The sequence below is a fragment of the Phyllostomus discolor genome, chromosome 12 (genome assembly GCF_004126475.2).
Source record: "Phyllostomus discolor isolate MPI-MPIP mPhyDis1 chromosome 12, mPhyDis1.pri.v3, whole genome shotgun sequence".
NCBI lineage: Eukaryota > Metazoa > Chordata > Mammalia > Chiroptera > Phyllostomidae > Phyllostomus > Phyllostomus discolor.
In genome coordinates, this window is record NC_040914.2 from 1,130,566 (window position 1) to 1,274,744 (window position 144,179).

The following is a 144,179-nucleotide window of genomic DNA, read 5'->3' on the forward strand; positions in this document are numbered from 1 at the left end:
CACTGGACAGAGTCCTCATCACTAAAATGTAAGTCTGTTTCAGATATTATTTTAAAAATATATTGTATAGTGAGCATTTTTCAGAATCCAGCATATACATATATGTATTGAATTATATTTTACATGAGTACATATTATGTACACATATGTTTAACTAACAACTTTATTTCTTTTTATGGCATTTTATTGTATGAAATATATTTCATAGAAACAATGTGTTATTGTTGAAAATTATCCTTTTTGTTACTATAAATATGTTGTTGGGTTGTATTCCTCTCATGTATTTAGGATAAAGCTTAGAACTTCTAAGAGAGCACGATAAAAGGCTCAAAAAGACACCTCCATCCTGGCTTCATGTACAGCTTCAGGCCAGGCAAAGCCAGGGCAAGGCCTCTAGCTGGATCAGGAACGAGTCCTTGAGCAGCTCCCTCCTGTCGCTGTGCATTGCTCTCAAACTCTGGAGGTGGATCTGGAGGAGAAGGAAAGAAAAAAAAAGCAGATTGACAAGCACATACCTGACTTTTCCTTGCCTTTCCAGAGAGAGGGAAGGTGGCAGTGCCCTTTAGTGAACTCCTGGCCATTCACTTCCCCTGCCAAGATCATCTTACCAACTTCTGTCCTCGCATCTTGCAGGGATGCTGCAGTTGTTTCTAGGTTCTCCAAAAGAAAAATCCAAAGAAGGTGTGCCTGGCACAGACGCTGTTAAGTATGGAATTGACCTGCATCAAAGCCTGCTTCAGATGGAATGAGGGGAAATGTAGGGATTGGCTGGATGCTTGAACCTGGTCTGGCCAGGTCCCCACTGCAGAAGCACAGGCCCTGGGGAGAGGAGTTTGGGCAGCAGAGCCAGAGTCTTGGATTTTATGCCGTCTTCCCAGGACAACATTTTTTGGGACAGGGCCTCTGTGCATGCCCATGCCTAACCAGGGGACAGCCCAGTGCCTACCCTACCCCGTGTGGCTGTCCTGGGTGGAGCAGGGTGGGCAATTCTGCAAGTTTAGCATGAGGACCCTGTGACTTTTCTTTCCAGTGACACTTCTTCTCAAGGCCCTGTACACTGCCCACCCAAACCCTTCATGCACCTGCTCATCTGGATTAAGGTTGGAGGTAGGTTGCCGAGGAGGCTTTCACCACATCTCCTGTTTGGAGCCTGGGGTAGTGTTGAGGTGAGGTGGCTTTGGAGACGGGCAGGTTGAGTAGGAGTGGACTGTGGTGGGTTAGGGATGCTAGGGCAATATGCAGCCCAGCCTCTGTCCAGTTCTGTGAGGACAGGGGCCCTGTCTAGTTATATCTGTTGTCCTCTTGGGTTTGGAGGCACTAGAGCTCAGGCCTCCCTTGGGAATCAGATCTGTAAGATCTCATTGGTGCCAGACCCTCCCTACCACAGCCAGTGTGCTCTCTACACAGGGGTCTTCATTCTGGATCCGAACACCACCCAGCTTTTTATTTGATCCCTTGGTGAATGTCCACTGTCATTACAAGCAGGAAGGCCTTCAGTTCTGGAGAAGACCTTGACTCTACTAGACCTAATGGATAGAGGACAGAACCTGCAAATGGTATCTATTGTGACTGATTTATTGAGTAAAACTGAGGCCCTGGGATTGTGTCTGCTTCATTCACTGAGTTATGCCAAGTGCCTCTAATAGGGCCTACTTGTGGTAGGTGCTTCATACATATTGTCAAATAAATGAAGCCCAATGACAACCATCCCAGAGATCTCAGTGGGCCTGGGGATGCCTCTTATCCCCAGAGATTCTTCATGTGGCAATACTAAATTCAAGAGCAAAGATCAGTGAAGTGCTTTCCCCAACTTCTTGACAGATTGTTTTCCATGCTCAGAAATGCCACAGGCCACAATGGGTGAGTGTAGGAGACCATTCTGTGTGGTTTGGGCCCAGTTCCCAGTGGAAAGCAAGGTCTGATGCACAGGACCCACACCCATGGATAGCTTCTCCCATGGGGAGTCAGGCCTGCAATGTACCTAGGCTGCTTTGAGACTTGCTTTTGCTAAAACTCCCTCACCTTGAATTGAAGCAGCAAACGTTCACTGCATACCTTTAAAGTAACACCCTAAACTCTATGCCAAACCTTCTAAGGACAACCATAGAGACTTGGGTTCATTTCTGGGTTCTCTGTTCTGTTCCATTGGTTCATGTGCCTGTTTTTATGCCAGTACTAGGCTGTTTAGATTACAGTGGACTTGTAGTATAGTTTAGTGTCGGGTATTGTGATGCCTCCTACCTTACTCTTCTTTCTCAAAATTGCAGCAGCTATTCGGGGTCGTTTATAATTCCATATAAATTTTTGAAGTGTTTGTTCTATGTCTGTGAAATATGCCATTGGTACTTTAATACGTGTTGCATTGAATCTGTACATTGCTTTAGTAGTATGGACATTTTGATGATGTTAATTTTTCCGATCCATGAAATCCATATGTTTCCATTTGTTTGTGTCTTCCTTGGTTTCCTTCTTCAGTGTTGTGTAGTTTTCTGCATACTGGTCTTTTACCTCTTTGGTTAGATTTATTCCTAGGTATTTTATTTTTCTTTCTGCTATATCAAATGGGATTTTTTTCTTGATTTCTGCTTCTGCTGTTTCACTGTTGGTGTACAAAAATGCCTTTGACTTCTGCATGTTGACTTTGTATCCCCCTGTTTTGTGAAATTTGTTTATTAGGCCAAGCAGTTCTTGGCAGAGTCTACAGGATTTTCTCTTTACACTATCATATCATCTGCAAACAATGACAGTTTTGTTTCCTCCTTTCTAATTTAGATGCCTTTTATTTCCTTTTCTTGTCTGATCGCTGTGGCTAAAACTTCCAGTACTATATTGAATAGAAGTGGTGAAAGTGGACAACCTTGTCTTATTCCTGATCTTAGTGGAAAAGATTTTATTTTTTGCCCATTGAGTATGATGTTGGCTGTAGGTCTCTCATATATGGCCTTTATTATGTTGAAGAATGCTCCCTCTATTCCCACTTTGCTGAGTGTTTTTATCATAAACGGGTGCTGTACTTTATCAAATGCTTTTCCCACATCTATTGATATGATCATGTGATTTTTATGTTTGTTTTGTTTATGTAATATATTACATTTACTGACTTGTGAATATTGAACCATTCTTGCATCCCTGGGATGAATTCCACTTGGTCATGGTGTATGATCTTCTTAATGTATTGTTGGATGTGGTTTGCCAGTATTTTGTTGAGGATTTTAGTGTCTATGTTCATCAGCGATATTGGCCTGAGGTTTTCTTTCTTTGTTGTGTTTTTATCTGGTTTGGGGATTAGGATAATGCTGGCCTCATAAAAAGAGTTTGGGAGTCTTCCATCATTCTGGTTTTTTTGTTTTGTTTTGTTTTTTTATAATCTGTGAAGGATAGGGGTTAGCTCTTCCTTAAAAGCTTTGTAGAATTCTCCTGTGAAACCATCCAGATGCGGACTTTCGTGTGTTGGGAGTTTTTTTATTACTGTTTCATCAGCTGTTAGTGGTCTATTCAAGCTTTCTGCTTCTTTATTGAGTTTTGGAAGATTATATTTTTCTAGAAATTTGTCCATTTCATCTAGGTTTTCAGATTTCCTGGCATACAGTTCTTCATAGTAATTTCTTACATTCCTTTTTATTTCTGTGGTGTCAGTTGTAACCTCTCCTCTTTCATTTCTGATTATTTGGATCCTCTCTCTTTTTTTCTTGAGGAGCCTGCTTAAAGGCTTGTCGATTTTGTTTATTTTTTCAAAGAACCAGCTCCTGGATTCATTGATCCTTATAATTGTGCTTTTAGCCTCTATCTCATTTAATTCTGCTCTGATCTTGGTTATTTCCTTCCTTTTACTTGCTCTGGGCTGTCTTTCTTGTTGTTCCTCAAGTTCTTTTAGGCATAAAGTTAGGTTGTTTGAAATGTTTCTATCTTTTTCAGGTAGCCCTGTATCACTATGGACTTTCCTCTCAGGACTGCCCTCGCTGTGTCCCATAACTTTTGGGTTATTGTGAGTTCATTTTTGTTTGTTTCCAGAAACTTTTTGATTTTTTCCCTAATTTCATTCTTGACCATTCATTATTTACTAGCATGCTACTTAATCTCCAGGATTTTGAGTGTTTGGGGTTTTTTTCCTTGGGGTTGGTTTCCAGTTTCATTCCTTGCGGTCAGAGAAAATGCTTGATATGATTTCAATTTTCTTGAATTTGTTGAGGCTTGTTTTGTGTCCTATCATGTGGTCTATCTTTGAAAATGTTCCATCTGCATTTGAAAAGAATGTGTATTTAGCTTCTTTGGGATGGAGGGCTCTATGTAAATCAGTTAAGTCCATTTCCTCTAGGGCATAGTTCAATGCCACAATATCCTTGTTGATATTTTGTTCGAAAGATCTGTCCATTTTTGACAGTGGGGTGTTAAAGTCCCCCACTATAATTTTGTTGCTGTCAATATCTTTCTTGAAGTCCTCTTAAGATTTTCTTTATATATTTGGGTGCTCCTGTGTTGGGTGCATATATGTTTACAATGTTTATGTCTTCTTAGTGGATTCTTCCCTTGAGTATTATGAGGTGGCCTTCTGGGTCTCTCTTTATGGCCTTTTTTGGAAGTCTATTTTGACTGATATGAGTATTGCTACACAAGCTTTTTTTTCCTGTCCGTTGGCTTGGAAAATTTGTTTCCAGCCCTTCACTTTCATCCTATGTAGGTCTTTTATCCTGAGGTGGGTCTCTTGTAGGCAGCATATGTGTGGGTCATGTTTTCTTATCCATTCAGCTCTACTATGTCTTTTGATTGGAGCATTTAATCCATTTACATTTAAGGTTATTGTTGATAGGTACTTATTCATTGCCATTTTTTGTACCCGTGTTCCTCTGTCTCTCTCTCTTTTCCTTTCTTTCCTTAAAGCAGTCTCTTTAGCATCTCTTGAAGAGCTGATTTGGTGGAGGTGTATTCTTTTAGACTTCTTTTGTCTGGGAAACTCCTTATTTGGTTTCTGTCTTGATTGAGAGCCTTGCTGTGTAAAGTAGCCTTGGTTTCAGGCCTCTGGTTCTCATTACTTGGAATATTTCTTGCCATTCTCTTCTGGCTTGGAGCGCTTCCATTGAGAAGTCAGCTGTTAGTCTTATTGGGGCTCCCTTGTATGTTACTTCCTATTTCTCCCTTGCTGCCTTTAATGTTCTCTCTTTGTCTTGGTATTTTGCCATTTTAATTATGATGTGTCTTGAGGTGGGCCTCTTTGGGTTTCTCTTGATTGGGACTCTCTGTGTTTCCTGGATTTGTGTGACTTTTTCTCTCATCAAATTAGGGAAATTTTCCATCATTACTATTTTAAATAGGTTTTCGATCCCTTGGTCTTCTTCTTCTCCTTCTGGTATCCCTATTATATGGATATTATTACATTTCATATTGTCTTGCATTTCTCTTAATCCCTCTTCATTCTTTCTCAGCCTCTTTTCCTTTTCTTGCTCTTTCTGGGTGTTTTCTTCTACTTTGTCCTCTAGCTCGCTGATCCGATCTTCTGCTTCATCTAGCCTGCTTTTGATTCCTTCTTCTGTGTTCTTCAGTTCAGAAATTGTATTCTTCATTTCCTCTTGGCCCTTGTTGATAGTTTCTATTTCCTTTTTCATGTTTATATAGTTTGCAGTGAGTTCACTGTAGCTTCCCCATAGTTCCTGGTAGCTCATTGTGAGCTCATTGAGCTTTCTGATGATCATTGCTTTGAACTCAATATCTGATAGTTGAGTTGCCTCTATTTCATTTAGCATTCTTTCTGAGGCTTCCTCCTTTCCTTTCATTTGGGATTTGTTTCTTTGTCTTCCCATTGTTTGTGAGACTCTTCTTGTTATCCTCTGCTTCTTAAATTGATCTGTTCTGGCTCCCTTGGTTTATGGTGTGAACTTCCGTGGTCGAATGCCTGTGAGATTCAGTGATGCAATCTCCTTGATCTCCAGAGCTCACTCGTCTTGGGCTGTAGTTTAAGTTGGTTCTGTGTTTGTCTTTGGTTTTTTATTGTTGTTGGGTCTTTCTTTGGTGTGTCCTTCCCACCAGCTGGTTAAATGAGGGTTACTCTGTCCACCACCTCTTGTATTTTGTTTTGCTGGTGAGGGCAGGTGTGTTGAAGCTGGTTCTTTTGTGTGTACAAGGTTTTGAGGATTCTCCCTGCTCTTGTTCCATTGTTTGTACTCAGTAATGTCTCTACTATTTAGTTGTATTTCCAGATAGGTCCTGGATTGAGGTTTGTGTGGTTTCCACTCCCTTCTTCACCTTCTTTTGTTGTTATCTGTTAATGTTTCCTTTTTTGTTGGTTTTTTATTTCCAGTGGGTATCCTGGTCTTCACCCCTTCCACCTACTCTTTTATATGATCAATTGGAGGGGAAGGCAAAATGGTTTAAGATAGCAAGAGAGTATTCTATGGTATTTACAGTAGCAGCCAGTAGAGAAGAGATAGGAGATCCTTTGATTATGTATAGTGTTAACCATGATCTTCCACCCAGCTAGCTGATTTTTAGAAAGGATGGAAAGAAGATAAGACTCTTGTTGGGGAAGGAAGGATTGTGAGTTGGATCTATAAAGCAGGGAGGTTGTGGGAGGTCAGATTCTGAGGTAAGGTGAGTGTAAAGGAGAGTAAATAGGTGTAGTGTGTGCGAGAACAGAGTTAACCACTACAGTAATAGAGTTCAGGAAACTGTGAAGTGGGCTAAGATCTGGGAGGGGTGTTGTGAAATATTTACAATTGTATGGAACAGCTTTTACTTACAATAATATTAGAGCAAAAATCATATGACAGAAGCTATGTGATCTGGATAACAAGAGTAGGGAGTATAGGACTTTGAGTAATGTACTAATGGGACACAAGTGAAGTGAAGGACAGTAAATTAGCAATACACTATGAAAGAGATATCAGGGGAAACTTGTCAAATGATACAATATAATCAGACAAGCAAAGCAGACTATACAGAAAGAAGAGGAATACAAAAATACTATTAAAATAAAAGATGTAAGAATAATGGAAAAAATAATAATAGAAGTATGCAATAACTTGCAGGTTCTCTGTAATAGCAGAGTGAAATATGTCTCAGTGTCACAGCTGTTGTGATGCCCCTTATTTGGGTCCAACTCTGGTCTTTTCACAGTTCCAGGGGTTTTTTGTTTGTTTCTTTCTTTCTTTTTGGTCTTACTTTGTAGGTATTTTTAAAAAAGGCAGACAAAGGAAAGGAAGAAGAGATAAAATTGGAAAGAAAGGAAGAAGGAATAAAACAAGAAAGAAAGAAAGAGGAAAAAGGAATTGAAAGAGGAAAAAACAATAAAAATTTAAAAAGTAAAAAAAAAATTAAAAATTAAAATAGAATAAAATTTAAAAGCCTCTTGGCTTCAAAGCAGCCATACTGGTTTTCCTGGTCTTGCTGGCTGCAGCAGGCTGAGGGGCGACGGGTATTGGTTTTCTTCCTTCCTGATCTGCACTCAGTCAGCCACGAGCACTCTCTGGAGAGCAACCCTAGCACCTCTCCCCTGTGCCTTGGGTGTGGGATCCAGGCCTTTTCCCGTGGTTACCACTGTGGGCTGGGGTGAGGGCACACATGTGCTTGGCCAGGCTGCCTCACCCTACCCAGTGCTATGAGGGTGTGCAAGGTCTTCCACACAGCCTTCCACACAGCCTTCCACACAGCCTCGGGATTGCTGCCCAGCTCAGTAGCAGGGAGGCCAGAGAGATTGTTGTAGGAGAATTCCCCAAACAGTGTCTGTCTTTTCACTTTTTCTTTTTGAGAAATTCCTCCTTTTCAAGCCTGCTGCTCCATACAGTGGCCTGGCCTCTCCCACAGCCCAATTCTCCAGCCAGACTGGTGACTATGGGGGTCAGGGCCCATCACTGCGTGACTCTCAACTCTGCCAGTGTCCACAGACTCCGGAGTACTCACAACCCCTGTGTGTTTGCTAGGAACGGGTTTCTCCCAATGCTGCCCAGATCTTGTTTGGCTGGGGAGGGAACAGTTGCCCTGGCTGTCTCCCAAGGACTCTGTGGCAAACCCAGCAGTGGGCATCAAGCCTGAGGCTGCAGCCCTTCTGGACTCCGCACTGGTCCCTGGGACCTTATTGTCCTGAAGCACTCTCCTTACCGTCTGGTTTTTCAGTTCTGCTACAGTTTTTGTTCTCTTATTTTCATATATGCTGAGGTACTATTGGTTGTTTTCTCTTTTACTCTGTAGATCAGCTAGGATTTTCTACCGTGTGTAGGAGAAAGTGGAATCTGCTCACTCCTACCCTGACACCATCTTCTTCCTGTCCAAAATTGATGTTTTAGATATGTAGCAAATTAATTGATTGCATTTTAGCTTGATATAATGAATAAAGATGGAAAATGAATATACAGGTGTGTGATACACTAAAGTACTCTAGTAGAGGATGGACACAACTGTGGCATAGTCTTTATCAGTACTTCTGTCTTCAAGAGAATTAAAACAATAATAAAAGTTATTTGGGTGTATTTGGAGGCATATTGGAGATAGATTTTAATTCAAAGCTCCTTGTTTAGTAGCTGAGTACTTGGGACTGTCATCTAATCTTGTAGTCAATTTTCTCATCTAAAATACCTGCTCAACAGGGTTGTTGAGATGCCCTTAGTGTCTGCTGATCCCTCTTCTTTCTTAATCTCATGCTTGAATTTTAAGAGAGTAAATGGGCCTAAACTTACACAGTTATGTTTTTTAAAAAAATTTTACTTGATTTATTGGGATGATATTGGTTAATACAATTATGTAGGTTTCAGGGTACAATTTTGTAATACACCATGTATATTGGAAAAAAGAAAAAAAGCTTCCTGCTGAGTTTAAACTGGCCAAGCAGGTTCTGCTGGTCTTCCTGGATGCTGCAGGCCAAGTAGGGCTGGGCCCCGTTTTTCTTCCTTTCTTGTGGTTCTGTGTTGGAGGCTCCATCTGGACTATAATATTCACAGGTGTCCAGCCTCTAACCCAAGTCCTCAGAGCTCTGTGTGGCCCTCATTGTCATTATGTTCCAGGCCTCTGCCTTTAATCCACTTCATTGTTTCACCTAATTGATTAGTCTGTGAGGTGCACCAAGTGGGAGCAATTCACACCCCTCCACTCTCTTTGCCGGCTTGGGCCCTGCCTGTGCACAAAGTCCCTTCAGGGAAGTTTAGTTCCCCTATTAAATTAAGTATCTCTGGGGACTACTACCCCTCTGAGCTCCCACTGCCCCCCTTCATCAGTCCATGAGGTGCCCTGGTTTGGAGAAAATCCCTTCTGAGCATCCTCCCCTCCCTCTTCACTGGCGGGAGCGGGGAGGAGCAGGGGGTCACAAGGGCAGTCCTTGCACAGCAGCTGAGAGCCATTTTTTACCAAATTTCCCTTGGATGCAATCGGCCCTTCTTAGCAAGCATCCGGCTTTTCACACAGCCCAATTCTGACTGTTCAGAGACTATCTGGGTCATGGTCAGTCATGGCCCAACTCTTCTGCCATCTCCAGGTGTCACCCAGCTCCCCAATTTCTCTGGTACTGTCCCAGCCACTGACCACAGTCCCAGCTGAGAGTACGGCCTCTGTGTGTCTCCCACTGCATCTTTATCTCCACAGTGATTTCAAGCATCCAGTACAGGCATCTCCTAATGCAGGACTGGCCTCCCTGCTTTGAGAGGAGAGGATGCTGTGAAGTTACAATCTCTGACTCAGCTCTCCTCCAAAGCTCCTGCAGGGCAGCCATGGTCCCAGGTGCAGGCCCTGGGGACCTTCCCGTGGGCCTACTCAACCTCCTTATCATCCATTTTTAAATGTCCTCTATAATTTTTGGCTTCCATACTTCATATAAGCTGGGATTCTGTTGGCTGTTCACTCTGTTCTTCAGAAGATCAACTAGGTGTCCCAGTTGGGTGCATGAGCAAGTGGGTTCAGCTCCCACCTACCTCACTGCCATCTTCAAAGTCCTCCATCATCTGTATATTGTATTGTGTGTTCAACACCCAAAGTCAAGTCTCCTTCTGTCACCACTTATCCCCCCTTTACCCTCTTCTACCTCCCCCCACCTCCCTTGCCCTCTGGTAATCATAATACTGTGCTGTGTGTCTATGAAGTTGTTTTTTCTTTGCTTAATTTATTCATTATTTTAACCCAATTCCCTAATGTCTCTCCCCTCTGACAGCTGTCAGTCTGTTCTCTGTATCTATTAACCTGTGTCTATTTTGTTTGTTAGATTCCATGTATAAGTGAAATCATATGCTATTCGCCTTTCTCTGACTAGCATATTTTACTTAGCACAATACTGTCCAGGTCCATCCATACAGTAGCAAAAAGTAAGATTTCCTTTTTTACAACCAAGCAGTATTCCATTGTGTAAATGCACAACACCTTTTTTTTTAGTATTTTATTGTTCTATTACTATTGTCCCAATTTTCCCCCACTGCTCTCCACTGCCCTGCACACCATCTCCTCCCACAGTCAATCCCTACCCTGTTGTCCATATCTATGGGTCATTCACACATGTTTCTTCACTAGTCCCTTTTCTTTCTTTCCACCCTTACCCCCACCCCTGCCCCTCTGGTCACTGTCACTCTGTTCCTTGTTTCCATACCTCTCATTCTATTTTTCTCATTTGTTTGTTTTGTTCATTAGGTTCCTCTTATAGGTAAGAGCACATGGTGTTTATCTTTTGCCTCCTGGCTTATTTCACTTAGCATAATATTCTCCAGTTCCATCCATGCTATTGCAAAGAGTAGGAGCTCCTTCTTTCTTTCTGCTGTGTAGTATCCCATTGTGTAAATATACCACAGTTTTTTGATCTGCTCATTTACAGGTGGGCACTTAAGCTATTTCCAGCACTTGGATATTGTAAATAACACTGCTATGAACATAGGGGTACATAGGTTCTTTTGAATTGGTCTTTCAGGATTCTTAGGGTATAATCCCAGCAGTGGATTATCCACTCATCTATTGATGGGCAGGAGCTTGGGCTGTTTCCAAATCTGAGCTATTGTAAATAACACTGCAATGAATATAGGGGGGCATATATTCTTCCAAATTACTGTTTTGGCTTTCTTCAGATGAATTCCTAGAAATAGAACCACTGGGTGATAATACCATTCCATTTTTAATTTTTTGAGGAAATTCCATACTGTTTTCCACAGTGACTGTACCAATCTGCATTCCCAGCAAGAGTGCACAAGGATTCCCTTTCCTCTACTACCTCATCAACACTTGTTTGTTGATTTATTGATGATAGGCACTCTGAAAGATGTGAAGTGATATTTCTTGGTAGTTTTAATTTGTTTTTCTCTTATGATTAGCAACATTGAGGCAACATTGGCCATATATGTCCTTTTTGGAGAAATGTCTGTTCATATTATTTGCTCATTTTTGAATGGAATGACTTTTTTTCTTTGTAGACTTGTAGAAGTTATTCATAAATTTCCTGTACAAAAACTTTGTAGTTTTATGTAGTCCCATTTGCTTATTTTGTTTTCCTTGCCTGAAGAGATATATCAGAAGTAATATTGTTAAAACAAATGTCACAGAATTTACTGCTTGTATTTCAAGGATTTTTATGGGTTAAGTCTTTAATCTATTTGGAGTTTATTCTTGCATATCATGTACAATGGTGGTCTAGTTTAACCTTTTGCATCTATCTGTCCAAATTTTCCAACACTACTTATTGAATAAACTGTCTTTGACCCATAGTACATATGTTCTTGCCTTCTTTGTCAAATATTAACTGGCCATATACACCTGGGTTTATTTCTGGGGTCTTTATTCTGTTCCATTGATCTATGTATCTGTTTTGATGCCAGTATCATGCTATCTTGATTAATATAGTCTTGTAGTATTGTTTGATATCAGGTAAGGTGATTCCTCCAACATGATTCTTTCTCAGGTATGCTGAGTCTATTCATGGTCTTTTGTAGCTCCATATAAATTTTTGGAATATTGCTTCTATTTCTGGGAAGTATGCCATTGGTATATTGAAAGAAATTACTTTGAATCTATATAATGGCTTGAGTAGTACAGACATTTGTATGATGTTAATTCTTCCAATCCATGAACATGGTATGCCTCCACTTATTTGTATCATCTCCACTTTCTTCCTTCAGTGTCTTATAATTTTTCAAGTACAAGTGTTTTATACCCTTGGTTAAATTTATTCCTAGGAAATTTTTTATGCAATTATAAATGGGGTTGTTTTCTTAGTTTCCCTTTTTGATAGTTAATTATTGATTTATAAAAATGCAACTGATTTGTGAATAGTTATTTTATATGAAGCTCCATTACTACACTTATTTATCAGTTCTAGAAAAAATTTTAGTGGAACCTTTAGGGTTCTCTATATACAGTATCATGTCATCTGCAAACAATGACGGTTTTACTTTCTTTCCAATTGAATGATTTTTATCTTTTATTGTCTGAGGCTATGATCAGGACTTCCAGTACTGTGTTGAATAAGAGTGGTAAATGTAGACACCCCTGCCTTGTTTCTGATCTTAGGGGAAAAAATTTAACTTTTTCCCTCTGAGTATGATATTGGCTGCATATCTGCCATATGTGGCCTTTATTATGTTGAGGTATGTTCCCTCTATTTCACTTTGCTGAGATTTTTTTTATCACAAATGGGTACTGAATTTTATCAAGTGGATTTTTTCTGTGTCTACTGATATAATTGTGTGATTTTTATATTTCATTTTGTTATGTGGTATATCATGGTCATTGATTTGCATACATTGTGCCAACCTTGAAGCCCCAGAATAAATCCCTCCAGTGTAAGATCTTTTTTTATTTTTAGATTATATTTATTAAATCTGAGGACAGTGTAACAAGGAAGGGCTTAGGACACAAGATGCAACAGAAAAGGGACTTAGTGGGTGTACTTTTGTACTCTAGAAATGTTATAGAAAAGAAATGGGCCTAGGCAGGGTTGCTTTGACTCACTGAAAAATCAGAGAAAGGGGGGCCTTGAAGAAGTTCAGAGGGTTAACCTCAGACAAGCTGTCGTGGCCCATTGCTCCTCTGTCTGCAAGTCTCATGGGTTCCCTTAGAGTTCAGGAGATGCATGCCTGAGAGGGGAGAAGATGGGAAAGGGAAAGGTGTGGGTGTGCTCCCAGGAGGAGGAGCATGTGCTAGGTTCTTTGTTTGAGGTTTTCTCAAGGCTAGTAGTTTAGGTGAGGTCTTAGGGGAAGGTTGCAATAGAATATTCATTAGCTGTATAATGCTGTGCCAAAATGAGATTTATTCCCTTAACTTCATCTGTCCTTGGGTATGTTTGGAAAATGGCACTAACTGAATTTCTGCTATCTGTCTCCCTGAGTAGGATGATTTAAGCTATTTACTCTCTGGTTGGTTTGGAGAAGAATAAACCATTTACTTCTAAATGTCCTTGGTTAGGCAATATAGAATATTGTCATTTACTTGATGGCTATGAACTCCTTGGGTGTTTAACTGTCTCAGTTTTAATATTCCACTAGTCCTGGCTTACTAGGCCACCTCATTTCCCCCTCAGAGACTTTTATCCTGAAATCTTTTCAGGGAGATAAGGGAGCACCATCAGTCTTCAGTAATTGCCTTCTGCAGGTGATACAGAGAGATCTGATCAGATCACTTGGGAGTATAGAGGAGTATTAGGAGGGGGTTGCCTGAGGCAAAGGTAAACAGTCTAGGATGTGATTTGCTGAGAAGCTGAACTGCCTCTGGAGTGCATGGAATTATGGGCCAGAGGGTTTAAAATAAAAGGAAGGCAGAGGTTGGCTCTCTGGCTTTCCACCTCCTGTAGGCCTGGATGATTGTGAAGCTCCCTGCACTTCCTAAAGGATAGTATTTTGGATGAGATAAGGAACACTAGGTGCAGCCTAAGATCGGGCTGGCCTGACAGAGGGTGACAGGGTTATACTTAGGGTGTTCTAGAGAGGATGGGCTCTGAGTCAGAAGCCTGCCATCCTTCTAAAATTGTGTAGTTTTTGTAACTTAATGTTGCTTTAGTTTGTAAACTAATCCTATAGAAATAAAGTAATTAAAAACTAACAGAAAAAAGTGGTAGGGGAGCTTAGGAGTTAAAGATTTTAGCCTTAATTGATAAGCTTAAGTGACTAATGCATGTGGAAAGCTGTTATTACAAACTTGTGTAGGTTTTGAATAAGACTCCTTTCCTTTATCACCAAATCTTTGGCTCCAGAATCTTGCCAAGAAGGTGGTAGCAGACAGCAGCACTCTACTTGTTCTGGAACACTTACAAGGACTGTGTTCCCTGCCCATATAGAGTATGGAAGTCTCTCTCTCTCTGCCTAATCTAAGGGAGGCAAGGAAATGGGACCCATGACTGGAACAGAAAGGCTGTTAGCTGATTTTCCCAATGTAGTAATAAGCTGGAATCCACAAAGCATCACCATCTTGATGTACAATTGTATCCAGGAACAAAGTTGGTAGACTGCTACATATTTCATTGACTCAGTTATGTAGTCCTGACAGTAAATCGGTTCAGTTAAATTGTCGAGTGTAGCTGCGTGGAAGACCATGGTTAACACTATACATAGTCAAAGGATCTCATATCTCTTCTCTACTGGCTGCTACTGTAAATACCATAGAATACTCTCTTGCTGTCTTAAACCATTTTGCCTTCCTCCTCCAACTGATGACAAAAAAGAATAGGTGGAGGCGGTGAACACCAGGATACCCACTGGAAGAGGAAACCCAACAACAAAGGAACCACTAACAGATAACAACAGAAGAAGATGGAGGGAGTGGTAACCACACAAACCTCAATCCAGGACCTATCTGGAAATACAACTAAACAGTAGAGACAGTACCCATTACAAACAATGGAACAAGAGCAAAGGAGAATTCTTTAAACCTATACACACGGAAGAGCCAGCTTCAACACAACCTGCCCTCACCAGCAAAACAAATTACAAGAGGTGGTAGACAGAGTGACCCTCATTTAACCAGCTGGTGGGAAGGAACCACCAAAGAAAGACCCAACAAGAACCAAAACCCAAAGGCAAACACAAAGCCAACTTAAATGACAGCCCAAGACCAGTGAGCTTAGGAGATCAAGGAAACTGCACCACTGAAACTCACTGCTATTCTACTAAAGAAGTTCACACCACAAACCCAGGGAACCAGAACAGATCAATTTAAGAAGCAGAGGATAACAAGAAGAGTCTCACAAACAATGGGAAGACAAAGAAACAATTCCCAAATGAAGGAAAGGAGGAAGCCTCAGAAAGAATGCTAAATGAAACAGAGGCAATTCAACTATCAGATATTGAGTTCAAAGCAATGATCATCAGGAAGCTCAATGAGCTCACAATGAGCTACCAGAAACTATGGGGAAGCTACAGTGAACTCACTGCAAACTATATAAACATGAAAAAGAAAATAGAAATTATCAACAAGGGCCAAGAGGAAATGAAGAATACAATTTCTGAACTGAAGAACACAGAAGAAGGAATCAAAAGCAGGCTAGATGAAGCAGAAGATCGGATCAGCAAGCTAGAGGACAAAGTAGAAGAAAACACCCAGAAAGAGCAAGAAAAGGAAAAGAGGCTGAGAAAGAATGAAGAGGGATTAAGAGAAATGCAAGACAATATGAAATGTAATAATATCCATATAATAGGGATACCAGAAGGAGAAGAAGAAGACCAAGGGATCGAAAACCTATTTAAAATAGTAATGATGGAAAATTTCCCTAATTTGATGAGAGAAAAAGTCACACAAATCCAGGAAACACAGAGAGTCCCAATCAAGAGAAACCCAAAGAGGCCCACCTCAAGACACATCATAATTAAAATGGCAAAATACCAAGACAAAGAGAGAACATTAAAGGCAGCAAGGGAGAAATAGGAAGTAACATACAAGGGAGCCCCAATAAGACTAACAGCTGACTTCTCAATGGAAGCGCTCCAAGCCAGAAGAGAATGGCAAGAAATATTCCAAGTAATGAGAACCAGAGGCCTGAAACCAAGGCTACTTTACACAGCAAGGCTCTCAATCAAGATAGTAGGGCAAATAAGAAGCTTCTCAGACAAAAGAAGTCTCAAAGAATACACCTCCACCAAACCAGCTCTTCAAGAGATGCTAAAGGGACTGCTTTAAGGAAAGAAAGGAGAAGAGAGAGAGAGGAACACACGTACATAAAAGACAATGAATAAGTACCTATCAACAATAACCTTAAATGTAAATAGATTAAATGCTCCAATCAAAAAGACATAGAATAGCTGAATGGATAAGAAAGCATGACCCACACATATACTGCCTACAAGAGACCCACCTCAGGATAAAAGACCTACACAGGCTGAAAGTGAAAGGCTGGAAACAAATTTTCCAAGCAAATGGACAGGAAAAAAAAATGGGGTAGCAATACTCATATCTCACAAAATAGACTTCCAAAAAAGGGCCATAAAGAGAGACCCAGTCATTTCATAATACTCAAGGGAAGAATCCATCAAGAAGACATAAATATTGTAACTATATATGCACCCAACATAGGAGCACCCAAATACATAAAGAAAATCTTAGAGGACTTCAAGAAAGATATGGACAGCAACACAAATATTGTGGAGGATTTTAACAGCCCCGTATCAAAAATGGACAGATCTCCCAAACAAAATATCAACAAAGATATTGTAGCATTGAACAATACCCTAGAAGAAATGGGCTTTACTAATATATACAGAGCCCTCCATCCAAAAGAAGCTAAACTTTCTTGTTTACATTCTTTTCAAATGTGTAAATGTTCCATGTACACATTCTTTTCAAATGTACATGGAACATTTTCAAAGATAGACCACATGATAGGACACAAAACAAGCCTCAAGAATTTCAAGAAAATTGAAATCATACCAAGCATTTTCTCAGATCACAAAGGACTGAAGCTATGAACTTCCCTCTCAGGCTTGCCTTTGCTGTGTCTCGTAAGTTTTGGGTTGTTGTGAGTTCGTTTTCATTTGTTTCCAGAAACCAACCCCAAGGAAACAAACCCAAAACACTCAAAATCATGGAGATTAACTAGCATGCTATTAAACAATGAATGAGTCAAGAGTGATATTAGGGAAGAAATCAAAAGGTTTCTGGAAACAAATGAAAATGAACTCACAACAACCCAAAACTTACGAGACACAGCAAAGGCAAGCCTGAGAGGGAAGTTCATAGCAATACAGGCCCACCTAAAAAAGTTAGAAACATTCCAAACAAACAACCTAACACTACGTCTACAAGAACTCAAGGAACAACAACAAAGGCAGCCCAGAGCAAGCAGAAGGAAGGAAATAACCACGATCAGAGCAGAATTAAATGACATAGAGACTAAAAGCACAATTCTAAGGATCAATGAATCCAAGAGCTGGTTCTTTGAAAAGATAAACAAAATCAACAAGCCTTTAAGCAGACTCATCAAGAAAAAAAAGAGAAAACACAAATAAACACAATCAGAAATGAAAGAGGAGAGATTACAACAGATACCACAAAAATACAAAGCATTGTAAGAAATTACTATGAAGAACTATATGCAAAAAATTTGAAAACCTAGGTGAAATGGAGAAATTTCTAGAAAAATATAATCTTCCAGAACTCAATGAAAGAGAAGCAGAAAGCCTGAATAAACCAGTAACAGCAAAAGAAATTGAAGCAGTAATAAAAAAAAACTCCCAACACACAAAAGCCCTGGACCAGATGGTTTCACAGGAGAATTCTACAAAGCATTTAAGGAAGAGCTAATCCCTATCCTTCACAGACTATTCCAAAAAATCCAAAAAGATGGGAGTCTCCCAAACTCTTTTTATGAGGCCAACATCATCCTAATTCCAAAACCAGATAAAGACACAACAAAGAAAGAAAACTTCAGGCCAATATCACTGATGAACATTGACGCTAAAATCCTCAACAAAATACTGGCAAACCGCATCCAACAATACATTAAAAAGATCATACGCCATGACCAAGTGGGATTCATTCCAGGGATGCAAGGATGGTACAATATTCGCAAATCAGTAAATGTAATACATCACATAAACAAAAGAAAGACAAAAACCACATGATCATATCAATAGATGCAGAAAAAGCATTTGATAAGGTACAGCACCCATTTATGACAAAAAAAAAAAAAACCACTCAGCTAAGTGAAATAGAGGGAGCATTCCTCAACATAATGAAGGCCATATATGAGAGACCTGCAGCCAACATCGCACTCAATGGGCAAAAATTAAAATCTTTTCCACTAAGATCAGGAAGAAGACAAGGTTGTCCACTTTCACCACTTCTATTCAATATAGTACTGGAAGTTTTAGCCACAGTGATCAGACAAGAAAAAGAAATAAAAGGCATCCAAATTGGAAAGGGGGAAACAAAACTGTCACTGTTTGCAGATGACATGATAGTGTACATAGTAAATCCTATAGACTCCACCAAAAAACTGCTTGACCTAATAAATGAATTTGGCAAAACAGCAGGATACACAGTCAATACCCAGAAATCAAAAGCATTTCTCTACACCACCAACGAAACAGCAGAAGCAGAAATCAAGAAAAAAATCCCACTGGGGGAGGGTGGTAATGGGAGGGAAGAAGGGAGGGTTAGGTGGGTGGGCTGAATGGGGAGTAAAAGGGAGAAAACTGTACTTGAACAATGATTAAAATTAAATTAAAATTAAAAATTTTAAAAATAAAGAAAGAAACTGAAAAAAAAAAAGAAAAATCCCATTTGGTATAGCAAAAAGAAAAATAAAATACCTACGAATAAACCTAATCAAAGAGGTAAAAGACCTGTATTCAGAAAACTACATAACACTGAGGAAAGAAATCAAGGAAGACACAAACAAATGAAAACATATACCTGTGTTCATGGGTTGGAAGAATTAATATCATCAAAAATGTGCATACTACCCAAAGCAATTTACACATTCAATGCAATTCCTGTTAAAGTACCAATGGCATATTTCACAGACATAGAACAAACACTTCAAAAATTTATATGGAAACATAAATGACCCCAAATAGCTGCTGCAATTTTGAGAAAGAAGAGTAAGGTAGGAGGGATCACAATACCTGACACTAAACTATACTACAAGGGCACTGTAATCAAAACAGCCTGGTACTGGCATAAAAACAGACACATGGACCAATGGAACAGAACAGAGAGCCCAGAAATAAACCCAAGTCTCTACAGTCAATTAATATTTGACAAAGGGAGCAGCAACATAAAATGGAATAAAAATAGCCTCTTCAACAAGTGGTGTTGGGAGAACTGGACAGCTACATGCAAAAAAAAAAAAAAATGAAACTTGAGCACCAACTTACACCATACACAAAAATAAATTCAAGGTGGATAAAAGACTTCAATATAAACCATGACACCATTAAAGTCCTAGAGGAGAACGTAGGTAGGAAAATATCAGATATTGCACGCAGAAACTTTTTTACTGACATGTCTCCTAGAGTAAGGGACATAAAGGAAAGAATAAACAAATGGGACCTCATCAAAATAAAAAGCCTTTGCACAGCTAAAGAAAACAGTATCAAAATAAAAAGAGAACCAACTGTATGGGAAAACATATTTGCCAATGATACCTCAGACAAGAGTTTAATTTCCAAAATATATAAAGAACTTACATGACTCCACTCTAAGAAGACAAGCAACCCAACTAAAAAATGGGCAAAGGACTTGAACAGACACTGTCCAAGGAGGACATAGAGAAGATCCAAAGACACATGAAACAATGTTCAATATCGCTAGCTATCAGAGAGATGCAAATTAAAACCACAATGAAATACCACTTCACACCAGTCAGAATGGCCATCATAAACAAAGCAACAAACAACAAGTTTTGAAGAGGTTGTAGAGAAAAGGGGTCCCTAGTGCACTGTTGGTGGGACTGCAGACTGGTACAAACACTATGGAAAGTAGTATGGAACTTCCTCAGAAAACTAAAAATGGATCTGCCTTCTGACCCTGCAATTCCACTGCTGGGAGTATATCCTAAGGACACTAAAACACCAATCCAAAAGAACCTTTGCACCCCAATGTTCATGGCAGCACAATTTACAATAGCCAAGTGCTGGAAGCAACCTAGATGCCTATTAGTAAATGAATGGATCAAAAAACTATGGCACATTTACACAATGGAATTCTATGCAGCAGAAAGAAAGAAGGAGCTCCTACCCTTGGCAACAGCTTGAATGGAGCTGGAAAGCATTATATTAAGCAAATAAGCCAGGCAGTGAAAGACAAATACCACATGATCTCAACTTTAACAGGAACCTAAACAACAAAACAAAGAAACAAGCAAAACATAATCAAAGACACTGAAATAGAGGACAGACTGACAGTGACCAGAGGGGAGAGGAGGGAATTTCAGGGGAGAATGGGTAGGGTTTACAGGAACAAATTTAAAGGACACATGGACAAAAACTAGGGGGAGGGTGGTAATGGGAGGGAAGTGGGGAGGGTTGGGTGGGTGGGCTTGAATGGGAGTAAAAGGGAGAAAACTGTACTTGAACAAAGATTAAAATAAAAGAAATAGAAAAAAAGAAACACATTTTTTTTCTCTAAAATCAACCTCATTTTTATGAAAAAGCCAAATTAAGACCAATTTATTTGCTACTTTAAATCCAGCTTCAATATGGCATGATTATTTGCATAAACAAGATTAGTAATTGATTATATAGATTCTCTTAAATATTTTTTGCTGGAATCTCATGAGGAATCTCCAGATTGAACTTTAGCCACTCAGGGCAAAGAAGCCAAAACATATAGTTGCCATCAGACCTTACTTTCAATACCTATGGTTTTGGGTGAATTCCTCAAGTTCTTGAGGTCCTCAAAAATGTCTTTGAGGTTCTTTCTTTGCCATCTCCAAGGAAAACAATTTTCATTCCTTATCTGAAGATACAGGCAAGAACCATGCCAATAAGCAAGGTACCAGGACATTTTTCCAAGGGGTTTTTATCTGCTTCCAAAGTGATTTTTAATTCCTTAAAGCTTTCTGGTGATATGCAGAGTTTAGACATGTCTGTCTCCAAATTACTTCACACGGAGTTTGTTCATCAAAACACAATTGGTAACTGGCTTTATGCATCCTATTATAAAAAGAAAACATTCTGATTGGATTCATGTAAACAAATTATTGCTATAAAAATAATAATACTCATTCTCTAAGAGTTACCAAACTCTGGAGGCATTAGGTAGGGAGAAAAATATAATGCTTGAATATTGCTTATGAGGATATAACTTACTAAATTGCTCTGGAAAAAAAAACTAGTTTTCTTATATTTGGAAAACAAAAAGATTTAAAAGTCAGCAATATTTTTAAAAATTTCATAAGAATAATAGTTATTCTTTATTCATTTCAATATAATTGATTTTTATTTATTCTCATTAGCCAATATTTCCATGGATCCAGTTATCCCTTAAGAGTTCTATAAATCTTCATCTCATTCAAAGATACAACCTGCCTAGAGATCTTTATTGTAAAGTCAGAGTCCTTTTTATGGATCTTTTTAAAGATGTAACATATTTTCAAATACATGAGAGTAAAACAATGTCTGCCTATAAATGACAAAACTTAAAATGACATTTGGTTATAGACTGAATTATAATGTAATTGGGAAAGACTGTTTTTGTGTAAGATATGATGTTCTAAGATTAGAGTTAGAATTATAAAAATATACCAGAACTTTGTAAACTCTTGGTGATTTTTATATAATCTCTAGAACATCCGCTTCAAAAAACATATATGTATACAAATAAAACAGTTATTTATTGTTTATATATTTATTTTTTATTTTTAAACATACTTTATTGATTACACTATTACAAGTGTCCTATTACCCCCCCATCTTCTCCACCCTGCACACCCTCTCCCACCCAATTTCCTTCCCTTTAGTTCATGTTCATGGGTAATAAGTTCTTTAGCTTCTACATTCCCCATATTATTCTTGCCCTCCCCCTATTCTCTACCTACGATCTATGCCACTTATTCTCTGTAGCTTTTCCCCCTCTCTCCTCCTCCCACTCCCCTGTTGCTAACCCTCCATGTGATTTCCATTTCTGTGGTTCTTTTCCTGTTCTACTTGTTTGCTTAGTTTGTTTTTGTTTTAGGTGTGATTGTTGATAATTGTGACTTTGCTGTCATTTTACTATACATATTTTTTATCTTCTTTTTCTTAGATAAGTCCCTTTAACATTTCATATAATAAGGGCTTGGTGATGATGAACTCCTTGAACTTGACCTTATCTGAGATGCACTTTATCTGCCCTTCCATTCTAAATAAAAGCTTTGCTGGATACAGCAATCTTGGATATAGGTCCTTGCCTTTCATGACTTGGAATACTTCTTGCCAGCCCCTTCTTGCCTTTAAGGTCTCTTTTGAGGAATCAGCTGACAGTCTCATGGGAACTCCTTTGTAGGTTACTGTCTTCTTCTCTCTTGCTGATTCTAAGATTCTCTCCTTCATTTTTACCTTGGCTAATGTAATTATGATGTGTCTTGGTGTGTTCCTCCTTGGGTCCAACTTCTTTGGGACTCTCTAAGTTTCCTGGACTTCCTGGAAATCTATTTCCTTTGCCAGATTGGGGAAGTTCTCCTTTATTATTTCTTCAAATAACTTTTCCACTTGTTGCTCTTCCTCTTTCCCTTCTGATACCCCTATAATTCGGATGTTGGAAAATTTAAAGATGTCCTGGGGGTTCCTAAACCCCTCCTTATTGTTTTGAATTCTTATTTCTTCATTTTTTTCTGTTTGGTGGTTTCTTTCTTCCTCCTGGACCACTTCATTGATTTGAGTCCCAGTTTTCTTCCCATTACTATTGGTTCCCTGTGCATTTTCCTTCATTTCACTTACCATATCCTTCATTTTTTCATCTAATTTGCAACCAAATTCAACCAATTCTGTGAGCCCCCTGATCACCAGTGCTTTGAACTGTGCATCTGATAGGTTGGCTATCTCTTCATTGCTTAGTTGTATTTGCTGTGGAGCTTTAATCTGTTCTTCTGTTTGGGCCTTTTTTTTTTTTTTTTTTTTTTTTTGTCTTGTTGTGCCTGTCACATATGAAGGGCAGAGTCTTAGGTGTTCACCAGGGCAGAGCAACCCAGTAGCTGGATTGTGACACAGTATGTGGGGGCAGTGTCTGAGAGGGAACAATGGCACTTGCTCCGCTCTGTGTTAGATCCCAGTCCCCTACACCTCCCTACCTCCACAAGCAAACTGGGCCCATCTGGCACTGGTTCCTGTGCAGGTGGTCCTGTGTACATTCCAGGACCCTATGGGTCTCTCCAACGAACTCTAAGTGAACCCTGGGAGTCTCTCCCTGTGACTCAACCCCCACAGGTGTTTTCAATCAGTGCCCCGAGGCTCTATTTCCTGGTGCTGTGACCCTGGGCTGCACAGTCTGTCTCACTCCCCAGTATCACTTGGTTTATCTGCGCATGAATGTGGGACCACCCGGTCAGCCAGCCACCTGGTGTGCAGTGCCTCACTTCACAATTGCTGCCTCCCTTGGTCTGCCCTTTGCCACCCCGAGCCCAGGGTCTGCCCGCTGCCACCTTGCGTGCCCGGGGTGGCTTGCACGCCCAGTGCCACTGCTTTTTGTGCTGCGACCCCTGCCCACCTGGCCAGCTGGCCAGCTGACTCCCCCCTGCCTACCAGTCTGGATGAATGTGTCTATTTTAACTCCTTCATTGTTGGACTTCCATACAGTTCAATTTTCTGTCAGTTCTGGTTGTTACTTTGTTTCTAAATTGTTGTTGTCCTTATCTTGGTTGTGTAAGGAGGCACAACATGTCTACCTACACCTCCATCTTGTACGGAAGTATTATTTTTTATTTGACAAAGCTTCCCATTTACTTCAATATATCAAATTGACCTTATTAGTTTAAATTTCTATTTAGTAAGGAGAAAGAACAAATCCTTGAGTTATTCCAGGGGCTCATTAGAATAACTTAAAGCCATTTCTGGCCTTTTTAAAACATCTCTTAAATTTTAAACTTTGGAAAGGTTGTCAAACATACTTTACCAAAAGATCATGACATAAACATTTTATTTACTGGGGTAAAACAAGCACATTATATGGTAGTAACTCTAACAGACATCAATAAAGCTTAAACCAATTTGAACATCAAATATTTTGTACAAACCACAGGATCCTGCTTTATCTATATAAGTATTTAATCCCTTTAGGCCAGTAAAATATTATACCCTAGTATACGATCCAGAGGCAGAGAACACAGTACATGACACACAAACACATATCACATAAAGACCACACACACAATTGGAATTACTAAATTTTCTAAAGAAGGCACAAGGCTTTTTTAATTTGCTCTTAACAACTTTTTAAAAACATTTTATCTATTTAGCCCTGGCTGGTATGACTCAGTGGATTGAGCACTGGCCTGTGAACCAAAGGGCCACAGGTTCAATTCCCATCAGGGTGTATGCCTGGGTTTCAGGTCAGGGCCCTGGTTGGGGGCACATGGAAGGCAACCGCATGTTAATGTCTTTCTCCCTCTCCCTCCCTTCCCCTGTCTCTACAATTAAAATCTTTTTTAAAAGATTTTATTTATTTAGTTTGAGAAACATTTTTTAGAAAGATTTTATTTTTAGAGGACTCTTAAAGAAAAGATTTTATTTATTTATTTTTAGAGAAAGGGAAAGAAAGGGAAAGAGACATCAATGTGTGGTTGCCTCCTACACACCCCCAACCAGAGACCTGGCCCACACTAGCACCCTGACTGGGAATCAAACCTGTGACCCTTTGGTTTGCAGGCCCACACTCAATTCACTGAGCCACACCAGCCAGGGCTCCTCTTAACAACTTTTTAAGGAGACTAGAAAAGGGAAGATATGTTGAGACTCTCAATAAAAGCTATAAGGGCTATAAATAAGTGGATAAAACAGAATCTCAACTCTAATCTAAGAAGTTAAGCAACAGAAGAGAGTCTGGGCAGGGCTGTTTTGGCTCTCTGGAAATATTGTAGGAAATAAATGATCCTTGGCCAGGCTTCCTTGGCTCACTGAGAAAAGACACAGTGACAGAAGTACAAAGAAATACAGAGAAAGTGCATTTGTCCTGTGGACATGTTGACACTGTGTCCTGATGTTGACCTTAAGTCAGCTTCAACAAGATTTTAAAAATCTAGAATTTTAGCATAATACACAAAATGTCCACATTTCAATCACACATCCATCAACAGTGAATGAGTTCAGTGCATGCATCAGCAAGTGAATGAAAGAAGAGCATGGGGCAAACCCACCCAAGATGCAAGGCAGCACCAGGAAACAGGGTCCAGAAGTTTAGTTACAAATCTGAATCTGCTGTAGTACTGTCTCTAACCTCATTTCCAAGATTTTTATATAAAAGGTGGATCAAATGGACTGTTCTTTTGGGTTTTGAAAGAATACCTCAAGTTGGAATGAAAAGCAAGGGATACTACTCACTTTGGAGAGGAAAAGGGTTATACATTATTACTGTGGGTGCTGTCAAATTTCTGTAGCCATGACATAAGACTCTAAGAGGAAATTCAAGATGGTGGCAAAGTAGGTGGAAAGTACACTCACCACATCCCAGAACCAAAGTGGAATTACAACTAAATTATAGAACAATTAACCTTAATGGCCAACTGAAGACTAGCTGAACAGAAGTCTTATAACCAAGGATTTACAGAGGAAGCTGTATCAGGACTGGTAGTGTCACCGAATGAAGATCTGGCTGCCTGCTACAATGAAAGCCAGACATGTGAGACAAGTCCCAAAGCACATTTTACCATCTTGGGTCAATTTGGGAGGTGGAAACTACCCAAGGGGAATATGGACACTCAGGTACTGGTGAGAGAGAAAAGCATGAGAAAGGGGGGAGGCTATGGACATGCAGTGTCCTTGCTTGTCCACATATGGATTTTCATAGTCAGTGTTCTTGAGCTGGCCATCTGCTTTTTTTTGTCAGTTGAATTTCTGAGCTGGGACCTTAAAATCAGGCTGCTCCTTAGGTTCACACGGGAACTATAACTGCTGAAGTATAAAGTATGGTTAGGAAAGAAACTTTTAACATGCAACCTCTGGTTTTGAGAGAAAAATCAGGTTAGAGTAACAAATAGGGTTTAATATTTACTAAGATTGACCCAGCAATTCCATTGCTGGGACTATATCCTAAGAACACTAAAACACCAATCCAAAAGAACCTTTGCACCCCGATGTTCATAGCAGCACAATTTACAATAGCTAGGTGCTGGAAGCAACCAAGATGCCCATCAGTAAATGAATGGATCAAAAAACTATGGTACATTTACACAATGGAATTCTATGCAGCAGAAAGAAAGAAGGAGTTCCTGCCCTTGGCAACAGCTAGGATACTAAGCGAAATAAGCCAGGCAGTGAAAGACAAATACCATATAATCTTACCTTTAACAGGAACCTAAACAACAAAACAAAGAAACAAGCAAAATATAACCAAAATCACTGAAATAGAGGACAGGCTGATAGTGACCAGAGGGGAGAGAAGAGGGAATTTCAGGGGAGAATGGGTAGGGTTTACAGGAACAAATTTAAAGGACACATGGACAAAAACTAGGGGGAGGGTGGTAATGGGAGGGAAGTGGGGAGAGTTGGGTGGGTGGGCTGGAATGGGAGTAAAAGGGAGAAAACTGTACTTGAACAAAGATTAAAATTAAAAAAAGAAAAAAATATTAAGATTAATATGGGTAGCTTTATATAAGTATAGTATATTCATTCCTACTTATAGTAGAAAGGGTGGAAATGAGAAAAAAAGCTGTCTCCACTCCCACAGGTGATAGTTGAGATTCCAGAGGTATACTAAGCTATAAATTTTCCCCATAAGAAGTATGGTGTCTCATACACCTACTTGGCTCCAAAGCCCAGAGCACAAGAGCTGGGAAAAGGCATCCATGTTACATCTAGCTGTGAAAAGCAACAGGTATTTTGTTTGCCAGGGAGAGACAGGGTCCCACTAGAGACAAAGGAGCCCTCTTAAAGGACTAGTGCAAAAATCTTGTTTGGTGCTACTCACTCTGGGTTCTGGCAGAGGGAGGTCAGAATGGACTAGAGTTGTGTGAGGAAAGACTGGGGTTTGTAGCTCTGGGGTAAGAGCTAAAGGGATACCACCAGAAACTTTGTGATGGGGCCTTCTCCCACACTGCAGACACCATCTTTCTTGGCTGGAGCGCTCTCTTCCTTATGGTATCAGCCTGGGGGAATGCAATAGCCCCACCTCTGGACTCCCTATTGCTTCACCCTTCTAAGCTCAAGCCCTGCTGAGGATTCAGCTGCCCAGGCTGGAGTGTAGAGGTGTGGCTTTGGAGTGGGGGCCATTCCTACCACTTTACCATTACCTGCACCTACCCCTCATTGGAGACCGGCTAGCCCCACCCTCTGGACTGCTAGCAACCCCACCATCCTGAATCCTGGTAGCTGACATTGAAATGCACCAGAGTTCCTCCAAAGAGGCCCCAGAACACATACCCAGTGGCCATCTTCACACAACATCAGCGTAGGATCCAATTAGCCTCACAAGTGGCATATCCAAAAACAGATCTCAATATGCACCAGATCCTTCTAGGGCAAAAATCTGCTTCATGTTTTCAGCAGCTGCACAACAGCTCATTCACTCTGGTCAAAGTCAATCTATACAGTCAGCCAGCCCAAAATTTGACCCCACCAACAATTGACCCAATAGCAGTCAAGACAATTACAACAGGAAGACTCACATAACCCACAAAATAGGTATCCCTCAAGTACCCTGCTCAAGTGACCAAGGAAACATGCCATTGGGTCCCACAGGACACCTACTACTTATGGCTGTCCTACCAAGACTAGAAGATAAAGCTGGTCTACCTAATAATACATAGATACAAACACAAAGGGACAGCCAAAATGGGGAGACAAAGAAACATGCCCCAAATAAAAGAACATGAGAAATCTCCAGGAAAAAAAAAAAAGCTAAATGAAATGGAGGCAAGTATATTAGCAGATATAGAGTTCAAAAAATGGTTATAAAGATAATCAAGGAAATTAGTGAAAACTTCAGGAACTTAGTGAGAACTTCAGCAGCATAAAAAAGAACATAGAAACTATGAAAAACCAGAGATGAAGAGTACAATATCTGAAATGAAGAATAGTCTAAAAAAAAATAAACAGTAGGTTAGAGGAAGCAGAGAACTGAATCAACAATTTGAAAGACAAGGTGTCAAAAAACTCTCACTCAAAACAGCAAAAAAGAAAAATTAACTTTAAAAATGAGGATAGTTTAAGGAATATTTGAGACAACATGAAGTGCAACAACATTTGCATTTTCCAGATATCAGAAGGAGAAGAGAGAAGGCAAGGTATTGAGAACCTATTTGAAGAAATAATGGCTGAAAACTTTTCTAACCTGGTGAAGAAAAAAGATACAAAAGTCCAGAAAACACAGAGTCCCAAACAAGAACTCAAAGAAGTCCACGTGAAAACACATTATAATTAAAGGAGCAAAGGTTAAAGACAAAGAGAGAATCTTAAAAACAGTAAGAGAAATACAGTTAGTTACATACAAAGGGAGCTCCCATAGGACTGTCAGCTGACTTTTTAACAGAAATATTTCAGGCCAGAGGTATTAGCATGAAATATTCAAAGTGATAAAAGGCAAGGACCTCCAACCAAGTCTATTTTGCCCAGCAAGGCTATCATTTAAAATGGAAAAAGAAATGAGGAGCTTCCCAGACAAACCTAAAGGAGCTCATTATTTCCAAATCAGTATTGCAAGTAAAGGTTTAAAAAGGCTTCTTTAAAAGGAAGAGAAGAAAAAACAGAGAAAATGGTTATAAAAATTAAAATGGCAAAATAAAATTTAAAGTATTGACATTTATGTCACTTTAATGTAAATGGCTTCAATGTTTTCATCAAAAAAACATAGGGAAGCTGAGTGGATAAAAAAGAAGACCTATATAGAGGGAAGGGAAAATGTAGGTTTACAGTGTGAGTTAACAAAACAGATTAATTATTGTATTATTTTCCATACCCGAAACTGTAAACCTACTTTTTCCCATCCCTGTATATGCTGCCTATAATAGACCCATCTCAGAAAAAATACAAACACTTTAAGAATAAAGTTATGAAAAAGATATTTTATGCAAGTGAAATTTTTAAAAAGCTGGGGTAGCAATACATATGTCAGACAAAATAAACTTTAAAACAAAGGCTTTCATAAGAGGCAAAGAAGGATACTACATAATGACAAAGGGAGCAATCCAACAAGAGGATATAACTCTTGGAAACATATTCACGCATCAAACATAATAGGCCCACCTAAATATATAAAGCAAATTTTAATGAGCATAAAGGGAGCATAAAGGGACTGTGTTACTGTATCTACAGCAACACAGTCATTGTCAGAGATTTAACATCCCATAACATAAATGCATAAATCTTCCAGAGGAAAAAAAGAAAAAAGAAACAAGCAGGCTTAAATTTCACAATAGACAAGATTTAACTGATATATTCAGAGCACTTCACCCCAAAGCAGCAGAATATACATTCTTTTCAAGGACACAGGAAACATTTTCTAGGATAAACTACAGGTTAGGACACAAAACAAATCCTAACAAATCTTAAAAAACTGAAATCATATTAAGCATCTTATCTCATCATAATGGAATAGAAAGCAGTCCCAAGAAAAAAACTGAAAATCACACAAAGACATGGAAGCTAAATAACATGGGTTTAAAAGGAGATCAGGGAAGAAATTAAAAGGTACTTTGAAATGAATGAAAAGGAGAACAAAACAACCCAAAAATCTATACAACACAGAGAAAGGAGTCCTAAGAGGGAAATTCATAACATTACTTCAAGAAGAAAGAGAAAGTCTCAAAAAAAAATCTAACTTTACAGTTAAAGATACCACAAAGAGAACAAACAAAACCCCAAATGAGTAGAAAAAAAGGAAATGATACTTATAAAAAAAAAGAGATGAAATAAAGTCTAAAAACTCAAAAATCAATGAAACCAAGAGCTGGTTCTTTGAAAAGATAAACAAGATATGGAAACCTTTAACAGACTCTCCAAGAAAAAAATAGAGAAGATCCAAATAAATAAAATCAGAAATAAAAAAGAAGTAACAACTAACACTATAGTAATACAAAAGATTGTAAGAAAATATTATGAATGAATACATGCTAACAAATTGGACAGATTAGACAAAATGGGTAAATTTCTACAAATGTACAATCTTCCAAAACTGAATCAGGAAGAATCATAACACCTGAATAGACCAATTACAACTAATGAAATTGAAGCAGTAATTTAAAAACTTTCAGCAAACAAAAGTCTTAGACCAGATGGCTTCACAGTTTAATGTTACCAAACATTCAAAAAAGACCTAACACCCATCTGTCTCAAACTATTCAAAAAAATTCAAGAGAAGGGAGGAATCCCAGGCTCATTTGATGAGGCCAGCATTATCCTAATTTCAAAACCAGATAAACGCACTACCAAGAAAGAAAATTATAGGCCAATATCCCTGATAAATATAGATGCTAAAATCCTCAATAAAAGATTAGCAAACTGTACCCAGCAATACATTTCAAAGATCAGGCACACCCCCCCTCCTGGGAACATACCTGACACGTGCACCAGCCCGCAGTGTCCGTGGCATTATGGATGAGATACGAGATAAATTCGCATGGACTGCTGAGTTCTGTGGAGGAAAAGGGACATGTTTCTCAAGGGGCCGGTGCCTCAGAGTGGCCTGGCAACTCTTTCAAGAGGAGAGCGCCTCGATCCTTCCCTTCACAGGTTTTTATTGGCTTTTAAATTGCACAGGAATACAGGTAAAGTTAATTAATTATTGTCAGGCAGTAAGGATCAAACAATAGATAGCATACAAAGAACTGCAAGGGCTTATTCTGAGTCAGGGTCTGTTAGCTAAAGGGCTACAAAACTTTGGGAAACAAACTCATTCCTGCTCGGACTTTCATCATTTAATTGAGAGTATTCTTAGCAAAGCAGGTATCACAGGAGTTTATGTATTCTTTCTCAGGCCTGATTACTTGGGGAACCCACCCTTTCTAGCACAGGACTGCTGTAAATTGTTTCAGGCTTCAGTCAGTCACAGAAGGCAAGATAACCAAGAAATTAGGAGACTTCTCGCAGGCAGAATGAGGACTCAGGCTTTGTCAAAGCCAAGGGGCAAGGGTCCATCACCCCCTTTCTCTATAGCCCCCCAAGTCCTTCCCTGGGGCCTCCACATGATCATGCCTGTCTTCGATCATTCCCCACTTGGGGAATCTTACCCGTCATTGGCTAACTGATCAAGCATTGGGGGCCAGTTATGAAAAAAGGAGCAGAAGTGGTGCTCCTGCCAGGGAGATAAGGTTTGTCTCCTTAGTGGCTTATGGTCCAAAGGTCACTCACTCAGCCTTAACCATGGAGGGTTACAGCTCCTGAAACCAGGCGGGGCAGCTCCCAACACATACCCATGCCTTTTTCTTCCCCTTCTTTTCTCTCAGGGGTGCATCTCCTAAACTCTGAAGGACCTCATAAGACTTGCAACCATGGGAGCAAAGGGCAGTGGCAGCTTGTCTTGGGCTAAACCCCTGAACCAGTCTCCAAGGCCCTCTTTTCTCTGACCTCTGGGTGAGCCAAATCAGCACTGCCTAGACTCTCTTTTGTTGCCTTTTCAGTCCTAAGCCCTCCTATGTTTCACTGTCCCAAGCTTTAGTAAACCTACTCTTAAAATCAACTAAACTCCTGTTGTAAAAGCTTTCCTGCATGAAGTCAAAAACCCAAACACTACAAACTGACCTAAGTCAGGCCTGCCCCAGGCCTGGTTCCATTTTGGTTACATTCTCTAGATATTTAGATGGGACCTTGTTTCTTGATGCAAACACCGCCAGTAATACACAGTGCTGTGACTCAGATCACGTTATCATCCTTCTTAGTAAGTCACCTTTACTTCTTTTGGCTAAAGGTTTCTCCTTACACTTTCACCACCTCTTTATTATCATTCTTCTTCACATGTCTTGAACTATCATCCTTAGGGCTAAGGCTCTTTAAGCCCTTGCCCTAAAAGTTTCCTATGGACCTGCTGTCAGTTGTTTCACCCATCTCCTGTGGGTTTTCTCCCTTGAATTATTTAATAGTATTGTAGTTCAGCAGGATTCAAAGGAGACTTACCCAGAACTTCTTTGCAGCACTGGACCTGTGCTTGGTACTGGCAGGGGCCCACAGCACCCCACTGGCTCCTCACTTTGCATCAAGTGAGCTTAGGTGAGTTGTTGTTTTTTGGAATTCCACCTCTTTGTTTCAAGGGAAGAGGCCAGCTTTCATCGTTTTGTTGTTGTTGTTGTTGTTGTTGTTGTTTATTTGTTAATCCTCTAGCTGGAGCTAAATGTTAAGTGTTGAGAGAACCTAGAGTAAAGATAATAGGATTGAGATAACTAAGGACAAAAAAATGGGTGTTATTTTTTTTAAACTTTGACTTCTCAATGAAAACTGCTCTCTAAGGGTCTAAACAAAACCTTTTGCTGGATAAATGAGTGCTTGATTTCATTTGGCTCCAAAGATAAGGAGGACTGCCTCCTTCCAGCTCAAATCATGGGTATTCTTGTAAGAGTGGTTAGGCCAAATCTCTGGAGAAGGAAGTGGGCAGGGAGAAAACACCCAAAGTAGAATTGAAGATTAAAAGTCACTCACTGTCCCTGTGAAGGGAGGGGCCACTGGAGCAGGAATACTGCCCAAGGGAATCCCGGACAGCTCAAGACTTGGCAGAAGGGAGCTTATACAGAGCATGTGAGACAGGAGACTATGGTCCTTTACGGAACACAGTAGCCATGGCTGACACTGGCCCTCATTGGGTGGAAAGCTGAACACTCCCATGGGCTTCCAGTGTGTGTGGGATTCTGGGAGAGGACATTTAAATGGAGCACGGCAGGAAGCCCAAGGTCAGTCAGTTCTTTCCCCTCCCGTGGCTAGCCTGGTTGGCTGCAGGGAGCCTGAGTTCCTGAGACTGGCATGTTCCCCAGGGACTATGTGGATGGGCTCCAAGCCACTGCACCCCTCCCACACAGAAAGCAGCAGTGCTAGCTGAACTACAGCCAGGAACCTACCAAGCCACCTGGATAACACTACTGCAGTTATCTGCATTTCATAAAGGATGGCATTTTTAGGAGTGGGAAAGGGGACTCCTTGGCACATTCTTGAACTGGCAGAGGGTGGCAGGGCTGTTTGTCTTTTGGTATTTTAAGGGGAGCAGGGCCCTGAGGCAGAAACCTACCACCATTCCAAAACTATATAACCTTTAAATAAACAACCCCTTTCCTTTTCACCCAACTCCTGTCTTTAGAGTTGTGTCTCCAGGTGGTAAGCAATAAAACCTCACTGACTGTTCTGGAACAGCACAAGCCTGTCTGGTAACATTCTTAGGTGTATCTGTGGAAGTGTCAGACTGTGCCTCACAATGTACAGCAACCTCATAGGGAACTTCAACTCAACTGTAATTAATTGACCCATCTGGGGACACACACATAAGGTAAATTACCTAGCACTCTGAGTCCTCATGGTTGTATCAGACAGCCAGTGGGAGAAACTGAGGTATATAAAATGGTTCAAGATGACTTGGGAGGTGAAAGCCCCTTGGAGCTAAACCCGTAAGCACCTCACTTCAACCCACTACACAATATCCCTAAAAATTTGTTCAGACTCTGCAGATCTCAAAATAAAACTAAAATCAACATGGGAAATTGTGCTTACAAGGTTGGAACTCCCATCCCCTGCAGATATTAATACTCCTGCAGATATACAATTAATAGGAAGACTTTACTTACAAGTACTTACAGAAATAAAAAGATTTCATTAGGGGTGATATCAATTAAAAATGGCCAAAATGTAGCTCTTTTGATTCCTAAGTCAACTTTTTCATGCATAATTTAAAAAGCCAACTCTAAAAGGAAACTAAATGAATGGGAATCTTATCTTTGGAAATTAGAGGCTCTAGAAGGAGCACAGTTAAAATACACTCAGAATAAAAAATTAGAAAAACCAGTCTCGGGCAGAGGTGAACCAGCAATTATATACATTTCTTGGACTAGAATAGAATTAAGGAATCTACCTAAAGATTTCCCTGACGTTCTCCAGGACCGTGAAGGGTTTGCAAAGGAATTTAATTTAATTGTTAATTTAAATATTGTCCTGGCTATATTGACATGATTTCTGGGAGCAAAATAACAGAATTACTAAATGAAGTCTGCTGGAAAACTTTTGTAAAAGAATCTATCTTTATTGTAGAAAGCCAAGTCACCATAAGTAGAGTGATAGAAAACTGAAATGGAACTTAGAGAAAAGAAACAGATGAAAGCATAGGGTTGCTTTGAGGGCATTTCCCCTTCTCTTCACTAATAATTTGGGATTATTATAAAAGAGAAAGCCATTAAGGCCCCTGTAGATACTGAGGCTACTTTATCTGTTCTTAACCACATTCAACTGAGTTGTCTCCACTCTTGGAGTAAAGCTTCTGCACAAATGGCAGGGATATCTAATAAATATCTCTTTTAATATTAGAACCTATTCCCTTTCAACTACGGAATTTTATGGAACAATATGTATTTTTGCAAATCAGTTAGGTCCCAATTCACCTGATAGGGTAAGATTTTCTTTAAATCACTGATGCCACATAGCCTTTTTCCAGAAAGATGAAATGTACTTACAACTAAATAAACCAGATACTGAATCAAATGGCAAAATAATTATGTTAAAGGACCTCCTAAGAGAAAACTTAGTTTGAGACTGACTGAATGTGGGTTAACCATCTTTTCTTCATTGTTAACTCCCATAAGAGCCTCAGGGATGGCTTAGCAGGGTATCAGCCCTACTCAGAACTGTCTAAAAGCCCAGAGACTTGCAGGGATGTCTCTAACTCTTGACTTGTTATATACCTGTGTCTCCATAGGCAAGGAGCCAATCCAAAGTGCCTCTAGCAACCCATTTTGGGGCACACACAGACTGGGAGAAATTTGATCCTGAGCCCTCTACGAAAAAGGCTAATCGTTTTTTGTAACATAGCCTAGCCCCAAAGTAAAGTGGGCAATGGAGAAGTTTGGCCAGTCAATGGAACCACTAATTTTAATACTACCTGGCAGCTGGACCTGCTTTGCCATTCCCAAGGGAATGGAACAGGGATTCCATATATCCAAGATTTCATGGCTCTCAGAGATGACCTTAACTATGAGCTGCCTGTAAACTACAAAAATGTACCAAGAAAGAAAAATAATTTCACCCTGGCTGGTGTAGCTCAGTATAAGCCTGCAAACTGAAAGGTCACTGGTTTGACTCCCAGTCAGGGCACATTCCTGGGTTGCAGGCCAGGTCCCCAGCTGGGGGCATGCAAGAGACAACCAGTTGATGATTCTCTCACACATCAATGTTTCTCTCCCTCTCTTTCACCCTTCCTCCTCTTCTTCTACAAATGAATAAATAAAATCTTTAAAAACTAATTTCAAAATTGGGTGAATGGATTTGTCAATTCTTTCTCAACAAAGAGGTGCCAATCCAACTGCTGAGATACTAAAAATGACTGTCTTTGTTTTACAAATGAAAATTTTTTTCTCTTTTGTTGTATGTTTTCATCAACATTTATCCCTTCTATACCCTTATCCACCACCACCCATTGCCTTTACCCACAATCACCACATTGCTGTCCTTGTCCGTAAGTTGATTCTTTTTATCTTTTGTGCTTGATACCTCCACCACCCCAGCCCTCCCAGAGCTGTCATCCTTCATGCTATCTGTAAGGCGCTCTCTATTTTGCTTGTTAGTTTAGTTTGTTTAATAGATTCCACATATGAGTGAAATCATATGGTAATTCTCTATCTCTGACTACCTTATTTGTCTTAGTATAATGTTATCCAGGTCCATTTATGCTGTTGCACAGGGTAAAATTATCTTCCCTTTTTATGGCAGAGTAGTATGCCATTGTGTAAATGCACCACAGCTATTTTTTCCACTCATCGACTGATAAACACTTGGGCTGTTTCCAAATCTTGGCTATTATAAATAATGCTGCAATGAACATAGGGGTGCATATATTCTTTCAAATAAGTGTTTTTGGGCTTCATTGGATAAATTCCCAGAATTGGGATTGCTGGGTCATAAAGAAGTTTCATTTTTAATTTTTTGAGGTGACTTCATACTGCTTTTCATGGTGGCTGAACCAGTTTGCCACATTCCCACCAACAGTGTACTAGGGTTCCCCTTTCTCCACATCCTTGACAACACTTATTTGTTGATTTATTTATGATAGCCATTCTGACTGGTGTGAGGTGATATCTTATTGTGGTTTTAATTTGCATTTCTCTGATGATTAATGATGTTGAGCAGCCTTTCAATATGTCTTTTGGATATCTGTTTGTCCTCTTTGGAGAAGTGTCTATTCAGGTAGTTGGCACATTTTTAACTGAATTGAGTTGTGGGGGGTGTCGAGTTTTATAAGTTCTTTATAAATTTTGGATATTAACTCCTTATCAGATGTACTGGCAAATATGTTCTCCAATTCAGTGGGTTGTCTTTTCATTTTGTTGATGGTTTCCTTTGCTGTACAAACTTTTTAATTTTATGTAATTTCATTTCTTTCACTTTTTGTTGCCCTTTCCTGAAAAGATATATCATTTAAAAATGTTGCTACAAGAAATGTCTGAGATTTACTCAGACATTCCATGCAGCAACATCTTCACAGATATGGCCCCTAAAGCAAGGAACATAAAGGAAAGAATAAACAAATGGGGCCTCATCAAATTAAAATGCTTCTGTATGGTTAAAGAAAACAGCATTAAAATGAAAAGAGAGCCAGCCATATGGGAAAACATATTTGTCAATGACACCTCAGACAAGGGCTTGATCTCCAAAATGTATAAAGAACTCACACGGCTCCACTCCAGGAAGACAAAAAAACCCAATTAGAAAATGGGCAAAAGACTTGAACAGACACTTCTCCAAGGAGGACATACAGAGGGCCTAGAGACATATGAAAAGATGCTCAGCAGCACTAGCCATCAGAGAGATGCAAATTAAAACCACAATGAGATACCACCTCACACAAGTCAGAATAGCCAACATAAACAAATCAACAAACAAGTGTTGGAGAGGATGTGGAGAAAAGGGAACCCTAGTGCACTGTTGGTGGGAATGCAGACTGATGCGGCCACTGTGCAAAACAGTATGGCATTTCCTCAGAAAACTGAAAATGGAACTGCCTTTTGACTGGAATGGAACTGCAATTCAACTGCTGGAATTATACCCTAAGAGCCCTGAAACACCAGTCCAAAAGAACCTATGCACCCCAATGTTCATAGCAGCACAATTTACAGTAGCCAAGTGCTAGAAGCAACCTAAGTGCCCATCAGCAAATGAGTGGATCAAACAATTATGGTACATTTACACAGTGGAATTCTATGCAGCAGAGGGAAAGAAGGAGCTTACACCCTTTGCAACAGCATGGATGGAACTGAAGAGCATTAGGCTAAGTGAAATAAGCCAGGCGGTGAGGGACAAATACCATATGATCTCACCTTTAACTGGAACATTATCAACAAAAGAAAAAAGCAAACAAAATATAACCAGAGTCATTGAAATTAAAAACAATCTAATAAGAGCCAGAGGGGAGGGGGGAGGGGTCAGTGAGAACAAGGGTTTTCAGGAACTACTATAAAGGACACATGGACAAAACCAAGGGGGAGGGTGGAAGCAAGGGAGGGAGGTGGGTTTGGAGGGAGTTGGGGGAGGGCTAGGGAGAAAATATGGACAACTATAATTGAACAACAATAAAATAATTTAAATGAAATAATTTAAAAGAGAAATGTCTGCAATTTTGCTGCCTATGCTTCTAGGATTTTTATGGTTTCCAGTTTAACATTTAAGCCTTCATTGCATTTTGAATTTATTCTTGTGTGTGGATTAAGAACATGCTCTAGTTTAATTTTTTTGCATCTATCTATCCACTTTTCTCACCATCTATTGAATAATCTTTATCCCATTGTATATCTTTGCCTCCTTTGTCAAATGTTAACTATAAAAGTGTGGGTTTATTTCTAGTATATCTATTTTGTTCCATTGATCTATATGTCTATTTTTATGCCATAACCATGCTGTTTTGATTGCTATGGTCTTATAGTATAGTTTGATATTAGTTAATGGGATTCCTTTAAGTTTGTGTTTCTTTTTCAAGATTGCTGCTGACATTCGTGGCTTTTGTTGTTCAATATAAATTTTTGAAATATTTGTTTTAGTACTGTGAAATACACCATTGGTCTCCTGATAGTAATTGCATTGATTTGGGAGGGGTATTATGGACATTTTAATATTAACTCTTTCTTGATGTGTCTTGAACATGGTATATGCTCCCACTTATTTATGTCTTTTTCAATCTCTTTTTTTCAGTGTCTTATAATTTTATGAGTTAAACTCTTTTACATTCTTGGTTTGATTTATTCCTAGGTTTGTTTGGTTTTTAAGCAATTGGGAATGGGATTGTTTTCTTAATTTCTCTGATAGTTGTTTCTGTCATAAAAATGCAGCTGATTTCCAAATATTAATTTTGTATCCTACTTTACTGAATTCATTTATCAGTTCTAATAGTTTCTTGGTAGAATCTTTAGGGTTCTCTATGTACAGTATCATGCCATCTGCAAATAAAGACAGCTTTACTTGTTCCTTTCCAATTTGGATGCCTTTTTTCTTTTTGTCTGATTGCTATGGCTATGACTTCCCATACTATGTTGGGTAAGAGGTGAAAGCAGACAACCCTGTCTTATTCCTGATCTTCCAGGGAATTCTTGTAGCTTTTTCCCATTGAATATAATGGTGGTTGTGGGTTTGTCACATATGGCCTTTATTACGTCATATATGTTCCTTCTATTCCCACTTTGCTGAGAATTTTTATCATCAATGATAGATTTTATCAAATGCTTTTTTCCCATGTGTTGGTGAGAACATGTGTTTTTTATCCTTCATTTTGTTTGTGGTGAATCACATTTGTTGATTTGCAAATGTTGTACAAACCTTCTATTCCCAGAACAAATTCCACTTGTTTATGGTATATGATTGGGGACAAAGCCACTATTTTTTTTTCCTTAACTTTTAAAGGTGCCAAAGCACAGGTTTTTCTGTTCCTAACCATTTACCTTGTCGCCAGCAAATGGAAAGTGGTGTGACTGCAGTGACATGAGAAGAGTCTAGAGTGGGAGACACTCTAGAGAGATGTGGGGGAGCAGCTCTGGAGCTTTCTGTGCTGGAATATGCCTGGATTATACAGCAGCTATCTTTCTTGAGAAGTGCAAGCCCCTCCCAGGGTAAAAGCAATTACCTTACCCTGCGGGATATCACTCACCCTACTCTCCCTCAAGAATCCTGCTTGCTCTGCCCTGTAACTTTTTTTCCCTTTTATTTGTTTTGCTCAGTTTTTTGTTTTGTTTTGTTTTGTTTTGTATAGGTTTTTCTTTTGTTATTCTTTCTTTTCTCCCACCCTGCTGAGGAGACAGCAACACATGCAAACTCAGGTGGTGTAAGACTCTGACTGTGGATACAGCCATATAACACACTCTCCTGGGAAACAGGCTGGTGCTTTCTCCACACGGGACAACCAGGGAAATACCCTTCTGGTTTGCAGCAGACACAAAACCTGGACTCCGAGGCACCAACCCATTAGCCTACTATGGGCCACACCCTGCTGAGTACAGGGAAATACTTCCAAACATACTGACTGGTAGTGCAAAGCGGGGCGGGGGGGGGGGGGGGGGCAGGAACACACCCACCATCTTCCCTAAAGTCTGAAAGGTATCTGCCATGGTAGATCCAGGAGTCCTATTCCTATGATGCCACCAGAAGCCATCTCAGGAAGAGTCTACAACTTGTCTAAGGCTGATAGCAGACTGGCAGGCAGAGAGAGAGACAGATCCAATGGTGACTTAGGTTCTTTGCTGACACAACCCTGGAACTAGTGCTGAAAAAATTCAGGTTTTTGGGTTTTTTTAAGATTTTATTTATTTATTTTTAGAGAGGGAAGGGGGAGAGAGAGAGAGAGAGAAAGAGAGAGAGAGGGAAATGTGTGGCTGCTATGGGCCATGGCCTGCAACCCAGGCATGTGCCCTGACTGGGAATCGAACCTGCAATGCCTGGTTCGCAGCCCGCACTCAATCCACTGAGCTACTCCAGCCAGGGCAAAATTCAGGTTTACTAAGCAGCTTGGCCCATCCTAGGTGCAGCCAATCTCAAAGACATCATCCACAAACTGTGGATTGCTTGTCACTTTGAATAGGCTGCTCAGAACAGAGATGGACAGGACCTGTCACTGCCTTACACCAGCTTCAGACACATCAGAGCTATATCTAAAAGAACCCCAGCAGGCAAACACGAAACTGCTGAGAGGAATGTCACTTTGTTCTTATAATTATTTTCCTTAGTTATTCTTTTTCATAACCTTATTACTATTTATTTCTTTATTCTTCTATTTTAGGTGTTCCATGTTTTATTTTCATATCTTTATTTTACTCTTATGTTTTATTACCCTACTGTTCACTTCTACATTCCTTTTATTTTTGTTATTCTTTCTCTTTCTTCATCCCTTTTTTCCATTTTACTCTTTCAATTTATTATTCATATTAGCTCTCTTCCATTTTCTCCTCTCATAATCACTTTTCTTTCCTTTGGTCTTCTCTTATTCATTTTTTTCTCCCCTTTCTCTACTATTCCATTTCTCTTCACACTTTTATTGTTCTTTGTTCTTTTGTCATTGATAGCACTGTCATAGTTGTGGGTGTTTTGTTTGTTTGGAATTTGTTTTTTGTGCTGTTTTGCTTTGTTCTATTAGCACCTGCACAACAGTGTACAAAACATGGTAGGGGTAGTACCTCACAGACAGACGGCCAAAGATACAACCAATGAACAAGCCAACAACAATAAGGGCCCAAATATAAGAGAGTCCACATAACCCACACAAAGAGCATTCCTAAAGAATCCAGATGAGGAGACCAAGACGACTGCTCCACTAGGTACCACAGGGCTTCTACCACATAAGCACACCCTACAAGACAGAAAGTCAAACCTGATCTATCTAGCACATAGAAACAACCAAAAGAGAAACACTTAAAATATGGAGACAAAGAAATACCTAAAGAACATAGAAAATTTTCAGATAAACAACCTAACCCCACACCTAAAAGAACTAGAAAAACAACAACAAACAAAGCCAGGAGCAAATAGAAGGAAAGAATTAATCAAAATCAGAGCAGAAATTAATGACATAGAGACTACAAGAACAACCCAAAGGATCATAAATCCAGGAGCTGGTTCTTTGAAAAGATAAACAAAATTGACAAACCTTAAACCAGACTCATCAAGTTAAAAAAAAATAAGAGAACCAAAATGAATAAAATCATAAATGACAGGGGAGAAGTAACAATTGAAATAAAATGAAATTAAAAGATTGTAAGAAATTACTATGAACAACTATATGCCAAGAAACTGGATAACCTGAGTGAAATGGATAAATTACTAGAAACATATAATCTTCCAAAACTGAATCAGGAAGAAGCAGAAAACTTGAATAGACCAGTAACAACTAGTGATATTGAAGCAGCTATCAACAAACTCCCAGCACACAAAAGCCCTGGACCAGAAAGTTTCACAGGTGAATTTTACCAATAATTCAAAGAAGAACTAACACCTATCATTCTCAAACTATTCCAAAAAATTTTAAGGAAAGACTCCAAACTTTTTTCATGAAACTAGTGTGTCCTAATTACAAAACCAGACAAAGATACAACAAAGAAAGAAAATGACAAGCCAATATCTCTGAAGAACATAGAAGCTAAAATACTCAACAAAATATTAGGAAACCAAATCCAGCAACATATCAAAAAGATCATACACCTAGATCAAGTGGAATTTATTTCACAGTTGCAAGGATGGTACAACATCCACAAATCAATAAAAGTGGTACATCACATAAACAAAGTGAAATACAAAAATAATATGATCCTATCAATAGATGCAGGAAAGTCATTGATAAAATCCAAACCCATTTATGATTAAAAAAAAACATGCAGCAAAATGGTAAAAGAGGAGTGATACCTGAACATAATAAAGATGATACATTAAAAACTTACTGCCAACATCATACTCAATGGTCCAAAAAGACAAACTAAGAAAATAATCCCATTTACTAGTGTAACAAAGAGAATAAAGTACCTAGGGATAAATTTAACCAAGGAGGTAAAATACCTGTATTTGGAAAACTTTAGGACATTGAAAAAAGAAATTGAAAAGATACAAATAAGGAAACAGATACCATGTTCATGGAACGGAAGAATCAACATCATTAAAATGTCCATACTACCCAAAGTAATCTACAGATTCAACTCCATATCTATCAACATACCAATGGCATATTTCAAAGAACTAGAACAAATATTCCAAAAAATTAAATGGAACCAAAAAAGACCCTGAATAGCCTCAGAAATCCTCAGAGAGAAGAACAAAGTAGGAGGAATCACAATACCTGACATAAAACTATATTACAAGACCACTGTAATCAAAATAGTCTGGTACTGGCATAGGAACAGACATATAGATCAATAGAACAGAATAGAGACCACAGAAATAAACCCATGTCTCTATGGTCAATTAATATTTGACAAAGGGGGCAGAAGCATACAATGCAAAAAAGACAGTGTCTTTACTAAATGGTGTTGGGAATACTGGACTGGTACATGAAAAAAAAAAAAAAAAAAAAGAAAGAAAGAAAGAAAGAAAGAAAGAAACTAGACCACCGTCTTACACCATTCTCCAAAATGAACTCAAAATGGATAAGAGACTTAAATATAAGTCTTGGTACCATAAAAATATTAGAGGAAAAAAAGGCACTAAAATTTCACATATCTTGTACAGCAATATTTTTGCCAATATATCCTCAAGGGCAAGCAAAATAAAGGAAAATAAATGAATAGGACTACATCAAATCTAAAAGCTTCTGCACAGCTAAAGAAACCATCATCAAAGTGAAAAGGGAACAAACCACATGGGAAAATATATTTCCAATGATACATTCGATAAGGGATTAATCTCCAAAATATATAAAGGTTTTAGAGGGGGCTTCTGGCCAAGATGGTGGTATAGGCAGATACACTTTCCCTCCTTCCTCGCACAACCAGAGGAAGGACAATAAATTTAAAAACAAAAAAATAACCAGAACTGCCAGAAAATTGAACTATATGGAGTCCAACAACCAAGGAGTTAAAGAAGAAACGTTCATCCTGACCAGTAGGAGGGGCAGAGATGGGCAGCTGGGGTGGAGAGGACTCACAGCAAGGTGGCAGCTGGAGGACTGGGGTGGTCGAGGCAGCGGCTGGCAGAGTGAGCATTCCCACATTTGCATGCTGATAAACCAGGAAGAACAACTGGGGAGTGAGACAGACCGTGTAACCCAAGGTTCCAGTGTGAGGAAATAAAGCCTCAAAACCTCTGACTAAAAAAACCTGTGGGGTTGAGGCAGCCAGAGAAACTCCCAGCCTCACAGGAGAGTTCATGGGAAGACCCACAGGGTCCTAGAACATACACAAAACCACAACCAAGGAATCAGCACCAGGAGGGCCCAATTTACTTGTGGGTGGTGGAGGAAGTGACTGAAAGCTGGCAGAGCTGAAGGAGTGGCATTGTTCCCTCTCAGACCCCTCCCTCACAAATAGCACCACAATGCAGCGACATGGGTTGGCCTGTTCTGGTGAATACCTAAGGCTCTGCCCCTTACTAAGTAACAGGCACACTGAAACACAGAAATATGGCCCAAATGAAAGAACAGATCAAAGCTCCAGAAAAAATACAACTGAGTGATGAAGAGGTAGCCAGCCTATCAGATGCACAGTTCCAAACACTGGTAATCAGGATGCTCACAGAAATGGTGGAGTATGGTCACACAATAGAGGAAAAAGTGAAGACTATAATAAGTGAAATAAAGGAAAATGCAAAGGGAACCAACTGTGCAATCAACGGATTGGAGCAGAAGGAAGAAATAAACATTTGACTAGAACAGAATGAAGAAACAAGAATTCAAAACAATGATGAGGCTTAGGAACCTCCAGGACAACTTTAAACATTCCAATGTCCAAATCATAAGGGTGCCAGAAGGAGAAGAGGAAGAGCAAGAAATTGAAAACTTATTTGAAAACATAATGAAGGAGAACTTCCCTAATCTGGCAAAAAGAAATAAGACTTCCAGGAAGTCCAGGAAGCTGAGAGAGTCCCAAAGAAGTTGGACCCAAGAAAGCACACACCAAGGCATATCATAATTATGTTACCCAAGACTAAAAATAAGGAGAGAATCTTAAGAGAAAAGGAGACAGTTACCTACAAAAGAGTTCTCATCAGACTATCAGCTGATTTCCCAAAAGAAACCTTGCAAGCAAGAAGGGGCTGGCAAGAAGTGTTAGAAGTCATGAAAGGCAAGGACCTACATCCAAGACTGTTCCTATCCAGTAAAGCTAACATTTAAAATGGAAGGGAAGATAAAGTGCTTCCCAGATAAGGTCAAGTTAAATGATTTCATCATCACTGAGCCCTTATTATATGAAATGTTAAAGGGACTTATCTAAGAAAAAGATGAGCAAAAATATGAACAGTAAAATGACAACAAACTCACAACTGAAACTAAAAACAAAACAAAACAAAAACAAACTCAGGAAACAGCTAGAACAGGAACAGAATCACAGAAAGGGAGATCATATGGAGGGTTATCAGTGGGGAGGGACTAGGAGGGAATTGGGGAAAAGGTACAGGGAATAAGAAGCATAAATTGTAGGTTCAAAATAGACAGGGGAAGGCTAAGACTAGTATGGGAAATGGAGAAGCCAAAGAACGTATATGTATGACCAGAACTGAGGGGTGGGGCGTACATAGCAGAGGGGAATAATGGGGAGAGCAAAATGGGACAACTACAATAGCATAATCAATACAATATACTAAAAAATATAGGTGAAAGCATAAATAAGTTTTAGTAATATTTGTAAACAGGAATACGATGTTGCCCACAGAAGCCAAAGAAACCGAATGGGTGCTGGGTTTGCTCAAGAGTAGTTGAGCTTGAAAAACTAGAAGTTGCCTTTTAACTACATTAGGAATGGAGCTGTCTTCAGCAGAGCACGAGGCCTAAGAATTCAAGTGAGGTAACAGGCCCCTGAAACTCATGTGGGGCAATTACCAATTCCCTCTCAGTAAAAACATTCATAAATGTTTGTATACCCTGTGTCAGTATGTCTAGAAAATATCTTAATCTGAGAATGTCACCAATATAGTACCATACCCTGGGAACATAGAGACAACTGGATCCAACCAAGATCTTGTCAGAAGCTGTGTGTTACAGCCAGGCTACTTAGGTACCCTATGGGCAACCAAGTTAAAATGTATTGCATCCCTTCAAAGCTAAGTGCAAACTGAGAGGTTGTTGAAATATGTACTGAATAGAACATAGTAGCCAAATCAATAATAGCAAAGTATTTGGCAGTGGCAGGTGGAATGGTGTTGGTTATTTCCCTCCCCTACTCCAACTTCATTAAGGCATAATTGACAAATAAAATTGTATATATTTATACAATGTGGTCCTGACTGGTGTGGCTGTTGGTTGGGCATCATCCCACAGAGAAAAAGGTTACCAGTTCTATTCCCAGTCAGGGCACATACTATGAAATGATTCTCATGCTCACTTAATACATCCATAACCTCACGATTACCTTTTTCTGTGTATGTGTGATGAGAACACTTAACATTTACTCTCTTAGCAAATTTCAAGTGTACGATACACTAGTATTAACTATAGTCACTATGCTATACATTAGATCCTATGTATTTACTCATTTGACAACTGAAAGCTTATACACTTTTGGTCACTCCAGTTATGCTGGGTCTTATTTTAATGGGTGGGGCCATAGCACTAGGTTGTAATAACCTGCCCTAAGGTACCACTCATTCTTTCTAGGTTTAAGACAGGCCAAATGGGCTGTAAAATGAAGAATGAGAATAATGACTTCTTCTCTTTGTATTGCTCTTGTATACTAGATCTGAATTAGTAAAGGTCTTTTTTCAATTTATTTAGGGCCATATCAACAATTCTAATGGGCTGGAGCAGATCTTCAAGGCCCCATTTGATAAAACCAAAGCTTTAATTTTATTCTAATGGGCCACACAACCAGTTAGAGCATCTATCCCAATAATGGAAAATCCAAATGGGGGTCTGAAATATGATCACTGAAAAATTAGGTATAAAGTTATTGTGCCAATGGCCTAAGTAAGATGGACTTGTTTGCCTTTAATCTTAGGTCCAGTGGTGCCCAAAAGAACATAGTGAGTTCCTCCTTTAAACTTAGTGGGTTTTCTGGGAATTACCATAATTTGGAAACTGGTATCAATTAAAGCCATAAAAGGTTACACATTGTGTGGTGACCAATGGACCACCATGGCTGTATAGGGTCAGTTGTCTGTGGGTGGCGTTTGGAGTCCCAAGGGCATGCTATATCACTATAAAGCTAGGGAGGTTGCCACTGTTTCAGGTTAGGAAATGGGGCAATGGGTCCTACATCTTAGGGATCTGGGTGGACAAGGAAGAGACTGGATGCTCTGTAAAGTTTGTCATAGAAGAACTTGGAGCTCCTTGGAGTGTTATTGAGCTGAGATAACTGGAGAAGCCCAGATGGCAGTGTTACCAACACCAGGTCTTCTGGTGAGGGCTCTATAGTGGTAGAGGGCAGCCTGGAAACTGAAAAGGGTACTTCCTTCAGTAACAGAATGTTAATTAGTGTCTGTGCCACAGGACAACATAGGTGTTTTTTCAAACAATCCTGAGGATCAGAATCTTTGTTGGGGTACCAACAGAAGAAATATTTAAAGGTCTCTTCAATCAGACATCTGAAGAGCACAGAGCTCAGCAAACCTCACAACTGTTTTTTCACTCTCTAATGACTCCTCTTCCCCAAGCAACCAACTGATAGGTGCATATACTGTATAGGATATCAGTCTTTCCCGACCATTTCTGTAGAACAGGGGCCAATGCCTAGTGAGAGACACAACCAGCAGTCACAGTGTAAGAGGCATTCCCCTGAGCCTTAGCATCAGTCACAGCTTATTATGTTGGAACTAAGAGACACAATTCTAAGACACATATGGATGTATCCAGGCCAGGACACACAACCCAGGACCACTTTAATGAGGGCCTCAATCCCACAAGTAATAGGACAAAAGCCACTTTCTCAGGCCCTCTTTCCCAGAGTTAGCTGGACCCCAGAAAGCATGACTGACCCTAATTGTTTTATGAGCCTTTATCCTCAGAACTAGAAAATTACTGGAAGCACCCTGAAGGTACAGAGGTTCCAGGAACTTGCAAAACAGGACATATCAGACTACAACCACAGGACCCTACACCTGAAGATAACATCGAAACAAGTTGCAACCTAACTGAAACATCCTCCTCTACAATGGCCCCATTACCCAATAAAAACTCAAAGCCCTAACCCCTCAGTTCTGGTGCTGGTGCATATCCCCATTCCTAGCCCTTTCTCTCCCTTGGGAAAGTAAAATAAAACCTTTACTCTCTGCACTTTCTTCTCTTTGTGAATTCTTTCACAGCCTGCGTCACCATCCCAAACAACAAGCCCATCCCTAAACATCAATTATCAAACAATCTGACTTCGGTTGATTATACTTATAAGGGAGGTTCTATAAAATTCAGCAAATGAAGCACACAGAGCAGTACAATTCAAAGTGCAACTTTACCTGCAAGCAGCATAGCCATTTCCCCAACTATTTAAAGTGTTCTATACCCAGTTAGTGAGCTATGAGCAAAAAAAGACCTTAAAGTAGTGGTGGTCACCAACAGTGTTAATGTAAGTCTAGTGCTGACATGGTGGTGAAGAAAAATGTGGGACTGTGTCTACAGTGGTCATGGGCTGGATGTGTAAATGCACGCAGAGGCAGCATCCCTGCCAAAATGGGTGGGTGTGGCACTGAAACTATGAAGGGAAAATCTGGCCCTAGACCTGCCCAGTGTTAACCACTAGAAAAATTTTCATTTTATATCCTTTTGTAAAGCCTGTGAATTTCAAGGGACTAAAGCCTTAGACCAAAATACTCAAGGGATTTTTTAAAATATCCCTCAGAATTTTGGTTATATCAGTAGATATGGAAAGCTATCATTTTTGTCTGAAAACTAAACATGGCCATCTTGTAAACTATTTGTTACCAAAGTCTTCCCCTTTAATTAATTGCACGTGCATCTTGAATTTCAGAAAACATTAATTCACAACAAGGAGGAAGAGAATGTGTTCTGTTGTTGAAACAATTATTGTACCATTTTGTCATGTTTGTATTCGATTTAAAAGACTTGAAAAGTCAAAGTGTCTGAATAGCTTAACTAAAGTATAACTGAAATATTCATAATGCTCTACACACACTGTGGCATACAATATAAAAGTTGTAATGTTTGTGATTCCTGTGCATTTTATTATTTTTATAATTATGAACATTTTGATAGTCATTTTAAAACAAACCAAAAAGTGGTAGTGGCAGTCATAGCCTAGAGATTGCCCTGCCAACTACACAAATTAATTTATGGTCACTCCACAAAGCAGGGATTGCTCTCCCTCCCAATTTTATATTGATTGTTGAGGCTGATGACACTCTACACATCAAGAGATTTTGAAAGTTTCTTACACACAAATGGGACACCTGGGCAGAGCAGGGCCTGCACAAACATATCTGGGGTAGCTTGTGCGGGTGGAGGGAAAAGGTCAGCTTTCATAGTAGACAGGAGGTAGAACTGGATATGGACTGAAATTTGCAAAATTTAAATTTCCCACTGGCTCTAAAGGAAGAGGGGCCTGTCCAGTTGTGGGGCCAAAGTGGAGAGAAAGGTAAAGCTTAAAAAGTCAGTGGTCAAACATCAAAACTGGAGTCAGACTCTTTATTACAAATAGGTACCATCAACAGTTTAACAATTAGTAAATTTAAGCACACAGAAGTTAAATTGCCTAATGGCACATAATAGTAAATAGTAGCCTTTTCTTATTCACCACATTTTCTAGTCTGAATTTGTAAAATTCAACAAGGTTTGAGTTATAATAGAAAGTCTTCAACATTCATTACCCATTTTTTCAGTATTAAATGTCTGATTCTGAATAAACTGAATATCAAGTCAAAGGAACTGCCACATCAACTGTATTTTACTCTAGCATGAAATCTGATGAGCTACAACAAATGAAAAGCAAGTAAAGTGTTTCCTACATTAATTATATTAGGTTATGAATTCCAAGATGTTGATTAAGGTGTGAACACTGTCTAAAGACCTTTCCACATTCCTTACATTCATGGGGTTTATCACCAGTATGAATGCTATGATGTCGGGTAAGTTCTGAGACACAAGTAAAGGCCTTTCCACATTCCTTGCATTTATAGGGTTTCTTGGCAGTATGAATTTGCTGATGTTGAGTAAGTTATGAGGCACAAATAAAGGCCCTCCCACATTATGCACATTCATAGGACTTTTCACCAGTATGAATTTGGTAATGTTGAAAAAGCTGGGAACCACAAATAAAGGTCTTCCCACATTCTCTACATTCATAATGTTTCATACCAGGATGAATTCTCTGGTGTTCAGTAAGTTGTGAACTACGAATAAAGGCCATTCCACATTCCCTACATTGATAACATTCCTCACTAGTATGAATGCTATGATGTCGGGTAAGTTCTGAGACACGAGTAAAAGCCTTTCCACATTCCCTACATTGATAACATTTCTCACCATAATGAATGCTATAATGTCGGGTAAGTTCTGAGACACAGGTAAAGGCCTTTCCACATTCCCTACATTGATAACATTTCTCACCATGATGAATGCTATAATGTCGGGTAAGTTCTGAGACACAAGTAAAGGCCTTTCCACATTCCTTGCATTTATAGGGTTTCTTGGCAGTATGAATTTGCTGATGTTGAGTAAGTTGTGAGGCACAAATAAAGGTCCTCCCACACTGTGCACATTCATAGGACTTTTCACCAGTATGAATTTGGTAATGTTGAAAAAGCTGGGAACCACAAATAAAGGTCTTCCCACATTCTCTACATTCATAATGTTTCATACCAGGATGAATTCTCTGGTGTTCAGTAAGTTGTGAACTACGAATAAAGGCCATTCCACATTCCCTACATTGATAACATTTCTCACCAGTATGAAGACGCTGATGTTGAACAAGTTGTGAACGCAGTCTAAATGCCTCACCACATTCCTTACAACCATAGGGTTTCTCACCAGTGTGAATTCTCTGATGTTGAGTGAGTTCTGAGCCACAAATAAAAGACTTCCCACATTCCTTACATTTATAAGGTTTATCACCAGTATGAATTCTTTGATGTCGGGTAAGGGTTGCAGATTGTCTAAAGGCCCTCCCACAGTCCTGACATTCATAGGGTTTCTCATCTGTATGAATTCTCTGATGTCGAATAAGATGTGAGCCACGAATAAAAGCTTTTCCACATTCCTTACATTCATAATGCTTCTCACTAGTATGAATTCTCTGATGTTCAGTAAGATAAGAAAAATGACTAAAGACCTTCCCACATTCCTTACATTTATAGGGTTTCTCACGAACATGAATTCCTTGCTGTCGTATACGTCCTGAGCCATAAATGAAGGGTTTTCCACATTCTTTCAATTTACAGAGTTTCTCTCCAGAAAAAATTTGCTGATGCAGAACAAGAGATGTCTTCAGGCTGCAAGTTGGCATTTTTTCGTAAGTCATTAGTGCTTCCCCCAGATATCCACCCTGCTTTATCTTTTGCTTCTCAAACTGGCCTTTGCATACCCAGTCATCTCTGACACTGGAGCCTACAAGGCTATAACTTTTTTCCATTACCATCCACTGGGCTGATGTTACTTCACAGATTTCTTTTTGAAGACAGGATTCCTTGGTCTTACATCCTAATTCCAAGCCTGAAAGATAACCAGAAAGTAAACACATGGTGCTTCCTCTTTGGAAAGAAATAAAACTTCTATGGTAGAAATAATAATAATGTCCCTAATAAGTGAAGATGGTATACATAGACTTCAATTTGAAAAAGAGATCAAGAGCATAAACAGTAAGAACTATGAAGAGAGTTCTTAGAAAAGTAAGTACAGTCAGTAGTTTTTAAATTTTGGTGTAGATCAGAGTCATCTAATAGTCTATTTTAAAAATTGAATGTCAGCGTACTCACATCAAGTAAATAAGAATTTAGAGCATAGGTCTTAGGTTTCCTATTTTTAACACACTCGACTAGCTAATTCCAATGTTGTACAAAATTTAAGAATCCCACTTAGAATTTTTCAGTGGTTTCCAACTATACTTAGAATAACATCCAAACACCTTACCAGAGTTTATGAGATCCTCCATATCTTTTCTTGGACATATCTCAATCAAAATTCTATCCAACATCTCAACCCATTCTCACAGTTCATTATGTACGAAATATTCATCACCTGCGAGCATTTGATATAAACCAACTCTTTACCATTTCAAATGTTTTTATAAACTGTTCAGCTTGTTAGAAATTCTTTACACTTGATACTTTGCATGGCTGCCCTCATATTATACTATAAGTCTCAGGTAAAAAGTTACCTCCTTAGAAAGTTTGAGCTAGATAATCCTACTTAAATTCACTTCATTCTCTCTCATTGCAGTTTTCTGGATTTTAGAATTATACAATCATTTATTTACTCATATGTAATCTTTTATCTTACTGTTAAAACTCTTAAGGGGCAGGAAGGAACAATGACATATCTCTCAACACAGAATAACCAACATCTTACTCATAATAGGTTTCCATAAATTGTTTTTTTTTATCTTTTGAATTTCTTTTTTTTAATATATTTTATTGATTATGCTATTACAGTTGTCCCATTTCCCCCTTCACTCCCCTCCACCCTGTACCCCCTCTCCCACCCACGTTCTCCCCCTTTAGTTTATGTCCATGTGTCATACTTATGAGTTCTTTAGCTTCTACATTTCCCGTACTATTCTTGCCCTCCCCCTATCTATTTTCAACCTACATTCTATGCTACTTATTCTCTATACCTTTTCCCCCTCTCTCCTCCTCCCACCCCCCTGCTGCTAGCCCTCCATGTGCCCTCCATTTCTGTGGTTCTGTTCCTATTCTAGTTGTTTACTTAGTTTCTTTTGGTTTTGCTTTAGGTGTGGTTGTTAATAATTGTGAGTTTGCTGTCCTTTTACTATACATGTCTTTTCTTTATCTTCTTTTCTTAGATAAGTCCCTTTAGCATTTCATAAAGTAAGGGCTTGGTGATGATGAACTCCTTTAATTTGACCTTATCTGAAAAGCACTTTATCTTCTCTTCCATTCTAAATGAGAGCTTTGCTGGATAGAGCAATCTGGGATGTAGGTCCTTGTCTTTCATGACTTGGAATTTTTCTTTCCAGCCCCTTCTTGAGTGTAAGGTCTCTTTTGAGAAATCAGCTGACAGCCTGATGGGAACTCCTTTGTAGGTTACAGTCCCCTTATCTCTTGCTGCTTCTAGGATTCTCTCCTTCGATTTTACCTTGGCTAATGTAATTATGATGTGCCTTGGTGTGTTTCTTCTTGGGTCCAACTTCTTTGGGGCTCTCTGCGCTCCTTGGATTTCTTGGAAGACTGTTCCCTTTGCCAGTTTGGGGAAGTTCTCCTTTATTATTTGTTCAAATAACTTTTCCACTTGCTGGTCCTCCCCTTCTGGTACCCCTATAATTCGGATGTTGGAACGTTTGAAGGTGTCCTCGATGGTCTTAAGCTTTTCTTCAATTTTTTGAATTCTTATTTCATCATGCTTTCCTGCTTGGTTGATTCTATCTTCCTTCTGGTCCACTGTATTGTTTTGAGACTCAGATTCCTTCCTTTCACTATTGGCTCTCCTCCGTGTATCTTCCTGCATCTCTTTTATGGTAATCTGCATTTTTTCATGTAATTTGCATCCAAAATCAACCAGTTCCGTGAGCTTCCTGATCACCAGTGTTTTGAACTGTGCATCTGATAGATTGGCTATTTCTTGGTCACTCAAAAGGATGAGTCCTAGGGGACTGATCTGTTCTGCTGGAAACATGTCTTATGTCTTTCCCTATCTCTCCTATTACTTTATTTATTTATTTATTTTTTCTCCGGTCTGGTCGCTCTTGTTACGGTGGGGGGTGGAGCCTTAGGTGTTCACCAGGGCTGGGCGCCCCAGTCGCTAGATTGTGACGTTATATGTGGGGGCAGGGGCGGGAGCGGGGACAGGAGGGATCAATGGCAACCCTTCCGTTCTCCTGGAGTCAGACACTTCCCTGGGCTTCTGGGCCGTGAGCTCTGCCCTGGTCCACAATCGCTGCCCCACTGATTCCCCCAGCCACTGTTTGCGTACTCCGGGATCACCGCTGCACCACTGCGCTCTTGCGCCCCGGATTGCTGTCGCGCCAATTTTGCGCCAAATTTCCCCTGACCTACGCTCGCCGGCGACCCGCACCAGCCCTGCGCCCGCTCAGCTCGTCGTCCCCTACCAGTCTGGATGTACGGGTCTACTTCAACTTCTTGGCTGTCCAACTTCCATTTAGATAAATCCTCTGACAGTTCTGATATTATGACTGCAAATCATTGTTGTAAATTATTGTTGTTCTGTTCTTGGTTGTGCGAGGAGGTACGGTGCATCCACCTATTCCTCCATTTTCCATAAATTGTTAAATGAATGAATTGTTGAATTAATTCATTCAACTGCTTATTGAATGAATTAATCCATTCAATTAATCGATTAATAAAAGGGGATTATTATAGGGATAAAGAGAAATACAGATATATGCATGTATCTGTCCAGTTTGTGTTTATAATTATAGAATAGTTCTAAGCACTTGTCCCTGATTTTAATCTCTTCCCCATCACTGAAAATACAGGGTCTGGCAGAAGTAAGGCCTGCTTGAGTGTGGTTGGTAGGGTAATAATATGGGTGTAATACTATATAGTTTTAATTTGAACATTTCACCTAAAATGTTATGTGGTATGCTCAAGTGTGATATTGCTATGTTACAGAATTACATGCCTATGATTTTGTAATAAATGATTTTGAAATAAAAAGGAATGTTATTTGTGCCAGACCCTGTATATGCTTTTTACTTCATCACTTCCCTCAGAGGCTAAAACAAAATTACAACCAAAGCTTGATGATTAAATGATGCAAATAGAAAAATAATACATATACCTAACCACCCATCTATCCAACCATGTCTCTATTTATACATATACCTGTACTAATGCACCCTGCATAGTCATGTCTATCCTTTCTGTCTCCTTATTTCAACTACTGAACTGAGGTGCATTTTCTTTTAATCTTCACTTAAACTTGTGGTATTACTTACCCTTTCTTCCAAAACACACTCTATTTTGTTCCTCCAGGTCCTTTCTCAGGGTCTCCCTTCTACTCCTGTCTGTCTAAGACCACTATATTTGTACTTCCCAGAAAACTGTATTCCCCCCCAGGCATCCTAACATGTTTAAAGCATAATAAAAGACCTATGTAATGTTAATTAAGCAAAGGGAACTGAGAATGTTGGGAGATGAGGATCACCAACTGTTTGGTAGAATGAGTGGGTAAAGTAGAACACTAGGAACTCTATTAACAAAGGGTATACTGGATGTAAGATGAAGGAAATAATGGAGAATGGCAATCTAGATAATGGAACACACTGAGAATATTCTAAAATGTTGAGTGAGTATAGAATGATTACAATACAAATATCGCTATGACTACAGTATGATAGGTTTTGTGGATACACTGAAACTATCATTTGGTGCAGGTGCTATAAAGATTGTCCTTGAAATAATACAGAAAGGAACTCAGGCAAAGTCTATAATAATGAATGATTTGACAGTAAAGGCTGAGAAATGGTTCAGAATAAAAGAAAAAGTAGTAATGAGATTCAGTGAGAACAGGATTCAGAGGGATTAGCATTTCATACCACACTCTGTTGATGATGACCTGTTACAAACAAATTACTTTTACCTACTTCAATCACAATTTCATCATATAGTAATAAATATAGAAATACTTGTTCCATAAGCTTATGAAGATTACAAATAATATATACAAAATAGCTGGCATAAAGAGTCAAGAAGTGGTTGTTACTATCATTCTTATTACTACTACAAAAGAAGGTTCAGGGGAAAAGGGTGAAGGAGGACTAAGCAAGGAAAATGATATTAAGTTGTTCCACACCTGCACTGCTTTTCATAAAAGTCTATCATAAAGAAGACAAATGTGAAAGGAATGAAGCATGAAAAAAAATCAGAAACCAAAGATCTCCAAAACTCAAGCAGAAAGGTAAATATTACTCTATCATCATCCTCTCGTTCATGCCCTAATTATCTGCAATGTTAATTTTACTGTCAATTATATTCCCAATGGCCTAATCTAGCTTAAATTCCACAGTCCATCATTATAACTTAACTTGCATTCATCTTCCTAACCCTGAGTAAATCCAACCCCACCCATTGTTCTTCTCCACCTGAGTAGTTAAACATGCCTGGTAAAAAACACACCATCTTGACTATAACCACACGACTCAAATACACCCTCAGTATTTCCCCTCATCCCTACTACATTTCTTATTCTTTCACTCTGGGAAAAATATTCCCCACCTTTTCTCTCTCCTAAAACCTGAAAACTATCTCATGACTGATGTCCATACTGATTATTTCACTGAGAGAAAAAGAAAAGTAAGAATGAGAACATTTTCCTATATGTAAGCAAATCAACCAACTTGTACATAAATTCCAATAGTCTGTTATCTCTGCTGATAAAGTGCTCTTGCCAAGGCCAATACCACTATTGGGCACTAAAGAACATCATCTCTGATATAACCTCTTCTCTTATATGCTTCTGCAGTTCACACCCCCTTCTCCTTCAAAAAGGATTTTTCCTGATCTCCTGTTTTGGTCCCATCAGCATACAAAGACACTCCCATATATTCTCTTGTAAAGTGCACACACACACAACTTCCTTGATCTTGATCAGAGGACCTGCCCATGCAGCTAAATCACTTCTTTGTCCCTAGCTTTACAAAATTTCATACTACAATAAATCCTCACTTAACGTCACAGATAGATTCTATGACTTTAAGCAAACCAACCTATAATGAAACCAATTTTACCACAGGCTTATTTAATATAAATGAGAGTTAAGTTCCTACAAAGAGAAAACAAAATGACATTATTTGAGGACCTGCTATAGTTAGTTCCCACTTCACCATCCTCCTATTGTCTCACTCTCTATTTTTTATTTTTGCATTAAAATTGCCTGCCACACAAAAAAAGCAAACTTATTTAAGTGGAAAAAACCAATGTAACAATTACTCAGCTTTAACAACTGCCGACTTATAATTTTCTTTATTCATTTACTTCTCACAGCAAATTCCACAGATTTTTAAAAAGATTTTATTTACTTATTTTTATAGAAAGGGGAAAGGAAGGAGAGAGGGAGACATGTGTGGCCTCTCGTATGCCCTCTACTGGGGACCTGGCCCACAACCCAGGCATGTGCCCTGACTGGACATAGGACCAGTGACCCTTTGGTTCATAGGCCTAAACTCAATCCAAAGCTACACTAACCAGAGCTCCAGATTATTTTGAAGCAAATTCCAGGCATCATGTTATTTCATCTTGAAATACTTCAGCATGAATCCCTAAGACAAGGCATTTTGGCAAAAGTGTAATAATATACTAATCATACTGAAAATTTAACAGCAATTCTTTAAGACCAAGTATCTGCTCTGGCAGGTGTAGCTCAGTGGATTGAGCACCACCAGCCTGCCAAACAAAGGGTCACAGGTTTGATTCCCAGTCAGGGCACATGCCTGGGTTACAGGACAGGTCTGTCCCCAGTGGGGGGCCTGTAACAGGCAACCACACATTGATCACATTGATGTTTCTCTCCCTTTCTTTCTCCCTCCCTTCCCCTTTATTTATTTCTAAAACTAAATAAATACAATCTTTTAAAAAAAACTATAAGATCAAATATCCATTTAGTCTATTTAATTACTTAATTATAAATGAGTAATTTTCCATTTGTGTGAACCAGGATGGATATGAAATCTATATATAAAACTGATTGATATCTTTAAGTCTCTTTTACTCTATAAGATATATAATTAAAGATAAAATACAGGTTTAGTTCAAAATAATCCCTCTAATTCATATTCAGGGCTACATGGTTTTTACTTAATGTTATCAATCATACATCTGTGTTTCCTTTATTTCATACTGAAAATCTCAGTTTTCAAAGACTCCACCTAAATTGCTCATTTATTTTATTCCTCACTACATACACAATATTCTCAGAATAACAATATCAATACTTCTACCACTAATATTATTACTAAAAATGATGTAAGGTGAAGAGGGGTTTTTTTGGCAGGGGGGACATTAGTTTCTTTTGTCTTTGCACTGGATACATATTAATATTGAATTACTTCACTTCTCTTTTGATCTCAGAAATTTTTCTAAATTTAATTATTTTAAAATTGTATAGGAAATTTATATAGTTCACAACTCAAATCTACAAAGCAAAGTATAGTCAAAGAAATCTTCATCCTACTTCTTTCCCTCCCCTTGTAGGTAACAACTTAAGAAAACTTCTAAAAAAAAATTATAATATCCTCCCTGTTTTAAATAGTAGCATACTTTAGTATAATCAGTGTTTGGCCTTGTGCTATCATTTTGATTTATGATACATAAACACTCGAACATGCACACATCCTTATCTTTTATATACAGTATTTCAATTTGTAGACTTTTTTACTTATAATGTACTGAGGTACATCTTTTCATATTTAGTAAAGTTTAGGTTTTGATCCAATGGTTATGTAATAAATTTATATAATTATTGTTCTCTCTCTTTTTTGCTATTACTTTACAGACTTACTATTATGAGAAATACTGAAAGTAATTATCAACCTCTTTTCTCTCTCCCCAGCCTCTGATTCAAAGTAACTACTTCCTGTTAATACCTATAAGATAATTTGCAAGCTTATTATACTTTTTCATATATTCTCCACATTCTCACACTACATTTTGGAGAATTATACTGTATCTACTATACCTAAACAATAAAACTATACTCTCTCCCTTAATAATACCACTGGATATTAAATATACAGATTATTGCATATTTAATGCTCACCACCAGTCCTTAAGTTGATATGTCTCTATTTCGTCTTTCCGCAGCTCATTTCCCAGTGGATTCATCAGGAAGAAGTTACAGACATAATATACTCTGCTACTGCATGTACTTAACAATTTGGCTACATGTAAAATTCTTAGCTCAAAAATTAATAGAAAAATATAAATTGTTTTCTTTAATGAAGCTTTGCTATAGAAAGACCAAACAGCAATCTAATTTTTTACTTTTAAGTAATTTATGCCTGGATGCCAAAGATATAATTTTTCCTGGACACATGGTGAACTATTATAAAACATAATTGCAATCCTTTTGTTCATAATTATAATAAAATCACCTTGAATCATTTTTATTGATTATTGTTCATTGCACTTTTATTGGAACTCATTATGAAGATGTTAGATCTTCGTTGCCTATCTTCCATATTTTAAAGATATAATTAAAGTACATATAAAGTAAATATAAAACTCAATGCCAATAATATTGAAACTTTATATGAAAACTTACTCATGATCAAATAGAAAACTAGAATTATACCATAGCCACTAAAGTAAACAAGTCAATCGGTAAAAACTTTCCTCTAGGCTTCTAAATAAAAATAATAAGGACTTCTGGCCAAGACAGAGGCGTAGGTAGATACACTGTGCCTCCTCATACAACCAAGATAGGGACAACAACAATTTAGAAAGAAAAAAACAACCAGAACTGACAGAAAATTGAACTGTATGGACGTCCAACAACCAAAGAGTTAAAATAGACACATTCATCCAGACCAGTAGGTGGGACAGAGTCAGACAGCCGGGTGGAGAGGGGTCGAGGCACAAAAAGCAGTGGCATTGGGTGCGCAAGGCACCCCAGGTGCACAAGATGGCAGTGGGAAGGCCCTAGGTGTGCAGGCAGCAGCAGGCAGACCCAGGCACAGGATGGTGATTGTGAAGTGAAGCACTGCACACCAGGCAGCTGGCTGACCTGGCAGTCCCACATTCCAGCACAGATAAACCAGGTAAAACTGGGAAGAGAGACAGACTGTGCAGCCCAGGGTCCCAGCGCCAGGAAATAAGACCTCAAAACACCAATTGAAAACACCTGTAGGGGTTGAGGCACAGGGAGATACTCCTAGCCTCACGGGAGACTACGTTGGAGAGACCCATAGGGTCCTAGAATGTACACAGGCCCACCCACATGGAAATCAGCACCAGAAGAGCCCAGTTTGTTTGGAGGAAGCAGCAGAGGGGACTGGGATCCAACAGAGAGCAGAACAAGCATCCTTGTTCCCTCTCGGACCCCACTCCCACATACTGTGTGACAACCCAGCAAAGTGGGTTGCCCTACCCTGATGAACACCTAAGGCTCCGCCCCTCACTATATAACAGGTGCCATAAGAAAAAAACATTGCCCAAATGAAAGAACAGATCAAAGCTCCAGAACAAAATACAATTAAGCAACGAAGAGATAGACAATCTATCAGATGCACAGTTCAAAGCACTGGTGATCAAGAGGCTCACAGAATTGGTTGAATTTGGTCGCAAATTAAATGAAAAAATGAAGACTACAGTAAATGAAATAAAGGAAATTATACAGGGAACCAATAGTGATGGGAAGGAAACTGGGACTCTAATCAATAGAGTGGACCAGAAGGAAGAAAGAAACAACCAAACAGGAAAGAATGGAGAAACAAGAATTCAAAAAATGAGGAGAGGCCTAGGAATCTCCAAGACACCTTTAAACGTTCCAACATCCGAATTATAGGGGTACCAGAAGGGGAAGAGGAAGAGCAACAAGTAGAAAAGTTATTTGAAGAAATAATCAAGGAGAACTTCCCTAATCTGGCAAAGGAAATAGACTTCCAGGAAGCTCAGAGAGCGCCAAAGAAGTTGGACTCTAGGAGGAACATACCAACACACATCATAATTACATTAGCCAAGGTAAAAATGAAGGAGAGAATCCTAGAAGCAGCAAGAGAGGAGACAGTAACCTACAAAGGAGTTCCCACCAGTGTCAGCTGATTTCTCAAAAGAGACCTTGCAGGTAAGAAGGGGCTGCAAAGAACTATTCCAAGTCATGAAAGGGAAGGACCTACATCCAAGATTGTTCTATCCAGCAAAGCTTTCATTTAGAATAGAAGGGCAGATAAAGTGCTTCTCAGATAAGGACAAGTTCAAGGAGTTCATCATCACCAAGCCCTTATTTTATGAAATGTTAAAGGGACTTATCTAAGAAAAAGAAGATAAAAAACATGTACAGTAAAATGGCAGCAAAGTCACAATTATCAATAACCACACCTAAAACAAAAACAAACTAAGCAATCAACTAGAACAGGAACAGAACCACAGAAATGGGGATCACATGTAGGGTTAGCAATAGGGGAGTGGGAGGAGGAGAAAGGGGAAAACGGTACAGAGAATAAGTAGCATACATGGTAAGTAGAAAATAGACAAGGGTGGTGGTTAAGAATAGTATAGGAAATGTAGAAGCCAAAGAACTTACATGTACGACCCATAGACACGAACTAAAGGGGGAGAATGTGAGTCGGAAAGGGTATGCAGGGTGGAGGGGAGTGAAGGGGGGGAAATGGGACAACTGTAATAGCATAATCAATAAAATATATTTTTAAAAAATGAATTAAAAAAACTGCCCTGGCTGGCATAGCTCAGTGGATTGAGTGTGGGCTGCGACCCAGGCATCGCAGGTTCGATTCCCAGTCAGGGCACATGCCTAGTTTGCAGGCCATGGCCCCCAGCAACCACACATTGATATCTGTCTCTCTCTCTCTCTTTCTCTGTCCCTCCTTCCCTTCCCTCTCTAAAAATAACTAAATAATAAATAAATAAATAAATACCACAAAAAAAAACTAAGCAGAGACATCAATGGCCACACACTGTAGGAAAACAGACTATAAAATTAGTCCAGACAAGTCACTAAACAAATAAATTTTAAAGAAAAAAAATAAAAACAGCATTAACAATTCCTGGAAGGACTGGAGTTTCTATATTATATTATTTAAAATGTCATATTTTCAACAAAACACTCAAAGAAACCATAAGTGTGTGTGTGTGTGTGTGTGTGTGTGTGTGTATTGGGGCAAGGGACATGGAGGGAAAATAGTCAATAAAAACTGTCTCCCAGGAAGCCCAGAAAAACACTTCAAAGCCACAAAACAAGTCTTAATAAATTTGAAGATACTGAAATTATATTAAGTATCTTTTCTAATCACAATGAAATAAAACTAGAAATCAACAGATCAAGAAATCAAGAGCTAAAACTACAAAACTCTTAGAAGAAAACAAAGAGGAAAAGCTTTATGAGATTGGATATGGCAGTGATTTCCTAGACATGACACCAAAAGTCATATAAAAAAAGAAAAAATAATTTTAGATTTTGAGCATCAAAGAACACCATGCTGTGATCTGAATGTTTATGTTTCCCCCCACCTCTGGAGGGTGCTGAGGTTGTGCAGTAGAGCCCTCAAAAATGAGATTACTGCCTTATAAAAGAGTCTCCACAGAAATCACTAGCCCTTTCACAACATGAGGACACAGTGAGAAGGCAACAGTTATAAAACAGAAAGAGAGGGCATGCTGGTACCATGATCTTGAACTTCTAGCCTCCTGAACACTAAGAAATAAATGTTATTGTTTACGAGCTACTCAGTCTATGGCACTTTGTTATAATAGCTCAAATGGACTAAGACACACCATCAACAGAATGAAAGGCTACCCACAAAATAAAAGAAAATACTTGCAAATTACATATCCAATAAGGGATTATATACCCAGAATATACAAAGAATTTCTACAAGTAAACAACAGAAAAACAAACAATCAAATATTAAAATTGGCAAAGGACTTGAACAGCTATTTCTCCAAAGATACACAAATAGATAATAAGCACATGAAAAAATGCTCAACATCATTAATCATTAGGGAAACAATGAGATATCACCTCATGCCCATTAGAATGGCTATTATTTAAAAAAAATAAATATTAGTGGGAATGCAGAGAAATCAAAACCTTTGTGCATTGCTGATGAGAATATAAAATGGTACGTTCAATGTGAAAGTGGCAGACCTACGTAGGCCTAGGAGGAATGGAAATCACCGGGCAGGAAAACTGTATTGTGGGAAACTAGCCTGGGAAAATGCCTGCCTGGGAAACTGCCTGCCAACCCTACCCAGGACAAACAGATACCTGGCTAAGATTAGGGTCTGGGGTTGGCCTAACCTGCATAACAGGATGCAGCTTTAACATGAGGCTGACAAGATGTATTAAGAACAATGATCAGCAGAAATGGCACCCAGCAACCAGCTCTAGCCAATCATACTCTGACACCCCAACCAGTTACCCTTCTCGGGTTTTTGCACTTAAAAACCCTGCCCTAAGAACAACCAAGCGAATCTTAACCTCCCTTGGTTGGCTCCCCAACCTCTCTAGGTTGGCCCCACTTTCCCCCACGAGTCCCAGCCTCCCTTGGTTGGCTCCACTTTTCCCTCTTATGCTCCACTAATGAACCCTGCTCCTTAGCTTGCTGCATCTGTCTGGTTTCTGGAGCAATTCTGATCTAACAGACAGTATAGCAGTTCCTCAAAAAATTAAACATACAATTACCATATGACCCAACAATTCTACTTCTGGGTATCTGCCCAAAATCTTAAAAGCAGAGACTTAAAGAGATATTTGTACACCATGTTCCTAGCAGCATTATTTGCAATAGCCAAAAGATAGAAGCAACTCAAATATCCATCAATGAATATATGGATAGATAAAATACAGTAAATGTATACAACAGAATATTATTCAGCCTTAAAAAGAAACTTCTGACACATGCTACAGCATAGATGAACCTTGAGAACACTTTACTTTACTTGAGGTAAGTAAAGTAAAATAAGTCATACATGAAAGGACAAACATTGTATGATTCAACTCACATGAGTTCCCTAGAGTACTGAAATTCACAGATACAGGGGAGAAAGGAATTGGGAGTTATTATTTAATGAGGGCATAGTTTCATTTTGAGAGATGAAAAAATTCTGCAGTTGAATGCAGTGATGATTGTACAACAATGTGAATGAACTTAATGCCAATGAATTTATACTCAAAGAAGTTAAGATGGCAATAAATTTGATTATTCATATTTTACAATTGTAAGTAAATAAATGACTCCTATCAAAATAATTAAGTATTAAGAAAATAACTTAAACAGCCTAGTGACAAAGATGGCAAAATTTCATATAAAGAGTAAGTATAAAGCCCTGGCTGGCGTAGCTCAGTAGATTGAGCGCGGGCTGCAAACCAAAGTGTCGCAAGTTCGATTCCCAGTCAAGGTACATGCCTAGGTTGCAGGCCATGACCCCCAGCAACTGCACATTGGTGTTTCTCTCTCTTTCTCCCTCCCTTCCCTCTCTAAAAATAAATAAATAAAATCTTAAAAATATAGTCAATGTAACATTAAAAAAAGAGTAAGTATAAATAGCAAATATACTTAAAAAATGTTAAGCCTAATTAATAAGAACTAAAAATATAGTACAATTTTACATTCACTATTATGTAGTAAAAATAATTAACTTTCCCTAAAAGAGGTCAGGCATTTCTCCTAGATCCTGGAATTTCCCAAGTGATAGGAGTATCTTTGTTTTCAGAGTGAGGCCCTTGGACCACACTTGACAATTTATGTTTATTCAGTGATTCCTGGTGGGGGTTGCCCATGCCAGAAAGATGAATTATATGATTAAAGGGTTGGGTGTGTGGGTCAGATGAAATCAGCTTCCACAGAAAGGAAGAAAGTTGGACATTAAGTTCAACCATATGTGCAATAACTTAATCAATCATGCCTATGTAATTAAGCTTCAATCTAAAACTTTGGACACTCAAGTTCAGGAGAACATCCTGGACTGGCAATATCCCATGCATCCAGGGTAAGGCAGAAGTAGGTTTATCATTGTTCACGTAGAAAATAATGCTGTAAGAATAAACTCTGTGTTTTGCAAACTCTCAGGTGTAAACCTACTTTTGCTACACTCTGTATTGTCATGCATGAATGACAGGAAAATGCACCCCTGAGGACATGGAAACTTCACCTGTGGAACCCTCCCAGATTCTGCTGTGTCTCTTCCTTTGGCTGGTTCTAATCCTTTTGCTGGTATTCTTATGCTATAATAAAACTAATCATAGATATAATATTAGGTTCCAGAGTTGTGTGAGTTAGTCTAGTCAATTACAAAATTTGAGGGAGTCCATGAAGATCCTCAAATTTGTAACTAGCTGATCTGAAATGAGGATGACTCTTGGACCCCTTGAATTTTCAGCAGGTGTCAGAAGTCTCGGGTATATTCTGCAGTCTGGAGGACTGTGCACTTAACAAAGATGAATCCTATAAATATCATATTAAGTGAAAAAAATCAGGGACTATCCCATATAGTATGAACCAATTTTTATAATATTCAATAGCAAAAAAACTAAATACATTGCTTAGGGATACAAACATACAGGACAAAACTATTATAGTAGCCTTACAGTTTGATATCAGGAGTTGTGACACCTCCAGCTTTGTTCTTCTTTTGTAGAACTGCTGAGGCTATATGGGGTCTTTAGCGGTTCCCTATAAATTTCTGGAAATTTTATTCTAGTTCAATCAAATATGACATTGGTATTTTAATAGGAATTGTGTTGAATGTATTGATTGCTTTGAGTAGAAAAGACATTTTAGTGATGTCAATTTTTCCATTCCATGAACTCAGCATATGCTTCCACTTATTTGTATACTATAAGGTCACTGTAATAAAAACTGCCTGGTACCAGCATAAGAACAGACACATAGGCCAATGGAACAGGAAGAGAGCCTAGGAATAAACCTACAGGGAACCGATCTGCCTGGCAATGACAATTGTAGCTCAGCCCTATTGAAAAGCCCAATAGGTGTGCTGTGGCACACAGGAGCCAAACCCACAGATTGGTTCTCCCATGGGAAATCAGGCCTGCAGTATACCTAGGCTGCTTTGAGACTTGCTCTTGCTAAAACTCCTTCACCCTGAGTTCAGGCAGCAAATGCTTACTGCATATCTTTAAAGTAACTCCCTGAAGTCTGTGCTAATTCTCCAAGGACTGAAGTGTAACCAGACCAATTACTCTTATTGTTCCCTTCCATTTGCAACATTTTTTCCTTGTTAATCTGTAAGAAGTAATCAGTAACTTCCTTTCCATTGCTATCTGTAAAAAGTAATTACCTAAAGCAAACCTAAGCATAATGAATGAAAACCTTCTTTGATGTATGCTATTAGAAAGCTGATAAAAGCCTGTCAAGGCAAAGGTCAGGGCGCTTTCCCCTTGAGAGAGTGGCTGTGCCATCCCTTTTCCTTCACAGGACTCAGTAGTCCATCTCGTCTCATCCATAACGCTGCGGATATTGCTGGCCAGTGACCATGTCATAAACCCATGCCTTTATAATCAATAGTTAATTGACAAAGGTGAATAAAACATACAATGGAGCAAAGACAACCTCTTCAATAAATGATGTTGGGAAAAGTGCACCAGTACATGCAAAAAAAAAAGAAAAAAGAAACTAGACCACCAACTTATACCATACACAAGAATAAACTCAAAATTGACAAAATCCATAAATGTAAGTCATGAAACCATAAAAATCCTAGAAAAAAAACAAAGGCAGTAAAATCTCAGATATCTCACGTAGCAATATTTTTGCTGATATATCTCTTAGGGCATTGGAAACAAATAAGAAAATAAACAAATGGGACTACATCAAATTAAAAAGCTGCTGCATAACTAAAGAAACCATGAGCAAGACAAACAGGGAACCCATTGTATTAGAGAACATTTTTGCCAATGATACATCTGATAAGGGTTTATTCTCCAAAATTTATAAGGAACTAATAAAACTCAACACCAGGAAGACAAAAAATTCAATTAAGTGGGAAAGGACCTGATAGATATTTCTCCAAACTTCTTTGGAGAAGAAGTACATACAGATGGCCCAGACATATGAAAAAATGCTCAACATCACTAATCATCAGAAAGATGAAAATTAAAACCACAACAAGATATCACCTCTTAACTGTCAAAATGGCTACCATCAATAAATCATTAAACAACAAGTTCTGGAGAGGATGTAGAGAAAAGGGAACCCTAGTGCACTGTTGGTGGGAATGCAGGCTGGTACAGCCACTGTGGAAAACAGTATGGAGTGTCCTCAAAAAAATGAACATAGAACTCCCTTTTGACCCAGTGATTCCACTTCTGAGATACATCCTGAATATCCTAAAACATCAATACAAAAAAATATGTGCAGCCTTATGTTCATAGCAGTGCTATTTACAATAGCCACAATCCAGAAACAGCCTAAGTGCCCATCAGTAGATAAGTGGATAAAAAAAGCTGCGGTACATTTACACAATAGAATACTATGCAGCAGTAAAAAGGAAGAAAATTCTAGATTTTGCAACAACATGGATGGACCCAGAGAATATTATGCTAAGTGAAATATGCCAGTCAGTGAAATCTAATGAATAAAATAAACTAATGAACAAAATAGAAACAGAAACACAGATACATGGAACAGGCTGACAGCTGCTAGAGGGGAGCAGAGGGTAGTGGATGAAAGATGGTAAAGGGATTAACCAAAGAACATTCATGCACAACACATGGACGTGGACGATATGGGGAATGACATAGGGAGGGGAGAGTGTGTGGCTGGGAAAGGGAGAAAATGCAAAAACAAAAGTAATAGCATAAACAAAAAAAAATTCATTTATTTAAATATAAATCAAAAGTATTATATCATATAAAAAGATCAAAGGAAGAATAAACACAAAATCAGGTTAGGTGCTATGGGGACATTAGGGAAGTAGTAAAAGAGAATTAAAAATAAGCACAAGTTAGGTGTAATGGCACTGTAAATTATTCTAGCTCCTGAATAGTGTGGCAGAGTCACAGGTTTTTGTTGTTATACTTTAAAATTTATATATATTCTTTTTAAATATATCATAACAAATAATAAAAAGAGTTTTTCAAACACAAAAAATTAAGCGGAATGTTCTGGGAAATTCCATAAAGCCAATCACACACACACACACACAAAAAACACTCTTGAATTATATGGAGATAAATCACCAGTGAAAACCTTGTGCACAGAAGAGGAACGCTCTACAATGAGAGAAATGCAAAAGAATTTTTTGAAATAATGAAAATGTTCTGAATCTGAGTTGTCCAATGTAGTACCCCAGAGTCAAATGTAATAACTAAGCATATAAAATAGGGTTAGGCAGCTGAAAAATTGAATTTTTTATTTTATTCAATTTAAATTACTTTAAAGTTAAATTTAAATAGGCACATGTAGCTAGTGGCTACCATATAGGACAGCACAGTTCTTGAGCATTCTCTATTCTACATTGGATTGCAAGAATCTTTATGTTGTCCCTTCAGGGTAAAAAAAAAAAAGCCACAAAAAACAACAACAAAAAACACCTGAAAGCTTAAATTATAATTATCACATTATGACTTTAGTATGCATGAAAAGTAAGGCAGAACTCCAAATCAGGAACGCATTTTCAAACAAAATGCCTACCCTGACATAAAAAAATGAATAAAAGACCTATAACTAAATGTTTTCAGTTAAAATAAAATGGTTTTGGCACATCATACTTTTTCACTTTAACATTTTCAATAAACTAGCTGACTATTAATACTTGTCTGCATTGAGTTGGATAAGTCAGCTTCATTAGATCATGTATATCTGCGCTAGAATATCAGGAGCTTTAAAAGGTTTAAACTTTTTGGCCCAGGAATCTCACATCTGAGAATCTAACATGAAAACACCCATCTAAATCAAGTTGCATAAGACTAATAATTTTAAACAGCAGAAACAGAAAAGCGACCTAATGTTTGATATCTTGGACTTGCTTTAAAATACATCAGGGTTGAGGAGTACATAGGTCAATGGGGATAGATCAAATAAGATTGGAAACTGTGATAATTGCTGGAGCTGAAAAATGGATTCATGAGATGTTCAATTTACCATTCTTGTATATATTTAAAACTCTCTGCATTAAAGTAATAAAATTTAAAATACATTTGTAATGCCCTGTAAAAAAACTAAAAAGCATTGATACCCTACAACTAGAACACTTTAAAAATGGACAGTGTTCCCATTACTTAAAAGTATATTTTTAAGAAATTAAAAGCCTTATCTTTTCTCAAATTAAAAAAAAATCCCTCAGTCTATGCTACTTAAAACCCAATTTTTGCCCACATTAAGAATGTCATCAATAACTTCAGCTTCCAGCCATGATGGAGGCATATGTAGATAAGCTTTGCTTCCTCACAGAACCAAAAGAAGGATAATAACCAATTTAAAAACAAAAAACAACCAGAACTGCCAGAAAATCGAACTGTATGGAAGTCTGACAACCAAGGAGTTAAAGAAGAAACATTCAAGCCCTGGCTGGCGTAGCTCAGTGGATTGAGCGCGGGCTGGGAACCAAGGTGTCCCAGGTTCGATTCCCAGCCAGGGTATATTCCTGGGTTGCAGGCCATAACCCCCAGCAACCGCACATTGATGTCTCTCTCCCTCTCTCTCCCCCTCCCTGCCTCCCTTCCCTCCCTAAAAAAAAATAAATAAAATCTTTTTAAAAAAAAAAAAGAAGAAACATTCATCCAAATGGTAAGAGGGGCAGAGACGGGAAGCCAGGCTGGCCAGGACTCACAACAAGGCAGGGCTGGCAGACTGGCTGATGCCACATTTGCCTGCAGATAAGCCAGGAGGAACAACTGATGAGCAAGACAGACCACGCAATCCAGGATTTCTGCACAAGAAACTAAAGACTTAAAACCCCTGTGTAAAAAACTGTGGGGGTTGCAGTGTTGGAAGAAATTCCCAGTCTCATAGAAGAGTCTGTTGGAGTGGCCCATAGGATCCTAGAATGTACACAAGTGCACCCACCCAGGAATCAGCACTAGGGCAGCACCTGAAATGTCACATCCACTTGTGGAAAGTACAAAAGACACTGAAAGCAGGGCGAGAGCCAAGTAAGTGGCATCATCCCATTTACTCCTCGCCACATACAGCACCACACACAGCAAAGTGGGTTCCCCTGCCCTGGAAAATCCTTAAGGCCCCACCCCTTACAATGTAACAACTACATGGAGACAAAGAAATATGGCCCAAATGAAAGAACAGATCAAAACTTCAGAAAAAGAACTAAGTGACAAGGAGATAGCCAACCTATCAGATGTGGAGTTCAAAACACTGGTAATCAGGATCCTAGCACAAATTATTGAATACAACTGCAAAATAAAGGAAGAAAATGACAGCTATAGAAAGTGAGATAAAAGAAATATATAGGTAGCCAACAGTGAAGGGAAGGAACCGGGACTCAATTCAATGGTTTGGAACTGTAGGAAAAAAATAAACATTCATTTATCCACCTTGAATTTATTTTTGTGAATGGTGTAAGTTGGTGATCAAGTTTCATTTTTTTGCATGTAGCTGTCCAGACCTCCCAACACCATTTATTGAAGAGGCTATAATTGTAACACCATAAAAGTCCTAGAGAAAAACATTGGCAAGAAAATCTCAGACATTCCACGCAGCAACATCTTCACAGATATAGCCCCTAAAACAAGAAACATAAAGGAAAGAATAAACAAATGGGACCTCCTCAAATTAAAAAGCTTCTGCATGACTAAAGGAAACAGCATTAAAATGAAAAGAGAGCCAACTGTATGGGAAAACATGTTTGTCAATGACAACTTGGACAAGGGCTTGATCTCCAGAATATATAAAGAACTCATATGACTCCACTCCACAAAGAAAAAAAAAACAATTGGAAAATAGGCAAAAGACTTGAAGAGACACTTCTCTAAGGAGGACATACACAGGGCCCAGAGACATATGAAAAGATGCTCAGCATCACTAGCCATCAGAGATGCAAATTAAAACCACAATGAGATACCACCTCACACAAGTCAGAATAGCCAACATAAACAAATCAACAAACAAGTGTTGGAGAGGATGTGGAGAAAAGGGAACCCTAGTGCACTGTTGGTGGGAATGCAGACTGGTGCAGCCACTGTGCAAAACAGTATGGAATTTCCTCAGAAAACTAAAAATGGATCTGCCTTTTGACCCTGCAATTCCACTGCTGGAATTATACCCTAAGAGCCCTGAAACACCAGTCCAAAAGAACCTATGCACCCCAATTTACAGCAGCACAATTTACAGCAGCCAAGTACTGAAAGCAACCTAAGTGCCCATCAGCAAATGAGTGGATCAAAAAACTATGGTACATTTACACAATGGAATTCTATGTAGCAGAGAGAAAGAAGGAGCTTACACCCTTTGCAACAGCATGGATGGAACTGGAGAGCATTAGGCTTAGTGAAATAAGCCAGGCAGCGAGGGACAAATATATGATCTCACCTTTAACTGAAACATTATCAACAAAAGAAAAAAGCAAACAAAATATAACCAGAGTCATTGAAATTAAGAACAATCTAACAATAGCCAGAGGGGAGGTGGAGGGAACAGTGGGAACAAGGGTTTTCAGGAACTACTATAAAGGACACATGGACAAAACCAAGGGAAGAAGGTGGGTTTGGAGGGGGTGAGGGGGAAGGGTGGGGAGAAAATACAGACAACTGTAATTGAACAATAAAATAATTTAAATTAAAAAAAGTTATTTCATATTCTCAAAAAAAAAATTCAACCAGAACTGAATGAAGAAACAAGAATTCAAAATAAAAAAATGAGGAGAGGTTTAGGAACCTCCAGGACATCTTTAAACATTCCAACATCCGAATCATAGGGGCGCCAGAAGGAGAAGAGGAAGAGCAAGAAATCGAGATTTCTCAAAAGAGACCTTGCAGGCAGGGGGCTGGAAAAAGTATTCCAAGTCATGAAAGGCAAGGGCAGATGAGTGCTTCCCAGATAAGGTCAACTTAAAGCAGTTCATCATCATCAAGCCCTTATTATATGTAATGTTAAAGGGACTTATCTAAGAAAAAGAAGATGAAAACAATGAACAGTAAAATGACAACAAACTCAAAACTATTGACAACTGAATCTAAAGAAACAGAAACAAAAACAAACTAAACCAACAACTAGAACAGGAACAGAATCGCAGATTCACAGAAAAGAAGATCACACGGAGGGTTATTAGTGGAGAAGGGGCAGGGGAGAAGGGGGAAAAGATACAGGGAATAAGAGGCATAATTGGTGGGTACAAAATAGGCAGGGGAATGTTAAGAATAATATAGGAAATGGAGAAGTCAAAGAATTTATATGTACAACCATGGACATGAACTCAGGTGAGGATTACTGAAGGAGGGTGGGTGCAGAGAGGATGGGGAATAAAAGGGAGAAAAAATGTGACAAGTATAATAGCATAATCAACAAAATATACTTTAAAAAAAAGCAGGTCATCAACTAGGGAGTATGAGGGACTTGGGGCAGTGTGGGTAGCTGCAGTGGTGCTTTCCTGCCGGACTCTGGTGGCCTTCACTGTCAACCAATAGTGGAAGTGCACAAGGCTGTCAAGCTGTACTTTTGCCAAGGAGCTCTTCCCAAGTAAAATCAATAAGAAAGAAGTTTTCACATTTCTGGAAGTTAGCCAAGATGAACTTCATGAAATCAGTTTGTGGAGCCCATAGAAAAATTTTTCACTGAGGGTAAAAAATCTCAAAGGAAACTTTAGAGAAACAGAACAGCCTAGGGCTTTGGGGAATGGAAGTCCCAAAAGAATATGGGGATCATTTTAGTTGGCAGTGAGGAGCTAAAGGCCAAATACCTGCCCAAACGGGCACCTGGAGAACACATTGTCACCTTAGGCCTGACAGAGCCAGCCAGTGGGTGTGATGCTGCCTCTATGCAGACCAGGGTGACCTTAAGTGAAGATAAGAAGCACTACATCCTCAGTGGCGCCAAGGTCTGGATCATCAATGGAGGACTAGGCAATATTCTTATCTTGTTTTCTAAGACCAAGGTTGTTGATTCTGACAGCTCTAGTAAGACAAAGTCACATCATTCATAATAAAGAGAGACTTTGTTGGAGTCACTAACAGGAAGCCTAAAGGTAAGTTAGACATCCCAGGTTCCAGCAGTCAGCTCTGTGTGTGTGTGTGTGTGTGTGTGTGTGTGTGTAAGAGAGACCCTTTAGCCCTATCCAAATGTCAAGATAAAATGAGATGTACATACTTTTAATTGCACTAAAACATTTTAGCAAAATCAAATTAAGACTGCCACAGTGGCTATTATAAATAATGCTGCAATGAACATAGGAGTGCATATATCTGTTTGAATTAGTGTTCTCATTTTTGTGGATAAAAATACCCAGAAGTATAGCTGAAGGGTCATATATCTATTTTTAGTTTTTTTGAGGAATCACCATTCTATATTTATTCCCTAGGGGATGCAGCTCACTGAGAGTGTACCAGGGTTCCCTATTCTCCACATTTTCACCAACACATGTTATTTGTTAGCTTTTTAACAATAGCTCTTCTGACTGGTATGAGGTAGTATCTCTTTGTGGTTTTGAATTGCAGTTCCCTGATGACTAATGATATTGACTGTCTTTTCATATTTCTAATGTCCATCTGTATGCCCTCATTGGAAAAGTATCTTTTCATGTCCTTTGCCCATTTTTGAATTGGATTATTTATTATTGGTTATTGAGTTTTATATTTTGGATATCAGCCACTTATCAGATATATCATTTGTGAATATATTCCCCCATTGCAGTAGGTTGTCTTTTTGTTTTGTTGGTATTTTCCTTCACTGTACATAAGCTCTCGTGGGACACAGTCCCATTTGTTTATTTTTGCTTTTGTTTCCCTTGCTCAAGAGTATAGGGAACCGGTCAGCATGGCAGTGGCGAATGTAACTCAGCCACGATTTGGAAAACCGGCAGGCACGAGGCAGCACACAGGACCCAGGCATGCAGACCAGCTTTCATGGGCAACCAGGCCGGCACTGTACCTAGGCTGCTTTAAGGCTTGCTTTTGCTAAAACTCCCTCACCCTGAGTTAAGACTGCAGATGTTTATTTAATGTATATCTCTGAAGCAACTCCCTCAAGTCTGTGCTAAGTCGTCCCAAGGACAGAATGTAATCAGATCAATCACTTTTATCATTCCCTGCATTTGCAACATTTTTTCCCGTTGTTATCTATAAGAAGTAATCACTTAAAGTAAGCCTACATATAATGAATGGGAACCTTCTTTGATGTAATACAACTAGAAAGCAATAAAAGCCTATCCAGGCAAGGGTCGAGGCACTCTCTCACTCAGAGAATGGCCATGCCATCACTTTTTCTCCACAGGACTTCTGCAGTCCATGTGAATTTGTTTGTTGCATCCACAACACCACAGACACTGCTGGCCAGAGTCTGCATCACAAGGGGATGTATCATAAAAGATATTATTTAAACTGCTGTCAACTAGTGTACTTCATGTTTTCTTCTAGGAGTTTTATGGTTCCAGGCCTTATATTTAAGTTTTTTTACCCATTTTGAGTTTATTTTTGTATATGGCATGAGAAAGTTTCAGCTTTTTTGCAGGTATCTGTTCAGTTCTCCTAACACCACTTGTTAAAAAAACTGTCGTGACTCCATTGTGTATTTTTACCTTCTGTGTCACTGATTAGTTGACCGTTTAAGTGTTTATCTGTGGGCTCTATATTCTGTTCCACTGACCAATTTGTCTGTTTTTGTGTCAGTACTATATTGTCTTGATTATTGTGGCACTGCAGTATAGTTTGAGACCAGAAAACATGATATCGCCAACTTTGTTGTTCTTTCTCAGGATTACTTTGGCTATTTGGTGTCTTTTGTTGTTTCATATAAAGTTTAGGATTATTTGCTCTAGTTCTGAGAAGACTATGTATGCACCACTATGTTCACTGCAGCATTATTTACAATACCCAAGATGTGGAAGCAACATAAGTGTCCATCAATGGATGAAGGGGTAAAGATGTGATATATATGTGATAGAATATTACACAGCAATAAATAAATGAAATCCTGCCATTTCTAACAACATGGATGGATCTAGAGGATATTATACTCAGTAAAATAAGTCAGGCAGAGAAAGACAAATACTTTATGCTTTCACTTAATATGTGGAATCTAAAAAACAAAATAAATAAACAAACAAAGCAAAACAAAAACACTCTCATAGAAATAGAGACCAAAGGGCACTACCAGAAGGGACAGGGTGTGGAATGGGTGAAAAGGGGAAGAATAATGTAGTCAATAATATTGTGGTAAGTTTATGCAAATGATTACTATTATTAGTGTGATAATTACATGGTAAGATGTAAAAATGTCAAATCACTCTACTGTACACCTGAAACTAATATAACCAATATAATATTGTATACCAACTATACTTACATAAAACTTTTTACAAAATGAATGTCATCAACTTATTTGAAAATGAATCTCTCACTTTTCCTTGAAAGCTAAATTTTCTATAATTTACTTATTATCCTCTTTTATCCACAACCATTTCTGTGTAATTTTTCTCCTAAAATGAGCATATCATTTTCTCCTAGGACTCTCCCACATTAATATCTTTAGCTCTTTCTTCTAAGCACAATATTAGAAGTCTTATGGTTAATTCTGTTCTCATTTATCAACATGTTCTAGACCCTTTATTAGATTGTATCTTAATAGCTTATATACTTATTTAACTCCCAGCCACCAAGAAAAGGCTGCATTAATTTTTAAGTCAAAAATGCTGATTTCAAGCCCTGGCTGGCATAGCTCAGTGGACTGAGCTATGGGCTGCGAACCAAAGTGTCGCAGGTTTGATTCCCAGCCAGGGTACATGCCTGGGTTGCAGGCCATTACCCCCAGCAACCCCACATTGATGTTTCTCTCTCTATCTCCCTCCCTTCCCTCTCTAAGAAAAAATAAATAAGATCTTTAAAAAAATGCTGATTTCAAATGAATGAATACCCATTCGCACACAGAAATGCTGCATCAAAGCAAAAGGAGTCAGAAAAAAAAGAGTCGAAGATCAGTAGGAAATATGTACAGTAGAGCTTAATAATATATTTCATGAGATTTAAAACATACACACGCAAATTTGAAAGGGAAAGAAGGGACCCTGACTTGTGTGGCTCAGTGTGTTGGGCATTGTCCCACAAACTGATAGATCATCAGCTCAATTCCCAGTCAGGGCAATTCCTGGGTTGTGAGCCACGCCACCAGTTGGGTGCGTGTGAGAGGCAATGGATAGATGTTTCTCTTGCACATCAGTGTTTCTCTCCCTTTCTCTGTACCTTCCCTCTCTCTAAAAATAAATAAAATCTTTAAAAATAAATAAAAGGGAGGAGACTTCCAGTCAAGATGGCAGACTAGGTAAATGCTGTGTTATCCCCCTCCCACAAACACAGCAGAATTCCAACTAAATACAGAACAGCCACCCTTGGGAACTGCCAGAAGTCAAGCTGAACAAAAGTCCTATAAAGAAGAAGCTATGTGGAGACTGGTAGGGGTGGTAAAGATGCCAAACTGGCTGATTCCAAACCCACCTGTGGCAGTTAATAATAAGTGCAATATCTCAGCTATGGAGGTCCACCCCAGAGGAACAAAGGTCCCAGCTCCACACCAACCTCCCCAGCCCAGGTTTCCAGTGCCAGGAAGAAAAGTCCGCATACCATCTGTCTGTGAAATTCAGAGGAGATTACAGCTGATTGAGAAGGAGGACTTCTGGAGACCTAGGCATTCTTCTAAAGGGCCCATGTAAAACCTACTCAGACTCACTCATTCTGAGCTCCAGCACAGGGGCAGGAGGTCACAAAGTGCCGAGGACATAGTGGAGGAACTAAATTGTCTGGCTTCAGGGCAAGGGCTGGAGGGCAGCTTTCTCTGAGACATAGTGCTAGCAGAAGCCATTGTTCCTTTATTGACCCCTCCCCCACCCAGGCTGCAGGCTCAGGGGGTGTCATGTCTCCGTCGACCTACTAATACCACTCACCCAATCCTGGTGATTCCCTGAGACCCCATCCCACACAACTTGTAAACCCATTCAAGACACATACAATGGCTTTTCCATACCAATGGGCTGTCTTACCTCACACTATGGACTTTCCTAAAATCTCTCATATCTTCACAAACCCCAAACAAGCAGCATCTGGCCAGGACATACCCTGTACCTCTTGCTAAATGGCTCCAAGCCCAACACTAATGGCAGCCAGCCTTACTTCACAGCTTAGCTTCTCCCAGGCACCTCCAAACCCAGCACAAGCAGAAACAATCTGCATATCACTTAGTACCAGATAGCCCCAGGGAAAGCACAGGCAGTGGCTGACCTTGGGCTGCACCAGAAACCCTCTCAAGAAGCCCCCAAATCAATACACCTGATGGCCAGCTTCAGACCACACCAGAGCAGACCAGCAACCTCCACAAACAACATACCCAAAGTGCAGACTCAAAAGGCGCCAAAGCCCCACTAATGCAAAACCTGCTTCATGGTTTCAGCCCTTGCACAGAAGAAGCTCCTCTGCTGCCTCAAACCAATCAGCCTGAAGGCCGATTCCTCCCAATGACATGCCAATAGCAATCAAAGCTCAACTACAAGAGGACACACATACGACTCACAATAGGAACACACCTAAAGCACCTGGCTGAGGTGGCCAAGGAGAGTGTGCCACTGGACGCCACAGGACACCTACTACATAAATGCACTCTACTAAAACTGGGAGTGGTAGCAGTTCCACCTGATACTTAGAAACAAACACAGGGAGGCAACACAAATGAGGACAGAAAAAAACATGTCCCAAATGAAAGAAGTCCCAAAACTACAGAAAAAGAACTAAGCAAAATGGAGACAGGCAATCTACCAGATGCAGAGTTAAAAGGATGCTCAGTGAATAACAGTGAGAACTTCAATAAAAAGATATGAAACATAAAAATGGAAATAGAAAGCATAAAAAATAACCAGTCAGAAATGAAGAATAACTGAAATGAAAAATATATTAGAGTAAATCAACACTAGATTAGATAAAGCAGAGGTTCAAATCAGAGATTTTTAAACATAACAGATAATACCAATTCCGGCCAAGATGGAGGCATAGGTAGACACACTGTGCCTCCTCACACAACCAAAATAAGGTCAGCAACAATTTAGAAACAAGATAACAACCAGACCTGACAGAAAATTGAATTGTATGGAAGTTGGACAACCAAGGAGTTAAAATATACACATTCATCCAGAACAGTAGAAGGGGCAGAGTCAGGCAGCTGGGTGGAGAGGGGTCAAGGCACCAAAAACGGTGGTACCGGACACGTAACACATCCTGGACCCGTAAGGCATCCTGAATGCAAGACCATGGCTTGCAGACCCAGTGAGGCGGCGACTGTGAATCGAAGCACTACGCACAAGGTGCCTGGCTGTCTGGGCCACTTTCGCGCACAGATAAACCAGGCAAAATTGGGCAGAGAAACAGACCTCGCAACCCAGGGTCCCAGTGCCGGAAAATAGACCCAAAGGACACTGATTGAACACACCTGTGGGGGTTGAGGCACAGGGAGAGACACCCAGCCTCACAGGAGAGTGCATTGGAGAGACCCACAGTGTCCTAGAATGAACACAAGCCCACCCACACGGGAATTAACACCAGAAACGCCCAGTATGCTTGGGGGAAGTGGCGGAAGTGACTGAAATCCAACGGAGAGAGGAGCAAGCCCCATTGTTTCCTCTCAGACCCCACCCCCACATACAACATCACAACCCAGCAACTGGGTTGCCCCACCCTGGAGAACACTTAAGGCTCCACCCATCACTATGTAACAGTTACGACCAGACCCCCCACACACACAAAAGAAATGGCTCAAATCAAAGCCTCAGAGCCAATACTTTTAAGCAACCAAGAGATAGCCAACCTATCAGATGCACAGTTCAAAGCACTGGGGATCAGGATGCTCACAGAATTGGCTGAATGTGATTGCAAATTAGATGAAAAAATGAAGGCTATGGTAAGTGAAATGAAGGAAAGTGCACAGGGAACCAATAGTGATGGGAAGGAAACTGGGATTCAAAATAATAGAGTGGACCAGGAAAAAGAAAGAAACAACTAAACAGAAAAGAAAGGAGAAATAAGAATTCAAAAAATTGAGGAGAAGCTTAGGAACCTCCAGGGCATCTTTAAACGTTCCAACATCCAAATTGTAGGAGTACCAGAAGCGGAAGAGAAAGGGCAACAAGTGGAAAAGTTATTTGAAGAAATAATAAAGGAGAACTTCCCCAGTCTGGCAAAGGAAATCGGCTTCCAAGAAGTCCAAGAAGCTCAGAGAGTCCCAAAGAATTTGGACCCAAGAAGGAACACACCAAGGCACATGATAATTATATTACCCAAGATTAAAATGAAGGAGAGAATCCTAGAAGCAGCAGAAGAGAAGGAGACAGTTACCTACAAAGGAGTTCCCATCAGACTATCAGCTGATCTCTCAAAAGAGACCTTGCAGGCAAGAAGGGGCTGGAAAGAAATATTCCAAGTCATGAAAGGCAAGGGCCTACATCCCAGATTGCTCTATCCAGCAAAGCTTTCATTTAGAATGGAAGGGCAGATAAAGTGCTTCTCAGATAAGGTCAAGTTCAAAGAGTTCATCATCACCAAGCCCTTATTTTATGAAATGTTAAAGGGACTTACCTAAGAAAAAGAAGATGAAAAACATGTATAGTAAAATGATAGCAAACTCACAACTATTAACAACCACAACTAAAACAAAAAACAAACTAAGCAATCAACTAAAACAGGAACAGAACCACAGAAATGGAGATCACATGGAGGGTTGGCAACTAGGGAGTGGGAGGAGGAGAAAGGGGAAAACGGTACAGAGAATAAGTAGCATAGATGGTAGGTAGAAAATAGGGGGCGGGGGGGCAAGAATAGTATTGTGGCAGGAAAAGAAAAACTCCAAAAGTTCCTCTGTAACTGTAACACTTGCAAAATTTCACACAAGACTGTAGAAGCTGACCAGTCGTAACCAAGGCAATGGCTGGTTATCTCAAGGCCACTGACTTTGCTCCTGTTTCTGAATGCTTGCTTTCAGCAGCTGGTTCCCCCCTCCCTTTCTGCTTGTGTAACTGGTATATAAAAAGGACCCCTAACCCAGCCTTTTTCGGCTCAGAATTTGGAATTCCCCTCTGAGCCCTCCTGGGTAATAAAGTTTGTGCTTCGTTATCTCCCTGAGTGTGGGTGGATTTTCCACAACATTTTGGTGCATTGGCCAGGAAATCCCGCAGGCAAGCAGGTATTTTGCCTCCAGTGAAGGTGACCGGGGGAGTCGGCAGGAAAGCCCTGCCGCAGGGGAGGAGCACGTGCCCTGGTGATTCCCGGTTTCCCGGGGCAGAGACTCCCGTGCCGCGTCCCCAACGGCTCTAACACCCAGGGGGAGGAGAGAGACGAACCACGAACTGTCGGAGGCACCAATCAGGAATCGGTGAGCCCCGGGGACCAGACCCGAGGACCGGGGGGGGGGGGGGGGGGGGGGGCGCTGATCACCCCCCAGCTGGAAAATTCAGGAGTCTGGGCCAAGACCCAGACCATCGGACTCCTTCTCAGGGGAGAACTGTGTGACTGAATGTGTGTGAATGTATCCATAACTCCACAGGTCAGCCAGGCTTATGGAGTCTGATTGGGCCCTCACCTGCAGCGGGCGTGTGAAAGATCCCCTTTTCCCTTTGTTTGTCTGCGTCAGTTGGGAGAATTCATCATGGGTTGGGGGGGTGGGTTCTGCCACAGTACTATATTGCATGTATGTGGTTGCGCCACCATTTTGGATAAAATGGAGGACGAGCCATGTGAGTGCCCCCGCCCAGGGTGGAGGTGCATGGTTGTCATCTTGGATGATGGGTCACGTGAGAGCCCCTCCATCTTGGAACTGAGCAAGGTGCCAGGCTAAGGGCTCTCTTTCCAGACTGCATCTGTCTGGTTCTTGGTGTAACTGGTTCTGATAAGGATGGCTCTGAAGGACATGTACTGAGGTTTAAGGGAAAACATCTGGCCTGTAGGGTATTTGCAGGGTCTGAGCTTCAGAAAACTGCAGAATGTCCCTGCAAATCTAGGGAATTTTAGTAGAAGGTACCTGCAGTGCCAGGGACTTTCGGCTGTCCTTCCCAAAGTGGGAAAGGAACCAGGATTAAAAGAATAATGGTTAAATCTGAATAAGTAAAATTATGTATAAAGAATATAAAGTTTTAAACCTGGAGTAAAGGAAACCTAAACTATTTGTTTTCTGGTTTTGTGGGAAAAGAGCAGTGTTCTTTCTGATCAAAACCCTCTGTACTTAAAATCTGTTTAAGGTTGTCTGTAACCAGTTGGGGAGGATGCCTTTGCCACTCGGGACCCAGGAAGAGTCATTTGGGGCTGATAAGTGCTTCAGTCAGAGGCAAAGCAGCATGTCTCTGCCAAAAGACTGGGCCTGAAGGAGCATGTCTCTGTGCAAGAGAATGCCCCTACCTGTGTACTGTTCTGAAAACTCTTGTGTTTTGGATTTTTCCCTGTATCTGCTCTGAAAAGGAAATTAAGGATTCCTGGGAAGGTTAAAACTTCACGTTCTGTAGAAAAGTAAACTATATATATATAAATGAAGAAGGTCTGTGGAAAACTGTAAAGATAAATGGAAAAATGAAAGTTTTAGAAAGGAATTATGTGGTGTTAGTTAATAATAAAAGGTGTAAGGCATGGAAATACATTCTTGGTGGATATCAGAAAAGGTATGAAAAAATAAAAGGGTTGTAAATGTTGCAAAAGTCTGTGAGAGTAAAGGTTTCAAAAAGCCTGGTAGATATCAGAAGGGAAAAAATTTTCCTTTAGGCTTTGTATTTTTCTCCCTACCTGATCCCTCCAGAATTTGGCATTCTGAAGGAGTAAGTGAAAACATAAGGTTTCTTTGCATAAGACCAATAAGACCAGTAGTTAACAGTGGTTTTGTTAACCAAGACTTTGCCTGGAATGTCACGCCTGAAGGAAGCATGTATGGGTTCTGGTCGTCACCAGAAAGCCCTGAGGAACTGGGATTGGCTTGTGAAGCTAGCGTAAGCCCATAAAAAGCCTGGTACTTTGGTTGGTTATGCAGTTCATGGCAGTCTTTCCAGGGAAGGAACGAAGGTTGCTTTCATGAAAGATGGCCAAAAAGGAACCTGTAGGCACAATGAAAGCCTCAAGGATTTGAGTGAAATAACCAGTACAGGTGAAGCCAGATGGCAGATGTGTGGCTCTGCTTCTGTGCCCTGAGGGGCGGACTGAGAAGTCAATCTGACGGTTCCCTGTGTGAGTTCCAGCAAAGCAGAATTAAAGATCATAAGTAATCCAGGCTGCTCTTGGTGTGTTTATGTAAGCAAACAGTCAAAATAAAAAACAGAACTCAAAAGTAGTCCCTTTAATAACAGTGAGGGTGATCTTAAGGAGAAAAATTATGGTTCAAGAAAAATCACTGCTCAGTATTAAATATCAGAATAATGCAGCTAACTGTCTTAAAAGTTTGTTTTCATTTGAAGGTTAAAACTGGTTTTGTAATATCATCAAAAATGTACAATTTACAGGTATGAAGGACCTGTCAAATTACCATTGCTGAATGTCATTGCAGGAAAGACCTCGAAACTGAATGCCTTCCCAAAAGAGTCTCACGGGCACAGAGACTGGTTTGGGAACTATTGTATAAATTAACCTGTGTGTCCTTCTGTTTTCATAGGACGTATGCCTATGACTTCATTACCTGAGTGATTGGTTGCAATATAGGCCTCACTTAAGGAGCCCATTTTTCATCATTGCCCCTGGAGCTCAATGGTTTGGCTAAACTAAGTGGTTGGGTTAGTAAGCAATTTGGGCGATCTGTGGGCTTCACTTTAAAACTGATTTTCCCTTTTCTGTCTTAGTGGCTTGAACAGGAAAGGTTTAACTATCTGAAAGGAGGGAAATCATAATATGTTCCCTTCAGCCTGAGTAAAGTATAATGGACTACAAGAGCTTTGGATAGGTGTAGCATGCCTTGTACACCTTCCTCCAGATAAGCCATACCTAAGCCCCTGCCTTTGTCATTTAATGGTTATGATTTAATTGTGCCTTCCAACTCTTTCCAAATCTGTCACCTCCAGAATATAACCAGGATGCCAACGGTCCAGTAATGGCAGCCTTTGAACACCGAGCCTGCGACTTCCTGGTAACAGCCAACTGACCGGGATTCTGTAAGGTCCTTCCCCTTATAGGAAGGACTCCCTCCATGCTGCACCCCTTTTCAGGGCACCCCAGACCCACGGGTAGGTAAAACAACGTCCATTTCCAGCCAGAAGCAGTTACAAGAAGATGAGACCTTCGTTCATTGTCCTTCAAAAGAATTTAAAGTGGGTATATATCTAAAATGAAAAATCGTTACAAGTTGCAGCCAAGGGGGGGGACCCCAAATGGGCATTTGGGACAGGGTCCATAACTCAAGGTATCCAGGACATTTTAAGATGTCTTCACCCCTTCCCCACAGGTGCAAGTCGGGGAGGGACACACAGAGCAAAATATGTGGGGCTGTTTTGCACAGCAACAGCTTTACAGCTAACCCATGGTGTAGTCATTTAACATGCCTATAGCCTTCGGCTGGTCACTGGGATATGCTAAATGGCTGTGGCCATGCTCTGGGCCAGGGAGATAAAGAAAGACTCCCCTGCCCAGGATGTGACTGGGAGGCAGGTCCCCTGAGTGGGAGCTTGAAGAAGATTGACTCCATAACATGGGGCCACACCTGCCCAGACCCATCATAGCAGCCACATGGGAGCAGGTACCGGCCTGTCCAGGATCTGTGGGCTGTCTACAAAGCTGCCAACAGCTGCCACCCGGTGGTCCCAAACCCATACACCCTCCTAAGCCAGCTTCCCCCAACAGCAACGTGGTTTACCTGCCTTGATCTGAAGGATGCCTTCTCCTGCATTCCTGTGGCACCTTCCAGCCAACCCATTTTTGCCTTTGAATGAAAAATCCGCACACAGCGATCACGACTCAGTTGACCTGGACTAAACTGCCCCAGGGTTGAAGAATTCCCCAACCCTATTTGGGGAAGCCCTAGCAGGAGACCCCTCACTAAGGGGGGGATGGACCTGACGATTCTGCAGTACATTGACGACCTCCTCCTGGTGGCCCCATCCCAGGAACGGTGCCGGGAGGGAACGCACACGCTGCTGAAGTGCCCCCCTACAGCCATCTGCGCAGTCCTCTGTCATGGCCCTTCATGGTGCTCTATCAGGTTCGTCTGCTCCAGTAGCCTGCAAGCTCCCTTAGGGCTCCGGCAATGTCACCAGGTGCAGAGCTCAGCAACCAGGCTTGCTGGAAGTACTCACAGTGTGATCAGGGGCGAGGACAGAAAATGGCAGAGTTGCCAATGCCCTCCAGAACCTTGTCTGATTTCTGAGAAAAATGCTCGTTCTCCTGAGGAAAAGCCAGCCTGCACCTTGCAGTTGTGGAACTCGGCCCTACTACCAGGCTTTGAAGGGTCCAGACATTAAGAGAAAGCCTTCCAAAATATTAAGGGGTGCCTCAGTAATGTTCCTGCCCTTGGACTGTCAAAGCCGAGGCAGCCTTTTAATCTGTATACCCACAAGAGAGACAAGGTAGCCCTTGGGTCCTGACCCAGCCTGTCAGACCGTGGCAACACCCGGTGGCTCACCTGTCTAAGCAGTTGAACCATGATGCCACCAGCTGGCCACCTCGTCTGAGGGCAGTCACTGCTGCCATAACCCTCTTGCAAGGGGCATAAGTGGCTGTCGAACCCCAGACTGACTCAATACCAGGGCATCCTCCAAGGAAACCCGAGGGTGCCTGTTAAGACCATGAAACAAGTCAATCCAGCCACCTACTTACCAGCAGAACTTAGAGAGCTGGACCATGACTGTCTTAGAAGTAACTGAAGAGGTCCACGCCAACTGACCAGACCTCCAGGACCAGCCCCTGGCCCAACCTGATGTTGATGTCACCCACTACATGGATGGAAGCAGCTATATTGTTACAGGATGCAGCCAAGAGGGGGGACCCCAAATGGGCATTTGAAATGGGGTCCAGAACTCAAGGTGTCTAGGAGATTTTAGGATGTCTTCACCCCACCCCCAGGGTATGGGTTGGGGGAAGGGACTAATGGAGCAGGGCCATTGAGAGTTGTTTTGCATAGCAACAGCCTTGCAGCTAAGCTCTGGTGTGGTCATTTAACATATCTATAGCCTTTGGCTGATCACTTAGGTATGTTAAATAGCTGTGGCCATGCTCTGAGCCAGGAGAATGGAAGTAAATTCCCCACCAAGAGGCAACTGGGGGGCAGATCTCCCAAGTTACAGCGCCTGTGTGGGAGCTTGGAGATGATTGACTCCAGGACATGGGGCCACGCCTGCCCAGACTCACGATGGCAGCCCAGTAAAGCTGGAAGGATACAAGCTCTGGCATGTGAAGCCGAGTGTGGGAGGAGTCGGAAATGAGGCTGCAGAGGAAGATTGGCCGCAGGGATTTAAAACCCAGACTTGGCGGCCATTGAGAGGAGAGAACCATGTGGCTGTGGAGGTGCAGGGAGGATCACAGCCATTGGAGAGAGAGCCACACAGCTTTAGCAGAGTGAAGACTCCCACATCCCTGAGAGGGAGAACCACACGGCCTGGACAGAGTGGGGACTCTCCCTTCCCGCAGCCCTGAGAGAGGGAGAACCACGCGGCCTGGACAGAGTGGGAACCCCCACAGCTTTAGAAGGGGAACCACCACCTGGTTTTAGCAGAGATCCCGGCGACTCAGCTGAGGGTGCCAGGAACCCAGGGAGGTCTCCCAGTCGAGATGGAGGACTAACTGGGAAGAACCAGAGGACTGCCTGAGCCATGGACTTCTATTTCCTTTCCTGAGATATGGTACTCTGGACTGGGCAAAGGGGGAAGGAAGGAAGGACTGTGTCTGTTTGTGGGTGTTTTTAGGGACTTTAGGATTTTTGATAAAGACATTAGGTCACTACTTGAAGTTTGTATACCATTAAATAAACATTTCCTTTCCTTTTCACAAATCTCTGGCATTGAGAGACGTCTTTCCTAGGGCGGCGGACATAACGGACCCGAGGGCTTCTTTCAATAATAGTATATCGTCCTAGGCCCCCCCTTGTTTTGTTCTGTAACAATATGGTTGAGGGCAGGAAAGTCGCCAAGTATGCAGACCAGAAAACTGGACTGCCCTGGACAAACTTACTGCTGCAGGAGTCACCCCTTGGATCTACTACAGCCGGGCCAAGACAGCAGCAGATTCCGAAAACCCGAGAACTAGGCCTGTGCCAAAAAACCCACGCTAAGACACTGGAGGACGCCAACCAGTAAAAAAAGACACCAAGGAATAGACCGTTGTTCTGCAGGGTACCTGACTTTAATTGGCACCTTCGCAAGAGCATTAACAATTGGACTAGTGACTGTGGCCCCTGAGGAATGGAATCCCTGCAAAGCGGGTCACCCTAGAAATAGTTTGTCTCTGTTTGATCTCTGTATTTGGATTTGTTGTTTGCTTTGCTTAACAAATGTGGCCCCTATCTCAGCCCCAGCCTGCAAATGTAATACCCCCGGGCATAGAGTTGTGCTCAGCGGTAAAGTGGTCTCTTACTATCTCCCAGGGTCAGCTTTCAGCTCCTCCACTGACATGCCTTCAGGTTGCGTTCAGTCACAGCAATCCCTCTGCACTTGGGGAGGGAAGGTATACCGGACTGGAGTAACATCCAGGACCATGAAGTACCAGACCCGGAGATGTCAGACATATAGGACCCTGCATCCTCCGGCCCTTGGTCCAACACCTAGGGCTACAGTGACTCGTAGAGCAGCCGCCACAGTGCTAGCCCTCCAGTGGTACCAACACCAGTATCAGCAGTTGTAACCCTCCCAAGGACCTCAGCCTTATAGCCAGGTATTAGTGATGCGAAAAGGGATAAAACACCTTACAGCATCAAAGGGGGGAAATGTGGCAGGAAAAGAAAACTCCAAAAGTTCCTTATGCTCTGTAACTGTAACACTTGCAAAATTTCACACAGGACTGTAGAAGCTGACCAGTCGTAACCAAGGCAATGGCTGGTTATCTCAAGGCCACTGACCTTGCTCCTGCTTCTGAATGCTTGCTTTCAGCAGCTGGTTCCCCCCTCCCTTTCTGCCTGTGTAACTAGTATATAAAAAGGACCCCTAACCCAGCCTTTTTCAGCTCAGAATTTGGAGTTCCCCTCTGAGCCCCCCCTGGGTAATAAAGTTTGTGCTTCATTATCTCCCCAAGTGTGGGTGGATTTTCCACAACAGTATGGGACGTGTAGAAGCTAAAGAACTTATGACACATGGACATGAACTAAATGGGGGGAATGTGGGTGGGAGAGTGTGTGCAGGGTGGAGGGAAATGAAGGGGGGAAATGGGACTACTGTAATAGCATAATCAATAATATATTTAAAAAATAAAATAAAGATAACAGATAATACCAAATCAGAAAGCAAAACAATAAATAAACAAAATGAGTAAAGTTTAAAAGGCTTCTGGGACATCAAGTATGCAAACATTCACACCATAGGGGTACCAGAGGAAAAAAGAAAGAGCAAGGAATGGAAAACATATTTGAAGAAATAATTACAGTAAACTTCCATAACATGGAGAAGGAAATAGATATACAAGCCCAGGAAGGGCAGAGTCTCAAACAAGATGAACCCAAAGAAGCTCACACCAAGACACATCATAATTAAAATGACAAAAGTAAAAGATAGAGAATCTTTTTGTGTGTGTGTGTGTTCAATTATTTTTTATTGTTGTGAGTTCTGTCAATATGAAAGAAGGGGATTGATCTTACAATGTTTTTCTTCTTTTAACATGAATTAAAAATAGAAACAAAATAGAATATTTAGCTGTGGGCCAACATGTATTGTTCAACCTATCATAGTCACTATACATAGCTTTTTAAAGTTAAGCTATAATGTTCAGAGCTTTTAGAATCAGATTGCTATTGCTTTTGATTTCAGCATAGTTTATATTTTATTTTATATATTTATTTAAGCCACAGTCCAGAGAGAGGATGTACTTGAACATCAAAATTAGTTCACACATATTCATGTACATGTGTGTTTAAAAGTCTCAAAAATAATACTTTTCCTACCTGTGATGCCTTGGGCTATTTTCTATACTATTTTATTCTGTTCTGTTCTATTTTATTTTATTCTGTTTAATTATTTTTGGTTTCTTTCTTTTGTATTTATTTATTTATTTTTATTTTAATCATTGTTCAAGTAAAGATAGAGAATCTTAAAAGCTGCAAGAGAAAAGCCGTTATCTACTCCGGAGATAACGGAGCTGCCATAAGACTGCTAGTTGATTTTTCTACATAAATTTTGCAAGTTAGAAGGAATTGGCATAAAATATTCAAAGTAATGAAATCAGGGATCTGCAACCAAGATTACTCTAATCCTGATGGCTATAATTTAGAATCAAAGGACAGATAAAGAGCTTCCCAGACAAGAAAAAGCTAAAAAAAAAATTCATCCCCACAAAACCAGTATTATAAGAAATGTTAAAGGGACTTGTTTTAAAAGGAGAAAAAATTTAAAAGATGAATAATAAAATGGCAATAACTACATACCTATCAATAATTACTTTAAATGTAAATGGATTAAATGTTTCAGTCAAAATACAGAGAGTGGCTGAATGGTTAAGAAAATAAGATACACATATACGAGTATGCTGCCAACAAAAGACCTACTTCAGACCAAGACACACAAAAACTGCAACTAAAGAGATGAAAAAATATTTCATAAAAATAGGAATAAAAAAAGCTGAGTAGCGATACTTTTATCAGACAAAAATAGGCTTTAAAACAAAGACTATAATAAGAGGCAAATAAGAGCCCAGCAATTTAACTTCTGGATATTTATCGGAAGAAACCCAAACACTAATTTGAAAAGACATTTGAACCATATGCTCACTACAGTAGTATTTACAATATCCAAGCGTCCATCGATAGACAAATGGATTAAGAGGAGGTGGTACACATATACAATATTACTAACCCCCAAAAAGAATGAAATCTTGCCATCTGCAACAGCATGGATGGACCTAGAAGGTATTATACTAAGTAAAATAAATCTGATAAAGACAAAAACCATATGATTTCATTTCTGGGTGGAATCTAAACACAAAATAAGCAAACAAGACAGAAACAAACTCATAGATAAAGAGAATATTTTGATGAATGCCAAATAGAGGGGGATTATGAGAGTGAGTAAAAAGGTGGAAGAAATTATGATATTCAAATTGCCAGTTATAAAAACACTCACAGGGACTTCCAGTCAAGATGGAGGCATAGGTAGACACACTGTACCTCCTTGCACAACCAAAAGAAGAACAACAAATTTGAAAACAAAAAACATGGGGGGCACTGAGGGGAGTGGGTTGGGATGGGAATAAAAAATAGAAAACTGTACTTGAACAACAAGTAAAATTTAAAAAAAAAAAGAATTTGAAGAACAAAAAAAAACCAAAACATCCCTGGCTGGTGTAGCTCAGTGGACTGAGCACAGGCTTGCCAACCAAAGGGTCGCTGGTTTGATTCCCAGTCAGGGCACATGCCTGGGTTGCGGGCCAGGTGCCCAATGGGGGATGTGCAGAAGGCAGCCACACATTGATGTTTCTCTCCCTCTACTTCTCCCTCCCTTTCCCTCTCTCTAAAAATAAATAAATCTTTAAAAAACAAACAACCAGAACTGACAGAAAATCGAACCATATGGAAGTCCAATAACCAAGGAGTTAAAGAAGAAACAATCGTCCAGACCGGTAGGAGGGGCAGAGATGGGCAGCCGGGCAGAGAGGACTCATGGCAAGGCAGCAGCTGGTGGACCAGGACAAGGCTGAGGCTGGCAGACGTGGTGGTCCCACATTTGCGTGCAGATAAACCAGGAGGAACAACTGGGACTGAGAGCGAGACAGATGGCACAACCCAGGGTTCCAGCACAGGGAAATAAAATCTCAAAGCCTCTGACTGAAAACACCTGTGGGGGTTGAAGTGGCAGTGGGAGAAACTCACAGCCTAGTGAGAGTTCACTGGATAAACAAACCCACAGCCTAGTGAGAGTTCACTGGATAAACAAACCCACAGAGTCCTAGAACATACACAAACTCACCTACCCAGGAATCAGCACCAGAAGAACCCAATTTAATTGTGGGAGCAAGGGAAGTGACTAAAAACCACCACAGAACAGAGCAAGTAGCATTATTCCCTCTCAGACCCCTCCCCCACATACAGCATCACAATGCAGCAAGGTGGGTTGCCAAACCCTGGTAAAAACCCAAGGCTCCACTCCTTACTACATAACAGGTGAACCAAGACAAAAAAAAACAGCCCAAATGAAAGAACAGATCAAAGCTCCAAAAAAAGCACCACCAGTGACAAAGAGATAGCTAAGCTATGAAATGCACAGTTCAAAACACTGGTAATCAGGATGCTCACAGAACTGATTGAGTATGGTTGCAAAATAGAGGAAAAAATGAAGACTATGCAAAATGAAATAAAGGAAAATGTACAGGGAACCAACAGTGAAGGGAAGGAAACCAAGACTAAAATCAATGGTGTGGACCAGCAGGAAAAAGAAACATTCAACCAGAACAGAATGAAGAAACAAGAATTCAAAAAAGTAACAAGAGGCTTAGGAACCTCCAGGACATCCTTAAACATTCCAACATCTGAATCACAGAGGTGCCAGAAAGAGAAGAACAAGAGCAAGAAATTGAAAGCTTATTTGAACAAATAACAAATAAGAACTTCTCCAATCTGGCTTAGGAAATAGACTTCCAGGAAGTCCAGGAAGCTCAGAAAGTCCCAAAGAAGTTGGACCCAAGAAGGAACACACCAAGGCACATCATAATTACCCAAGACTAAAGATAAGGAGAGAATCTTAAAAGCAGCAAGAGAAAAGGAGACACTTACCTACAAAGGAGTTCCCATAAGACTATCAGCTGATTTCTAAAAAGAAACCTTGTAGGCAAGAAGGGGCTGGAAAGAAGTATTCCAAGTCATGAAAGGCAAGATCCTACACCCAAGATTACTGTATCCAGCAAACCTATCATTTAGAATGGAAGGGCAGATAAAGTGCTTCTCAGATAAGGTCAAGTTAAAGGAGTTCATCATCACCAGGGCCTTATATATGAAATGTTAAAGGAACTCATCTAAGAAAAAGATCAAATATATGAACAGTAAAATGACAACAAACTCACACTTATTAACAACCAAACCTAAAACAAAAACAAAATCAAAAGCACTAAGCAAACAACTAGAACAGGAACAGGATCACAGAAATGGAGATCACATAGAGGGTTATCAGCAGGGGAGTGGGAGGAGGAGAGATGGGGAAAAGGTACAGAGAATAAGTACCATAGGTGGTAGGTAAAAAATAGACAGGGGGAGGTTAACAATAGTATAGGACATGTAGAAGCCAAAAAACATATGTATGACCCATGGACACGAACTAAAGGTGGGGAATGTAGGTGGGACGGAGTGTGCAGGGCGGAGGGGAATAAAGCAGGGAAAATGGGACAACTATAATAGCATAATCAATAAAATATATTTTAAAAACACACTCACTGGGGTGTGAAGGACATTACAGGGATATAGCCAATAGTATTATAATAACTATGGACTTCCGGCCAAGATGGAGACATAGGTAGACACATTGTGCCTCCTCACACAACCAAAATAAGGACAACAAAAATTTAGAAACAAAAAAACAACCACTGCTGACAGAAAACTGAATTGTATGGAAGTCCAACAACCAAGGAGTTAAAATAGACACATTCATCCAGACTGGTAAGAGGCGCAGAATCGGGCAGCTGGGTGGAGAGAGGTTGCAGCCCCCCCCAAAAAAAAACCAGTGGCTGGCGGACCTCAGTCACACAGGGAGCGGCTGGCAGACCCCGGGCACACAAGATGGCAGCAGGCAGATCCCGGGCACGGGGTGGCAAAGAGCAGACCCAGTGAGGCAGTGGATTGTGGACACATATCTCACACAAGGTAGCTGGCGGACCAGGCTGTCCTACATTTGCGCACAGTTAAATCAGGTAGAACTGGAGAGAGAGACAGACTGTGCAACCCAGGACTCCAACACAGGGAAATAAAGCCAAAATACCGATTGAAAACACCTGTGGGGTCTCCTAGAGCAAGGGACATAAAGGAAAGAATAAACAAATGGGACCTCATCAAAATTAAAAGCTTTTGCACAGCTAAGGAAAACAGTATCAAAATAAAAAGAGAACCAACTGTATGGGAAAACATATTTGCTAATGATACCTCAGACAAGGGTTTAATCTCCAAAATATATAAAGAACTTACACGACTCCACTCTAAGAAGACAAGTAACCCAATTAAAAAATGGGCAAAGGACTTGAACAGACACTTCTCCAAGGAGGACATACAGAAAATCCAAAGACACATGAAGCGATGCTCAATATCGCTAGCCATCAGAGAGATGCAGATTAAAACCACAATGAGATACCACTTCACACCAGTCAGAATGGCCATCATAAACAAAGCAACAAACAATGAGTGTTGGAGAGGATGTGGAGAAAGGGGGTCCCTAGTGCACTGTTGGTGGGACTGCAGACTGGTACAACCATTATGGAAAGCAGTTTGGAACTTCCTCAGAAAACTAAAACTGGATCTGCCTTTTGACCCAGCAATTCCATTGCTGGGACTCTATCCTAAGAACACTAAAACACCAATACAAAAGAACCTTTGCACCCCGATGTTCATAGCAGCACAATTTACAATAGCTAGGTGCTGGAAGCAACCTAGATGCCCATCAGTAAATGAATGGATCAAAAAACTATGGTACATTTACACAATGGAATTCTATGCAGCAGAAAGAAAGAAGGAGCTCCTACCCTTTGCAACAGCATGGATGGAGCTGGAAAGCATTATGCTAAGTGAAACAAGCCAGGCAGTGAAAGACAAATACCACATGATATCACCTTTAACAGGAATCTAAACAACAAAACAAAACAAAACAAAAAACTAGCAAAATATAACCAAAGACACTGAAATAGGGGATAGTCTGACAGTGGCCAGAGGGGAGAGAAGAGGGAATTTCAGGGGGGAATGGGTAGGGATTACAGGAACAAATTTGGAGGACACATGGACAAAAACTAGGGGTGGGGGGTAATGGGGGGAAGGGGGGAGGGTTGGGTGGATGGGCTGGAACGGGAGTAGGGGGGAGAAAACTGTACTTGAACAATGATTGAAATAAAAAAAAAAAAAGAGATTAGGAGACAGTAACCTACAAAGGAGTTCCCATCAGACTGTCAGCTGATTTCTCAAAAGAAACCTTGCAGGCAAGAAGGGGCTGGGAAGAAGTGCTCCAAGTCATGAAAGACAAGGACCTACATCCAAGATTGCTCTATCCAGCAAAGCTTTCATTTAGAATGGAAGGGCACATAAAGTGCTTTGCAGATAAGTCAAGTTAAAGGAGTTCATCATCACCAAGCCCTTATTTTATGAAATGTTAAAGGGACTTATCTAAGAAAAAGAAGATTAAAAATATGTATAGTAAAATGGCAGCAAAGTCACAATAATTAACAACCACACCTAAAACAAAAAGCAAAAGAAACTAAGCAAACAACTAGAACAGGAACAGAACCACAGCAATGGAGATCACATGGAGGGTTAGCAACAGGGGAATGGGAGGAGGAGAAAGGGGGAAAAGGTACGGAGAATGAGTAGCATAGATGGTAGGTAGAAAATAGGGGGAGGGTAAGAGTAGTATGGGAAATGTAGAAGCTAAAGAACTTACGACACATGGACATGAACTAAAGGGGGGGAATGTGGGTGGGAGAGTGTGTGCAGGGTGGAGGGGAGTGAAGTGGGGGAATAGGACAACAGTAATAGCATAATCAATAAAATATATTAAAAAAAGAATAAACAAGAAGAAAAATGAATAAAAAAATTAGGATAATATAACCAGCTCCTGCAACAACATCAAGAAGTCCAACATTCACATCATAGGGGTGTCACAAGGAGAAGAGAAAAAGCAAAATACTGGAAATCTATTTGAAAAAATAATGAAAGAAACTTTCCCAAATTTGGTGAAGGAAATAGACATGCAAGTCCAGGAAGCAGAGAGAGTCCCAAGCAAGATGAATGCAAAGAAGCCCATTCTAAGACATATCATAATTAAAATGCCAAAGTTAAAGAGGGAGTATTTTTTAATTTAATTTTTTTGGAGAGGGTAAGGAAGAGAGAAAGAGAGGGACTGAAATATCAATATGTGGTTTCCTCTCATGTGCTCACCTACTGGGGACCTGGCCTACAACCCAGGCATGTGTCTTGACTGGGAATAGAAGTGGTGACCCTTTGGTTTGCAGGCAGGTGCTCAATCCACTGAGCCACACCAGCCAGGGATAAAGAGGGAATCTTAAAAACAACAAAAGAAGTTAGTTACTTTCAGGGGAGTTCCCATAAGATTGTCAGCTGATTACCCACAAGAAACTGTACTGGCTAGAAGGCATTGGCAAGAAATATTCAACGTCATGAAAAGCAGAGATCTACAGCCAAGATTGCTCCACCCAGCAAAGCCATCATTTATAAACAGAGGGCAGGGAAAGAGCTTTTCAGACAAGAGAAAAATTAAAGGAGTTCATTACCACCAAACCATTATCATATGAAATACTAAAGGTACTTATTTAAGAAAAAGAAGATCAAAACTATTAACAATAAAATGGCAATAAATACATATCTATTGACAATTGCATCTAAAAAATAAACTATGCAAACAAGAAGAACAGAGACAGAATCATGGTTATGGAGAGCCTTTTGATGGTTGCCAGATGGGAGGAGAGTGTGGGGGAATGAGTGAAGGGGTGAGGGTATTAAGAAGTACAAATAGGGGGTTACAGAATATCCATTGGGATGTAAAGTACAGTATAGGAAATGGAGAAGCCAAAGAACTTATTATGAAGGACCTGTGGACATGAACAATGTCAGGGGCATTGTCTGAGGGAATGGGGGTTGCTCAGTGGAGCAGGACAAAGGGGGAAAAATGAGGACAACTGTAATAGCATAATCAATAAAATATAATTAAAAAAAAAAAAAAGAAAACACTGGTGGGGGTTGAGGTGCCGGGAGAGACTCCCAGCCTCACAAGAGAGTGAACTAGAGAGACCCACAAGGTCCTAGAATGTACACAGGCCCACCCACATGGAAATCAGTACCAGAAGGGCCCAGTTTGCTTGGGGGAAGCAGCAGAAGGGACTGAAATCTGAGAGCAGAGCAAGCATCATTGTTCCCTCTCGGACCCCACCCCCACAAACAGCATCACAACCCATTACGTGGGTTGCCCGGCCCTGGTGAACACCTAAGGCTCCGCCCCTCACTATGTAACAGGTGCCACAAGAAAAAAAAATTGCCCAAATGAAAGAACAGATCAAAGCTTCAGAACAAATACAATTAAGCAACGAAAAGATAGACAACCTATCACATGCACAGTGCAAAGCACTGGTGATCAAGATGCTCACAGAATTGGTTGAATGTGATTGCAAATTAGATGAAAAAATGAAGGCTACAGTAAGTGAAATAAAGAAAAATGTACAAGGAACCAATAGTGATGGGAAGGAAACTGGGAATCAAATCAATGGAGTGGACCAGAAGGAAGAAAGAAACAACCAAACAGAAAAGGAAGAAACAAGAATTCAAAAAAATGAGGACAGGCCTAGGAATCTCCAGGACACCTTTAAACAATCCAATATCTGAATTATAGGGGTACCAGAAGGGGAAGAAGAAGAACAACAAGTGGAAAAGATATTTGAAGAAATAATAAAGTAGAACTTCCCTAAGCTGGAAAAGGAAACAGACTTCCAGGAAGCTCAAAGAGTCCCAAAGAAGTTGGACCCAAGAAGGAACACACCAAGGCACATCATAATTATATTACCCAAGATTAAAATGAAGGAGAGAATCCTAGAAGCAGCAAAAGATAAGGAGACAGTTACCTACAAAGGAGTTCCCATCAGACTGTCAGCTGATTCCTTAAAAGAGACCTTGCAGGGAAGAAGGGGCTGGTAAGAAGTATTTGAAGTCATGAAAGGCAAGGACCTACAATCCAAGATGGCTTTATCCAGCAAAGCTCTCATTTATAATGGAAGGGCAGATAAAGTGCTTCCCAGATAAGGTCAAGTTAAAGGAGTTCATCATCACCAAGCCCTTACTATATGAAATGTTAAAGGGACTTACCTAAGAAAAATAAGATAAAAAAAACATGCACAGTAAAATGACAGCAAAGTCACAATTATCAATAACCACACCTAAAACAAAAACAAACTAAGCAATCAACTAGAACAGGAACAGAACCACAGAAATGGGGATCACATGGAGGGTTAGCAATAGGGGAGTGGGAGGAAAGGGGGAAAAGGTACAGAGAATAAGTAACACAGATGGTAGGTAGAAAACAGACAGGGGGGTGGTTAAGAATAGTATAGGAAATGTATAAGTCAAAGAACTTATATGTACCACCCATAGACACGAACTAAAGGGGGAAAATGTGAGTCGGAAAGGGTATGCAGGAACCCAAAGACACGAACTAAAGGGAGTGGAGGGGAGTGAAGGGGGGGAAATGGGACTACTGTAATAGCATAATCAATAAAATATATTGAAAAATATTATAATAACTATGTAAGATGTCAGATGAGTACTAGACTTACCACTTCAAAAGTTATAGAAATGTCTAACTACTATCTTTTACACCTGAAATATAATATTGTACATCAACTGTGATTGAAAAATAATTTTTAAAAAATACATAATAAAATAAAAGGGAAAGAAGTAGATCCAACTTATAGCAAATAGGATATCTCCTCAAGACCAAAAAAGGGCTTTAATATTCAGAGAATGAAGGTAGATGAGGAGCACAGAGAACACAGAGAGTACTCTTCTCCATATATCTTAGACCTTTTCTTCACAACTCTTGGATGGGCCTATGAGGGATAGATTGTTCAATCGTTACCTTTAAGATTCTGCTTCCCACCAGTTGGGTTGGGTCTTTTTTTAATTATTTATTTTTTAGAGGGAATGTAAGGGACAGAGAAAGAAGGGAAGAGAAACCTCAATGTGCAAGAGATACATCAACTCATTGCCTCTCGCATGCCCCCAGCTGGGGACCTGGCCCACAATGTGCCCTGACTGGGAATTGAACCAGCAATCTTTCAGTTCACAGGCTGGCACTCAATCCACTGAGCCACACCAGCCAGGGCGGTGGGTTCTTAACTGCAGTGCCTTTCCCCAGTTAAATCCTTACTCACCTGGGCACCATCCTCCCGCCATGTTCCTTTGCATCCAGGGCTCTTTCCCTTGCTCCAATAAGGAAATCACATCAGGCTTAGAAATAGAGAGTCCTGTTTACAAGAAAAGATAATAAGACATAACCATGCTGTTGCTGAATTCAAACCTAGTTCTCAAGAAGATAGGCAACTACATGAAAAGAAAGTTATAAAGTTCTAAAGAATGGAGAAGATAAAGGGATTACAAAGAGCTACCTATATCCTAAACTGCAAGGCACAAAATACACCCAAAATTCACAAGATGTTTGGGGATAAATAACCTTACCTAGTAAGACCAGGTTGCTGTAGTTCTCCATCATCACCTCTCTGTACAAGTCTCTCTGAGCAGGGTCCAGATAGTTCCACTCCTCCTGTGAGAAGTCTATAGCCACATCCCTGAAAGTCACCAACCACTGAAATGATAAAACTATATTGTACTGTTGAAGTTAAAGGAGGCCTTCCCCAAATGAGAATACAAGAAGTCGGCAGTCTGTAATCAGAAGAGAGACTTCACCAACAATACTGGTACCACTTTAATCATAAAGACAGAAAAAGAAATCATTGGAGACAATCCAGCAGAAATTCATGAGTATTTATCAGCATTTGAGAATTCCACTGGTGCTGTAGATGACATGCTGAAGATCAAGATGTCTGTTTTTTAGAAATGAGTTGTTGCAGAAGTTGGGCCCACTTGAACATGTAATAGTGGATGTAGTTTCTGCTTACACAACAAATTCGATGTTTTGGGTTTATTTGGCAACTCAGGGAGTTAATCCTAAGGAACATCCAGTAAAGCAGGAATCGGAAAGAATCAGTGTATACATGAAGGGAGGCAAGAATATAAAGGCAAGAAAAAGGCTGCACCTCTCACAAGGTGGGTCAGTTGGTTGGAGCATCATCCCATACAACAAGTTTGTGGGTTTGATCCTTGGTCAGAGTGCAAAAGGGAGGCAACCAATTGATGTTTCTCTCTCACATCGATGTATCTCTCTCTCCCTCCCGCCCTTCCTCTCTCTCTAAAAATCAATAAAAATATCCTTGGGTGAAGATTTTAAAAAGTACTATATTACATATATGAAAGTTGCTAAGAGTATAAGTAGATCCTAAAAGTTTTCATCACAAGAAAAAAACTTGTATCTATGTATGGTGACAGATATTAACTAGTTATTGTGGTGATCATCATATATCAAAATAGCTAATCATTATGTTAAACACCTGAAACTACATGTCAATTATACCTCAATAAAAATTAGTTTTTAAAAAAGACATTATATTTCAGGAGAGAAGAAATAACTCACTTAGAGTATGCCTTTTAAAATATTTATGCTGAGTTGTACATTCCTAAATTCCTCTTTTGGAAAAGTACAACATCCCAAGAAAGCAGCTGGAGTAAGAAAAAAATAACTCCCAGATATGCCCAAAATAACTCCTCTTTCAATTTACTTACTGTGCTGCCTACCCCTACTCCTCCCAGGCACATACATACACTCTCTCTGATGGAAACTAAAAGGGATGTATACAAATCCCAGCACTTCCCTAAGCTTGTGAAACCCAAGAACATCAGGATAGATTCAGGGCAGATATGCTCCAGTACTAGAGGGGCCCAGGTACCTCTGCAGGACGGATTCAGGCAGACCATTACACAAATCTGAAGATATTGGCCTCAACCTCAGGTGGGTATAATAACATGGCTCCATAGTTCCCCCTTTGTAGGTATGGCCAGTTTTCCTCAAGCCAGGTAACCCAAGTCACAGCTTAAGTCAAAGATGGAGTCCTCAAGCTGGAAACCCAATATACTTGCACATGTTCCATACTTAGACAAAGACCTTCAGAGGCTTCCAGTATACACCAGGCTCCAGATGTAAAAATCTCTTGACTTCTGACTGCATTATGGACCACCAAATCTAAGACAGGCATGCCAGAGACCAGAAGGCCTTGATACCCGCCCCCACAAACTATTGGGTTAGCTGAGAAGTCTGTTTGTTTTTTTCTGTAAGATGGCTCTACTAGCACTTCATTGTCTTTTACTTTATTCAAAACAATTTTGTTAGATTGTATTGTGACAGCTGTCATATTAGCATGCATTCTTAAAAAATATCAAAATTGGTGAATTTTTTATGTAGCCATTTAAATGTTGAAGATGGAAGAAAATGCACATTTTCACTATATTATGCTTTATTATTTCAAGAAAGGTGAAATGCAACTGAAACACAAAAAAAAGATTTGTGCAGTGTATGGAGAAGGTGGTGTAACTGATTGAACATGTCAAAAGTGGTTTGCAAAGTTTCATGCTGGTGATTTCTCACTGGACAATATTCCATGGCCAGGTAGACCAGTTGAAGTTGATATCAATCCAATCAAGACATTAATTGAGAACAATCAATATCACACCACACGGGAGATAGCCAACATACTCAAAATATCCAAATCAGTAACATTATTGATGAAAGTGAAAAATGTGTCTTTAAAATTTTATGGAAAAAAACTAAACAGACTTTTTAGCCAACCCAATGGATAGGAAACCAGACAAGAATTTAGCTACACTCTTGTATAAAGCCCATGATGGGTAGGTAGTATGAATGAGAAATAAACTTTGCATGTTAAGATACTGACATTTAAATTAAAATAGCATGGCTTAGTCTAGTCTGCTACAGCTACAGTAATAATACTAAATTCCTTGTCAACTCCCTCACCAGAGATATACTTAAGACTTAGTTGTAGATGGTGGATACAAATATATATGGTATGCAAATCAAAACCAAAATGAGATATCACCTCATATATTAGAATGGCTATTATCAAAAATAACGAGTGTTGCCCTGGCTGGTGTGGCTCAGTGGACTGAGTGCCAGCCTGCGATCCAAAGGGTAGCCAATTTGATTCCCCAGTCAGGGCACATGCCTGGGTTACGGGCAAGGTCCCTGGTGTGGGGTGTGCGAGAGGCCACCGATCAAGTATCTCTCGCACATTGATGTTTCTCGCCCTCTCTTTCTCCCTCCCTTCCCCCTCTCTAAAAGTAAATAAATAAAATATTTTTTAAAAAAATGAGTGTTGGCAATGATGTGGAAAATGGGAACACTTGTGCACTATTGATGAGAATGTAAATTGGTACAGCCACAATGGAAAACAATACAAAGTTTCTCAAAAAATTCAAAATAGAACTACCATATGATCTAGAAATTCCACCTCTGCGTATTTGAAAAAATCAAAAACACTAACTTGAAAAGATATCTGCATCCCATGTTCACTGCTGCATTATTTCCGATAGCCAAGACATGGAAACAACTTAAGTGTCCATCAGTGAATGAATACGTATAAAAGAAGGAAATCCTGACATTTGCAAGAACATGGATGGAACTTGAACACATTATGCTAAGTGAAATAAGTCAGACAAAGAAAAACAAACACCATACAATCTCACTTACATGTGGAATTTAAAGAAACAAAACAAAAAAATGCATAAATACAGAGAACAGATTGGTGACTGCCAAAGGTTAAGAGGGTGGAAAGTGGACAAAATGAGTGAAGGTGGTCAAAAAGTACAAACTTCTGTTATAAAATAAATAAGTCCTAGGGATGTAATATAAAGCACAGTGACTTAGTTAATAATACTGTATATTTGAAAGTTGCCAAGAGATCTTAAAAGTTCTTATCACATGAAAAAAATCGAAGCTATCTGTAGTGATAGATAGTAACTAGATTCATTGAGGTGACCATTTCACAATATATACAAATGTTGAAACTAATGTTATATGTTAATTATATGTCCATAGTAATAATAATAATAATAATAGCTATGGACAAAAGTAAAATAGAACAGGGAAAATAGAAAGTGTGTTGGTTGAGATGCTATTCTATGTAGGGTAGTCAAGGAATGTTTTTCCAATTTGGAGACAGATGAGGGAAGTCTTGAAGAAGTTAAAGAGTAAATGATGCAGGTATCAGGAATAAGAAAATTCCTAGCAGGGCAATCAGCAAGCTCAAATGCACAGGGGACAGAACTGAATGTCAAAAATATTATAGAAGATAAGTCAGGGAGGTAACAGAGACAGATTACATATGGGTATGTTAAACCACTATAGAAACTTTGCTCTTTATTCTGAGTAAGATGGAAAGACACAGAAAGTTTTAAGTCAAGACATAACATAATCTACTTCCAGCCAAGATGGAGGCATAGGTGGATGCACCGTACCTCCACGCACAATTAAGATTGGAACAACAACAACAATTTAGAGGCAGAATAACACCCAGAACTGACAGAAAACCAGACAGCCAAAAAGTTGAAATAGACCCATTCATCCAGACAGGTAGGAGGGGCAGAGGTGAGCAGCCGGGCATGGGGCGCGGCATGGAGAACTGGGAGAATTGGGCGCATGAGGCATCTGGGGCACACAAGATCGCAGCGGGTGGACCCTGAGTATGCAAGCGGCAGCTGGCAGACCCAGTGAAGCGGCAATTGTGGAGCAGGGCAGAGCGCGCAACCCAGGATCCCAGGGAAGGGACTGAGGTCCCACGGAGAACAGAGCTACCACCATTGTTCCCTCTCCACCCTGCCCTCACATACAACGTCACAATCTAGCGACTAGGGTGCCCAGCCCTGGTGAACACCTAAGGCTCTGCCCCTCACCATAACAGGAGCGACCAGACCAAAAAAGAGAGAGAGAGAGAGAGATGGCTCAAACAGAAGAACAAATCACTGCCCCAGAACTCATCCTTTTGAGCGACTAAGAGATAGCCAGCCTATCAGATACACAGTTCAAAACACTGGTGATCAGGAAGCTCACAGAACTGATTGATTTTGGGCACAAATTAGATGAACAAATGCAGGTTACCATAAAAGAAATGAAGGAAAATGCACAAGGAAACAATAGTGATGGGAAGGAAACTGGGACTCAAAACAATAGAGTGGACCAGAAGGAAGAAAGAAACAACCAAACAGGAAAGAATGGAGAAATAAGAATTCAAAAAAACGAGGAGAAGCTTAGGAACCTCCAGGACATCTTTAAACGTTCCAACATCCAAATTATAGGGGTACCAGAAGGGGAAGAGGTAGAGCAACAGATTGAAAACGTATTTGAACAAATAATAAAGGAGAACTTCCCTATTCTGGCAAAGGAAACAGACTTCCAGGAAGCTCAGAGAGTCCCAAAGAAGTTGGACCCAAGAAGACACACACCAAGACACATCATAATTACATTACCCAAGATTAAAATGAAGGAGAGAATCCTAGAAGCAGCAAAAGATAAGGGGACAGTTACCTACGAAGGAGTTCCCATCAGACTGTCAGCTGATTTCTCAAAAGAAACCTTACAGGCAAGAAGGGCTGGAAAGAAGTATTCCAAGTCATGAAAGACAAGGACCTATATCCCAGATTACTCTATCCAGCAAAGCTTTCATTTAGAATGGAAGGGCAGATAAAGTGCTTCTCAGATAAGGTCAAGTTAAAGGAGTTCATCATCGCCAAGCCCTTATTTTATGAAATATTAAAGGGACTTATCTAAGAAAAAGAAGATAAAAAAATGTATAGTAAAATGATAGCAAACTCACAACTATTAACAACCACACCTAAAGCAAAACCAAAAGAAACTAAGCAAACAACTAGAACAGGAACAGAACCACAGAAATGGAAATCACATGTTGGGTTAGCAACTGGGGAGTGAAAGGAGGGGAGAGGGGGAAAAGGTACAGAGAATAAGTGGCATAGATTGTAGGTAGAAAATAGACAGGGGGAGGGTAAGAATAGTATGAGAAATGTAGAAGCTAAAAAACTTCTAAGTATGACACATGGACATGAACTAAGCGGGGGAAGTGGGTGGGAGAGGGAGTACAGGGTGGAGGGGAGTGAAGGGGGGAAATGGGACAACTGTAATAGCATAATCAATAAAATATATTTTAAAAAAGCAAAAAAAAAAAGAAATAACATAATCTAACTTACATTTTGGAAAAATCACCCTGGCTGCTCTGTTAAAAAAGAAGGCAGGCCATGAAGGAAGTAGGGAAATCAGTTAATAGTCTACTGCAACAGATCAAATGAAAGAAGACTGTGGCATAGACATAAACTAGATGAACTTTCACATGCAAGGCTTCCAAATTCTGAGTTCCCCTCACTCACCTGGGCATAGGCTTATCACCTTTCTCTCTACTATCTGGAACTACCCTTGTTTCCAATAATAATATAAGCCTAGCTACAACTCAAACTATAGATTTTTATAACCTAATTGATTACTGTGTGAAGTTTAGAATGTCAAATATTGCCTGTGTACATGCTGTCTACTTACAACATTTTGATTACCTTATCTTCCCTCTCATTGCTCCTTCCCTATTTCCACCCGCACCAGGGCAACATGGAAGCACAGGCCCCTGGAGAAGAAAATTTTTGCCATCTCAGAGGAGGGAACTATTCATGGATGTAGTCATCATCTGCTAGGCGGAGGACAAAAGACTAAATTCTGTTCAGAGGGATTTTTTCAAGGATGTGATACAAGAGAAGGAAAGAAGCCTAGTGTTGCTCATTGAGTGTTCATAATCTGCCTTTTATGACATCTTTTTGTCATGTGAATCCCAAAGGAGTGCCTGAAGAGCTTAACTCTATGTAAGAATTGCTTTGCAATTTACTGAGCTGCAAATTGTGCTCCAAAGCTATGTCATTCTGAAGACCTCAAATCCCCTTGGCCCTTTTACAAATACTTCTCTTCCTAAAAAAAAATAAGGAAGGTAAATTTAAATAACAATTCCTTGACTATTTCTATTTATTTTACTGTTGCTTAATGTTAGTCATAATAAAAATGCATACGCTATATCTCAAACATAGTTTTAATTAGCTGTATAAAATGCCATCTTATAGTGGGGTTTACTTAAAACTTTCCTACTTATGAAAACTAATTTTAGATACTATTATCTAAGTCTGTCCCAACATGTTATAGTCTCTATCCATGGTTCTACCTTTTTTATAACCCTTAATGAATATCATTACAATCTTCCTTCCCTTTAGAAATCCAATGATGGAGTCCAAGAATTCCAGGCTGAGAACCCCAAGAGGACCATTTGAGTATTTAATCCCAAATAGACCTGAAAATTGATTCAGGGCTAACTCACAGATTACCTGGCAAATCCTTGGTGCTATTGGTAAAGAACTCTTTGATCAAGCCCCTAATCTCACTCATACTGCAAAAATAATGGCAAAGTGAAAGATCCTGTCACCTACTTGAACTGAGACTAACCAACACCATCTTATAAGTTCCATGGCTTTCAATAACAGGACTGTGATGTGTGATGTTACATATGCACTAATCTTATTTTCAACAATTCAGTTATTATGATAAGGCTTTTATATTTGCCTCTTAGAGATATGGCACACAAAAGAAACTGTCACAATAAAACTAAGATGAAAGGGATAGATAGGAAACTGGGCTTTGGTTCTAATCCCAAAAACCCCCATTATGTATTGAAATGGGAAGTAGTATGGACAAGGTCTACTAATTGGTCTTTGATTACTGGGAATTGCCAGAAGAGAAAAAAAATTACCCCCTGAAAAGCAAGAAAGATCTCAGGGAAGAAAGAAAAACCCCAAAGCACCTTGATCTTGGTCTTTGAATGTTGAATAACCATTCTGTCTTCTTCCTCTTAGTGACAGAACTGTGGAAAGAAAAAATTGATGAGACACTTGGCTTTTCAATCCACACTTCCTCTAGCCCCTCTTCTACCCACACATACATACAGAGGAAGATCAGGGAACACTGAAGAGTACAACCCAATATACATACAGGATGAGGCAGTCTCCTAGGTAAAGAAAGTGGTGAAGTCACTCTCACACGGTCCCAACCCTTCATCTCCCATGTGTGTACCATATGTGTACCATAGGTTCATAGTGTTGTACCTAGTTTCCTGGTTACTTAGAATCCCATATGAGCACGTAGGGGACTCACAAAATCCCAATCCCACTACCAAAGGCTTCCCCACATCCACCTACCCATTGCCCCACTGCCAATCACAATCTCACACAAATATACACACAAGGGGTCACACTATTTGCACCTGCATAGTTACAGGCGCCTAATACCACACAGTCACAGACTTCCGACTCCCACACACACGGTGCGCTGCACAATCACACACCCAACACAGGGATACACAGTCCCAACAGCACGATCACCGTCCCTCTACATCCCCGTGCACAATGGCGCAGTCATGCAGCCACTATCACATTCCCAATGTGGGAATACACAGCCACGAGCACTCCATTCCATCACCCAGAGACTGTATGTTTTCACCACATACAGTCACAATCACATACCACGAGGACAGTAACAATCTCAATCTCTCACACACAAACGATCTCCTCTCGTCAGCTCCCTTCGGGCACGAAAGAACCGGCCCATCAGCCAGCTCCAGACCCTAAAGGCTGGGTCCCCGACTCCTCACCCTAGTCCTCCCCTAGTTCCGGTCTAGTGCAAACTGGCCAAGTTGCACCGGGATCCAAAGTCTCCGGAGGAGGTTAGACCTCGGAACCAACCAGCACGCCACTCTGTAGAGAGGCTGTTGAAAGCCCGCCGAAGTAGTGCCTGCCTGCGGAGTCCTCTGGGAAATGTAGTCCAGAGGCGGACCACAGCACCGCCCCCCTCCCTAATCCCGCCCCGCCATTCCTCTCAGAGCGGAAACTGTGTTTGAGCTGTCTACCCCTCCTCCACACCAAATCCGACAGCAAGGACCCCTACAGAGATGGAGCGGGTGTGCCGAGGGAGTTGCCTGTCTTACTTGTCCCTAGCAGCAGCCTGGTTATCGCTGGTATGGAAAGGACAGGCGCCCAGTTCACGGCAGAAGTACCTTCGAGCCGCAGATCCTATGGGAAATGTAGTCCGAGCACACAAAAGAGCAGCCGCCAGAACACAAGCTGATTCCCGTCAGTCAGCCCTAAGCCCTTTTTGCGGAGTACCAGTTCCAACCTTAGAAAGAAGCATGTAGGAGGTTCACTATGGGATTGAAAGACAAGAAGTAAACAGGCAGCCCATGATCATCTTAGGAGTTTCCTTCACCTCTTATGATCAGTCTCTGGTTTCCTAGAGCTTATGACTTATTTTTTGTTCTCAGTTTAGTTGCTTATTTTTGTAAATAAATAAATTCCTCCATTAGCACCTTTAGAAAGCTCAATTTGGAGTAAAATTTAGGGACCCTTACACCTCTAAAAATGCCTTTATTCTACCCTTTTTGGGATGGTAGCTTAAATAGGTTTGGAATTTTTGGTTCGACAGGGTTTTCCCTTAGAATTTCAAGAGAATTATATCTTATTGTCTAGTCTTTTTCTTTAAAAAAGACTAGAAAAAATCGTTTTTTTTCTTAAAAAACAGTGGCTGTATTTTTATTAATGTAAAAAAGGAAAACTGAAGATAAACAGATGTTGAAAACATAAAGAAAATCAAGGGATTGATTACCACAGTACATGGAAGTGATTATCCTTGATAAAGGAGAAGACACAGCTATAGATAAGTGTAGGGGTAATATCTAAGGTAGTGATTCTCAAACTTTAGGAACATCAGAATCACCTAGAGAGCTTCTTAATAACAGATATACTAGGCCTGACTGATGTGACTCAGTTGGTTGAAGGCTGCCCTGTGGTTCCATTCCTGGTCAGGACATGTGCCTGGGTTAAGGGCCTGGTCCCCTGAAAGTAACCAGTCAATGTTTCTCTCCCTCTTTCTCCCTCCCTTCCCCTCTCTCTTAAAATAAATAAAATCTTTTTTTAAGAAAAAGACAGATTACTGGGTCCCACAACCATCTAATCTTATTCATTATGTCTGTGGTGGGGCCTGAGTATTTCTTTTTTTTTTTTTAATTGAAAACTTCTTGGCACCATGGCAGTGTAGGTAAATGTACTCGCCTCCTCCCACAAGCATATCACAATTACAACTAAACTATAGAATAATCATTATTTAGAATTGCCTGAAATAGGGCTGAACAGAAGTCCTACTATTGTGGAAAATCCACCCACACTCGGGGAGATAACGAACCACAAACTTTATTACCTGGGGGGTGTAGCATCCAGCACATGCGAGAACCAATATTGGAGACTTTCAGGGTATCAAAGATGTTACTTTATCGGCCAAGTTTAACCTGCGCAGGGGCAAACTCTCAAAGGGTCTAGCGACACAGTGCCCACAAGAAGCTGCAAGCGAGAGACGCGCCAAGCGCTTACAACTACGTTCTTATATAGGGGCGGGCAAGCAAGCGTTATACAGAAGCAGAGGTGGCACTTAGCAATTCACTTACAAAGACCTCGCACAGGAATTTCAAACCAAGCATTCTTGCATAAGGCAGGAAGGCAGGCTGTTTGTTCATTAACCTAGTAATCTCCTGGCTCTAGCTAGCTAGGTTTCTATTTTCTCATTAAAAACTACAAAGCGCCCTGGCTGGCATAGCTCAGTGGATTGAGTGCGGGCTGGCAACCAAAGTGTCCCAGGTTCGATTCCCAGCCAGGGTACATTCCTGGGTTGCAGGCCAGAACTGCCAGCAACCGCACATTGATGTCTCTCTCTCTCTCCCTCTCTCTCTCTCTCTCTCTCCCTCCCTCCCTTCCCTCTCTAAAAATAAATAAATAAAATCTTTAAAAAAAAAAGGTTCATTTAAGAAAAAAGTATTTAAAAAAAACTACAAAGCATTGCTTATCTAGCCTACCTAGGGGAGAGCGTCTGCTAGACACAGGATGTTTGCTTAACTGCCCTGTGTCTCCCTTATCATTTCCTTTTAGCTACAATGTGGTTCTTGTCTATTAGAGGAAATTTAGTTCTTAATTTCCTTATTCCCAACAGGGGGCCCAGAGGGGGTGGTTAACATCCAAATCCTCTGAGCCCCCAATCCTCGCTCTCCCGGGGTTTAAATAGTCCCGGGCTTTCTACCTACTTGGCGAAGCAAGGTTACGGAAGCTGAATGCGGAAGTTACGTCTAGCTACCTTATATGGGAGACAAAGAGAAAACGCAGGAGAAATTTGCAGAAGCTACAGAGCACAGGAGCTTATCATGGGAGTCTGTGTGTGGCAGGAAAAGAAAACTCCAAAAGTTTCTTATGCTCTGTAACTGTAACACTTGCAAAATTTCACACAGGACTGTAGAAGCTGACAAGTCGTAACCAAAGCAACAGCCAGTTACTCAAGGTCATACACAGACTCCCATGATAAGCTCTGTGCTCTGTAGCTTCTGTACATTCCTCCTGCATTTTCTCTTTGTCTCCCATATAAGGTAGCTGGACCTAACTTCCACATTCAGCTTCTGTAACCTTGCTTCGCCACGTAGGTAGGAAGCCCGGGACTATTTAAACCCCGGGAGAGTGAGGATCGGTGCTCAGAGGATTTGGATGTTAACCACCCCCTCTGGGCCCCCGGGTAATAAAGTTTGTGCTTCGTTATCTCCCTGCGTGTGGGTGGATTTTCCACAACATGTGTATGACCTTGAGTAACTGGCCATTGCTTTGGTTACGACTTGTCAGCTTCTACAGTCCTGTGTGAAATTTTGCAAGTGTTACTGTTACAGAGCATGAGAAACTTTGGAGTTTCTCTTTTCCTGCTACACTACCACTAGGGATTTAAAGAAGCCACGTAACGACTGAGACTGATGCAAGGGGTAGAGCTGTGGAATGGGTTGATCCCACTCTCACAGGCAACAGATAAAAATCTGAAGGGAAATCTCATCTGGCTTAGTTTTTGTTTTTTAGGTTCAGTTGTTGATATTTATGAGTTTGTTGTCATTTTACTGTTCATATTTTTTAATCTTCTTCTATTTCTTAGACAAGTCCCTTTAACATTTCATCCAATAAAAGCTTGGTAACAATACACTCCTTTAACTTGACCTTATATAGGAAGCACTTTATCTGCCCTTCCATTCTAAATGATAGCTTTGCTGGATAGAGTAATCTGGGAGGTAGGTCCTTGCCTCTCATGACTTCAAATACATCTTTCTAGCCCCTTCTTGCCTATAAGGTTCTTCTGAGAAATCAGCTGATAGTCTAATGGGCACTCCCTTGTAGGTAATTGTCTCCTTTCCTCTTGCTGCATTTAAGAGTCTCTCCTTATATTTAATTTTGGGTAATGCAATTATGATGTGCCTTGGTGTGCTCCTCCTTGGGTCCAATATCTTTGGGACCCTCCGGACTTCCTGGACCTCCTGGAAGTCTATTTCCTTTGCCAGATTGGGGAAGTTTTCCTTCATTATTTGTTCAAATATGTTTGCAATTTCTTGCTCTTCCTCTTCTCCTTCTGGCACCCCTATGATTCTGATGTTGGAACACTTAAAGTTGTCCCAGAGTTTTCTAAGCCTCTCCTCATTTTTTTGAATTCCTGATTCTTTATTCTGTTCTAGTTGAATGTTTATTTCTTCCTGTGGTTCTAAATTGTTGATTTGAGTTCTGGTATTTTTCCCTTCACTTTTGGTTCCCTAAATGTTTCCCTTTATTTCACTTTGCATAGCCTTCATTTCTAACTTCATTTTGCAACCGAGCTCAATCATTTCTGTGAGCGTCCTGATTACCAGTGTTTTCAACTTTGCATCAGATAGGTTGTCTGTGTCCTCATCACTTAGCTCTTTTTCTGGAGTTTTGATCTGATCTTTCATTTGGGCATATTTCTTTGTCTTGGTGAACCTGTTATGCTGTAAGGTGGCAGAGCCTTAGGTATTCACCAGGGTGGGGCAACCCACTTTGCTCTGTGGCTCTGTCTGTGGGGAAGGGGTCAGAGAGAGCACAATAACCATCTCTCATTCTGCTCCAGCCCCACTTTCCAATGAACTCTCCTGTTAGACTGGGAGTTTCTCCCACTTTCACCATTCCCACAATATTTTATAGCTAGAGGTTTTGAGTCTTTAGTTTCCTGGTCAGCCAGCCCTGCTTCACCTGCATGGTTCCGCCACCTAGCTGTGAGTCCTCTATCCTCACCTGCTTGTCTCTGCTCCTCCTACCAGTCTGGATGAATGTTTCTTTAACTATTGGTTGTCAGAGTTCCATGCAGTTTGATTTTCTAGAAGTTCTGGTTGTTTGTTGTTTTTAAATTGGTTATTATCCTCCTTTTGGTTGTTCAAGGAAGTGAAGCATTTCTACCTATGCCTCTATCTTGGCCAGAACCTGTATCTTCCCAGTGGCTTTTCCTTACAATTGGTTTGTCTTGGCTCATGCACCAGATTTCCCTAAAATCTCTCAAACAAGCAGCATCAGGCTTCACCACGCCCCGTACCTCTCACTAAATGGTGCCAGGCCCAGCACTAGTGACAATCAGTCTGGTTAGCAGCTTGCCTTTGCCTGAGCAACTCCAAGCCCAGCAAAAATAGCAGCCATCTGCTGATTACATTTTAACTCATGCCAGGTGGCCCCACACAGGACACAGGTGGCAACTGCTCTTGGCCTGCACCTTCTGGGAGGCCTCAGAGCCAGTGCACCTAGTGGACAGCTTCAGACAACACTGAAGCATCACTACCGAATCACCTCCATAAGAAATACACTCAAGGGGCAGAGTCGGCAGGCACCGGGTCCTCACAAAAGTAACTACTGTTCTGTGGAGTGGGCCCCTACACAGATGATCCTCAACCATGGTCAGAGATCAGTGGTCAGAGGTCACAGCCAGTCTTTGCAACTGATTGCCCTTAGAGTATATTTTTCCCATTGACATGCCAACAGCAATCAAAGCTCAACTGCAAGAAGAGGGTGTAGTCAGCTCACATGGAACATGTACCTTGAGTGTCCAACTTGGGTGATCAGGAAGATTATGCCTCTGGGCCCTACAGAACAACTGCTACATTAAGCCACTCCACCAAACCTGGGAATAATAGCAGCTGTACCTAATACATAGAAACAGACACAGGGAGGCAGAGCAAATGAGACTAAAATAATGTTTCAAATGAAATATCACCAAACCTTTGGGGGAAACAAAAATAAAGACAAGCAATCTACTAGATTTAGAGTTCCAAACACTGGTTATAAGGATCCTCAATGAACTCAGTGACAACCTTGACAGCATAAAAAAAGGACATACTAATTGAAATGAAAAACTAATTTACAGAGAATCAACAGAAGAGTAGATGAAGCCAAGAATCAAATCAGTGATTTGCAATTTAAAGATACAAAAAATACCCAATCAGAACAACAAAAACTAAAAAGAAAAGAATTTTTTTAAAAATGAGAAGGGTTTAGACTTCCGGCAAGATGGAGGAATAGGTGGACCCACCGTATCTCCACGCACAACCAAGATTAGAACAACAACAATTTAGAGCCAGAATAACACCTAGAACTGACAGAGGATTTTTCTGAATGGAAGTCAGACAGCCAAGAAGTTGAAGTAGACCCGTACATCCAGACTGGTAGGAGGGGCTGAGAGGACGAGCCGGGTGGGCGCAGGTCGGCGGCGCGCGGAGGTCAGGGAAAACTTGGCGCGAACTCGGCACGTAAGCCATCCGGGGCACGCAAGAATGCAGCAGTGGACCTTGAGTACACAAGCTGCAGCTGGCGGACCCAGCGAGGTGGCGATTGTGGACCAGGGCAGAGCTCGCAGCCCAAGATCACAGAGAAGGGACTGAGATCCCAGGAGAACGGAACTACCGCCATTGTTCCCTCCCATCCCCACTCCCGCCCCCACCCCCACTTATAACATCACAATCTAGCGACGGGAGTGGCCAGCCCCAGTGAACACCTAAGGCTCCACCCCCCACCGTAACAAGAGCGACCAGACTGGAAAAAAAAGAAAAAAAAAGGAGAGACAGGGAGAGATATGTTTCAAACAGAAGAACAGATCAGTCCCCCAGGACTCATCCTTTTGAGCAACCAAGAAATAGCCAATCTATCAGATGCACAGTTCAAAACACTGGTGATCAGAAAGCTCATGGAATTGATTGATTTTGGGCGCAAATTAGAGGAAAAGATGCAGGTTACCATAAAAGAGATGCAGGAAAATACACGGAGGAGGGCCAATAATGAAGGGAAGGAAACTGGATCTCAAAACAATACAGTGGACCAGAAGGAAGATAGAATCAGCCAAGCAGGAAAGGATGAAGAAATAAGAATTCAAAAAAATGAGAAGCTTAAGAGCATCCAGGACATCTTTAAACGTTCCAACATCTGAATTATAGGGGTACCAGTAGGGGAAGAGGAAAAGCAACAGGTTGAGCACGTATTTGAACAAATAATAAAGGAGAACTTCCCCAATCTGGCAAAGGAAATAGTCTTCCAAGAAATCCAGGAAGCTCAGAGAGCCCCAAAGAAGTTGGACCCAAGAAGAAACACACCAAGGCACGTCATAATTACATTAGCCAAGGTAAAAACGAAGGAGAGAATCCTAGAAGCAGCAAGAGATAAGGGGACAGTCACCTACAAAGGAGTTCCCATCAGACTGTCAGCTGATTTCTCAAAAGGGACCTTACAGGCAAGAAGGGGCTGGAAAGAAATATTCCAAGTCATGAAAGACAAGGACCTACATCCCAGATTGCTCTATCCAGCAAAGCTCTCATTTAGAATGGAAGGGCAGATAAAGTGCTTCTCAGATAAGGTCAAGTTAAAGGAGTTCATCATCACCAAGCCCTTATTTTATGAAATGCTAAAGGGACTTATCTAAGAAAAAAAGATAAAGAAAAAACATGTATAGTAAAAGGACAACAAACTCACAACTATTAACAACCACACCTAAAGCAAAACCAAAAGAAACTAAGCAGTCAACTAGAACAGGAACAGAACCACAGAAATGGAGGTCACATGGAGGGTTAGCAACAGGGGGTGGGAGGAAGAGAGAGGGGGAAAAGGTACAGAGAATAAGTAGCATAGAATGTAGGTTGAAAATAGATAGGGGGAGGGCAAGAATAGTACGGGAAATGTAGAAGCTAAAGAACTCATAAGTATGACACATGGACATAAACTAAAGGGGGGAATGTGGATGGGTGAGGGTGTACAGGGTGGAGGGGAGTGAAGGGGGGAAATGGGACAACTGTAATAGCATAATCAATAAAATATATTTTAAAAAATGAGAAGGGTTTAAAGAGCCTATGAGACAGCCTTAATAGTACCAACATTCACATCATAAAAGTGCCAGAAGAAGAGAGGCCCACACCATGACTCAACATAATTAAAATGCAAAAAGTCAAAGACAAAAAGAGAATGTTAAAAGCAGGAGGATAAAAGCAGTTACTTGCTAGAAAGCTACCATAAGACTGTCAGCTGATTTTTCAGAACCTTTGCAGGCCAGAAGGGATTGGCAAGAAATACTCAAAGCAATGAAAAGCAAGGACCTACAACTAAGATTACTCTACCCAGGGGGGTTATCATTTAGAATGAAAGGGCAGATAAAGAGCTTCCCAAACAAGGAAAAGCTAAAGGAGTTCATCACCACCAAATCAGTATTATATGAAATGTTAAAGAGTCTTCCTCAAGAAAAAAAGATTAAAAATATGAACAATTAAATGGCAATAAATACATACCTATCAAGAATTTAACCTAAAAAAAACTACATAAACAGAACATAAAGAAACTTATAGATACAGAGAATATTTTGATGGTTACCAAATGAGAAAGTTGTTGGGGGGGATGGGTGAATCTGATGAAAAGATTAAGAAGTACCAATTGGTTGTTACAGAATAGTCATGGGGAGGTAAAGTACAACACAGAGAATATAGTCAATAATATCCTAATAACTATGTATCATTCCAGATGGGTGCAAGATTTATCTGGATGATAACATAGTAATTATGTAATGTCTAATCACTGGGTGTACACCACAAACTAATGTAATAATGTATGTCAACTGTAATCAAAAATAAAAATGATTTAACCGTGGCTGGTGTGGCTCAGTAGATTGAGTGCTGGCCTACAAACTGAAGGGTTCCTGGTTTGGTTCCCAGTTGGGGCACATGCCTAGGTTGAGGGCTGGGTTCCCAGTTGGGGGTGCATGAGAGGCAACAGATCAATGTATCTCTCACACATCACATCGACGTTTCTCTCCCTCTCATTCTCCTTCCTTTCCCCTCTCTCTAAAAAGAAATAAAATCTTTTTGGAAATGATTTAAAAATAAAAACCAAATAAATAAAATATTTTGAATTGAGATACAATTTACTATAACATCACATTAGTTTTACATGTACTACTAATGATTTGATGTATGTATATGTTGCAAATAATCACTATAAGTTTAGTTAACATCCATCATTACACATTGTTATAATTTGTTCCATTATGATAAGAACTTTTAAGATCTATTCTTTTAGCATCATTCAAATTCAATCCAGTATTGTTAACTAGAGTCATCACGGGGTAAATTACATCCCCAGGACTTACATATCTTAAACCAGAAGTTTGTACTTTTACAATTTTTGTCAGAAAGTATAATGAAAGTTTTGAATTATGTTTTGTTGTTTTTTGGAACAATTTGCTATCTGACCTTCATATCAGTTTTCTGAAAATTCACAAATTTCAGTGCTTTCGTAGGGAACTTATTTGTTCATTGTATAGGATGCTCTTTATTTTTTAAGAAATATGACCTGTTTTTTCTAGAAAACTATATATGTTCTCTGAAAAACTTCTCCATTCATTTCTCTTCTCTCTCTCTGAAATTCTTTTTTTTTAAGATTTTATTTATTTATTTTTAGAGAGGGAAGGGAGAGAGAAAGAGAGAGAAACATCAATGTGCGGTTGCTGGGAGTCATGGCCTGCAACCCAGGCATGTACCCTGACTGGGAATCGAACCTGTGACACTTTGGTTCGCAGCCCGAGCTCAATCCACTGAGCTACACCAGCCAGGGCTGAAATTCTTTTTAGATGAATGTTGAAATTCCTGATTTTATCTGTTTTCTTTCTTGTCTTAAAAATAATTGAGGACCCCACATTTGTGTGCAGATTAACCAGGAGGAACAACTGGAGAGCAAGATACACCACACAACACAGGGTTCCAGCATGGGGAAATAAAGCCTCAGAACTGTTGACTGAAAAAACCTGTGGGAGTTGAGGTATTGAGAAAAAACTCTGTGGGGTCAGAGGGGGAACAATGAAGTTTGCTTGGGTCTTGCCCCACTTTCTGTCACTTCTCTCACTCCCCACAAGTGGATTGTGCCCTTTCAGGTGCTGATTCCTGGGTGGGTGGGCTTGAGTATGTTCTAGAATCATGTGGGCCCCTCCAAGGACTCTTCTGGAAGACTGGGAGTTTCTCCTGCTGCCACAACAACACAAGTTTTTACAGCCAGGGGTTTTGAGGCTTCATTTCCCATGCTGGAACACTGGATCGCACAACTTGTCTTGCTCTCCAGTTGTTCCTCCCAGTTTAGCTGCATGCAAGTGTAAGATAACCCAGTCCATCAGCCGCCACCTTGTGGCACATCCTTGCCCTCCCCCCCACCCTGCCCCACCTGCTGCTTTTCTGTCTCCACTCCTCCTACCAAGCTGGAAGGATGTTTCTTTAACTCCTTGGCTGGCAGACTTCCATACAGTTCAATTTTCTGGCTGTTCTGATGATTTTTTTGTTTTTCAATTGGTTGTTATCCTTCTCTTGGTTGTGCAAGAAAACACAGCATATCTACTTATGCCTCTGTCTTGGCCAGCCAAAACTTAAAGATCCACATTATAATTAAAATGGAAAGGGTAAAGACAAAAAGAAAATCTTAAAGGCAGAAAGAGAAAGACAGTTCGTTACCTACAAGGGATTTCCCATGACAATGTCAGCTGATTTCTCAGCAGAAACACTACAGAACAGACAGGATTGGCATGAAATATTCAAAGTGATGAAAAATAAGGACATGCAACCAAGAATTCTCTACCCAGAAAGTCCATCATTTATAATTGAAGGCAAAACAAAGAGCTTCCCAGAAACAAAAAGTCTAAAGAAGTTCATTACCACCCAACTAGCATTAGAAGAAATGTTAAAAAGAACTGCTTTAAGAAAAGAAGAAATAGCCCTGGCTGGTGTAGCTCAGTGGATTGAGTGTGGGGTGCGAACCAGGCATCGCAGGTTTGATTCCCAGTCAGGGCACATGCTTGGGTTGCAGGCCACGGCCCCCAGCAACTGCACATTGATGTCTCTCTCTCTCTCTCTCCCTCTCTCTCTCTCTCTCTCTCTCTCTCTCCCCCCTTCCCTCTCTAAAAAAAAAAAATAAAGAAAATCTTTTTAAAAAACTTTAAAAAAAAGATGACCTAAGTGAGAAAAAAAAAGAAGAAAAGAAATAGTGAAAGAGAGAAGCATAGGTACAATTTAAAATGGCAATAAGCATGCATCTATCTTTAATAACATTAAATGTGAATGAACTAAATGCTCCAATCAAAAGACAGAGAGTAGCTGAGTGGATAAGAAAACATGACCCTGATATGTGCTGTCTACAAGAGACTCACCTCAGATCAAAAAATGTACATGAGCTGAAAATGAAGGATAATATTCCATACAAATGGAAACAAAAAAAAGCTGGGGTAGCAATATTTACATATGACAAAATAGACTTCAAAACAAAAGCCATAATAAAAGACAAAGAAGGACAGTAAAAAAAAAAAAAACTCTAAAGGGATCAATACAACAAGAGGATATAACCCTTGAAAACATATGCCCCAAACACATGAGCACCTAAATGTATAAAGAAAATCTTGATGGACTTTAAGGAAGAGATTGACAGTGATACACTTATAGTAGGGTATTTTAACACCCCACTGTCATCAATGGGTTGATATTCCAGGCAAAAAAAAATCAACAAGGAAACAGTGACCTTAAATGACACACTACATCATATGGATGTGATAGCAACACAACATTTCATCCAAAGCAGCAGAATATACATTCTTCTCAAGTGCACATGGGTAATTCCCACAGACAAACAACATGTTAGAACATAGTCTGTCTTAACAAATTCAAGAAGATTGAAATTATATGAAGCATTTTTCAGATCCCAATGGCATAAAAGCAGAAATCAACCTCAATAAAAAGACTCAAAGCCATTCAGATATGTGAAGGCTAAACATCATGTTACTAAATAATGAATGGGTTATCAATGTTATCAAGGAACAAATCAAAACTTACCTGGGAATAAATGAAAATGAAGACACAACACAAAATATCTGGGCCACAGCAAAAGCAATTCTGAGAGGGAAACTCATAGTAGTACAAGCCTACTTCAAGGAGGGAAATAGTCTCAAATAATCTATCTAACCCTACACCTAAATAACTAGAAAACAACAACAAACATAGCCCAGAGTGAATAGAAGGAAATAATCAATATCAGAGCAGAAATAAATGACATAAAGACCAAAAACCAATTCAAAAGATCAATAAAACCAGGAGCTGTTTCTTTGAAATGATAAACAAGATAATGAACTTTTAACCAGAATCATCAAGAGAAAAAAAGGGATGATCCAAATCAACAAAATCAGAATTGAAATGGGAGAAGTAACAACTGATACCACAGAGATACAAGGGATTGTAAGAAAATACTATGACAAGTATATGCCAAGAAAATGGACAACCACGATGAAATGGAGAAATGTTGAAAACATACAATCTTCCAAAACAGTATTAGGAAGAATCAGAAAACCTGAATAGACCGATGACAAATGATTAAATTGAAGTAGTAATCAAAAACACTCCCAGCAAACAAAAGTCCTAGACCAGAAGGTGTCACAGGCTAATTTTACCAATCATTCAAAGAAGAACTAACACCTATGCTGGTCAAACTATTGCAAAAAATTCCAGAGAAGGGAAGTTTTCCAAACTCTCTTTATGGGGCCAACATTATCCTTATTCCAAAACCAGATAAAGACACAACAAAGAAATAAAATATAGGCCAATGTCCCTGATGAACATAGATGCTGAAACCCTCACCAAAATATTAGCAAACCAAATACGGCAATATGTTAAAAAGACCATACACCATGATCAAGTGGAATTTATCCCAGGTATGCAAGGTTGGTTCAATATTCACAAATCAATAAATGTGATACATCACATAAACAAAATGAAAGACAAAAATCACATGAGGAATAAGCATTTGGTAAATTTCAGCACCATTTAAAATAAAAACTTTTAGCAAAGTGGGAATAGAGGGGTTTTATCTCAACATAATAAAGACCATAGATGTACATCATACTTATACTCAATGGACAAAAACTAAAAACATTTCCCTTAAAACAGAGGTAAGACAGGGATGTCTGCTTTCACCATTCTTATTCTACCTAGTACTGGAAGTCCTAGTCACAGTGATCAGACAAGAAGAAGAAAATAAAAGGCATCCAAATTGGAAAGGAGTAAGAAAAACTCATTATTTGCAGACAACATGATGTTGTACATAGAAAACCCTAAAGACGTCATAAAAAAACTACTAGACCTAATGAATGAATTAAGCAAAATAGCAAGATACAAAATCAAAAGTCAGAAATCAATGGCATTTTTATACACCAATAATGAACTACCAGAAAGAGAAACTAATAAAACAACCCTATTTTCTACTTCAACAAAAGTAAATATGGTACCTAGGAATAAGTTTAACCAAGAACATAAAAGACCTGTACTCAGAACACTATAGGACACTGAAGAAAGAAACAGAAAAATACAAATAAATGAAAGTATGGGGGGATGGGGAACGTGCATCTTATAGTCCAAAAAATATGGTATATGCCCTGTTTATAGATTAGAAGAACTAACATTATCAAAATGTCTATACTACCCAAAGCAAGCTATATATTTAACATAATTTCTACTAAAATACCAATAGAACACTTCACAAATCTAGAATAAATAGTACAAAAATTTATATGGAACCAAAAATAGTCAGGTATCCTCAGCAATCTTGAGAAAAGAATAGCAATGTTAGAGGTATCACAATATCTGGTATGAAACTATGCTATAAAACCACTGTAATCAAAACACCTGGTACTAGCATAAGAATAGACATATAGATCAATGGAACAGAACAGAGCTCATAATCAACCCATAGCTCTATGGTCAATTAATATTTAACAAAGAAAGAAATAGCATACAATTGAGCAAAAAACAGTCTCTCTGATAAATGGTTTTTGGAAAACTGGACTGGTACATGCAAAAAATATGAAACTAGACCACCAACTTACATCATACACAAGAATAAGCTAAAAATGGATAAAAGACTTACATTAAGTCATGAAAACATAAAAATCCTAGAAGAAAACATAAGCAGTAAAATGTCAGATCTCAATAATCAATGTTTTTGCTGATATATCTCCTAGAACAGGGAAAACAAAGAAAAATAAATAAACAAATGGGACTACATAAAATTAAAAGCTTCTCCACAGCTATAGAGACCATCATCAAATGAAAAGGAACCCACTGTGTGGAAAAATGTACTTGCCAATGATACATCTGAGAAGGGGTTAATTTCTGAAATTTATAAAGCATACAACTCAATACCAGGAAGATAAACAATACAATTAAAAATTGGCAAAGGACCTGAATAAACACTTCTTCAAAGATGACATACAGATGGACAATAGACATGAAAAAATGCTCAATGTCACTAATCATCAAATAGTTGCAAATTAAAGCCACAATGAGATATCACCTCACACTATTCAGAATGGCTGTCATCAATAAATCAACAAGTGCTGTCAAGGATATGGAGAAAAGGGAGCCTTAGTGTACTTTTGGTAAAAATGAAGACCACTATGAAAAAAAAAGGATGGAGATTCCTCAAAAAGTTAAACATGGAACTCCCTTTTGACTAAGCTATTCTACTTCTAAGAATATATCCTAAGAATCCTGAAACACTGATCCAGAAGAATATATGCACCCCTATGTTCATAGCAGCATTATTTACAATAGCCAACATCTGGAAACAGCCTAAAACATGGTGTGGTACATTTACACAATACAGGAATATTATACAGCAAAAAAAAAAAGGAGGACCTCTTACCCTTTGCAAAGCATGGATGGACCTGAAGACTATTACACTAAGTGAAATAAGCTAGTCAAGAAAGACAAATACCATATGACCTCACTTATATGTTGAATCTAATGAACAAAGTAAACTAAGACACAAAATAGGAATAGAGGCATAGATACATGGAACAGACCAATAGCTATCAGAGGGGAGGGAGAAGTGGACACTGGATTTTAAAATGACAGGACTAGTCAAAGAACATATATGTATAACCCCATGGATACCAGACTATGGTATGGAGATTGCCTGGGGAGTAGTTGGACAAAGTGGACAAAGTGTGGACAACAGTAAAGTATAAAAAATAGAATATAATAAAAGAGAACTTGCACAACTCAACATCAACAAATACCCGAATTAAAAATTGGGCAGCGAACCTGAATAGACACTTCTTTAAAGAAAACAGAGATGGTCAATAGACATAAGGAAAGATTGTCAATGTCAGTAATTATCAGAAAAATGTAAATTTAAACCACAATGAAGTACAACCTCAAACCTATCAGAAGAATTATTGTCAATAAATCCACAAAGAACAATGTTGGCAAATATGTGAAGAAAAGAGAACCCTCATGCACTGTGGTTGGGAATGAAAGTAGATTCAGTTATTATGAAAAACAGTATGGAGGATCTTCAAAAAATTAAAAATGGAACTGCCTTATGACCCAGGAATTTCACTTCTAGGTATATATCCAAAGAAACACAAAGCACTAATTCAAAACCATATATGCACTTCTATGTTTTTTGCAGAGTTATTTACATAGCCAAGTTATGGAAGTTCCCACCAATATACCAGTTCCCACCAATATACTTCCATATTGGTGAAAGTTCCCCACAATATACCAGGAATATAATAGAGCCATATGTTCCATTATATATACATATGAATATTACATACAATGGAATAACATATATATATAATATGGAATATTACTCAGTCATAAAAAAGAACAAAATCTTACCATTTGCAACAGCATGGTTGGATCTATAGGTATTATGTTAAGTGAAATAAGCCAATCAAAAAAAGACAAATACCATTTGATTTCACTTATATGTGGCATCTAAAGAACAAAATTAATGAACAAACAAAATTGAAACAGAATCATAGACATAGAGAACAGACTGATGATTGCTAGAGGGTAGGGCCATTAATGACTGGATGATGAAGGTGAAGGGATTAAGTACAAATTGGTTTAAAAAATAATGAATGCTAATCAATAATTATTTATACACTAAGAATATCTTTTAGGAATTAAGGTAAAATAAAGGTATTCTTGGATGAAGGAAACCCAAAAGAATTCACTGCCAATATCTCTGCTCTAAAAGGAAGGCTAAAGAGAGTATATCATGCTGAAGAAAAATAAAAGAAATGGGAAACTTAGAACCTCCGAAATGAAGGAAGAACAATAAAATGTTATATATGTATGGATAAACATCAAAAGTTTATCTATTCCTTGATGATTGGTCAATGTATATAGACGCAGTAACTACAACATAAAATGGAGATGATAAAAAGACTTTATGGGTATATGGCTTACATTTTTGCTAAACTGGTAAAATATATAACTCTAAGTAGACTTCTAGCACTTAGTTATGTATATTATATTAATATATATACATATACATATACATATACATATATAAAACCACCAAAAAATAATACAAAGAGATGTAAAAAAAAGTAACTGGTCAATACAATAAAATATTACAAAATATACAATATCTAAAACATGGCAAGAAAAAGACATGGAAAGAGAAAAAAGACGGGAAAAAGATGGCGGCTTTACTCTAGGCAGCATGTTTCTCAGCTTCTGTGAAGAGGAGGGAACCTCGAGGATCGGTGGAGAAACACAGCAAATAGCCTAGGTTACCGAATCATTTTTGAAAGCAGGACATCAAAAATTATTGCGATCATTGAAAAACCAGATGGTAAGGAGACTGCTTCAGGACAAAAGGGACCCAGGGATCAGCCCAGGGACCAGGGGTTTGCAGTCCCCAGGCCCGGTGCTCCCGGGTCTGCCTCAGGGCTCCTGGGAAAGGGGAGTCGCTGCTCCTTACCCCAAATATGGGGGTTGAGCAACACCAGGGGAGAACTTGTTGCTTGAAGGCACAAAGAGGCCAGTTGGACTGGGGGGAAAAAATCACCCAGGGTCTGTGAACACCCACCCAGAGCTGTGGGAGAAGTGAGGGCCTCCAGCAGGCATGACCAGGGGTGGCCTGGAAGAGTGCCCACACCCCTAGCCCGGTGGGAGTGTGGATCAGTGGAAAACCCAGAGATCGCAACCCCAGTCCAGGAAAGGGCGTGGGTGTTCTCAGGTTTCTGGAGCCTGTGGTGCTGAACTGTGGAAGCGCACGCCCCATCGGGAATCCTGACTCCATGTGGTGAACCCAGAAGGGATGTGGCGCTTAGGGCATTCCTACAGCCCGAAATGCAAAAATCTGGTGGATAGGCATGCCCTTTTACAATTCCCAGAGAGGGCACAGTGAATCCCAAAATACCGTGGGTGCCTCCTGAGATATAGAGCTGGAACCCTGCAGAGACCCTGGAGTCCAGAAGAATGGGGCAGTGAGCTCCTGAGAGCAAATGTGCTGGGGAGCGCCCAGGGTACCTGAGAGACTTGCTGAGATTTGGCTGGGAAGAGTGATAAGCATTTCAAAGGTCCCTCAGCCAGCTGAAGCCAGCAAGATCAGAAAAACTGGTCTGGTCAGTTAGAAACCAACAAGAGGTTTTTTTGGTTTGGTTTGGTTTGGTTTGGTTTGGTTTTTGTGGCTGTTGTTGGTTGATTGATTTTATATTGTGTTTTAAGTGACATTTTATTTTTTAATTCTTATTATTTTTATATATCTCAATCCCTTATGTTTCTCTTCCAATCATCCTAGTATTATTCTTTCCACTCCAAATTTATCTCTCCTGCATTCCATCTTCCGCTTTTTTTCCTTTTTTTTTTATCTTGCAAGTTACTGTAAATTTGTATTATCTTTTTCTCACTTTTCCGACATTATTATTTTAATAGTATTTTGGTATTCTTTTTCTTTCTGTCTAATCTTCTTTGCTTGGCTGGTTACACTGTCATATGATAGGTTCCCCCTGGTATCTCAGTCACAGTGTGTTGATAATTTACTATCTTTCATCTGTGTTCAATTAATATACCACTGAAGGTTCTATACTCTTTATTCTTGTTATCTAGATGTCATCGATTCTGCCACAAGACTGTTGCTTTACTATTACTGTTAATAAGACCTAGTTCATACAATTGTAAATACTACTCAATACCCCTACCTGATCTCAACCCACTTTGCAATTTCCTGGACTATACTATTGTGGGGGTTGTCTCTATTCTTTTACACATTACTCCTATTTACTAATCTTTATTGCAACCCTACCTTAGAATCTGACCTCCCACAGCCTCACAGCTTTCTAAATCCAACTAACAATCTTCTCATCCCCAATAAGAGTCTTACCTTCTTTCCACCCTTTCTAAAACGTGGATAGTGGGGTGGAGGATCATGGTTAACACTATAAGGAGCCAAAGGATAACCTATCTCTTCTTTACTGGCTGCTAATGTGAATATCATAGTATACTGTCTTGCTGTCTTAAACCATTTTGCCTTACTTCTCCAACTGATCAGAAAAAAGAGTAGGGGGAAGTTGTGAACACCAGGATAAATGAAGGAGACTGCACCACTGAATCTCACAGGTATTCTACCACAAAAGTTCACACCATAATTACAGGGAACCAGAACAGGTCAATTTAAGAAACAGGGGCTAACAAGAAGAAACCCATGAACAATGAGAAAACAAAGAAACAATCCCCAATTGAAGGGAAACAAGGAAGCTTCAGGAAAAATGCTAAATAAAATAGAGGCAACTCAACTATCAGATAGTGAGTTCAAAACAATGATTATCGGGAATTTCAATGAATTCACAATGAGCTATCAGAAACTAGAAGGAAACTACATCAATCTCACTGCAAACTATATAAACATGAAAAAGGAAATAGAAATTATCAACAAGGGCCAAGAGGAAATGAAGGATACAATTTCTGAACTGAAGAACACAGAAGAAGGAATGAAAAACAGGATCGATGAAGCAGAAGATCGGATTAGCGAGCTAGAGGACAGAGTAGAAAACAACACCAAGAAAGAGCAAGAAAAGGAAAAGAGACTGAGAAAGAATGAAGAGGGATTAAGAGAAAGGCAAGACAATATGAAACGTAATAATATCCGTATAATAAGGATATCAGAAGGAGAAGAAGAGCAAGGGATCAAAAACCTAGTTGAACAAGCAATGAAGGAGATCTTCCCTAATTTGATGAGAGAAAAAGTCACACAAATACAGGAAACACAGAGAGTCCCAATCAAGAGAAACCCAAAGAGGCCCACCTCAAGACACATCATAATTAAAATGGCAAAATTTCAAGACAAAGAGAGAATCTTAAAGGCAGCAAGGGAGAAAAAGGAAGTAACATACAAGGGAGCCCCAATAAGGCTAACAGCTGACTTCTCAATGGAAACACTTCAAGCCAGAAGAGAATGGCAAGAAATACTCCAAGTAATGAGAACCAGAGGTCTACAACCAAGGCTACTTTATCCACCAAGGCTCTCAATCAAGATAGAAGGCCAAATAAGAAGCTTCCCAGACAAAAGAAGTCTAAAAGAATACACCTCCACCAAACTAGCTCTGCAAGAGATTCTAAAGGGACTGCTTTAAGGAAGGGAAGGAAAAGAGACAGACAGAGAGAGAGAGGCAGAGAGAGAGAGAGAGAGAGAGAGGAACACACGTACATAAAAGACAATAAATAAGTACCTATCAATAATAACCTTAAACGTAAATGGATTAAATGCTCCAATCAAAAGACATAGAATAGCTGAATGGATAAGAAAAAATGACCCACATATATGCTGCCTACAAGAGACCCACCTCAGTATAAAAGACCTGCACAGGCTGAAAGTGAAGGGCTGGAAACAAATCTTCCAAGCAAATGGACAAGAAAAAAAAAAGCCGGGGTAGCAATACTCATATCAGACAAAATAGACTTCCAAAGAAGGGCCATAAAGAGAGACCCAGAAGGTCACTTCATAATACTCAAGGGAAGAATCCATCAAGAAGACATAAATATTGTAAATATATATGCACCCGACATAGGAGCACCCAAATACATAAAGAAAAGCTTAGAGGACTTCAAGAAAGATATGGACAGCAACACAATTATAGTGGGGGACTTTAACACCCCACTATCAAAAATGGACAGATCTTCCAAACAAAATATCAACAAAGATATTGTGGCATTGAACAATACCCTTGATGAAATGGACTTTACTGATATATACAGAGCCCTCCATCCAAAAGAAGCTAAATATACATTCTTTTCAAATGTACACAGAACATTTTCAAAGACTGACCACATGATAGGACACAAAACAAGCCTCAAGGATTTCAAGAAAATTGAAATCATACCAAGCATTTTCTCAGACCACAAGGGACTGAAGCTAGAAACCAACCCCAATGAAAAAAACCCAAAACACTCAAAATCATGGAGATTAAATAACATGCTATTAAAGAATGAATGGGTCAAGAAGGATATTAGGGAAGAAATCAAAAGGTTTCTGGAAACAAATGAAAACGAACTCACAACAACCCAAAACTTATGGGACACAAGCAAGGCAGTCCTGAGAGGGACATTCATAGCGATACAGGCCCACCTAAAAAAGTTGGAAATATTCCAAACAAACAACCTAACCCTGCATCTACAAGAACTTGAGGAACAACAACAAAGACAGCCCAGAGCAAGCAAAAGGAAGGAAATAACCAAGATCAGGGCAGAATTAAATGACATAGAGACTAAAAGCACAATTCTAAGGATCAATGAATTCAAGAGCTGGTTCTTTGAAAAGATAAACAAAATCAACAAGCCTTTAAGCAGTCTCCTCAAGAAAAAAAAAGAGAGAAGACCCAAATAAACACAATCAGAAATGAAAGAGGAGAGATTACAACAGATACCACAGAAATACAAAGGATTGTAAGAAATTACTACAAAGAACTGTATGCCAAGAAATTTGAAAACCTAGGTGAAATGGACAACTTTCTAGAAAAATATACTCTTCCAAAACTCAATGAAAAAGAAGTAGAAAGCCTGAACAGACCAATAACAAGAAAAGAAATTGAAGCAGTAATCAAGAAACTTCCAACACACAAAAGCCCTGGGCCAGATGGTTTCACAGGAGAATTCTACAAAGCATTTAAGGAAGAGGTAACCCCTATCCTTCACAGACTATTCCAAAAAATCCAAAAAGATGGGAGACTCCCAAACTGTTTTAATGAGGCCTACATCATCCTAATTCCAAAACCAGATAAAGACACAACAAAGAAAGAAAACTTCAGGCCAATATCGCTGATGAACATTGACACTAAAATCCACAACAAAATACTGGCAAACCGCATCCAACAGTACATTAAAAAGATCATATACCATGACCAAGTGGGATTCATTCCAGGGATGCAAGGATGGTACAATATTCACAAATCAGTAAATGTAATACATCACATAAACAAAAGCAAAGACAAAAACCACATGATTATATCAATTGATGCAGGAAAAGCATTTGATAAGGTACAGCACCCATTCATGATAAAAACACTCGGCAAAGTGGGAATAGAGGGAGCATTCCTCAACATAATAAAGGCCATATATGAGAGACCTACAGCCAACATCATACTCAATGGGCAAAAATTAAAATCTTTTCCACTAAGATCAGAAACAAGACAAGGCTGTCCACTTTCACCACTTCTATTCAATATAGTACTGGAAGTCTTAGCCACAGCGATCAGACAAGAAAAAGAAATAAAAGGCATCCAAATCAGAAAGGAGGAAACAAAACTGTCACTGTTTGCAGATGACATGATAGTGTACATAGAAAATCCTACAGACTCCACCAAAATACTGCCTGACCTAATAAATGAATTTGGCAAAACAGCGGGATACAAAGTCAATATCCAGAAATCAAAGGCATTTCTGTACAACAATGAAACAGCAGAAGCAGAGTTCAAGGAAAAAAATCCCATTCGAAATAGCAAAAAGAAAAATAAAATATCTAGGAATAAACCTAATCAAAGAGGTAAAAGACCTGTGTTCAGAAAACTACATAACACTGAGGAAAGAAATCAAGGAAGACACAAACAAATGGAAATATGTACCGTGTTGATGGATTGGAAGAATAAATATCATCAAAAATGTCCATACTACCCAAAGCAATTTACACATTCAATGCAATTCCTGTTAAAGTACCAATGGCATATTTCACAGATATAGAACAAACACTTCAACAATTTATATGGAATCATAAACGACCCTGAATAGCTGCTGCAATTTTGAGAAAGAAGAGTAAAGTAGGAGGGATCACAATATCTGACACTAAACTATACTACAAGACCACTGTAATCAAAACAACCCGGTACTGGCATAAAAACAGACACATAGACCAATGGAACAGAAGAGAGAGTCCAGAAATAAACCCAAGTCTCTATGGTCAATTAATATTTGACAAAGGAGGCAGCAACATAAAATGGAGTAAAAATAGCCTCTTCAACAAATAGTGTTGGGAGAACTGGACAGCCATGTGCAAAAAAAAAAAAAAAGAAAGAAAGAAACTTGAGCACCAACTTACACCATACACAAAAATAAATTCAAGGTGGATAAAAGACTTCATTATAAACCATGACACCATTAAAGTCCTAGAGGAGAATGTAGGTAGGAAAATCTCAGATATTTCAAATCTCAGATGACTCAGACTTTTTTACTGACTTGTCCCCTAGAGCAAGGGACACAAAGGAAAGAATAAACAAATGGGACCTCATCAAAATTAAAAGCTTTTGCACAGCTAAAGAAAACAGTATCAAAATTAAAAGAGAACCAACTGTATGGGAAAGCATATTTGCCAATGATACCTCAGACAAGGGTTCAATCTCCAAAATATATAAAGAACTTACACCACTGCACTCTAAGAAGACAAGGAATCCAATTAAAAAGTGGGCAAAGGACTTGAACAGACACTTCTCCAAGGAGGACATACAGAAAATCCAGAGACACATGAAACGATGTTCCATATCACTAGCTATCAGAGAGATACAAATTAAAGCCACAATGAGATACCACTTCACACCAGTCAGAATGGCCATCATAAACAAAGCAACAAACAACAAGTGTTGGAGAGGTTGTGGAGAAAAGGGGTCCCTAGTGCACTGTTGGTGGGACTGCAGACTGGTACAAACACTATGGAAAGCAGTATGGAACTTCCTCAGAAAACTAAAAATGGATCTGCCTTTTGACCCTGCGATTCCACTGCTGGGACTCTATCCTAAGAATACTAAAACACCAATCCAAAAAACCTATGCATCCCAATGTTCATAGCAGCACAATTTACATAGCTAGATGCTGGAAGCAACCAAGATGCCCATCAGTAAACGAATGGATCAAAAAACCATGGTACATTTGCACAATGGAATTCTACCTAGCAGAAAGAAAGAAGGAGCTCCTACCCTTTGCAACAGCTTGGATGGAGCTGGAAAACATTATGCTAAGCGAAACAAGCCAGGCAGTGAAAGACAAATACCATATGATATCACCTTTAACAGGAACCTAAACAACAAAACAAAGAAACAAGCAAACTATAACCAAAGACACTGAAATAGAGGACAGGCTGACAATGACCACAGGGGAGAGTACAGGGAATTTCAGGGGACATTGGGAAGGATTCACGGGAACAAACTTAAAGGACACATGGACAAAAACTAGGGGAGGGTGGTAATGGGAGGGAAGTGGGGAGTGTTGGGAGGGGGGCTGGATTGGAAGTAAAATGGAGAAAACTGTATTTGAACAATGATTAAAATAAAATTAAAAAATAAAATAAATTAAAAAGATAGAAACATTTCAAATAAACAGCCTAACCATAGACTTGCAAGAACTCAAAGAAGCCCTGGCTGGCATAGCTCAGTTGATTGAGCACAGGCTGTGAACCAAAGTGTCGCAGGTTCGATTCCCAGCCAGGGTATATGCCTTGGTTGCAGGCCATAACCCCCAGCAACCGCACATTGATGCCTCTCCCTCTCTCCCTCTCTCTCTCTCTCTCTCTCTCTCTCTCTCTCTCTCTCTCCCCCTCCCTCCCTTCCCTCTCTAAATAAATAAATAAATAAATCTTAAAAAAAAAAAGAACCCAAAGAACAAAAACACAGACAGCCCAGAGCAAGTAGATGGAAGAAAATAACCAAGATCAGAGCAAAATTAAATGACATAGAGTCTAAAAGCACAATTCTAAGGATCAATAAATCCAGGAGCTGGTTCTTTGAAAAGATAAACAAAATTGACAAGCCTGTAGCAGACTCATCAAGAAAAAAAGAGAGAGGACCCAAATAAACACAATCAGAAATGAAAGAGGAGAGATGACAACTTATACCACAGAAATACAGAGAATTGTAAGAAATTACTAGAAGAACTATGTGCCTAGAAATTTGAAAACCTAGGTGAAATGGACAAATTTGTAGAAAAATAAAATCTTCCAAAACTGAATCAAGAAGAAGCAGAAAGCCTGAAAAGATCAATAACAACTGATGAAACTGAAGCAGTAATTTAAAAACTTCCAACACACAGAAGCTCTGGAACAGATGGTTTACAGGAGAATTCTACAAAGCATTTAAGGAAGAGCTAACACCTACTCTCCACAGACTATTCCAAAAAAATGCAAGAAGTTGAAAAACTCCCAAACTCTTTTTATGAAGCCAGCATCATCCTAATCCCAAAACCAGATAAAGACACAACAAAGAAAACTTCAGGCCAATATTTCTGATGAACATAAACGCTAAAGACCTCAACAAAATATTGGCAAACCATATCCAGCAATACGTTAAAAAGATCATACAACATAACCAAGTGGTATTCCTCCCAGCGATGCAAAGATGGTCTAACATTTGCATATCAATAAATGTAATACATCACATTAACACAACAAAAGACAAAAAACACATGATCATATGAACAGATGCAGGAAGACCATTTAATAAGGTACAACACCCATTTATGATAAAAACACTCAACAGAGTGAGACTAGAGGAAGCATTCCTCAACATAATAAAGGCTATATATTGGGAGACCTACAGCCAACATCATACTCAATGGGCAAAAACTTAGAGCTTTCCCACTAAGATCAGGAACTAGACAAGAATGCCTGCTTTCACCACTCCTATTCAACATAGTATTGGAAGTCCTAGCCACAACAATCAGACATGAAAAAGAAATAAAAAGCAACCAAATTAGAAAGGAGGAAGTAAAACTATCATTGTTTGTAGATGACGAGTGTACACAGAAAATCCTATAGACTCCAGCAAAAAACTACTCAACCTATTTACTGAATTTGGCAAAACAGTGGGGTGAAAGGTATATATTCAGAAATCAAAGGCATTTTTGTACACCAAAAATGAAATATCAGAAACAGAAATCAGGGGAAAAAATCCCACTCAATATAGCAACAAGAAAAATAAAGTACCTAGGAATAAACCTAACCAAGGAGGTAAAAGACCTGTACTCAGAAAACTATGCACCAATGAATAAAGAATTTAAGGAAGACAAAAACAGATGAAAGCATCTACCATGTTCATGGATTGGAAGAATTAACATCATCAAAAAGGCCATACTACCCAAAAGAATTTATAGATTCAATGTAATCCCTATTAAAGTACCAGTGACATATTTCACAGATATAGAAAAAAAATATTTCAAAAATTTATATCAAATCATAAATACCCCAAATAGCTGCAGCAATTTTGAGAAAGAAGGACTATGTAGGAGGGATCACAATACCTGATACCAATCTGTATTACAAGACAACTGTAATCAAAAGAGCCTGGTACTGGCATAAAAACAGACACATAGACCAATGAAACAGAATAGACATCCCAGAAATAAATACAAGTCTCTATGGTCAATTAATATTTGACAAAGGGGGAAGAAGCATAAAATGGAGAAAATATAGCCTCTTCAATAAATGATGTTAGGTGATCTGGACAGCTAATGTGCAAAAAAATGAAACTCAATCACCACCTTACACCATACACAAAAATAAATTCACGGTGGATGAAAGACTTAAATATGGCCAGAATGGCCATAATAAACAAAACAACAAACAAGTATTTAAGAGGATGTGGAGAAAAGGGAATCCTAGTGCACTGTTGGTGGGAATGCAGACTGGTGCAGCCACTGTCCAAAGCAGTATGAAATTTCCTCAGAAAACTAAAAATGGAACTGCCTTTTGACCTGGCAATTCCACTACTGGGATTATATTCTAAGAATCCTGAAACACCAATCCAAAAGAACCTATGCACCCCAATGTTCATAGCAGCACAATTTACAATAGCCAAGAGCTGGAAGCAACCTAAGTGCCCACCAGTAAATGAGTGGATCAAAAAACCATGATACATTTACACAATGGAATACTATGCAGCAGAGAGAAAGAAGGAGCTCCTACCCTTTGCAACAGTGTGTATCAATCTGGAGAGCATTATGCTAAGTGAAATAAGCCAGGTGGTAAAAGACAAATACCATATGATCTCACCTATAAGTGGAATTTAATCAACAAAACAAACAAGAAAGCAATATATATAATGAGAGACAGTGAAATTAAGAACAAAGGAGCAGTAACCAGAGGGGAGATGGGAAGGAATAATGGGAGTAAAAGAGGTAAGTGTTTTCAGGAACATCTATAAAGGACACATGGACAAAACCAAAAGGGGATAGGATCAAGGGTGGGTAGTGGGGATGGCTGGAGTGGAGGGAATGGTGGGAGGAAATGGAGACAACTGTACTCAAACAACAATAAAAGCAGAGTGTGTGTGTATGTGTGATTTAAATTAAAAAATATCAGACACCATGATCAAGTGAAATTTACACTGGGAATGCAAGGTTGGTACAAATTCACAAAACAATAAATGTGATACACCACATAAATAAAATGAAAAATAAAAACCACATGATCATATCAACAGATACAGAATGGGCATTTGATAAAATCCAGCACCTTTGTATGATAAAAACTCTCAGCCAAGTGGAAATGGAGGAAACATACCTAAATGAAATAAAGGCCATATATGATGAAACTACTTCCTGTGTCATACTCAACAGGCAAAACCTAAAATTGTCCCTCTTAAGATTGGGAACAAGACAGGGGTGTCTGCTTTCACTTCTATTATTCAACATAGTACTGGAAGTTCAAGCCACAGCAATCGGTCAAAAAGAAGAAATAAAGGCATCCATATTGGAAAGGAAGAAGTAAAACTGTCATTATATGTAGATAACACGATACTGTATGTAGAGAACCCTAAAGATTCCACCAAGAAATTACTGGAACTGATAAATGAATTCAATAGAGTAGCAGGATACAAAATTAGTACCCAGAAATCAGTTGCATTTTTATAGCCAAAGATGAATTGTTATAAAGTGAAATTAAGAAACCAATCCCATTCATAATCCTTGAAAAAGAATAATATACCTAGGAATAAATTTAACCAAGGATGTGAAAGATCTGTACTCAGAAAATTATAAGATACTGAAGAAAAAAATTGAAAAAGATATAAATAAGTGGAAGCACATATGGCATTCATGGATAGGGAGAATTAACATCCATAAAATGTCCATACTACCTAGAGCAATCTATAAATTCAACACAATTCCTCTCAAGATATCAAAGACATATTTTACAGAACTAGAACAAATATTTTAAAATTTATATGGAGCCTCAAAAGACCCCAAATAGCAACAGCAATCTTGAGAAAGAGGGACAAAATTGGGGGAATCACCCTAGCTGATATCAAACTATACTATAAGGCCATAGTAATCAAAACAGCATGGTACTGACATTAAAAACAAGACACATAGATCGATGTGTTTTGTTTTGAATAGAAAGCCCAGAAATAAACCCACAGCTTTATAGTCAATTAATATTTAACATAGGAAGCAAGCACATACAATGGGCTAAAGATAGTTTATTCACAAATCATGATGAAAAATTTGGACAGATACATGCAAAAAATGTAACTGGGGCATCTTCTTATGCCACACAATGAATAAATTCAAAATGAATTAAAGACTTAAATGTTAGATTGAAACCCTAAAAATCCTAGAAGAAAACATAGGCAGTAAAATCTCGGCCATTGCACATAGCCATATTTTTCTGGCATATCTCCTCAGGCAAGGGAAACAAAAGATAAAACAAATGGGACTACATTAGACTAAAAAGTTTTTGCACAGCAAAGAAAACCATCAACAAAATGAAAAGACAAGTCCCTGAATGTGAGAGTATATTTACCAATACATCCAAAATTTATAAAGAACTTATAAAACTCAACATAAAAATGGGAGCCAGGGGTGCTGGGTAGAAGAGGGTAAAAGAAAAAAAGTTGGGATAACTGTAATAGCATAATCAACAAAATATAATAAATAAATAGTCAAAGGACCTGAACAGACACTTCTCCAAAGAGGACATAGAGATGACCAATAGACCTAGGAAAAGATGCTCAACATCATTAATTATTAAAGAAATGCAAATTAAAACCACAATGAGATAACACGACACACCTGTCAGAATGGCTGTCATCAATAAATCAATAAACAAGTGTTGGCAAGAATGTTGAGACCAGGGAATTGTTGGTTGAAATGCAGATTGGTTCAGCCACATGGAAAGCACTATAGAGTTACCTCAAATAATGAAAAATGAAACTGCCTTATGACCCAGTGAATCCACTTCTGGAAATTTATCAGAAAAAAATCTGAAACACTAATTTGAAAGAATATATGCACCCTTATGTTTATTGCAGTGTTATTTACAATAGTGAAGATTTGGAAGCAGTTCAAGTATCCATCAGTAGGTGAGTGAATAAAACAGCTATGGTATATTTCCACAATGGAATATTACTCATCTGTAAAAAAGAAGAAAATTTTACCCTTTGTAACGGCATGGGTGGACCTGGAGAACATTATGCTAAATGAAATAAGCCAGTAAGAGAAACACAAATACCATATGATTCAATTCATATGTGGAATCTAATGAACAAACTGAACTAACAAGCAAAATAAAGACATACTCATAGAGAGCAGGCTGATAGCTCTGAATCAGTGAGGTAGAGGGATGAGCAAAAAAACAAACAAACAAACAACGAACTCATGGACAGGTCAACAGTGTGGTGAGTGCAGGGGTGGGGATGGGAGGTGGGTGGAGGTGGAAAAGAGTATTGGGGGAATAAATAGTAATGGAAAAATACAGTAAGATAATAAATTTAAAAAAGTAAATTTTGTAAATTAAAAAAAGAACTGGGGACATTTTGAGCATTATGTTATGAGGCAAAATCTTATTTAAACCTTCAATTTCAGATGGCTTCCTCTGACACTAACATGGCTAAGAGAGCAAAAATACCACCTTATTTTTGTTAGATGTAGGTAGAAGTTTAGGTTCCTCACTCAGCCTTGACACCTGAGGAGGGGGAGGCCTCCTTGTTATTGATAAACAGGAATGGAAGTTCCAGTTTTCAATTAGGTATCCACTGGTAAACACCCTGACTGGGACAAATAAGACTGTGTATTATTACTGTTTCCCAGGTGGTCTCCACTGACACTCTAGGAGTGTGTGTGGTATTGTTAACATGGACAGTGGTAAAAATCCTCTCCAGTAAGCCTCCGAGACACCACTCAGTAAGGAAGTTGAGGAATGTACATGCTTCAGTACTGCTGGGTTGGAGTAGAAGTCCCAGTTCTCCAAATGGTCTACACTGACACCATGCATGGGGTGGGTACTGTCTCTTAACCCCCCAGTGGGGATGATAGTCCCAGATCCCTACTTATCCTTTTCTGACACTACTACTGTAGTAGTAGTAAAAGGGTGGTGGCTTTGGAGCAGTCTTTTACAACATGGAGAGTGTGAAAATCCAACCTAGGTTCCCAACCCCTACCACAGGACCTTTGTTAGTATGAGTTGGGCCAGTTTTTTTCCTGTGGTGTTGGCTGGAGTAGAGCAGTAAAAGTTTTCTGTCTTACTGGGCTGTCCCTTACTTTGTTCTTTGGTTAGACAGAACAGGCTTTTGTTGGGGCTTTTCTTCTTTTCTTTTTTCTTTTCTTTTCTTCTATCTACACCATTTGGCATGTCAGGGTCTCCAGCTTCTTCAGCTTTAAGTCTGGGATACATAAGGCAAAAAGAAATCCCAGATAACTCAGCACCATGTTATTCTTTAGGCCCTATGGTCCCAACCTTGTCTGCCTTCTTTTTTCTACTTTAAAAGCCTTATCTTTCTTTTCTATAAACATCCCAAGTTTTTATTTGTACTTAGCAGGAGATAGAAAAAAATACACCCACTCAATCTTTCCTGAAGCAGAAGTCCCTCTTCTATTATTTCAAATTAATACTTCTACATTGTAATGTTCTTTTCTTGCCCCTTTAAATATCTAGCATACAGATAGAGGTTATTCTAGCTCTTTTGTTATATTTTTAATTTTCTCTCATAATTTGAATGTCATTTTTCTTAGTCCACTGATAACTTATTAAGTTGTTAAGATTAACTGATTTGGTACCATTCCATATCCAGTCTGCTAAATATAGTTCCTGAATCCAATTGCTTCATTTTATTGGCCTTTGTTTGTTCACTTATAAAGTAAAGAAATTAGAATAGTCTTTAGTTTCCCAACTTATCTTTCAAGATGAACTATTACAATAGTGGTTTGAAAATTAATAATTACTGGCTACGTAAATTTCTATTACCTCATCCTGGTTTCCTTCCAGTCACTCTTGGTTCCCTGTGCATTTTCCTTTATTTCACTTGGCATAGCTGTCATTTGTTCATCTAATTTGCAACCATATTCAACCATTTCTGTGAGCATCCTGATTACCAGTGTTTTGAACTGTGCATCTGATAGGTTGCCTATCTCTTCATTGCTTAAGTTGTATTTGTTCTGGAGCTTTGATCTGTTCTTTCGTTTGGGCCTTCTTTTTTTTTTTTTTTTGTCTTGACACACCTGTTACATAGTAAGAGGCAGAGCCTTAGGTATTCACCTGGTCAGGGTAACCCACATCACTGTGTTGTGATGCTGTATCTGGGGAAGGGGTCTGAGAGGGAACAATGGCACTTGCTCAGCTCTCTGTGAGATTTCAGTCACTTCCCCTGCTTCCAGCAAGCAAATTGGGCCCTTCTGGTGCTGATTCCCAGGTGGGTGGGTTTGTGTTCATTCTTCCTAGACCTGTGGGTCTCTCCAATGCATTCTCCCATGAAGCTGGGAGTTTCTCCTACTGGCACCTCAACCCGCTCAAGTGTTTTCAATCAGGGGTTTGAGGCTTTATTTCCCCACACTGGGGTGCTGGGTTTTGCAGTTTGTCCAGCTCCCCAGTTGTTTCTCCCTGCTTATCTGCGCATGAATGTGTAACTGCCTGGTCCACGATCTGCTGCGTTGCCAGGTCTGCCTGCTGCTGCCTTGCTGGCCAGCTGCAGCCTTGTGCTCCTCGCTCCACAATCCACCACCTCACTGGATCTGTCAGCTGCTGCCTTGCCTCGAGTCCTCTCTGCCTGGCTGCCCATCTCCGCCCCTCCTACTGGTCTGGATGAATGTGTCTTCTTTAACTCCTTGGTTGTTGGACTTTCATACAGTGCGATTTTCTGTCAGTTCTGTTTTTTTTGTTTTTAAATTGTTGTCCTTCTTTTGGTTGTGCAAGGAAGCACAGTATGTCTACCTACACCTCCATCTTGGCTGGAGGTCTCTATATTATCCTCAATAAAATGTATTTTTAAAAAGAAGAGATAGGGAGATTTGGAGACACACACATAGAGGAGACAAGGCAAGAAGAGCCATGTGAAGAGATTTGAGTGATGATGCACCTACAAGCCAAGGAATGCATCGAGTCACAAAAGTTGTTTAAGGAAAAGAAAAGGATTCTTCCCTAGAACCCTGGAGTAATCACCTTATCACACTTGTGGGTTTTAGACTTCTAGCCTCCAGAACTGTGAAAGAAGATCAAAAGACCAAACTTGGTGGATTGTTAACAAAGTACTTGATGGCTAGCTTTTTTTTTTATTGTTGTTCAAATATAGTTGTCTCCATTTTCCCCCTACCACTCCTTCTGCCCTTTCTCTCCCTGCCTCCCACCCTTGATCCTAACTGCTTTGGTTTTGTCCATGTGTCCTGGCTAGTTTTAAGTTTTGAAGTATTTTGCAATGGCAGCCCTAGGAAACAAACATCCCATTCACTGAGAATTTCAACACTAGTTTTTCAATTATTCTATCTCTACTCTTTAAAAATCATTATCAGCATGAAAATTTAACCAATTGTCTAGTCCTCCTCACATATATTTTTACAATGGTAGAGAGTAGTAATAAATAAGAACATATCATGTGTATTATAAACTTAAGTTTAAAGGGAAAGTATGTATCAGTTTCACTTATGAAATCAGATTTGAATACTTAAATATAACCAAAGTTATTCCAGAAGGACTCCTAGTTAGTTGGTCAAGAAGAAATTCTTCAAGGAATGCAATATAAAACTTTGTTGATTACTTTTATTACATAATACATCTACATTTTTAAAAGAAAAAATAAAATAGTAAAGAAAACCCTAAATCATCCATAATCCTACCTATTCAAAATTTCCTATCATATCCTAGGAAATTACAGACTCATTGCACTGTAAAAAAAGATGTAAGGGCAGTAGAAAAAGTGAATCGAGGGTAAAAAGTATGTGTCATGTAACTTTCCCACCCCACTCTATTCATGCTTCTTGGCACTCCCGAGCTAAGAAAAAGAGAGAGGTTTCTCCTTTAAGGTACTTTTGGTGAAAAGGTTTTCAAAAACGGTGTGAGCCTGCCAACTTACACACAGCCCTATGAGAAGACCACCCTGATTCCATAATTGGTGAGGAAATACTGCCCTGAGTAGAAAGAGCCAGGTCAAGGCCATGACACAATTTGGGACCCAGTTCTCACCTCTTCCAAAATCTTTTTAGGCATTCAAGCATGAGAAATTTAAAAAAATGATAGTAATGATGAGTTTATCTTGAATTAGCTTTGCTTCAGATTTTAAAATATCTGGTAAATTTGTCAATTTCTCTCTGCTTAATTTTTGCTGGGAATTTTTCATTCTCAGGCTATATTATTTAGAAACATACAAGATTAGAATAATTACGTCTTCCTAGTGAACTGAAATTTTTACCTACTCTAGTGACTTTATCTCTAGCAGTGTGTTTGCCTTAAAGACTATTTTGTCTGGTAATTAAATGCAACAACTTTCTCTTGGTTTCTATTTGCCTGATATACCTTCTTCTGTATTTTTTCACTTGAGTGCTTATTTTTTTAGATGTGTCCCTTGTAAATAGGCTATAGCTGCTTTAAAATAAAACTCCCATTTCAACATTTTTTATTTTAATTAAATAGTTGAGTTCATTTCCATTTTGGGGATTAACGATATACTTAGAATTTTTCTATTATGTTGTCCCTACTTGTATTTTTTTGGTTTTGTTTCCTTCTTGCTTTCCTGCCTTTCTCTGGGTTGGATTTTTCTCATTCCATTATTTTTTTCTAGTTTAGAAGTCCTCTCTGCTTGTTGCCAATCCTCCCTTCCTCTTTCTTAGTGGCTATCCTGGTTATTTTATCATGTACTGTACACTTAAGTCAGTATGTCTGCCAACCTTCTAAAATAAAAGGAATTTAGAATGCTTTTAACCCAGCGATTTTCAACTTTTTTTATCTTATGGTACATATAAATTACTTACTAAAATTCTGCAGCACACCCAAAATACATTAGACCTTTCGCCAACCTGACCAAAAAATAGGAATAATTTTGATTCATTCACACTGAACAGCTATAGTTGTGTTGGCTGTTGTCATTTTTTTATTTGACAATCTAAGGGAAAAGAGATCAGTGCCACTGACTAAATAGTCAGGTATTACATGTTTTAAAAACTCTTGAGGCACACTGGTTGAAAATCACTGCTTTAACCCAGCAACTTCCAAATTTTTTTCTCAAAACTTTAGCTCGTTTAACTCTTCAAAATAGACATTGTTTTATAGTCACTATTCCTTTAGTCACACATTTATATGTCTTGGCTGATGCATCTCAGTGAGTGAGTATCATCCCACTGACTGAAATGTCACTGGTTTGATGCCTGGTCAGGGCCCATGCCTGGGTTGCAGGCCAGGTCCCTGGTTGGGGATGTGCAAGAGGTAACCAATTGCTATTTCTCTCATGCATCATATATTTCTCTGTCTCTTCCTCTCTCCCTTCCTCCCTAATAATAAAATTTTAAATATTTTTGTTTAAAATTATTTTTGCATTATATTTACCCCATGTGTGTGGTATGTGAAGAACATAGGCCCCTTCCCAAGCTCCAACTCCCCCTCCCATCTTGTGGGAATATAATGAAGGCCATTTGTAAGTGTGCTATGGGACCTTGGGAATTTGACCAGCTTCTCAGTCAAGAAATGGTCAAAATGAAACTGGTTTCCAGTGTGAGCCTGGATTGTAAATAGCTGGCATTTTGATTTCACACAGCTTTCATGGGAGCATATCCACCCTGCATGCCCTGTTTGTTTTGTTTTCTGTACTCTACACAGCCTGTGCTGGGAAAGCCTGTGTTGTGGAGACTTCACCAGCCAGCCACCCCTGGTGCACATGTAAGTCCTAATAAATTCTTGTCTTTCACAGCCAGTCCTCTGGGTTATTTCTTTGCAATTGGGAAGCAAGGCTGAAGCCTTGTTGGACCTCAGTTTTTGCATAACAATTGGCATAGTTAACAGGATTCCAGAGAAATTTCTGTAGAGTCCACAGCTGGTGAAGACACCATGGGAGGCAGTGTGAATGCAATGGGTGAAATATCAGGTTGGGAAAGAAGCTCCATATGGTATGATGTAGCCACCCTAACTGATAGTTGTAGACCACCACATGAGTACAGACACACTCCAAAAACACCAGCAGGACAACTTTTGGTCCTGGAATCAGTGGCACAGAAGCTGCCACTGGCAAAAGAGAAGGAACTTAGAGCAGCTGTTGCAGTGGTCACCTTGCCTCTCTTACAGGCAGTGTGATATGCTACAGAGCTAGCCACTAACACAGCTCTACCTAGTCAAACTCCAAGAAGAGGTCAAGCTGTAAAGGAATATTATGCTAACCTCTCTCTCTCCAAAGTCTAGAAGAGTGTGCTCCATGGGTGATAGTGCACCTGGAAGCACAAGGATGGGGCAACAAACCCCAACAAAGTACAAGGGCCTGGGCTGTCTGTCAAGTGCTTGGGTGTTATCTGCTCTGGTAAGACAAAAGTATTACCTAATGCTGTTATAGATAAAGTACAAGTTTATCCCTTACCCACTACAAAAAAAGAAATGTTGCCAGAATTTGTTGAGCTACTAGGCTAATGGAGAGCCTTTATCCGTCATTTAGCCCAGATACTGAAAGCTTTGTATGCTTTTATAAGGAAAGAACAGTGAGACTGGCAGAAGCATCAGTGGGCTTTGGAGGAAGCAAAAAGAGCCATTAAACAGGTAAAGGTGCTTGGTTGGTATCTATGATCCAGCCCTATCTAGAGAATTGGATGTACATGGAACCCAGGAGGGGATGTCAATGGAGTCTTTGGCAATGGCAGGGGAGGCTCCACATCCCACTAGGGTTTTGGTACCAGGTATGAAAGGGGGCTAAAGAAAGACACAGTCTAAAAGAGAAACAGCTCTGTGCCACCTAATAAGCCCTGCAAGCAACAGAGGCTATAACTGGAAGCTCTGCTGTAACAGTGCAGACCACCTATCCCATCACAATGTGGCTGCATAATGTGTCTCACACTCTGAAGTTTGGCATAGCACAGACACAAACTATAATGAAATGAAGTGTTTACCTACAGCAGAGACACATCCATTCAACATCTCCTCTTAGCCAGAAACTGCAGAATTTAGAGCCAGTCACCTTTGTGTCAGAAGGAGATGCTGAAAAGATACTCTTCACTAGTGAAAGCAAGTACAGTTCCAGTACCACCTGAAGCATCATATACTACTGACTCATGCAAAGGACAGCCCCCTAAGTGGCAAGCTATGGTATACCAACCCCTCATGGAAGCCATTTGGATGGAGGATGGGGGAAAACACAGTAGTCAATGGGCTGAATTAAGGGCCATATGGCTGATGATTGTACATGAACCAAATCCAATATTCATGTTTGGATAGTTGGGCTGTTTTCAAAGGCCTGGCCTATGGTTAGAGCAATGGCATGCTCAGGATTGGTCTATCAACAACAGACCTCTGTGGGAACAAACCATGTAGGCTGACATATGGACAGTTGTACAGACTAAGGAGGTGACCCTATATCATGTCTCAGGACATCAACAGTTAAAATATTCAGGGAATGATGAAGCACATACCCTCACTTGCCTTTGATGGCTAGATCTGGCTACATAGCTACACAGAAAAATGAAGCATGCAGGGCAGAAAACCCTAAAGGCAACAGCTAAAGACTAGGGCCTCCTATTGAAAATGACTGACATTGGGCTGGCTGGTGTGGCTCAGTTGGTTGGGTGTCCTCCTGCAGACCAAAAGGTCATGGATTCGATTCCCAGTCAGGGCACACAACTGGGTTGCATGTTCAGTCCCTAGTCAGGGCATGTGCAGGAAGCAACCAATTGATGTTTCTCTCTCACATCGATGATTCTCTCCCTCTCTTTCTCCCTCCTTTCCCCTCTCTCTGGAATCAATAAAAGAAAAAAAAATTGACTGACACTGTTACAGCTTGTCATCAGTGTTCTGTACATGCACAGCAATATCCACGTCCCTTGCTGGCAATGTCAGGATAAAGAAAGGATAAGATCCCCTGACCAGGTAGCAAGTAGACTATATAGACCCTCTACTACTGTCAGAGGGAGCTCATAGATACTACAGTCTTGCTGTAAGCATTTTACAGTAATAGAGCTGCCTATATATGGTACTTCACATGCTATTGCAAGTGACTAAAGACCCATTTTATAAGACATATATGCAAGACTGAGCCGAGAGCCACAACATTGAATGGTAAGTGCACCTCCCTTGTAATCCAACAGGAACTGGACTGAATGTTATAATGGACTGTTTAAAAAAGCCCTGAAAACTAAAGGAGCACAGGGGTCATTACAAAGATGGACCACAAGACTCTGACGCACTACTAACCATGAATGAAAAGTCCCAACCAGACAGACCTGCAGTGTTCCAGATGCTGCAGCAGACATGGGCATCCCCACTGACAGTGCAAGTTCAAACAATGAATACTTAGACCTTCTTGGTGAAGGGAGAACCACCTCTTGTTACCAGCACCCTGGGAAACTCAAACTGATACTTGGTGTTATCCTGGCCCAGTGGGAGGATGATCTTGCCCAGGGCTTGCTTAAGCAACCTACTGCATTCCAGTAAATGACCTGGGGCAACTTATTGAAGTAGGTACCTTAATTATTTCCATCTAGCAGATTCACACTCCTCCTCTCACAGCTAGTGTTCTAGACTGCTGAAATGTCACCAAGGGTATGGTATAGCAGGCCAAGGAGACTATCTGAACAGTCCACTGTTCTTACAAGGATAAAGCAATGGCCTGTATACTACCCACCAGTGCTAATTTGTCTCTTTTGGTGCTTACTAAACATGTCTTTTTGCTTATTTCAGTGCAGACTAACAGCTTTGCAAGATGGGGTGAAGAAGTAGCTCTCTGGTCCAATGTTTTGAACTGTTGAATGTATTCAGTGATACGCCTTTGCTGGGCTGGTCTGGAATATGAATCCGGTCAACCTAACAGAATGATCCTATTTTAACATGGTTTGGAAGCTTGAGTGATGAGCTTTATATACTTTGTTACTGATATGTTTAAGTCTGTTATTCTTGTACAAATATATGTGTCATATATTTGTTTTTCACAAAAGTGTTTCTGGACATTTTAATGTAAAATTTTTGATTTATTAATTCTCATTATGACACAAATTTAGCATTCTCCTTGGAATGGGAATATCAAAAGTGCATCTCATAGTGCCAACTGCTTGGAGGGCACATTTATCTTTCTGAGTGGACATTATGGCTATACCACATGCTATGGAATATAGATACAATGTCTCACCCATTCTCCCCCCTCTCCAGAACATATGCAAAAGATGTAACGGGCAGATTGTATGGGAGTGGAGAAAGAAGGTACCATGTTGGGGTGGAATGTGTGGTATGTGAGAACATGGGCCCCTTCCCAAGCTCCAACTCCCCTTCCTACCCTGTGGGAATAAAATGAAGGTAATCTGTAAGTGTGCTGCGGGACCTTGGAAATCTGGCCAGCTCCTTGGTCAAGAAGTGGCCAAAATGAAACTGTTCTTGGATGAGCTGGGAGTATAAATAGCTGTTTTGATGTCAAACAGCTTTACACACAAGCATGACCACCCTGCATGCCCTTTACTGTTTTCTGTGCTCTATACAACCCTGTGCTGGGAAAGCCTGTGTTGTGGAGACTTCACCAGCAGGCTGCTCCCACCCCTCCACCTTTACAAGCATGTAAATCCTAATAAACTCATGTCTTTTGCAGCTAGCCCTCTGGGTCATTTCTTTGCAACTGGCAAGCAATATGCTGAGGACTTCTCAGACTTCAGTTCTTTGCGTAGCACCTTGGTATATTTTAGTCTGGTCATTAGTACTTTCTCCTGTTTTATTACCAACCTATTTTCTACAAGATTCCTGATGCAGCACTGCCAGGATATTCCTAGCCTCAATATACTAATTAACTCTACCCAGTTAACAAAGATGCCCTCAAGTTCACTCCTCCAACCATCTGCATTTTATGTTAAGTTCTAAAGGATGATAACTTCATTATATAGAACTTTCATTACGCAACACTGTCAAGATTCCCTTTCATGTGGCAGGGTGTCTGAATAAAAGTCTCTCAAGTGTAATAGTCATCTTAGGGTAGAAAAAATCACTGGAGAAGAACCACCATGAGTATGTTCTCGATCAACTCCACAAAATCCCAAGGGCATGCTTCAAATTGGACACATCTTAAGGATGTCTGAAATGATTGCCTGATGAGGAAAAAGGAATTTTTACTAAAAAATTTTAAAACCCTGATCAAGATAGATTTTATTGGGGATCTATTAGCATGATTCAAACAATTAAGTGTAACACACATCTTTTTATCTTATCAAATTTTGCATATTTCCTCCTTTTTCATTCTAACCAAACTACTTCATCTGACATTTCATTGGGAAAACAGATAGGAACTTTTATTCTCCCCATCAACTAAATTCTCAGATCTTCTTGTATTGACACTTATATTCTCCTCCTGTTCAGAGAAAATAACCCATTTCCTATTAACCACTAAATGTGTCTATCACCTATGCAACAGCTCTTCACTTGGCTTCTCAAATACTTTTGCCATAAAGTTATCTTATTGGGTCATACCATAGTCTATACAAAGATATTCTACGGATTCCATCATTAATAGCAAACCCAAAACAAAGAACCAAAAATCCTTTCCTTAATCTTACATTTGCTTCAAGCTGATTCACCTCTGGGCTTCCAACAAAACATTACAAGATTAATCTGTCTACGCTTGCTGTAACCTTTTCCTACCTTTTATGTTCACTTTTAAACGCAGTAAAATAAGTAAAATACTTACTGCGCAGTAACGCAGTAAAATATTGAACATCTACTATGTGCTGAGCACTACTCTGAAATTTTAAAAATGTGAATTTAGTCCAACTCTGTGATACACTAGACATAAGGCAACTGAGACAAATGTTATAAAACTTGCAGAAAGGCT

At 39.7% G+C, this 144,179-nt stretch overlaps 1 protein-coding gene across 1 annotated transcript; it reads right to left on the bottom strand.

The window, feature by feature from the left end:
• Positions 1-49,285: 49,285 nt before the first annotated feature.
• LOC114511233 (zinc finger protein 850-like) lies at positions 49,286-105,013 on the bottom strand. The gene is made up of 5 exons (XM_036012874.1): positions 104,786-105,013; positions 104,068-104,127; positions 96,779-96,905; positions 96,475-96,567; positions 49,286-50,946 (listed from the first exon to the last, which is right to left on the bottom strand). The coding sequence occupies exons 2-5, from the start codon at positions 104,098-104,100 to the stop codon at positions 49,484-49,486; spliced, it is 1,716 nt and encodes a 571-aa protein (XP_035868767.1). The 5' UTR covers positions 104,101-104,127; positions 104,786-105,013; the 3' UTR covers positions 49,286-49,483.
• Between the last annotated feature and the right edge of the window lie 39,166 nt (positions 105,014-144,179).

Excerpts from the sequence above, each read along its gene's own strand:
- LOC114511233 (XM_036012874.1), bottom strand. The coding sequence starts at position 104,100 with ATGGTTATTCAACATTCAAAGACCAAGATCAAG. Across the intron at positions 96,568-96,778 it reads CAGCAACCTGGTCTTACTAG|GACTCTCTATTTCTAAGCCT; the intron begins GTAAGGTTATTT and ends TCTTGTAAACAG. Across the intron at positions 50,947-96,474 it reads GGCGGGAGGATGGTGCCCAG|GCTTGGAATTAGGATGTAAG; the intron begins GTGAGTAAGGAT and ends GTTATCTTTCAG.